Source organism: Cheilinus undulatus, linkage group 15 (assembly GCF_018320785.1).
Source record: "Cheilinus undulatus linkage group 15, ASM1832078v1, whole genome shotgun sequence".
Classification (NCBI taxonomy): domain Eukaryota; kingdom Metazoa; phylum Chordata; class Actinopteri; order Labriformes; family Labridae; genus Cheilinus; species Cheilinus undulatus.
The window spans coordinates 31,773,681-31,917,859 of NC_054879.1; the positions used below are offsets into that span (position 1 = coordinate 31,773,681).

Here is a 144,179-nt window from a genome sequence, read left to right on the forward strand (position 1 = left end):
TTTCTGAAGTAAATCAAAGGTGCGCAAAAGTTTTTTTTTCATGATATTTTTTAGACGTTCCTGTACAATCTGCAATAGTCAACCCTTACTAGGGCAACTGATGGAATAGCCGTTGATAACGGCCAGAAAAGCTATCAAGCTAGGTACTTAAACACCCACTTGTAAAATCCAAAACACTTAACATTTTAGTTCACTCCCATATTTACCTGGTTATGGAAAACTAATAACCTGCTGTAAAATAAATCTACTAAAAAACCCTGGCTAATTCCACTCCCCAAAGCTCTGTTGGGGGTTTTCTTTCCAACCGTACCTGCGCTAAGCATTCTCGACAGCAAAGATGGCGGCTGAGCGGCGTTGAGTCTTCCCCGTAATGAGCTCCCAAATTCGGCGTATTTGTTGATTTTACGGTCAAAAGGGATTATTTAATCCAACCCGTAATACTCGTCTCATGAAGAAATGTTGTGAGACTGCGAAGGAAATCTTTTCACAAGGAGTTAGCCATTGCAACTCGCTAGTTTTCTGTTGTAGCGCTCGGTGTTCATAGCTGTAGCTAAGTAGCCTGTGTCGCCACTGTAAAATGGCTCCGGTGCAGATTGGGTCGGATGGGCAGCTCGTCCCACTCGGAGGTCCGGTGGTTTCGGGTCCACAGCCACCGCCACCCGGGGCCCCAGCCACGCAGGGGGTCCGACTCAGCCTGCTTATTGAGTTTCTTCTCCAGAGGACCTATCATGAAATTACCCTGTTGGCCGAGCTGTAAGTAATACCTTAGCATAGTAGGCCTCAATGCTAACTGTGCTAACAGGCGGGCTAATCAGCTAACGTTTATAAACCTGGAGGATGCTCTTCAGCCTCTTAAATAAACATTAACGCTTTTCATGTAGAAGTTGTGTATTAATTTCTGATAAATAGAAGTTTTTAATCTGAGAGGGTGCGTACATGTAAACAACATCTGTGTAAGATACTAAAGTGAAAGTATCATTGTGTTTTCAATTTCTGAAGTAGTGTATGAGTAATATGAGCCCTTTACACCGGTCTTATTGTATCATTGAAAGTTTCTCCACATTTTTATTATTATTTTCCATAAAGATGGATTTTTTCACCTGATGCCATCATATCAGAGTGTTTAACAATATACATTTTACTTATTTATATTACTTGTTTTCATTTTATGCCATTATATCTGTTTAGTTATACAAATTAGGTTTTTTATTTATTTATCTTAATTTTTTCATTTGATGCCTTCATATCAGTGTGTCTAGTAACAGAAATTGTGTTTAATTTTTTTTTTCATTATTCTGTTTAAATTTTCCAGTCAGCAACATTATCGTTATAGTTGTATTTTTTCCCATGTATGTATGTGTTGTTGATTACTTTTTGTATGAAGACTGGGTGGACATAAGACTCTTCTTCTTGCCACTCCTTTTCACTCAGTTTTGTTGTATTTTCACTCTGAAATAAAATAAACGTATATATAAAGTATTAATGATACACAGTAATTCTTCACAGCCTGATAATTCATTTCTGTTTTCCATTTTTCTTGATACAATAACATCCAAAAATGAGAAGTCAAGCATTTGGCAGTAACAAGTAACTCTAGCCTGACAGGACAGGGCAGAGAATCTTAAATAAAATCAAACTAACAACAGCAACAACCAGTTTGGCTAATTAATAATAAGTAATACAAGAAAGAGGAAAAAAAAACAGGAAATCCATGCAGTACCTCATTCACCTGAACTTAACATATAATTAGCAGTATCAGTCAATTATATCTGTCCGAGAGTAAGGAGAGGAGCACACTTCCTGAAACAGATCCTCTCTCCAAGTCACGCAATAAGTTAACTGCTCATTGCTCAAAAGCTCTATCCATTCTATAAAAGTGAACATTGTGGATGACTTCTTGTGGCGTAGATTTACCCTACATTCTGTTATATGAGAGAAGTGGCACCATATTTTTTTGCTGTTTGATATTTGTCTTATCAGGCATAACGCTTGTCTTTTAAATAATTATAACCCTTGCTTTCATAGCACCTTTTAAAACACAATGTAGTGCACATTTTAAACAAAGAGTTTAACAATTTAGTAAGTAAAGTAAGATTTAGTGTTCTAACATGTGTAATGCTTGTTTTCCAGACTTCCCAGGAAAACGGACATGGAGAGGTATGTTTCTTTAAATGTCATGCTTTATCACCCTATCCTTTTTTCCAACTCTCATAGTGTTGCACAGATATATTTTTATTTCTCCAAACTTTAAATTCTTGTCTCTTTTTTCTAGGAAAATGGAGATTGTCCAGTTTGCCAGTCGTACCAGGCAGCTATTTGTCCGTCTCCTTGCCCTAGTCAAATGGGCAAGCAATGCAGGAAAGGTTGAGAAGTGTGCGGTATGTTGTGACCTTCTTAACTGATGGTTAACTTAAATGATCTGGTTTTCATCAGCATACAAATAAACTCACTATTACCTGTCTCTGTTGTATATGTTGTGACAGATGATTTCTAGCTTCCTGGATCAGCAGACCATCCTGTTTGTGGATACTGCTGACAGGCTAGCATCACTGGCCAGAGATGCCCTTGTGCATGCTCGTTTGCCAAGCTTTGCCATCCCTTTTGCCATTGACGTTCTCACCACAGGGTCATATCCACGCCTGCCCACATGTATAAGAGTAAGTAACTTCTTACCTATTCCATTTATATAGAGATGTATGAAGGTCTGTCTTGTTTTTGGGATGTAATAACCTTCTGCTTTGCATTTCCCATTTGTGTAGGATAAGATTATTCCTCCAGACCCCATCACTAAAACTGAGAAGCAAACCACCTTGAGTCAACTAAATCAGATTTTACGGCACCGCCTTGTCACCACAGACCTACCACCTCAGCTAGCAAACCTCACAGTTGGTAAGTAGCTTTTGCAATCTTACCACACAATAGCAGTCTGTTTTAAAATGTATTATTGAATGGAAGATCTTATTTGTGCGTTTGCTTGTGTGTAGCTAATGGACGTGTAAAGTTTCGTGTAGAAGGAGAGTTTGAGGCCACTTTGACAGTGATGGGAGATGATCCTGATATTCCCTGGAGGCTGCTGAAGTTGAAGATTCTTGTGGAGGACAAGGAAACTGGAGGTAATTCATGCACTAACTAACTCTTCTGCACAGCAGAAATCATTAATTTTCTACTGCATTGCACTGCACTCTCAATGTTTTTTCTACTGTATGTCACACTAATCTTATGCTCCATGTTTGACAGATGGCCGAGCCTTGGTCCACAGTATGCAGGTGAACTTCATCCATGAGTTGGTCCAGGCACGCCTGTGTGCAGATGAAAAGCCCCTACAGGACATGTATAACTGCCTGCGTATCCTTTCTTTCTAAATGTCCTTCTATTAGCACACATACATACATTAATACATGGAGATTTTGTGTGTGCCCCTGCACAAACACACTTGGCCTCAGTCCCAGTGTGATGTGAACCACTGCAGCGGGGCGGGAGAGTGTCTGAGCATATAGGGTATTGACTGGTCCAGCAGACCCTTGCAGCATTCTAATGAGAAACACAGCTGCAGAATTGCATCTTCCTGAACCTCCTCTTTTTTCATTAAAAAACACAACCCCTTTCTGTTACTGACACGGGAAAAGGCAGCTCTGTTCTCCCTACAACCTGTCACCCGGTCAGGTCATATGAGGTGTTATACCAAGAATGTTTCCTAAGTCTGTATTGGGAAAATATGGCTTAAGTAATATGTATTCCATCATATCAAGAGCATTGTCCTAACACTTGCATCGTAAGGCAGTGGTAACCTTCATTCACATCATTCATTATGCTCTTGTAACTTAAACATCTATGAGAAAATTTGCTCTGATCACAGTCACAATCAGAGCTTTCAAGCTCATCAGTAAAATTTAGAGGGAAACAAAAGCTCCTTAGCATTCATGCTAATACCAGAGACCCTAATCAAGCATGCAAGTTGAGTATGACTGTGCTTATCACAATGCTAATCAGTACATCTCTGCTCTGCCTTTCCCCATGCCAATGCTAGCAGTGCTGCTCACCGTGTCAAAGAGCAGTCTGTGTTGGGCACAAATACCCCTTTTCATACCACTAGGGTGTATGTGTCTTGAGGATATGTGTGCACATTAGTGTGTGTTGAATATTAATGGCAAGAGATGTGTGAACCACTTGATCGCTACTCACCTGGATTTGGAATGTTCCCACAAACACTGTGTGCTCTTTAACCGCATTGTTTCCAGACTCCTTTTGTCTGTCGCTGCAGCTTGAGGTTCTCCACTCTCAGACTCTCATGCTGATCAGAGAGCGATGGGGCGACCTGGTGCAGGAGGAGAGATACGTGCCTGCCAAGTACCTCACGCTCACTGTGTGGAAGTAAGACTTTATGAATTATACTCACAAATATTGACAAGAATACTGTCATAAAAATACCCCAAAATAAATAAGAGAATAGATAAGAGGTATGAATTAGAGCTGCTGACTTAATTGACTTCTAATCAGGATCACAATATTGGCATATCCCACAGTCAAAGAAACATGATTGATGGCAATTATTTATGCTTGTAATACATGCTAAGTCCATAGAAAAATCCACATGGTCCTCTGGTGAAAATATTCAAAGGAAATATATATTGTCCAATTTATATTACCTTAAGCTGTTGGCCAAAATTGTGCATATTAGCGTGCATATTACATCTCGCATTAAAAAGAATGAATAGAACTGTTAAAAAATAGTCAACTATGGAATGAAAAGGAAAACACAAAATAAAAAGGATCAATTCAGTTTTTCAGAAATAACCAGAACTTTACAAATGTATAAAATGATAAATAATAAAAAATAATGATAATGACTTTATTTGTGTAGCACTTTAAAAAAAGGGATTTACCAAGTGCTTTGACTTGTGCAAAATAAAACAGAAGGACAAAGCAAGAGAACTAAAAAATAAAGACAAAAGAACAAGACAGGAAAGACCAACAGCAAAAGCACACGATTACAATAAAACCCACAAAAGAAGAACCCAAATAAAACCCCACCAAAAAGGAATTTAACCTAAACTTCAGAAGAACCTAGGCATCTTGAGGGATAAGTATCCAGACAGAAAGCTGGATTTGTATTAAGTTTTCAAAATAAAAAATATAAGAAGAACATTCATATTAAAACCTTCTAACAATTCTCATTTTTCAACCTTCAAAATGTTTTATGTTTAAACTAAGGCAGTCAAACAATCATCATTAATCTCAGAATGTGTGTAGTTAATTGTGATAAATACTCACCTTTTAAATCACATTTTGAAATGTATTTTTTTATATTTAAAACTGTTTGGTTTAAATATTGATTTTTGTACTGTCTTTAACTAAGGGAAATTGGCTCCCTGTTTGGATGCACACCCTTTTATTTTGAAAGAAAATAATTAACTCTAAATAATTGAAGTAAATGACTTTAATCGTGAAAAAAGGATCTTGTTATGGATTGAACAGTATAATAAATCAGTTGTAAAAAATACATTATAAATGGCGCAAGGTGCTGTCTGTCAGTTTTGCTTAAGGTGAAATGAGACTTTCAAAGGAGCAGTGGTGGACTTATTGTACATCACTGTGGCTATATGGTGACGTTGCAGTAGCTTAACCAAAGTGTGTTGCAAAGGGCAATTAAACTTTTGATCAATGCAATAAAAATGAATCTACTAATTATGGACTGTAATCGCATCATGATTGATGCATTAATACTGACAGCCCTGGTATTATGCTAAAGATAGGTAATTTATATTTCTTACACTTGTCATTTAACCTCTAATTGCTCTTTTTCTTTCTCTTTAGCCAACAAGTTTTGGGGAGAAAAACAGGTACTGCATCAGTTCATAAGGTCACAATCAAGATTGATGAATCTGATGGATCTAAGCCGTTGCAAATATCCCATGAGCCCCCTCTTCCTGCCTGTGATTCCAAATTGATGGAGAGAGCAATGAAGGTGAGGCTGTCATTTGTTTTCTGTGAATTGTTCATTATCTGTCAGCAAAGTTTAATTTACTAATAACTTGCAATGTTGTAATGTTCTTTGTGTACCACTCTTTCTTTAGATCGACCATCTGTCTGTGGAGAAACTGTTGATCGACAGCGTCCATGCCCGGTCCCATCAGAAGCTGCAGGAACTCAAGGCCATTCTCAAGACCAGCAATCCCAGTGACAACTGTAAGTGTTTACTTCACTTTCTTGTCATTACAAACAGCTGAATAAATATGTAGGCATAAAATAAGCAACTTGTCACAACAATATAGGCTCCTGAAGCAGCTGCAGCCTTGCATCTGTCAATGAAAACACTTGAAAATAAAATGCACTGCTCAAAACACAGAAAGTTGTGATTTTATAAGGTTATTGCTATGGTAAATTGCATGATTAAAATCTCAGATAAGATACAGATGTGCTATATCGCACATTCCCTTTTTCTGTCTTTGATGCACTTTATGTTTTAAGGAGATGTTTGCAGTATTGATAGGTGCTTCTTTGTTTATTCCAGCTTTCATTGAGACTGCTTTACCCACACTGGTTATTCCAATTCTCGAGCCGTGTGGTCGTTCAGAGTGTTTACACATTTTCGTAGACCTGCACTCTGGCATGTTCCAGCCAATGCTATATGGACTGGGTAAGCAACAACAATATTTTTTTCTTTTGTCTTGATTCAAAATAAGGTTATTTATTTAGCTTGGATGTCTTAAAGTGAAGGTCTATAGAGGTTTGTAAACATAAAACTGTGGTTTGTTTCTCTTTGCAGATCAGTCAATGCTGGATGACATTGAAAAGACTATAAATGATGATATGAAACGTATCGTATCATGGCTTCAACAACTCAAGTGAGTCCCCCTTTTAAATGGCTACATATAAGGCAGAACATTGCAGATCCATTTCAACTTTGCAGCTAGTCTAATGCCTGCATCAAGCTTGTCCAATGGAGCAATGTCAGTCAGTCAGAGTAGCTATTACTAGCAACACTTGGCAGGATAAGTGTTAAGAAGTCAGACTCTGTTGTGTGTGAATTCTGCAATCACTAGTGTGAGCTATGAACTGTGGATGTTTGGTAACATGGATTTCAACAGGATACTGAGTCTTTTTCTTCTCTGACAAGGTTCTGGTTGGGGGAGCAGCGCTGTCGACAGTCTGTGAAACACCTTCCCACTGTGTGCACTGATGTCCTTCACCTATCAAACTCAGCTTCTCACCCTGTTGACAGCTTGTCCAAACACAGACTCTTCATTAAACTCACACGTCTTCCACAGTACTACATTGTGAGTTCATTTGCTGAAACTTTCAAGGTCCAATAAAAAAGACCGTAGTCAAGTTCCTGTTCCTGTATCTGTTTTAAATATTGTCCTCCTTCCACTGATTCTTTTCGGTTTTCTCTTCTCCTGGCTTTTCTACACTTCATCTCTTTTTAATGAAGGTGGTGGAAATGCTTGAAGTGCCCAGCAGCCCCACAGCATTGCAGTACAAGTACTCCTTCCTATCAGTGTCTCAGCTGGAAGGAGAGGACGGACCCATGTGTGCACAACTGCTGCAGCATTTCAAACCCAACCTAGAACACCTTGTCCAGGACACCACAGCAGGGAGAGGGGCACGACCCGGGACTAAGAGAAAGGTAGTCAGTAAACTAAAAATGTATGAGTAAATGTTGATTTAAACTTCATCTTATTTAAAATGAATTTTTCAGAAGCCTGGATGATAATAGATCTGAGGAAAAGTAATATCCTCGATTAAATGCCTTAAAATCTTGAATTTGGTTTGAAGTCTCTTCTTTTGTTCATGAATATCTTAATTTTCTTCTGGTGTTGTTGAGGGTTAAATGAGTACCATAAATTCTGAGTAACTCTCAGTTGTATAAAGATTTGTGTGTCTGTGTGGATGTATTGACACTGGAGTATGCACACAAACATAGGATGGTGCTGCTGACTCAATTAGCCACAGTATAGTGATAAAGCTGTATTTATGTTTTTTGCTCCCAGGTTTGTGGCTTGTGTATGTGGCCAGTACTGTTGATAGATAGGGCTTTAGTTTTTAAGCTTTTTAAATGAAGATTGATTTGATCATAGTTGATTATTTTATTAGGGTTTGTACTTCATGAAAAAGTTTTATTGCATTCTTCTATAAACAGACAAGAATTGTCTATTGTGTCAGAGCACATTAAACGAGACAAACTATGTGGCAGCACTTTTAAAAGCTTTTTAAATCAGCCCAAGCATTTGTTCCAGGGATTTTATTTGGATGTGTAACAAAACATTTATGTTTTGATGTTTCAGGCTGTCTAGAGTCTAGACTACAAAAATGGCTGCTAAAGAATTATTTCATCATGCAGGATTGATAATCCTATGTAATGTTATGAATGTTTTGGCTGCTTTACAGTAACATAACATGAAAGCAGGAATTCAGCTTTTCCTTGTACAGGTCAGCCTTCCCTTACAGCGTTCTCTCTCTGAGGGAAGTGTGCCCACTCTGATGAATTGAATAAATGTCTTTCAATGCACATTTTGTCTCTGTTGTAGATTTCTGGGGACCAGGGTGACTCAGAGCCAAAGAAGCCCAAGCGTTCTGGGGAAATGTGTGCCTTCAACAAAGAGCTGGCTCACCTAGTAGCAATGTGTGACACCAATATGCCTTTTATCGGCCTCAGAACAGAGGTACATGCCCCATTTAAAATCATTTATGCCTTTTAAAGTTGTAGCTTACCCATTGCTGTGTTGTTTGTCTTAATCTGAATGTTTCTGTTTGCGTAGCTGTCCAACATGGAGATCCCAAACCAGGGTGTCCAAGTGGAGGGTGATGGCAGCAGTCATGCAATACGTCTACTGAAGTAATACATGCATGCACTTAAAGCTAATTTTTCTGCAAATCTCTGAGAGCAGTGTTTTGACTAAATGGTGTTTTATTCTGCAGGATTCCTCCCTGTAAAGGTGTAGGAGAGGAGACAAGGAGAGCTCTAGAGCGCTCCCTGTTGGACTGCACATTCAGACTACAAGGCAGGAACAACAGGACCTGGGTGGCTGAACTGGTGCTGGCCAACTGTCCTCTTAACAGCACACACAGCAAAGAGCAAGGTATAGAGCACATACAGAGTGTGACAGGGTTCATTAAAATCATGCTTCTTTCATGTCTTAATTGATCCAGAAGAAAATCAGGAATGAAGGATAAGACATAGACAAAGAAGTTAACTAAGAATTCATATGGTTTAACACCAGCTAATTAGTTATGTTTACAACCAAAAAGTAGAGATATTCAGCTTTATAAATCTACCTTATGTTATGCATTGCCTAGCATCTGCCTGCCTTTGTAAAATTGTGAAGATGTAGAACTGTTTCAACAAACGTATCTTTTTCCTTCAACAGCCTCCACACGGCATGTGTACCTGACCTATGAAAACCCTCTGTCGGAGCCTGTGGGCGGAAGGAAGGTGGTGGAGATGTTTCTTAATGATTGGAGCGCCATCAGTCAGCTCTACCAGTGTGTCCTCAACTTCTCTCGTGTACTGCCAGGTATGTGAACAGTGATCCTAAAGCAGAGATTCCACTTGAATATCAGTTTGTTTTTGACTGGATTGAATTTTAAGTGCTATATCAGTCCAAAAGTATGATTTTCAGTGCAGGAGATACCAATGTCTGTATTCTGTTGAAGATTTGGGCATTACTTTCATGCAATGCAACAGAATTACGCTAATGATCTTACAAAACTGAACTCCCTTTCAGAGATGCCATCTTTACTGAGCATGTTCTCCGAGGTGCGGCTCTATAACTACCGTAAGCTGGTGCTGTGCTATGGCACCACCAAAGGCAGCTCTGTCACCATCCAGTGGAACTCCAACAGCCATCGTTTCCATCTTGCACTGGGCACTGTGGGACCAAACTCTGGCTGCTCCAACTGCCACAATATCATCCTCCATCAGCTACAAGAAATGTTCAACAAGGGTCCAAATGTGATGCAGCTCTTGCAGGTACACACATGCAAAGTTGCAAAAAAATCAACTGACTTTACTACTGATAATATCTTCAGTGACTTTAAGGGCTTGATTGGAAGTGTGCTCATAATACTTTGTTTACCAGTTGATAGATGCTTTTGAGCTCAGTGGGAAATAAGTTAATTGTGTCTTAGTCATGCTAATCTTATGTCTCTAAAAACTTAAAACCCTTGTTTTTTATCCTGTATCACAGCTTATTTTACCTAATTACATTTAATCCAAACTAACCATGTTCTGTGTGATCTTAATGATTTTATTAATTATCTCCTCAGGTGCTCTATGACACGCAGGCCCCTCTCAATGCAATCAACAAGCTACCAACTGTGCCCATGCTGGGCCTGACCCAGCGCACCAACACTGCCTACCAGTGCTTCTCCATCTTACCGCAGTCACCTACACACATCCGCTTAGCATTCAGAAACATGTACTGCATCGACATTTACTGCCGCAGCCGTGGTGTGGTGGCTATCAGGGATGGAGCCTACAGTCTGTTTGACAACACAAAGATTGTTGAGGGCTTCTACCCAGCTCCTGGACTCAAGGTATGATCTCTATCTATACCACCCCACAGAACAAACCCAGACTAACCCTGTTAAAGTTTAACCCAAATTACGGCCTGTTGATTTGTGTTAAAGGGATAGTTGGCCTTTATGACTGAAATATATTTGGCTGCAGTCAGTTGACTTAGCTCAGCATAAAAATTCTAAATGGAAGGAAAATGTTTGCCTGATTCTGTCCAAGGACAAATTTTACTTTGTGTACCTCCAGAGCAGTGTTAATTTTGTTGACTTAAACTATGACTAAAAATGTTCATTGACAGCCTTTTTTCCATGACAAAAACTAGAGTAAGAATAACAAAAATAGATGTGTAATGACTTAAACTGACTAAAACTAAGTTTAGTTTCCCTCAAGATGAATAAAACTAGACTAAAATGTAATGTAGTTTTTGTCTGACATTCAAAATCTGTGATATTTCTCCACTGTGGGTAAATCTGTCAAAAAACAATGCAGCTGTATCTATTCTGCCTCTCAGCTGTAGAAAGCAGGGACCCCAGGTTAGACATAGTGCAGAGAACACACTGCCATGATTTGGTACCAGATTTAGGCAAGAGAATAAATGCTTGGACTAAAAGTAAAGACTAAAATGTGAGGATTTTTTATGGACTTTAACTAGACTAAAATGTTTTGAGTTTTTGCTGACTGAATCTAGACTAAAACTAAAAAGGATAGAAATGACTTAAATGTGACTAAAACTAAAAGGCATTTCATTTAAAAACTAAAACTAAGACTAAAATTAGTAATAGCTGCCAAAATTAACACTGCACCAGTGTCACTCATCTGAGGTCTTTCCCTCACTGTGAGTTTGGTGTATTTTTGCAGAAACTCCATTAAGTCATAGCAGTCAACTGAGAAATTGTCCTGTCATTCGGCCAAATAAATTTTCTGTAGAGTAAGGCTGGAGATATAGAACTTGCTGTTAATTACCCACGTGCATGCATATCATGGCTTCCCCTGCATTTCCACTTCATCTATTTCACACATTGGTTGTGCACAACCTCAAAAATAAACACAATGCAGATACAAGATGACATATGACCACTAGGAGGAGTGTAAAGATAAAGGAGATATGACTGTTGACACAGCAGCAGGTATAACTTTATCTGAAAGTTGTAAGGCAATCAGATAAACCAAGTCTACAGTCTACAGCATCTAAACAACGTTTTATTGGGACAGTATAGTGACAAACATGCCTGTAAAACTAGCTGCAAACAAATAAATTCTGTTTTGAAGTTGTCATTTAAACCTTCAAACTAACACATGTAAGATTGGTGTTTGGGTTTAGCTGGTTACCCTGTAAACTGGCATCAGTTGAGTGTGTCCATAGCTGCATGAGTTTACATTTTCATCAAATATGCATCTAATGCTAATATTTTGACATTATGATGACAAACTACACATGAAAAAATTGCCAGGACACTGTCGGTTTTCAAAAGCTGCTGTTAAAAGGACATCTGGATGTTAGCCATTGACATGGTTACTCATACCAAAATGTTTGGTCTGTTAGGTCCATAGTCAGAGGAAAATGGTGAAGAAATGTAAGTGATGATGATGTGTTCTGAACAGGTTGCATTTCGTTGACTAAAACTATGACTAAAACTGTTCTTCGGCTACCTTTGTTTCCATGAGAAAAAAGAGACTAAGACCAGCTAACAATGGATCTTTGACAGTTAAGAATCTGATGAAAAGTAAGTTTAGTTCCCTCAAGGAGACTAAACAAGACTAAAATGTCAATGCTGGACTGTTGGACGTTCAAAATTCATGATATAGTTCCACCTTACATGTATTTGTCAAAACACAAGCAGAGATGAGCGAGCATTCAAAGTAAGTCAGTATTTTCTTTGGTGTTTTTAAAATTAATTTAGACCCAATGAAATGTTCATGTGGATTTACCTTTAAGACCTGATGGGACGCTGGCATCGTTCTACGTTTAAGACCTTATGCAGCATCTGAGTCACTGATTTTATGATGAACTGGAACATGATTCACTGAAACACCATTGTGCAACTGTGCAGTTCCTCAAAAACCCTCAGGTTTTAGAAGGCTGTTTTTAAACAATACCAAGGTTTAAGAGGGCTTTTTAGACGGCCTGGGTCTGAAAGGGTTAAAATATTGGTTGTGCATCAATAAAATAGTGTTTTACATGTATATTAATTTCACCATTTTTTCTTATTAGGTTAGTTTAAAGAGAATTCATGTTTTGACTAAAAGTTTTGACTAAAATTTAAGGATGAAGTTGATTAAAACGGAACTAAAATATTAAAAATAATAGAAATTGCTGGTGTTTCTTGTGTTAATTCTGGTCCCAGAATTAACCTTTTAGCAGCTTCATCACATGTTGCCATGTTTTAGTTTACATCCCACACATTAGTTAGCTGTATACAGCCTGAGTGCTCTCATGTGGCCCCAAGAGGTTCAGGCTCAGTTTATTTGTCCTCCAGGAAGCATGCAAGAACCAACAACAAATGGAGTGTTGATAACATACTTTTTAAGTATAGTGTGTCAGATTTTGATAACAAAAAATGGCCAGGCTAGACTTTTTTCAGGAAACTTTTTTCAGTTTCCTATCCAATTTCCAGCAGTTGTGCACTGCCAACAATTTATTATTTAACATCACTATCAGCTTACATTGGCCCCGTTGACAGCAATGGTCCATCGGTAAATAATGGGGTCTTAAGTGTTGTGTCTATTAAGCTTTTGCACCAAAAAAGTGGTTTTAGGATAGAAGAAGTCACGTATCACGTATATTTTTTTAATTGTCGAACATGAGATACAGTGTGGGAGTTGTACACTTAAAGGAAGTACTGAGGGAAACATTGGTGTAGAAATTGGCTGTTGGTTGAAAAGTTAACTTTCACATCCATGTATTTCTAATTTCCAGTCTTGTTTGCCCTTAATCAGCACAACTTAAGAATACATCTGTATTTCTTGAATATTTTATTTCTTTCAAATCCTGAAACTAAATGGGGTTTTTCATCTTCTCTTGTCTAGACGTTCCTGAATATGTTTGTCGACAGTAATCAGGACGCTCGTAGACGTTCCGTCAATGAAGACGATAACCCGCCCTCTCCGGTTGGTGTAGATGTAATGGACAGCCTGATGAACCAGTTTCAACCTCAACCACAGACAATTAGAGGAGGTGCTGGAGGTGTTTATCCTCCTCTCACATCGCCACCACCAAACTACCACACTAATGTGACTCCTTCTCCGTCAATGATGCCCACACAGTCACCAGGTAATGTTAGCAGGTTTGCCTCTTGGTGTTTGTCCAGATACGTGTGAATGAATTTATCTGTTTTGTTTGTGTCATTTAAGCTTTAAAGCTGGATTGTTATCTTAATTTTTTGTTTTTACCATATCATGCTGCTGCCATCGGCCACCCCGCTGATTTATGTATTTGTACTAGAACAGGCTATGTAAATGTCAAAGAAAAAGCAACCATGTGTGCCCATTTTGATTTAAGTGAAACCATGAGATCAGTTTTGTTTCTTATGCAACATACATACGCCTCAGTCAAGAGGGAACAAAGCATGCATTTAGTCCTGCTCCTTCCATTCCCCTCCATGTCTGCCCGCCAGCCACCGACTGCAGTCCTTCCGCCCTGCTTGAGTGTGCGTACATGAGTGAGTCTGTGCTTGTGAGGAACTTGTCAACCTCAGAGTCTGACGAGCCTTTTGGTGTGACTGTGTGTGCATTTGTGTGTGATTGTGTAGGGAACATCCATGCCTCTGGCTCCCCTAGTGGAGCTCTGAGGGCACCCTCTCCTTTTGGGCCCACCCCGTCCCCGTCATCTCTGGGTATAGCGATGGGTCAGACCAGCTTTGCCAGTCCACACGGTAAGCAGCAGGGTGGAGGTAAAACGCTGGTCTGGTAGGAGCTGGCATGGGCTGAACTGGGCTCTTTAAAGCTGCAGATGTTAGCAACAAATAACAAATTGTCTCTAGTTAGCGGGCACACAGTGGTGTATTCATGGAATGGTTTTTATGATTGACATTTAGTGATGTTTAGTTTATAACTGCTGTCTTCTCTACTTCAATTTAGGTGCTCTGGATCCCAGTTCTCCGTATGCTATGGTGTCTCCCAGCCACAGGGGTCAGTGGCCAGGCTCACCCCAGGTCTCAGGGCCTTCTCCTGGGGCGAGGATCCACGGCATGTCCCCTGGTAACCCATCGCTACACTCACCCATCCCAGACCCTCATTCTCCACGTGCTGGGACCAGTAAGTGCAGCCTTTTTAGTGATGTCTCACATTGTTCTTTTAGACCAATAAATACTAAGATTTAGAGGAGTAAAATAAAAATCCTTCTGACAGTTTTTCCTTAATATGTCTCCCCCTGTTTACTCTTTACTATTCCATGTCAGTGCTGAACTTCTCAGCTGAGGGCTTGAACCAAGTTCGGTTAAAAAAAAAAATCAACTATAAAATCTGTTGTATAAACCACACTTTTATATCTGTTTTTCATGCTATAAGTTGTCTGCAGCTTATATACTGATAAAACAAATACATGCATATAAGGTGCAAAGACATGCAGCATCATTACTGCAAGTGTGTGTAGCTGCCACTGTCAGACACTGAAAACAATTGAAAATTCATGTCATTCATGGTGTAATGTAAGCAGCCGCCTCACTGTTCAGGATGAATGGAATACAACAAACTGGCAGGAATTGGCGCCACTTTTTAACCACTTTTCTCCTTGGTTTGGTCATAATCCTGCCTTCAATTAAATGGGGAGCATACTGTCAAATAAATAAACATTGTGGGGCTCTAGTTTGACTAAAAACACTCCTCAGTAAAGACAGCAAGGGAGAGGTGGATGTAATCAGAGCAACTCTTGGGCTATGAGTCTGTCTCATAACAATCACCACATGCTGAGAGCTCAAATAGAGTATTACCTGGTGAATGTGCAAACTCTAGATATACTGTAAGAGCTGCACAGCTGCATGGAAACTACATGTATTTTGCAGAACTTTTGAATGCATAAAAGTATCTTGATATTCATTCTTTTTTAGATGCATAATAGTGGGAAATACAGACATAATTAGATTAAACTTTAAATGCTTTCTAGTGCACAAACTGGAAAAAGTAAGGACAGCTGTTTTCCAAACCAGCAAAATATAATGTGTTTAATTTGCCCAATCAGCACCATCGGCTTGTAAACAATTTACCTTTACTGTGAGCTCATATAAGCTTACCAATATTACATTTTTGCTTTCTCTTCACTTTAGGTTCACAAGTCATGCCTTCCAGTATGCCTCCACCCCGCAAGCTACCTCAGCGTCCCTGGGCTGCCTCCATTCCTACAATTCTCACCCACAATGCCTTGCATGTGCTTCTGCTCCCCTCACCCACTCCTTGCCTGGTACCTGGCCTGGCAGGAAGCTACCTCTGCTCACCTCTGGAGCGCTTTCTGGGTTCAGTCATCATGAGACGGCACCTACAAAGGATCATCCAGCAGGAGGCCAATGTAGGTGTCCCAGAAATGCTGGGAATAAAGAGTAAAGTTTGTGTTCCTGCTTCTCCTCTAACTTCTGCGCTCTGTCTACTCCTTTCCAGTTATCCATTGTGAACTCTAATGAGCCGGGGGTGATCATGTTCAAGACAGATGTGCTCAAGTGCCGCGTGGCTCTTAATCCAAAGAACTACCAAACGCTACAGCTAAAAGTCACTCCAGAAAACACCGGCCCCTGGTCCCAGGAGGAGCTCCAGGTGCTGGAGAAGTTCTTTGAGACACGGGTTAGTATCCACTTGAAGCTTTGTGTGTTCATAATTATTCTAATACATAAATCTCATTTACGGATTTATATTGAATCATTGAGCCATTATCTCTGTTTCTTTCCAGGTTGCTGGCCCTCCCTTTAAGTACAACACTCTGAATGCCTTTACAAAGCTACTCGGGGCTCCCACCAACATCCTGAGGGACTGTGTACGCATCATGAAGCTCGAACTGGTTGGTGGCTGTTGGTTTCTTGTGTCGTTACATTATTGTGTTTAAGACAATCAGCTTATTTGAGTTATTGATTCTATTTGAATTTATTTATGAAAAAGTGTGCAATTCCAATTTCTTCTAAAGAGAATACCCCCTGATTTATTTCTGGATTTGAGGATCTACTCTAGAGCTTTCGGAAACACTGATATCCCGAACAAGGCCTATTAACTAGCATTTCATTCAACAAAAAATTAACAGTAAATCATGAAAATGACCTGAATAATCAACTCTCCCAACCATTATTAGTTGGAGGCTAAAATAACACTTAAATTAAACATTTTATTATGCATTCTTAGTTTATTTTCTTAGAGATGTAACAATACCCTGCAGTACTAAAAAAAAGATACAAATATGGACAATTTACACTGATTGGGTAAAATAATTACTGCAGTGCTTTTTTTAGTCAGCAGAGGGTACAGTCTGCCGTATACATTCTTTCAGTAACTGTACAACTGCAAAATTAAAAAGCATTGCTTAATATGTAAAGGAAAATAAGTAAAGGGGATATATTTTGTTTATTAACAGAAAAATAAAATGATCACACTAATAAATATCAGATACTCCCATTCAAGAATGAAATAATAAATACTCCATTCAAATAATAACACACCTGGACTCTCTGCAGTTCCCTGACCAGGCCGCACAACTGAAGTGGAATGTCCAGTTCTGCCTCACCATCCCTCCAAGTGCTCCCCCCATTGCCCCTCCTGGTACCATCGCAGTGGTGCTAAAGTCCAAGATGCTCTTCTTTGTAAGTCTCATGTCCGACACCTCAAAAGCTGAAATCAGTTAAAGTAGTAGCAGTAGGAAAAGTCCATTTATACACGTAGCTGCACTGTTTGTAAATGATTGCTACCTTAGAGCTGATTGTAAGTTTGAACTTTCTCATAAGACATCATTTTATTGTAATCGGGTTTACTAGAATTTTATCCAGTTTCTCTGTTTATATTTGTATATATATGTATTTAATTCTGGCGTAATTGTCCAGTATTTTGTAAATATTGTTGATCGTTTTGTGTGATTTCACTTTGGCTACTTTAGTTGTTACAGTTCGTGCCATTCATCATCTTAAACATTTAACATGCTATTGAGCAGGGTTGTTTCATTTTCACACCAGTTTAAACCTATGTGCTTTCCCCTCACAGTTGCAGCTCACTCAGCGTATCCCAGTGCCCCAGGAGCCTGTAAGCATCATCGTCCCCATTGTGTACGACATGGCGACAGGCCTCACTCAGCAGGCTGACATCCCTAGACAGCACAGCTCATCTGGGGCTGCAGCGCTCATGGTCTCAAACATCCTTAAGAGGTTTAATGAACTGCACCCTGCCAGACCGGGTAAGACTGTACTTCTCACCTTAAAATAATTCACTAAAAATGTGCTCTCAAATTGCATATCAACCTTGTACAGCAGTTAAATATAACTTAGTATGTGATTGAGCACAGGGTATATTATGGGTGTGATGTAGAATATAACAGCACTGTTATTCACATGCAACAATCTGCTATAGCATCAGCAAATGTCTTTGTTGAGTGATCTCACAGGTCATCAAAGAGACAGTCAACAGACTCAGTGATAGTTAAAAACACTATACTTTTCTATAGGAAGCAAACAGACAAAACCTTGTAAACCAGATTATAAGGTATAAAAATTGGCAGTAGTCAGAAGCTTCTAGCATATGATTGCACTACAGCAGTGCTGATACTCAGTATATTATCATTTGTTGTTGTGTGGTTTTACTTCATTTAAATGGCTTTAATATTCAATTGAGTTTCTTGTCCTCGACCTAAAAGTGTTGCTCATGCTGACTGCATCTTTCTGTCTGCAGGTGAGTGTACGATATTTGCTTCTGTTCATGAGCTGATGGCCAACCTCTCTCTACCCCCCGGCACCCGTCAGTAGAATCAACAGATCCTGAGCCATAAAAAGAACCATACTGGAGTCTCTTTGAAACGAGGAGCAAACAGACTGTCCTCATGATGTCAAAACCCAGCATGTGTCCTCTCTGCTTTAAACCCTGGACTTTTGACCTGATGTAAATGCTGTTATAGAAGGGAGTAAAATATGTTCACATGTGAAGCCAGAAACAGGATTTGCTATAAAGGTCAATCTTGGATGAGGGGGGACATTTCGTGCTGAAGGATATAAATGTTATTTTTTTCTCCAGGTGCACTTGTAAACAAGATTATCTATTGAAATTAAGGTTGTTTACGAAAAATATGTACATTGTTGTATATTTGAAGATTGAAAAGAACCAGATGAGTTAGATTTTTGCTAGAGAATGTCTTTGTTTTTTTTTTGTTTTTTTTTATAACGCAAACTGATATTATTGTAGTATCAGATTATATATTCCTTAGCACACTATTTAAATGTTTCCTTGCCTTTACTTGTCTGCATTTTTATTTCAAACCCTTTGGATATTTGGATACTGGAATACTGCAATGAACTTTATATGCCAGTTGTATTTTATTAAGACCCATTTTGAGTCCTTATTGAAGGATTTGAAACACCCTGTCTGACTTTGCTATTTAATAAAACAAGCCCAGCTTTGAGGATCTTCTACTAGCAGTGAAAAAATATCATTCAAATAGTTAAACAGATGTGGTAGCAGCAGTACCACAATATAGAACCATTGTCTTTCTTACAAAAGATACAGCAGTATGGAAAATATACCCATCATTCCCAAAGCTAATACTTAGGCAATACCTGATGTACTCACCTAGTCCGACTGTGCTATAACAGGACATCTCAGGAACACTTTGAGTGATTTTCTTAAAAACATCTAATGTCTACTTTCTTAAGGCCAGGTCAGACTACATGATATTAGCCTAATTCTATCAGGAGTGATAAATGCTCTTGTATAGTGTCACAATCAACAATGCGTCTAGGACACCCCATTCAACAAGACTGGCATGTTTGTCTTCTTTCTTCTGTCTGACACCTTGTGACCTGACATCAACAACTTATATCCTGGCCTTGATCAATACGACAGTGTTTTCCCCCTATAATTGTATTTTCATTCACCAGAGTGTTATGTTGTTCCCCACAACCAATCTTTTTAATATTTAAGGGATCATATGTTGAAATATAGCAAAGCTAGCATAGCTAGCTGACTGGGTTAATTTTCTTTACAAGCTACCACGGTCTCCCCTCAAGTTCTATTGAAGGATAGCTGGTCCATATTGTTCTCTACTTGATGGACAAGGATGGGTCGACAATCAATACTTTTTTGTTTTCTTCCCATCAGAGCACAAGACCACAAGTGTCACACACAACGCTTCTGTCGTAGCAGTGATTGGCACTGATTGACCTGCCTTCCCGGCAACCTATGAACTCATGCACAGTCACAAAGACAGCAGATAAAGTCATGACAGCTAACAATGATTGGCCAGTATTACACTTGAACTGTTAGTCTCCCAGCCAAAAAAATAACAGGATTTTTGTTGCATAATCTGACATGGTGCCATCACAAGTCAGAAATAATGGGGAAGTCTGTTCCAGACTGTAAGGCTGAACTGGTTGGATTTGGATGGTTAAGGTAATTGGGCCTCATGTTCATCCATGGTTGTGAATTTAATAGCTCAAAAATACTTTCATTCATTTTCTTCAGACTTTGCATGAAAGTCCACTCTGGCTCAGCGATGAAATGATAAGATTTTGGAGGCTGAATTACAAGTTAATTGGTCCTCATGTTCATCCTTGCTTGTCAATGCAATATTTCAAGAATGCTTTTATTGATTTTCTTCAAACTTTGCATAAATGTCTACTCTGAGTTGTAGCTGAACCAGTTAGATTTTGTAGGTTATAGGTGAAAGGTTAAGGCCTCATGTTCATCCTCTGCTTGCAATGTCTCAAGATTACTTTGTGGAATTTCTTCAAACTTGGAACAAATGTCAATTTTGACTAAGTTATATTTATATACGCAGTTATATTTTAGAGGTGACAGTCAGTGTGCCTCCCTTGCTAGTGAAGGCAATATCTTAAGAATTCTTTAAGGAATTTTCTTCCAGTGTCTGATATGACTTGATGATAAACCACTTATATTATGGGGGTTGTATGTTCAGGGTACTGGGCCTCAAGATCGTCCTTTGCTTGTGAATGTGATGTTTCAAAATCACTTTGTGGGACTTTCCTTCAACTTGGTATTAATGCCCACTCTGGCTCAAGGATGAACCAGTTAGATTTTGGAGATTGTAGGTCAAAGCTCAAAGGGGATATTATTTGCAAAAATCACTTCTTAAGGCTTTTCTAACAACAATATGTACCCCTGGCCTGTCCACAATCTCCTCGAATACCAGAAAAATCCATTCCCTTACACCCTCCCTTTCTCCACCTTACAGAAAATGTGTGCTGAGACAAGCCATTCTCAGATTTCCCCCTCATGATGTCACATGGGGAGTAAGCACCACCCCCAGGTTTGGTTGGCCCTCTCTACTCGGATGAAAGTTCTACCCTCATCTCCTGATCTTCCTCTCAGCTGCCAGCTGAGATGCTGGATATCTCAGTGGGTTACCCTGCTGACTTTGGTCTGGAAGCTTGATGGTTCACATCCCAGTCAGGCCTTTAACTTTGGATAAAAGTGTAACATTGTAACATCAGGAGTGCCGCATCCATTTCCTGAGAGGGATGTGGTTGGGGGAGGAGTCAGACAGCTCATTAACATTTAAAGACACAGAAACGGCTTGTTCTGAGAAGGGCTGAAACAGAGTTTATTAGACATGCAAAAATCCTACACTAGAGTGTTTTTTTTAGCAACAAATTTCACAGGCATGTTTTGGGGACCCTGAGAACAACATAAACTTAAAAGGGTAAAATATGTCCCCTTTAAGGTCTCTGGGCCTCATGTTCACCCCTTGCCTGTGAACAGAATTTCTCAAGTATTGTTTTTGGAATTTTCCTCCAACTTGGAACAAATGTCCACTGTGACTAAATGATGAACCAGTTAGTTTACATAGGTTTCAAACAATAGGTCCAGATTAGTTCATCCCTTGCTTGTGATTGCATGATCTTAACACTTTAAGGGATTTGTGTCAAACTTTGCACAGATGACCATATTGACGCAGTGATGAACCAGTTAGATTTTGGAGGTTCAAAATATATCCAACTCAGTGGGCCTCCTGTTCATCCTTTGCTTGAAAAGGAAGTTTCTCAATACTGCTTTCACTGATCTTCATCAAACTTGTAACAAATGCCCACCCCGACTCATTTAACCAGTTGGATTATGGAGGCCCCAGTTCAAAACCAATGTTATCTTAAGACATTTTATTCAAAAAGCAGGTCTAGACCATATGCCTACTGCTTGTTCAATGCATTAAGCCTTACAAAGCCACTCTGAGATTGTGGAGGTATGTGGTAGCTCAAATACTCTCTTTTTTCTGTTCATCGTTGGAAAGTAGTTTGCATTTATGAATTATGTAAAGTTGGGAGCTGTTATAAACAAATTGTTCCAGAAGGGGAATTATCATAAAGTGTCTAGTTTTACTAATGCTCAACATTATTACCTTAAAAATGCAAAATTCATAATGCATACTCATGAATAAATGCATGATTACTTCACAACACTTTATTAGCTTTAATGGACAGCAGCAGACTGCTTGAAGGCTCCGTCCTCACTAGAGATGATGCTGAGATCTTCATCCTTAAAAAAATGACATCATTCAGTGAGGCTCGCGATCGGTGTGAATGTGAAGGGGGGCGTTCAACACCGCAAATCACAGACTGAGGCTGCTACGGCTCTTGTTGCGAAGGGCGTGGGCATTGTTTTCATTTCATGCATGAATCTTTGAACAGCTACATGGATCCACCGGGGTAAAAGGATACATTCTCCACCTTACTGCTGCGCGTGAGCATCGTCACCTGTTCGGAAACGACGAATACCGGATGAATATCTGCGTTTTATCCAACCTGCCTGAACGACTGAGTCTCGAATGCAACACTTGCGGTAGATATTGCCAACCAAATGCCTTAAAAAACAAATAAATAGTCTCAGTTATAGGCTATTTTCTTGCTCCCACGCGCCTTGTATGGCTTTTGTTAGCGATATATTTAAGAGAATATTGTGATAATCAATAGATATGGCAGTGAGCTTAACAGAGCCGCTCTGCCTGCCTTGCGTTTACCATGGAGCTTTTAAAGGTAAGTCCCAGCATCCTTCACTCCTCTTTTTTCTAGATTTGGAGGCTTTTGTTTCTCCTGTTTGAGTTATTCTGCGTCTTCAGAGGTGCACCCTACAGGACTGACTAACCACTCCCCTTCTGTCCTTATTAGTACCCGTCCTTCCTGTAGGGTAGATAGGTGACACATAGGTGGCATGATGCATGTTTTTTCACAGTCTGCAATGGTGCACCTGACTTTGTATGGAAAGAGGTGAGGAGGGGAAAAAGGCACAGATGTGGGACTGATGTGGTTGCTGTGTGGTCACTGACAGTGGAGCTACAGGTGAAGAGACCTCTGATGCCGGTCCAGCTGAGTCCAGAGCAGGTGGGCCTGGAGATGCTGTGTCTGTGTGGGCAGCTGGATCTTCTCATCAGAGCACAGATGCAGCAGGTAGATTCACCTGGACACAACATACTGATAAAATTCACATCTACTAAGTTTTCTGCACCAGCTTCTGTCTAAATGTTAAAATAAAGTCACTTGTTATGCATAGTTAATATAAACAGGCTAAACCAAGAGGAAAAACTGTCATATTGAAAGAACATTGTGCAACATTTACTCCCATAAATTTTGGACATTGTATTAGATGGTCATGGGAAAAGAATTTGATGATTTTCACAACTTTGAGGAACCACATCAAATTAAGAATTGCACAGACATAAATGTGTCTTTTAGCACAATGAATGACAATTTTTCTGTTTCAGTGTTTCACGTATTTTCTGTTTTTCTTTGCTTTTACTTAAGATATTTTGCAAACTATTACATTATGTCTTTATAAACACTTTACACAGCATCCCGATTTTCTATGCCAACTAAGCAGAAAAATCCCAACATACTGTACACCCATGGATTGAACATCATTTAGCAAGAATACACATTCTATGTTCACTTTTTGACATCAAATGCACAGAACCCTAGTCACTTTTTGATCTAAATTAAAAAAAAAAAACATTGCTTTTGTTCTTCAGCCCTTTATTTGTTTGTTCAGTCTGGGGAATGCACAGATTCAGAATCAAAAATACTTCACTAATCCCCAGAATTGAATTCATTCATTGCAGCTGCTATTATGCACAATATAGAAGTAGGAAATGAGGAGGCAGAAAAAGAAGTATTAACATGTAAAGAATATGAATATAAAAAAAACAACAGTATTCAGACTTCATTTAAACAGGAAAAGATAAAAATTCATATTCTGGAGGTTTATCATTGCACCCTACATTTAACATGCTAAGACCCCTAAATTGTTTCCAGGTCCAATATGCCGTCCATCTTTGTCATTATAAGTATCTCACATTTTTCTTTATTCGTGCTCTTATTCATTCTGTGACGTTTTTATGGTTTGTATGTTGCAGTTCCAGGAACAGTTAGGACAAGGCTGCAGCCCGGAGGAGTCAGACACTTTCCAGGCTCAAGGTTAGTGTTTAAAAACATCTTGGCGAGGCGTTAAATGTGACTTGGATTGCTCCTACATATTTGATTTCTCTTGTGTGCAATCTTCAAGGATCAGAGATTCTTGACCAAATGCTGCAGTGCCTTGAACACCTACCAAAGCCTATGCCACAGCTGGAGGTACTCAAACTATTTATGCTGTTAAAATAAAGACAGAAACATGGTTTTTATTTTATCCCATGAAACAACAAAGAATTTACTAGAATGCTTGGTTTCTTCAGGACTATCTGGACATGGTGGGTCTGTCTGTAATGTTTCCTCGTGTGGAGGTTTTCCTCATTCAAGGCAGCCCAGTGGAGATGTTAGAGAGGCCTCCAATGGATGGTAAGTGATCAAACAGAGGATGTAAATGTGAACATTTCTGTTTCAAAATAAGCACATTTTCTATGATTCTGTTTGGCATCAATTATATGCTTGCATCTGTTTACTAAATTTACTTTGACTCGTCTCGTCGGACGCCTGGCATTGGTTAAAGACATGGAAATTAACTATGTGGGAATGGGAAATCTTGTGGCTGATTGTCTTGTTTTTTAGGTCATATATTTCCTTCTGTTTCATAACTAGATAAAATCTCCTTAAAGGAGCTTTAAGCTTTTAACTTTTTATGTTGTGTTCTGACAATATAATTGTACTTTTACGATGTCTATAAATAGTACTCACCCTTGGACGTTTTATTGATTTTATAAGTCAGTCATGGTTAATATAATTTTGCTTTTTTTAACTATTTATTTTGCTCTTTTATGCCTTTATTGACAGCAGAGGACAGTGGATAGAATCAGAAACAGGGATGAGAGAGCTTGGGAGAGACATGCTGGAAAGTGCCACAGGCCGGACTCAAACGCAGGCCGACTGCGTACATGGGGTGCAACTTAAACCACTAGGTCACCTGTGCCTCATTATTATTATTATTTTTTTTTTTTTTGCCAAAAAACAAACAAACACTTCATATCAAAGTGAAAACATATTTCGACAAAATGACCGTATAAATATTAACCCCCATCAAGTCAGTATTTAGTAGATGCACCTTTTCTGCAAACACAGCACTGAGTCTGTGTGGATAGGTCGCAATCAGGCTTGCACATCTGCACACTGCCAAACTGATTAAACTCTATTAGGTTGCACTGGAATCAGGCGTGACCAGCCACAAATTCTGTGTAGCTTTCACTCTATGCTTCAGGTCATCGTCTTGTTGGAAAATAAATCTCCCAAGCCGTTTTTCTCTTACAGACTGAATGACATTGTCCCCAAGGATTTTCCTATACGTTGCTGCAATCATTTTACCCTCTACCTTTACAAACCTTTCAGGGCCGGCTGCTGAGACGCATTCCCACAGCATGATGCTGCCACCACCGTGCTACATAGTGGGGATGTGTGTTTGTGGTGATGTACAATTATTAGAGTCCACCAAACAGCTTCTTGTTTGATGGCCAAAAAAGCACCGTTTTGGTCTCATCTGACCAAGACCCTTCTTCCACTTCACCATGGAGTCTCCCACATGCCTTTTGGCGAACTCTAGTTGAGATTTAATCTGAATTTTCTTCAACAGTGGCTTTCTTTTTGCCACTCTCCCATAAAGCTTTGATTGGTGAAGAACCTGGGCAACAGTTGTTGTATGCAGAGTCTCTCCGATCTCAGCTGCTGAAGTTTGTAACTCCTTCAGAGGAGTCATAGGTGTCTTGGTGGTCTCTCTCACTAGTCTCCTTCTTGCACAGCCATTTCTTGATGATTTTTTATGTATCAATCCTGTGACTTATACTTTTCAATGACCTTGTCTCTGAGTTGTTTGGAGTATTCTTTTGTCTTTATGGTGTAATAGTAGCCAGGGATACTGATTAACCAGTGACTAGACCTTCCACACTCAGGTGTCTTTATACTACAATCACTTGAGACACATACACTGCACTCAGGTGATCCCCATTTCACTAACGGTGAGACTACTAGCACCAATTGGCTGAACCTCTGTTGAATTAGGTCAGTCACTTTAAAGGGGATGAATATTTATGCCATCACTTATTTTATGTGACATATTTTTATTTTGTTTAGATTACTTTCTATAAATCTTTCATTTTGACATTAAAGAGGGTTTTTTGTTGGTTTTTTTTTTTTGTCAAAACAAGCCAAATTATATTGACCATGATTGACTTATAAATTCAACAAAAGTGTAAAACATTCAAAGGGGTGAATACGTTTCACAGGCACAATAACATTTAAAGGAACAGTATTAAATTTTGAAGGTGCTGCTTTTCTGCAGAATATTTCTTCCACATTGCCAAACTGAATCAACTGCTGGTGCTGAGTCAGCAGCTAGAGGAAGATATCAGACACCTTGGGAGTCATAAATACATCGCCCACCAGCTCTCGGTCATATATGTAAGCAGAAAATGTCACAATATGAACTGCTTTAGCTCTTTTTGTCTACAAACTTCAGACTTTATTTTTGATCCTCTGTGGGGTTTGTACTTTTAAAATGTCTCGTATTTTTGCAGCAAGTGGTCAGCTCTTTCAGAGGGATTCAGGCGTTTTCTGACATAAAGAAAGACATTGAGGCCAACTTCAAGCAGATGAAACAGTGTCTCGTGGCAGAGGAAGGCTCCAGGCATGAACCTCAGCTTGCGTCTCACTACATCAACTGGTGAGTACAAATCCCAGAGTCAAGAGTTTAGAGATCATAAGTAACACAATGATGACAACAATGTCCTCTTCTTCTTCTAGGATACTAGAGATAACTCAAAGTTTAACGTCAATGGTGTTGTCGCTGCCGGAGGAGCTGACAGACGATGTTCACCAGGCCGTGACTTTTGTGTCCCAGTTTCTCTCCTGACTGACCCGGGAAAAAAATGCCTCCGTGTCTTGTTTGGATGCACATGGTTTCTTCAAGAGTTGCCTGCTTCTCAATGGACTGAAAATGTAAAAACTGTGAAAAGGTGCTATGAAAAAAAAAGATTAATGGAGGGATAGAAGAGCCTACTTCATTTACAAACTTGTAGGGTTTTATAGTGTCTGTAAAGTGAGTCTCATGGTGGCTGACAAGGCAGTTTCTTAACATCCAAAAAGATATCATTTAAGACATTTAATTGCAGGAGTGAAGCAAATTTGAAAATTCTTTTTAACACTCCAAAACAAATGCAATGATGGAAATGCACTGCCAGTAAATAATAGGTGCTGCAAAACAATTAACTTTTTAATGCACTGCAAATACAGTAAACAATCCAATATCCATTTCACACAAACTCGGAAAATACCTACAGTACAAAAGAAAAAGGCTGCAAATCCAGGCATCACAACCAAAGTGCTTTGAGCCTGTAGGATGGGAAAGTGGCATAGTTTGTTGATAGACACCAGCATGTGTTTCTGATTTTCAGCATGTTTCCCTTAATGGAAACACTTAGGGCAGACTCAGCCCTGGTTGGCCACCATAGAATCAGCTGTTTGCAAATGAATGTAAGCCTTAAAAATCCCTCATTGCACTACTTAACTACTGTTATGAGCTTTTTTATATCTGAGGTGGGAAAATGAAAATAAATGCAATAGAGAAATAACTTTATTTCCATCCTGTTATATTGTAGATATGTATGTGTCCTTGATCCATGAATTTGTCATGATCATATAATTTAGGACTAGGTCTTTTAGAAGAAGACAGAAATCAGGTTTACTGGCAGGTAGTGCTACAAATACAGGTGCATCTCCTTTTCCCACAGATGCACATGCATACCTATTTTTTCTGGTGTGAGAAACACTGAGAAGTATTGAAGGCTTAGTAATTCAAGCATTTAATTATTTTTAAAAAATCTAAGTTGGATTAATAGTTTAGACTTACACTCACCTTCTTTCATAATACCAAAATTCATTAGAGTAGTTACCTTCATGACAGTATTATGATTTAGATTTTACCGCGATGAAATGGCGCCCCCTGCAGTTCTTTTAGGGTAGTTATAAAAAAAGAAAAATGCCACCACACCTCCCCTCTGAATTAAACTGGCGTGGTCAATTAAAATGACATCGAGTCACAGACAGGGCTAGGTTAAGTCAATTTAAAGACCAGAAAGATGCATTATTGCCTATGTAAACGATGTCAAAGATTCAAGTTAAAAGAACTTTGTAAAGACAAATTTGTGTAAACCAGTTCGCGTTTTACTCTCTACATGACGTCTTCCAACGGACGTTTGCAGCGCTGTGGTATTCATAAAACCAGACCGGACACGATCTGTCTGTCAGAGCCGCCGGAGGAGGGACTAAACGCTGAATGACGTATCAGAGTAACCAATCATCTGCGTTCGATTTCGCTCACCAGCCAATCACGATAGGTTAGGCTGTCCGACAAACTTGACTGTGAGAGCTATGGGAAAAGAAGGAGGATACCCGGGTTAATGTTTGATTTCTGTCAATGTGACAGCTTTTAGGATTATAAATACACATTAATGGATACTGTGGGTGGATAGATAAACGTGGAAAAGGTGAGTTTGAAAAGTTTTGGAGCCATGGAATTGTCTGTTTACCTCAGAGCCATGCTAAATCTTTGTTGCATTGAACACAACACATTACTTCTTAGGGAAATTACTACTTATGTTTGGATAATTTGAAAAAGTTATGTGTTTGCTAACTGAGCCGGGAGGCTCCTGAGAGTAGTTTTTAGACAGGTAAAGCCCCATGAGACTAGAGGCATCCTTTTTCTCTATTTGTCCGCGAGCAACCCTTTAATTTTCTTCCTGTTGTCACCTGTGAGTGGCTGCATGCAGTAGATAAAACAGATTACCTTTATGCAACAGTTAACACTATTGCATGGTCATTATTGGTCAGTTATTACTGTGCATGGCAGCTATTCCGTCTATGGATATTTAGGAGTAACATTGTTGCAAGTACTCATTGTTTTGGTTGCACATGCTGTCTGAAATGTTTCTCTAGATGCAGACATACACCTGAGTGTTGCATGTAAAAACCTGAGGAGGAGATGATACCAGAGCCCACAGCTGCAGCTGCATCCAGGTCCTCAGAGCGGAAGTAAGCATCCTCAAAGACATTTATTTAAGTTTTTTATTTCATGCAGTCTAATTTTGTGTTTTATTTGACTTTCAAGAAAAAACTCAAACAATGAGTCGGATTCAAATGAGGCGAACTCCTCAGGAGCAGTCAATCATTCAGAGGATGACTCAGGGAATGAGAACAGACAGAAGAGTGTGGTAGGTGATTTATACTGATCACTCAGCATTTCCCACAGACTGTGAAAGAAGACTTTACAAATAGAGTAAAATGCACAGCCTTATGATGCTTTCAATAGGAATGTATGTTGTTTATCACCTTTGAACCAGCAGAAAATGTGCTATGCTCATATAGTGTGGAAAGGTAGAGCTGCAACTCACAAAATAAACTCACGTTGGATGATTTATCATCCTCTCATGGTTCTTTTTTGTTTTGTTTTTCCACTGATTTGTCATGGTCAGGAGCTTCAAAACTTGATGTGAAGAGAACATGGATAAGCTTTTGGTTTGTAAATCTCCATCCATTAGTGATGCACATTATTATTGGCATGATAAGGATATCAACTTGTAAAATAAATTATCAGTAGATATAAAAATGTCCATCGACATTTATAACTGATATATCAGCTGTAAATATTAGCCTATATTGGCTGCAAATATTAGCCACATTTATGAAGAACATTTTTAGGCAGGACCAACAGACCTGCATCAGCTGAAGACTTTTATTTTTTCAAGGCCTGAAGTACAACTATATATCAGTATCTATAACAGTATCAGCCAAAAATGACTGTAAATACTGGCAATCTTTTGGACTCCTGAGTGCTGTACACATTTTTCTGCCTCCACAGTAGAATCTAAAAACTATAAAGTAAACTGTGAATTATTGATGGCTTATGTATGATCAGCATCAATGCTGTTTTTAAGACATCTGTATGTAATTCAGTAGAGATGCAACAAGAAATTAGGCTGATTCCAACATGTTTTTTTTTTTAAGAGCAATATAGCTAATTGCCAGTGCTGTTATGGTGCTATTTTAATAACTCCTTTTGTTGTAAAACTATGCCAAAATTCTCTCTCACATTTCACATTTCACAACTAGGTATACCGAATGCCAGCATTCAACTGATCTGACAAAACAGATACAAAAAAAGACTACTAATATCTATTTATGCCACATTATTTGACAATGGCCAGTGTTTGCCAATGTTAAACCGATGCATCTAGCATCTAGCATAAGATAAATATCAGGCTCAGTCAGAGCTTCAACCAGGAAGTGATCTTTAATTGCACAGGACTCTTTAATTTTTGCACACTCGAGTGGTTTTCCTATGCCTTTTCAATTCTATATTTTCATATTATCAGGCTTGAAAACCCCAGAGACCTCTAAAATTTATGCACATTTTCTTTTCTCCTCCACGTCTCCATGTCATATGAAGTCAACTCTTTATGTTGTGCAAAATTCAATCAAAGTTTTAAAGCTGTTGATCCCACCAAAGGTGATTTTTGCATGAATTTTCCCCTTGTGGGGTTATTCCCATACCACATTAAGGCAATGACCCATTATCAGTGTTTTTCCTTATACATCTTTTCATATCTAGAACTGCAGTTAAATGTTTAGTTGGTAATGGGGGTTCTATTTGAAAAAAACATCATTATCAGCTAATATATAAATGATGATGAATAATAACTTATATGTATTGAGCTGTTGGACAGGCAGAACTTAGCATTTGCAGGAGTTACAACTTGCACAGTTTTCTTCACACATAAAGTTAGAAAATAGATTTTGTCATATGTTTAAAGCTTTTGTTCAACTACTGCAAGTTTTACAGAGATGTGAGAAAACTTGTCAGCCTTCCAGCAGAGGAGTAAAATGCTTCTTTCTTCATTGCCAAAGGAGAGATGTTTGTCATTCAGAAATTTGCATCTTGCGTTCTCAAGGCTAATATCTTCATAAGTTCATGTGAATCATTTGAAGCACCTCTTACATTTGTCACATTTTCTTACCCAACAGAAGCGAAGGAGACGAGCGCATAAAGCCTCGGAGAATGTCAAGAGCAAAGGTACCAAAGCGAGCCGCAGCAGTGTTAGCAGAGCAGGAGGAAGTAACGAGAAACATGTGGAGGCCGTCACACTGTTTGAGGTGGTCACTATGGGCAAGAGCGCCATGCAGGTACTTCATACAGTAGGGTAAGTCTTCTTAGCTGGGTATGAAGAGACCTTAAGCCCACATATCTGTTCTGTTTGATGTCTGATCAGGCTGTGATCGATGACTGGATTGAGGCTTACATGATGGATAGAGACTCTTCTCTCCTTGATCTCATCAGCTTCTTTATCCAGTGCTGTGGGTGCAAAGGCAAGTAGACACCAGCAGTAAAATCAAGGATTCTAGCGCATACACAGAATAACATCTACGTTCCCCTCCTGTCTCTCTTAGGTGTGGTCACAGCAGAGATGTGTCAGAACAAAGACGACACTGACGTCATGAGTAAGATGGTGGAGGAGCTTGATGAGGTACAGTTTCTTTAGTCTAACTTTACTCATTTTCCTTTCATCACATTTGACACATTCAACCAAAACTATATGATGTTATTTGTTTCAGGTCGCAGGTCTGCAGTATAAGAAGTTTCTGGCCTTTCCATGGATCCTCACCGTCACATGGCCCATGGATACAGTCAGTGCTTTATGGTTTTGTCCTGAAATTCACATCTTTTGTCCTTACTGTATTGTTGGTTTATTAAATTATATCTTTGAGTGATCTGCAGTAACACACAATTATTATCAGTTTTATTGGCCAGGTGTGTTTTTGCATCCACAGCTTTATACCATATCTCCTTATGAACAAGCATTAGTAATATGTAGAAACCTAAAGAGGATAGTAGTGTGGTGGGGAGAAGTGTAGGAGGGCAGCCTCCAACCTGAGTCTTTAGACATCATTTTACACAGCAACTGCTCTGCCCAGACCTTTGGCATGGTGTGTAGTCTGGTTTGTTTGAACACAGCTTAACCCATCATTTATGTCCCACATGAAACCAGCCCTAAACAAAAAAAAAGCAACAAGAAGAGGAATGTTAAGTTGACTATCATTCCTCACAGTCCACCCCTCATGAAAGTAGTGAAGTGGAATTTCAAATACTGGGACACTGATGATTCGTTATTGTTTGAAACACTTGTGCAGAAGCTTAGTTTTGTATGCAAAGAAGTGTACATTGAAGATGCAATGCTGGATTATTGATTACACTGCGATTTTGCAGTAGCAGAGGAGGAATCCTGCACAATTTCACCCACGTACAAGGTGCATGTAGGAAGCAAAAGTCTGAAGAGGTCAAACTCTGGCAACACTTGTAGAATAAAGAAAAGTTGTAGACTTGATGAGATTTAAAGTTGTTATGCTGTTAGAGTTGAGGGAGTTTTGACAACTTCAGAATGTTCTTTATAGATTCACAAACATTTCAAATTAGGCTGTAGAGAGTAAAAAGTGGAGGGTTTATTTTTTTAAAGAAAACTTGAGAGTGATGTCAGATTAATCTTTTATTCATGCAACCTTTTGCTTCCATACCTTTGCTCTTCCTGCTTTGTTTCACTGAGCATGAATCCTGTTTGACTGGAACACCCTGTTTAAAGCCATGTTTGCAGTAACATGCTTCACAGGTGATCGAATAACAAGTGTACAGCTTAAAGTGCACTAGTGCCTCACCTGGCATTAGAAAACGTCTCCATAAGCAACTGTTATTTCCATTCTTAAATTAAATCAGCATATAGAAACTGCATCTTGTATTTATTCAGGTTATATATGTCTAATATTTAAATTTGTTTGATGATTTTAACATTTAAGCATGACAAGTATGCAAAGAAAGAAAGAAATCAGCAAGGAGGTGAAATTATTGTTTTAAAAATATTGTTTGTTGTCCCCTCATTGCAGGATAGTGTTGAGTATCCTCTGACACAGTCTGGACCATATGGACGCTGGTTTCACTCTGAGTTCTGTGACTTTGTGTCGGTGCTGGTGGCTCAGTGTCAGCACAGCGTCATATTCGACAGTTACCTGATGAACACCGTCATCTCGCTTCTTGCTGAGCTGTCCAACTCTTTTGTACGGGCCTTCAGACACACCTGCACGCTAGCTGGTAAGGAATTAAAGACAGATTAGCTTTAGAACCGATTTAGCTACATTTAAACAATCCATAAAGAGGCCTTTATTTTTTGTTTTTATTCTGAAAGCGGTGAAACTGCTGAGCTCTCTGGTGGGTGTTGCGTTAAGTCTGAGCGTTGGTATTGAGAACAATCAGAAGCTGTTTGAGGTGCAGAAGACGAAGACAAGACAGAGAAGCACGCTGCAGCTGGAGAGAATACAGAAGAAGATCGCAGAGGTAGGACCAAAGTCAAGAAGAAGTATTTCCTGTGAATGATGAGTTGTTGCTGACTTTCCTAATGCTCTTCTAGCTTCAGGAGAAAAGGTCAGAGATAGAGAGCATGATGGACATCATCTTTAAAGGAGTTTTCCTGAAAAGATATCGGTGCGTGTTTGTGTTACTTTTCTTGTTTTAGTAAAGCCTTTAGTTGTGCATTTGAGCTTATTTTGTTTTTGTGTCTGCGCAGTGATGTGCTTCCAGAAATCCGTTCGATCTGTATGGAGGAGTTGGGTTTGTGGATGAAGCTCTACAGTTCTGCTTTTCTAAATGATAGCTACCTCAAATACATGGGCTGGATGATGCATGACAAGGTAACAAAGACAAATGTAACTGAATTTAGAATAACAATGAATCACAAAAATAGTTTGACCATCCCTTGCTGCATTTTCAGGTACCAGATGTGCGTCTTAAGTGTGTTTTAGGTCTTCAGGGTTTGTATGGAGATCCAGTGCTGCTCCCTAAACTTGACCTGTTCACCAGCCGCTTCAAGGTAATAACTCCACTTAGGTGCATGAATGAATAATAGCTGATTAAGGTGAGAAAGAAATAAAACAAAGACAGGTTTGTAGGTATCAAACAGGATCACAACATAGATTACTGGGGGAAATGCTTTAATAATGTCCCATTTACACATTCAGGAGGCATGGAGCACCTGTAGGGGTTTACAGTCATGTTTCCATGTACCTTATCAAGGGATATCCTTCTTTCATTTTCCCAGAAAGTAAGGGGCATTATAAACATCCTTAAACCCTGAAACCCACGTTTGTTTCCTCAGATCAGTTTCTCTCAGGAGACCTTAAGCAAATTTAGTGTCAAATCTGCATTTGGGTTTGACAAGTGAGAATGTAAATGACCTTTTCTCACTCCACAAAGATGGTCGAACCATACTCAATTCACCAGTTCATTTAAGGCATACTAAGACACCACATTTTTAAAAATGTGGACTCAGTATGATGTTCACTGTTTGTGTTTTAGGAGCGCATGATCTCTATGACTTTGGATAAAGACAATGAAGTGGCATTACAGACCATGAAACTACTGGTCCTCATCTCTAAGTGAGTCACAAGCATGTTTGCAATGTAATTTTGTTTATTTGTGACTTAAATAATGTATTTATTTAATGTTTATCTGTATAGGGACAAGTATGAAGCAAGTGAACCATTGCCACACACTACAGCATGTATAGCCAGAGCTGATTTTAAAATGTCTTTCCCTAACCTGGCCTTTAAAATACAGAACATTCCACAAAAAATACACAAAACACTCTCAGCAAAAGAACAAAAAAACACCAGAATACATTCAATACATTATCGCACAATAGCAAAAGTAAGAAAGAAAGAGCAAGATCATCCATGACTGTGAAGACTGAGTCCTGAGTCCAGTTTGGATCACATTTGAGATCTTATGGCAAAGCATTTCACATTTTGTTCCCCTGAATGGAAAATCCCATTTGCCCTGGTGAGGGTTTACAAAAAGGGCACATTACAGTCTCCATGAGATGCTCCAAGCTCTACAGAGCCGGATACTCTGAGTGGAAAAGCGAAATCACTGAGCACCTTTGAGGCCTGATGATATTTGACATGGACATATCAATAAACAGGTGTATTTATTTTGAAAATATGCATAACCAGCCAGAGAGGCTAGTACTAAACTTTGATTGCTGGGTAAGAGATGTGGTTGGCAAAGCAAGTTTATTGCTAAAGAACATTTTAAAATAATCTGCTTCAGAAAGGATATTAAAACAAAAATACAAAGGGCAAAAGGACACATTATAGGAAAGTATTTGAAAATTGTGGGTTGCCTTGTTGATTATTCTGTGAGACCAGACAGTTGAAGGTTGTTGGAAAGTTGTGTTAACTTAAAATTCCAAAACACCTTCTTCAGCTCTATTTTTCTGAGTAGATTAAAAACATTTTAGTTGAAGTAAACAGTACTCATCATTCTAAGTTTTTTTTTGGTAATTGTTCCCAGAATGCCTTTGGGCATTTGATACTTTTTGCACCAAGAGTGAAATTACTGACTCAGTCAGAGATGTCCTGCCTGTGGGGAGCAACTATGAAATACATTGGATGGTATACTGAAAAGCAACATGTCTACTTTTCACTTATTGTCACTCATAGTCCCTTAAATCGTGGCATAAATGGTCTAAATTGAAGAGTGTGATAGAAATACAGTGAAATTACAGCGGCGGAAGACCACGAAACTTAAAGAAAAGTACTTAAACAAGTTGTTTTGAGTTGGATTTAAACTAAATTTTAAGTGTAAGAAAATTCACACGGTGCAGTTTAACTTATAAAAGTAAAGTTAACCAAACACATATTCACGAGTAATGATTACTCAAAAAATCTATTTCCACTGCTTAAAAACTTTGACAATCAGTTTTAACAAGCAGTTTCAACCTGTCCAGTTTTAGTGTATTTTAGCTTAATGGGGGTTTTCAAACTTTTAGACTCAAGGCACACTATATTCAAATCCATTCAAAATAGCCTCTTTATCATGTGATACGTTATTTGTAGCCTTTGTATTGTTGTAGTAGTAACATATTTGCACAAACCCCACTGGGTCACTTTAACTGTGATCGTTGTGGTCTTACAGGGTTTGAGAATGACTCATCTGCTACATGCCATCCCTCTCTCTGGTCTCAAAACAGCTGCTGTCTGCCATCGCTGTCCCATCCAAATTGAGGCAAAATGGCCCACATTTATCTAATATGAAGCAAAAAAATAAATAAAACTCTGAAAACAGATGCTAGAAATATATGAGAGTATATATTACCTTCGGTTTTATATATTACGAAAGTAGCTATTTAAATATATGCCTTTATTAAAGAAAATGTATTGAAGCTATAGTATAAATGCATATATGTGAATGCACATGAAAAGCAAAAAAAAAATTAAGAAAATCAAGGCTAATGTAATAAAAGGAACTATTTTTCAGTTACAATTTTTTTGTTTTTGTGCCACATGAACCAGTTTTTAGAGTGACATTAAAAAAGACAGAGAGGTGAAGATGTTGTTGAAACAAGTGAAGTTTCTTAAAAAAGTTTTAACCTTTTTGTAGAAATAAATTTTTTAGTCGACTTTGATTAAAAAGAACAGAATTTTACAGTTAAAGATATAAAAATGCAGACAATAGAGCCTACAACACATAAAGATAACAAAACAGCTGTGACAACAATACACAAATCAACAAAAGATAGGAAAAGCATCTTCAAGGAATGACAGCATTTTTACATCAGCCTCCAGTCACTCAGTCACATTTTTAAACCCTTTTTTTCACATCAAACCTCTTTGACTCCTCAGGACCTCAGATGATGTTCTCAGCCTGGAAGACTACAAAATGCTGCTCCAGTTTGTTTACTCATCACAGCGCCCTCTAGCAGCCACTGCAGGGGAGCTTCTCTACTCAAGGTGCATCGGCCTCTTTCACTTCATTAAACAAAACTGAACAAAAAAACAAGTGTTTGACTGAATTTTCTTGGTCTCTGACAGGCTACGCAACACTGCGTCCCCCACATCTGATACTCAGGATGAAATGAATGAAGATGAGGCACAAAAACAACAAACATTTTCCACACTGAAGGCTCTGCTGCAGTTCTACCAAGAGTCCCAGGTGAAAGTTCAAAGAGGGTTTTGATAGGTCAAGTTTGCTGTTTTTCATGACATTGTGGACTAACATTGTATCTGTGTCCACTTTAGCTGCACAAGCATGTGGTGTACCTGGTGGACAGTCTGTGGGACTGTGCTGGATCTTTACTGAAGGACTGGCCTGCTCTCACATCTGTACTGCTGCAGGAGCCACCCTCAAACATTCAGGGTAACAGAATGTGAATTTAAACTTTGATTATCCTCTCTGCAGCATGCAAAAGAAAATGTAATTATAATGTTGAACATCTACTGCATCTAAGTTGTTAGAATTTGTTCCTGTCTGCTGTCAGTGATCCCGATTCTGTTGTTTTTTTGTGATCATTATTTATGAGGAAGTCTACTGAATTTTTCCACTTATACTTGTGTCTATGGTGTAGGTCTCACTCATGAAGAGAAAGCAGTGCTTGGAGAGATCTTAGTCGCATCGGTACGTCAGGCTTCAGAAGGACCGGTGCTGGCAGGAAGGAGTGGAGCCAAGAAGGTTAGATGAGGGATCAGTCTTGTTAGACCACCTAAGACCCAGCATGCACATACAAGGACATTACATTTTGGCTTTCGTTTAACACAGGAATCATTTCAGAATTTTAGAGACACTTGTCCAGATTTGTCCACTGTAAGTGAGAAATTTGCTTAAAATGATGGGAGAATTTGATCTCCAATTTTCAGGAATTTTCATGGATATTTGTAGGAATTTGCTTGGAAATTTTCATTGAAGTTTTGGAGTATGTTTATATATTTTGGAGTTTTTGGAATTTTGGGGCATTTTAAAGGGATATTTTTGAAATTTATATGAATGTTTTGGGGAACTCGTTTAGAAAATTTCAGATATTTTCATAGAAATTTGGGAAGCAAAACTGAATTTTTGGGGAAATGTGATTAATATTTTTTGGCTTTGAAATTTTGTAGGTATCTTTGGGAAATCTATTTGTATATTTTTGGCAACTTGGGGTGGGGGGCATTTTTTTTAGAGGTTCAAGTATTTTCATGAGAATTTTAGGGGATATGTTTTTTTTTTAATTCACAAAATTTTAGGGGGAATTTCCTTGGAGATTTGGGGGAATTTGTTTGGAAATGTTCAGGAATTTACATGGAATTTTGAAGGAAACTTTGGACTGTTTAGGCTTTATTATAAAGTTTCACTAAAACATTTGGGGAATGTTTTTTATTTGATATTTTAGAATATGTTTAAGAATCTTTACAGAAATTTTAGGTAATGTCTTTGAAATGTCAAGGAATTTATTTTTGCTTTTGGAAAAAAGTTTGAACATAACTTTTGATTGAATTTTTGTGGATGCTTGCCATGGACGAGTCCTTGTGGTCTAACATCAAAATAAGAGGAATCCACTCTCCCTCCCTAAAAGACTGACACCATTTCTGACTTATTGAAGATCCCCCCACAGCTGGCTGACACACAGACGAAAACATCTGTTCAAAAACTGATCCAGTGCTGTATTTTGACATGACCCAACATGATAAACTTATCAGGTCCTTCTAATCCAAAATAAGAGGTAGAAACTAAAATGTGTTCCAACAAAAGCTTAAAAAAGTAAAGTTAAATTCTTCGTGAAGGCAGTTAAAGAGCCAACTTCAAAATTCTTCTCAGTAAATCCACCGTATCAAGAGTACAGGTACAGATTACCATCATTGTTTTACCACTAGGAAGTTGATAATATCAAAGTTGAGTTTAACATTTACATCATAATAAAGTTTGTTTCCCATAAAAAAATCTTACCTCTGAGATATAGGAAGAGCAAAGCAATAAAGACTGCCTCAGGAAGCAGATATTAACTGAATATGCACATACCTACTTTAAAAATGATCTCAGATTGAAGTTGAAGTCAAAGAAACACAGAAAAATGTAGAGGATATTATGTCAATACATGTTTGTGTTCTTAATATTTCAGGTCATGAGTGCCAGAGAAAAGAAAGTTCAAATTGAAGACTGCACAAAACTCACTGAACATCTTATCGTGGTGCTTCCTACCTTACTCTCAAAGGTATTAAAATCACAAATCAGAACTCTCAACTGCATCACTGATTTGAGATGTTTTTGTAAACTAATGTTTGTTTTCTTTGTGCAGTTCTCAGATAGTCCTGACATCATTGCCTCCCTGATGAAGATTCCTCAGTTCTTCATCCCAGAGTGTCCTGAAGCTGGAAATACACAGGTCTGCATCCTTTAATTTTACACAAACAGTACCATGAAGAATGATATGAAATATACTTAGCTGACACAAATACAAGTAAGAGCCTCCTTTCCTGTGCCTGAAGGCTAAACTGCATTGTGATGATGAATTTACTTTAACCCATGAATATAATATAGTATTTATTCAGCTCAATAAAAAGTATTTTCATGGGTTAAATAGCTTTATTTTGATATTTTATATCAAGTTTAAACAATGATGTTGATAAAAACAACTGTCTTTGACATAGTTTGCTATTTTTGATGACTAGATTGCTTATAATAATTGAAATCATTTAAATCAGTGTTTCCCAACCATTCTTTTTGGAGCACCCACTACATGTTACTAAGAAAAGTTGAGCCCCCCAAAACCCACATGAAAAGACAGTCAAATATTGCTGTCAAAGATCAATATCAATTTGAACTTTTTCATAGATAAAATCCTATGTTTTATTAATGAAACAGTGTTTTTTGCATGTTTTTCTTAACAAATGATCTTTGTATAAACTACTTAATATACTGTTTTATCATGGTTTTAGTCCATATGTGCAAATCTAATTTTGGCAGCCCCAGAGCGTACATAGCCTTGCGTCCCCCTTGAGATGTCTGGTGCCCCCCTAGGGGGTCCCAGACCCCAGGTATGATCTAAATACTCCCTTTGTTTTGTTGTCGCACTTCTCTGTCAGTTGTTTTACAAATAAAAAGGAAACAAAATAAACTAACAGCCTAACCATCCTTTCTTCTTTCTACTTTTGCTTTTTTAAGTTACTTTAGCTAATCATTATTGTATAAATATTTGTTTTAATTGTTGGTATCTGCAATCGTGTCATCACAAGTTAAGAAATAATCCTGCATTTTTCCTGTTGTTCCTCAGGCAGTGTCGAACCTGCTGGCAGAGATTAAAGCTGTTCTGGACCGTCACTCAGGCCCCGCTGTCCTTGAGGCTGCAGCTCGGACATTCCTCAGTCTGTGTGGAGGAGAGACGACGTACTGCTCCGCCACTCAGACCGCTAGATCCTCTCTGATCCAGAGCTGGGTCGATAAACTGACGACTGTGCTGCAGGAATCACTCAAGGTGAAGTTCACTGCATTTAATGAGGAATTTTGTGTTTTTACACTCAATAATATTCTTTTTTTATTGCATTGAAGTTTACATTCAGTTGTCATTTTAGCTTTTGATATCATCGCAGCAAGTTTGTTTGCATATTGAAGCAACAAGGCAATTCAAAGTGCCTCACACGAGATATCAAAACACAATGACAAAGGGAAAAAGAAACACCGATCAACATATTAATTGCCTGTTTCAAAAATAGTTGTTGTCTCAGTTGATAACTGTGTGGTTGGTGATGTTTTTTCCCATCAATTATCTGTTTTACATCTATTATGAGTCATGCATAAATAGGGATGTGCCTAATTTAACGAACGAGGCGATATGATGTACCTGTTTGCCAGGTGGTAGGTTTGTCTTCTGCTAAAGCCTTTAGGCCTAGCTCTTCAAAATTCTTTGCACCACTCCTGTCAGCATGTGAGTGTATGTAAGAATAAAACCCCCTGTGTGACAATGACTTATGATGTCTGTTCCTCTGTTATAGGGTGACAGTTTCACTGCTGATGAGGGAAACACTGGAGAACTTTTAGTAACACTGAAGAAACTCAGAACTTTCCACAAGTAAGATTTTCTCACCTTGAAGCCCTAGCTGCTACTTTTCTACCTCTGAGGTGATTCTTTGGTTATTTCTCTTCCTGTTAGCTGTCATGACCTCTCCACATGGAACCTGTTTGAGCTACTATCTCCTCTCCTGTTGGTACAGAGTGATCAGGGAGTACCGCCACCAGAGGTAGGAGTTTAACCACTATGACATCAAGTTTCTTGAAGTTGTTTTGACCTGCACATCCTCAGTGTTTCTTCTCTAAGTCTCCTACCATACCTTTATTCATTTTTTTCATAAAGGTGCTGCTGGAGGTGCTGCAGTGTTTGTGCTTCTCCTTGATCTGGTCTCTCAACATGAGTGGTGAAACTTTGACCTCCAGAGTGAGTTAAATCTGCTTTTTTCAAGACTTTCACTAAATTTCTAAAAATACAGAAACTTATTTACAAATGCGTTGCCAAAATTTTCCATAATTTGTGCTCTTATTAGTTTGCTGAGCGTCTGTTTTTTTGTGTTGTGTATTTAAGGAGAAAGCTGTGACCCAGAGGCAGCACCTCCGTCTCTTCTGTGAGCGTGGTCATCATTTTCTATCTCACTCTGACCACAGTGTGCGGCAGCAGGTATAGATGATGTTTTTTTAATCAGTGACAGAATCATAACGTTTTTCTTCTTGCCTTTCTTACTTAATGCTTTCTTTCTCTGTAAGGCTTTTCTTGGTGTGTGTGACGTCCTGACGGCTCATTCATACCAGCTCCACATATGGAATCCAACCTCTTTTGGTCCGCTGCTCTACACTCCCAGTCCCAAACTGCAGAGGGCGCTGTTGACCTTTGTTTGCCAGCACGTCTTTGTCGGACCAGAGAGTGACAGCCAAAGCAGCGGTGAGAGCTCACACTGTGAACCTAACCTCGGTGCAAATGTTTAGTGCCTCATGTTTGTTTACTCGGAAATTTGACTTACGGGTCGGTTTTCTCTGCTCGGCGTGAGTCTTGATTACAACATGTACATAGAACAGAATTTTATGACTATATCCTCAACATCCAGAACAAATCATAGACTTTTTCTACAAAGTTAGACATTTATTGTTGCTATAGGTTTAATTTCTGATTTGATTTTCAGTAATAAAGATTTTAGGTATCTTTTTGTACACAGGAGAAAGAACATTTTTACATCATGATGAAGTCTTCTCTCCATCTCTCAGTCATTTACCTATCTGCAGAAACTCACAAATCACCAGAGTGAGATTTCTGCCTCTGGCTTATAGAATAAAGGCCTTATTCTGTTGTAAAAAGGGGTCTCTCTCTCTCTTTAGGACCCTTTCATGATGTTGTTGGAAGAATTAGAAAAAACAACATAAGCCAGTAAACTTATTTTTAAAATCAAACCTCATTAGATTATGCTGCTCGTTTAAATAAAGTGGGTGGTAAAAAATATTTGTGGCTGATAAATATATGAATCCATCAGCCACAGTGGTAAAAGATAAAAATGTTAAATTTTAACTCTGGCTCAGATCATTTTCATGAAGTCAGATGAAACTCAAGCTGGCTTTTGGCCAAAGACTAAGAGTAGTGTTGCAGTTTTTGTATTAAAAAAATTACTACAATATTTGACTTATTTTGAAATCATGAGAACATTTTGCAGGTAGCTGTAGGTAAAACTCTTTTCTCATGTAGTGCAAAAAAATGATGAAAATTAAATTAGGATTGTATTGCCTTTCAGGGTCTTACATGTGGTTCAATCCCACTTTTCTTTGTGGGGGATGAAGCCCATGATGTTGCACAAAGATCATGTACAAAACTTGGATTATAGGTAGTTTTTATAACTTTTTCTTACATTTAATAAAAAATATCACTAGATAACTATGTTTTTATTTTAAATTGAACTCATTTTAAGAAGATTTTTTTCAGTAAATTATAAAATTTGTGATTTAGGGTCATTGCATTTATTTGAAATAACTTTATGTATTTATTGCATATTTCAATATTCAGTCACCGGTCAATACATTAGGTACACGTGTTGAACTGCACATTAATGCAAATATCTAATCAGCCAATCACATGGCAGCAACCATTGCATTTAGGGATGTAGATGTGGTCAAGTCAGTCTACTTAAGTCAAAACTGAACATCAGAATGGGGAAGAAAGGTGATTTATCCCATTTAGACAGGATGGGATGCTGGTGTGCTTCAACCTTTAAAACCTGATGCAATGTTGGCAAAACATGTTCTTATTTTTGCCTTTCTAGCTTCCATACCAGAAAACTGATGGCTTATATACTCAAAGCATCTAAGACGATGAAAACCAGAGATAGGAGGGGGACATGGAGTCCAAACACAGCTATAGTCGATGAGATCTACAATGGGCACAATGTAGATTATGATGTGACTGAGGACCTGTTGGTCAAGGTTCAGTGGATAAGGAAACTGTTAAAAGAGAAAAACTTACTTACAAACTTAATTTTTTATAGTTAAATCCAGGGGTTTAAGCCTTTTTGAAGGTTTTTCATTTTATGTCCCCATCTGCCACCAAAGCTGAGACATAAAGATATCAGTCAATGTTGAAATTGTTTGCAGCTTTTATCTTTAAAAAGGTTTTTTTCCTCATCCCTCAGGTTTGGGATGTGTTTTCTAACAATACTTAGGTTTTAAAGGGTGTTTTTAGAGGAAGCTTTAGATCAAAATTGGTTAAGTGGCTTTAATTATGCCATGGTTGTTGGTTTGAGAGTATACAAACTAATAATCTACTGATGGCAGAGGTTAGTGGAGAATGATCTTTCTAGTTCAAGCTGTTAGAAAAGCAACAGTTTATTTAAGACAGCCCTCTTTGCAACAGAGGAACTCAGAAGAGTTTCAAATACATGCCATGTTGAACCTTGAAGCAGATGGGCTGCAACAGCAGAAGACCACACCGGGTGCCAGTCATGTCAACTAAACAAAGAAAACTGAGGCTACAGGTTACATAGGCTCACCAAAATCGGACTAAAGCAGACTGGGAAACATTGCCTGGCCAAATGAGTCTCAACTTCTGCTGCAACATTTGAATGTTAGGGTCAGACTTTTGCGGAAATGACATAAAAACCTGCTTAACCATTCAAAACTTTGGCACAATGGAATCACTTTTATTTCCCATTCTGCTGCTCGGTTTGAGCTTCAGGACACTGACCATGTCTAGATGCCTCAATGAACTGGTTGCTGTCATGTAACTTGCTGAATAGATATTTGCATCAACAAGCAGTTAAACAGGTCTACCTAATGAAGTGGCTGTTAAGTATATGATGCAGGATGAAAAGATGTCGCAGTATACTTTTTCCAGCATGGTCCAGCTTTACATGGTATAGTTGTAGCTGTGTATTTGATAGTAAGCAGATCACCTTATTACACAGCAGATGGCACTCTCACTCTGCTGGAGAGCAGCAACTTTCTTTGGGCCTTTGGTTGCTCTGAGTGAAGCAATGATTCAGTGTTGCAGCTTGCAGTGCAGTGGTTATAACATGTGGCTATTAAATGCACGGCACACATGCGGCTTAAAAAGTCACTGCTAGTTCGCCTACTGACTGCAAACCAAGTCTGATGCCCAACCGAACTTCACAACTGACTCCTAATTACAAGAAAGCTCTGCTAATACCCCTAGACTGAAACTTTCCTGGCTGATTTGTATGAAATGATGTAAAAACTTTATGTAAAGTGATGAAACTTATAAGTAAAAGCAGGTTATCTGTTCTGAAATAAGGAAAACAAGATTTTGGAAGTGAATAGTATTCTCTGAAGTCCTGCAGGTGAACTTGTGATTTCATTCATGGCTGACTGTATCTTCAACATTTTATTATCTTTACAATAGCTTCTGCGTTCAGAGACATATTGCATCCAAATATGGGAGAGTTCAGAGAAAGCACCAGCCATCCTGGTGGGAATCTCTTAAATGTTCAACCAAATGCAATAGGGGATTATTGGTTTTTGAACATGTAATAAAAAGCGATTGTTTTATTGGATTTGCCTGGTTATGGTTTTGTTATATATATAGACAGTGTTTTCTATTAGCTGCTGGATCAGAGATCACTCGGAGGGCAGGGGCATGGAGTTAAATCATAAAATCAGGGCAATCTCTTTCCGTGAGAAAATTCCATTAACTCTGGCTCACCTCCGAGCCTATTTTATTAGCCTTGTGAAAGATTGAAGCCACATGGTGTCACAACCATAACTCTAGTCTTGTGTTATCTTTGATTTCCACCTGCTAAAGCCATCATCCTGAAACTAACTTAAACACTCTCTCCATGTCTCTGCTTTGTTCTTTTCTCTCTGTTATATGATTTCTCATGATTAATCACTCCTCTGACTTTATCCCCACTTTCTTCTCATCTTGCTCTCCACCACTTCACATCCAACCACACGCTTCCACTCCATCTGGATCCTTCAGTGAGTGAAAACTCAGAAGAGGAGAGGCTGGAGGACCTGCACAGACGGAGGAATCTGCTCGCGGCCTTCTGTAAACTCATTGTGCATGGAGTGCTGGAGATGAGCATGGCGGCTGAAGTGTTCACGTACTACATGAAGGTAAAGGTTGACTCCTGGGCTAGCTAACTAAAAGCTAGTCTGAAACAAAATCTGTTTCAAAATAAACCAATTACAGACAAGGACAAGTCAAAGGAAAAGGATCAAAGATAATCAATGTCTCTATTTTTGTTAAGGGGCAGTTAGTTTTATACCTGGCAGTACAACCCAGGTCAGGTAGGTCAGGTATGGGAGCACCAAGTCAGAGGCTGATCTACGGTTGGCCAGTGCATCCCAACCACCACAAAAAAACAATAGAAATCAGACATCAGAAAAGACACAGAATTGGTGAAAAGTGGACTGAATAAATTAAAATTAAATGCATATTATTAAATTCCACCACCCATGGGTGTAGCACAGGGGGAATAAAGGGTACTGATTACCCTGGCCCACAGTAGAGAGTGGCCCTTGGAAGCCTGCAATGAAAAGTGTGCTTTTTCTTAGTAATTAGTGTCATTATTGAATCAAAAGCAACTAAATGAATTGGTCAACAGACTGAAATTTGTATCAAAAAGAGTGGAATAAATTACCGGGGGGCCCATGCTCCTCCCTTAAAAATGACCAAATGGTGTAGTCCAGCCGCTAAATAATGCAAGTAAATTTTAATTTAACCATAGTAAAAATAATGCTCATACACTGGGAAATTAGGGTTCATAAATACATTTAAATGCATAGATATTTTGTAGAAATGATACATTTTTTGCTTGGCTAACCTGTTAGGGGGGCCCTGTGTAATATTCTTTCTGGGGGCCCAAAGTCCCTAGCTACGCCCCTCTCACCACCACGGGGCTTTCAAACAAAACAGTAATAAAAGATGACAAGTGAAGGTGCACAGCTCAGCCCACCTTATCTTGCTAACTTCTTGTTTTGAATTGAGGACTCATACTAAATAGCAAACCAACTTTTTGGTTTTATGAATAGATTTAACATTGTAACAAAAAAAAGCTGCCTGAAGTGGTCTTCCTTATTCATGCGCATTCAGGGATTATTTGCTGTGTTAACCAGGAAAGCCACTTTTAACCGCTTTTCTACACAATCAGGTGAAATCAAAGCAGGGCAAAAGCCAACGATTTTTAATTACATAATTTCAACAATAAAAGCGACCTTGAGTTTGTTGAATTTGTCTCAATGGCAAATATAGTAAGCCGGGGAAATATGAATTCAACATATGGACCCTTTTACTTGAAGTTGTCAATTGTAAATTGTAAAGTTATAGTTTGGACTGGAACAGACTGGCTGTATTTCCTTTTAATGCTAAGCTTATAATAAACATAATGTCTTTGGGTTTCCCATTTGTTCTGCAAATCCAAAACCCGGCCAGGATATCAATGTGAACTCTTGGAAAAAAACTGTAAAAAAAAAAGAAAGAAAAAAATTTTTTTTTTAACTCAAAAGTCAAAATTATTTTGATCTCTTTCCCCACTTTTTATGAAAGCTCTCCTCTTTTAAAATGTTTCTCAAAGAATATTTACAGGAATATACAAATTTATATGTGAGATTTCCATTTTGAAGATGAAAAGACGCCTAATACATTCAGACTGTTCATAAGATTTATCAGTGTGGACGGACGTACTTGCAACTTGACAGGTCACCTAGCCATCAAGCTTTTTGTATAGTTTTCCTCCATGGCTGATATGTACGCTCAGATTCTGTCTCAGGTGTACTGTTTTAATTGCCTGTTCTTTGCCTCCAGTACTACAACGACTTTGGAGACATCATCAAGGAGACGATGTACCGGACCAGGCAGACAGATAGGATAGAGAGTGCTCGTACTCTGGTGCTGTGTCTGCAGCAGGTACATCTAAAAAAATAAACTTCACTTACACTCCGGCTTCTACAAAACCCTGACTGCTTACTTCTTCTTCTCCCAGCTGTTTCTTCGCCTGAAGCGAGAGCAGGAAAGCGGCGGCAGGCCTCACCCAGGAGTCCAGACCTTCACGAGCATCAAAGAGCTCGCCAGGCGCTTCGCCCTTACCTTTGGGGACCTCGTCAAGTTTCGTGAGTGCGTCGTCATGATCCACAGGTCAGTGCCTTCTTGTTTTCTCCATTTGCTTTTGCTGCTGTTTTTTTTGAGCCTAAGGTTTGTGTTTCGTGAAAATTTGCAGGAATGGGATTGAGTTTGTGTTCCAAGAGTTTAGTCAGACTCCAGAAACACCTACGCCGCTTTACCTCTCCTACCTGACCATCCTCAGTGAATTCTCCAGCAAGCTGCTGAAACCAGACAAGAAAACAGTGTAAGTGCTGCACACAGGGTTACAAACAGGCTTTTAAAATCCTTTTAACTTCTTCTGAGGCTGTTCTTGTCTGTGTAGATTCTCCTACCTGCAGAAGCACACCACAGAGCACGTTATTGACCTCAGGGAGGAGTGCTGGCAGCCTCTTATCTACTATCGAGCATCCCTATTGGCTGCAGGAGAAGGGGAGGATGCTGTGTCCCATGCTAGCTCTGATAGGAGGCAGCACGTGCCCAGTCGCTCTCCTTTTTTCAAACAGAAACTAGAAGGTACAACACAAAACAACAAAATCAAGCATAGAGTCATTGTGTCTTTGCATCAGTCGCATCATTTGAGTATTTTGTAAAAATCTATTTCAGGTCGCAAATCCCCCTGCCTGCTCCCCCCTACTGACTCCAAAGGTAGTCGAGGACAAAGATCCAACTTCAGTCCAAGGTGAGGCTCAAATTCAGAATTTCACTCCTGTTCTAACAGCAAAAAAGTGCTAGCTATCGCTTTGTATCCCATGCTCACATCCATTACACGTTAGACTTTCAGTTTCCTCTTGTAAAACATAAGACGTTTAGCGCTTTTACTTTGGTAGTGCAGAAACGCAAGTGTATGAGTGCCAGGTATGAGATCATGTCATTTAAACATTAAAGAATGGGGAGGGAAGCTGATTTCCTCTACCATACCAAGCCTTCATGATTTTTGAGAGGAGAGGTTACCCAAAATCATTGACAGGCTGTCAGTTCCAAAGTTAAGTAAACTTAATGTCTTTCTGATTCCTCAGCCGCCATGAAAAGACAACAGATGTGGATCCCTTTTCTGTGCCTGTGGAACCTCCTACTAAATGGTTAAACATGGAGGGATCTATCCTCAGCATCAACAATGAGCCGGTTGACGACACTGTGGAAGTGGAGCTGTAACTAGTAGGAGTGTGGGAGGGGATTGGTGCTTTTATTTGGGCCTAAACAGATATAGGAAACTTTGGTTATTATTGTCAGTTTATCCTGTCTATACAGTTGTTGAAATGCAGTACTTTAAAAAGTCTATGAGGATGTTCTGTTACAGCAAGTCTCTCTGTCTGTCCATGTTTTGTCCGATTTTTGTTACACTATATGTCTGATGATTGTTGGTGAATTTCAAGGAAACGAGGTAGTGAAGTGCCAAATTTGGTGTAATTTGTTTAAAAGAATGTAAAATGTGGATTTTACCTTTTGGAGCTCAAGTCTTGGAACATTTCAGATATTTTCCTCTTGGATGTTATAGATCCATTTGAAACTATCCAACAGAAGCTGTGCCCATTTTTGTCTAGATTGTGTCCATCATTTGAGTTCTGTCTAAATGTCATTTAATATTGCTCAACACTAGAATTTTGAGTCAATACATCCAAATGTGACAGAGAGCATGCTTGGACCAAGTGGTAAAAAGGATTTTTCTTCATATTATTGATATTCAATTAAATTAAATTTTGCTACAACTGACCAACAAGGTTAGGTCAAATGCTTAGCGCAGCATTTAAATTACAGAAACTGTCATATCACATGACTTCTCCAAGCTTTCTGTGACCAAGTTTGGTCGATATTTATTTATTATTTAAAAAATCCTTATTTTTTAGGATGCACTTTTCTCAACTCATGTTATGAAGTGCTTTACAAGGTGAAACAAGACACAAAAAGAAGAAAATTAAGGTAAAATAAAGGAAATCATTTAAATCAATGAATGAACAAACAGGACAGTAAGTTAAAAAAAAAACAGTTTTTGTGTCTTAATGATCATAAAGCATGTCTCAGAAACAAAATAAGATATTTAACCATACTAAGTTCTGTTTCCATCAATTTATTTGGTTCTCTGCCTACCTAATTTAAGCAATTCCTTCAAATTAACCCTGTGAAAAGCAACTTGGGGTACTAAGTTGCTTTAATGACTGATAAACAAGGTGGTTGTACTTAAGTCTGTAATTCTCTTATTGACAAGTTCCATCCCAGACCAAACCAATAATATGTTGATTTCAATTTCATTCCTCTTTTTTATATGTCAGGCCAATACCTGGTATACAGTGGAGGTTTTCACCAAAAGTTAGGATTTTTTGATAATTACAGCCCATTTTAAAAGGGTACAATCTCCCTTTTTTTGTGACTGATGGTATAGAAAAATACAGATATTTTTTCATGTGTTTATACACATGCTGCTGCTTGCAGAAGAAACATAGCATTGTCTAAAAGGCACAAATACTTAGAAAATGCTGTAAGCAGTTTAGACCATATGCAGGACTTAGCCTGCTGTTTTGGTAATTACAAAGAAGAAATTACCCAATATTGGGTTGAATTGAAACAAGTATTACCATTAGCTGATTTTGACTAGAATCAAAGTTTAAACTTCACAGTGAACTTCATTTATTTGTGCCACAAATCTTTTATGTTTACTGTGTATATTAGAAAAAACATCAGTGACCCCACTATTACACATGGTATTTTGTCATATTATCAAGGAGATATGCTGTTTTTAATTAGAATCACTCCTAAATTTATGGTCCAGCTGCCTTAAATACCGACCAGCTCACAAACTTTGTATTCATATGTAGCAAGTAAAAGTATCCAGCATAGGCACTTTCTACTCTTGTTGAGGTAATATTTATAAATTTAAAAGGAACTTAAATTATTTATTTAAAAAAGGGAACAACAAATTTGAAATCTTTTATTAAGATTTAACCAATTGGGTGGATTAAGATGTTTTTGGGGTAAATTTAGGTAGAAAATTTGGGAAAATTGAGTCTCCTCTTAAGATTTATTAACAGTCGAGAAGCTATTGAAACAAAACACTGCCTTTACAGTGAGAATAAGGTTATTTTTATTTTATTCTCAGACTCTCTTTTGTTGTGTATCTGTATGTGTAAACATTAGTCATCTGCAGACACTCCTTTGCTGTACTTAAGTTACCTGTATATATTGTTTTCACATCACTCTTTTTCACTCCTGTTTTTCTGAGACCATGTTAGAAATGTAGCTCTGCCTGCCACTTTATTTCTGCTGCTTATTGGAAAAAGTTGCATTAAAGTTTTCCATAACTGACTTGCTTGGTTTTATTGTGAATCACTCACTGGTCACTTCATTATGTATAGCTGTTCAGGTGCTCTTTAACACAAATATCTAATCATAATGGGAAGTAACTAATAACATTTACTCAGATCAATGTAATAGAGCACTTTTTTGGGTACTTGTACTTTTGAGTACATTTGAAATCAGTACCTTTACTACTACTTAAGGAAGTTTCAACCAGAGTAACTGTACTTTGACTTGAGTATAATAGTCCTGTGCTTTTTCCACCTTTGTTGACTATACAGTAGCACAGAGAAATGAATGATTCCAAATGACACCCCAAAAACAGCTGCTGGACACAGTAAAAGTGTTGCTCTAATCTCCGCCCACTGTCTTAAAATCTGTGTGGATGTGTGGGTAGAGCCCCCCCATCATGCCCTGGGGCTAAGTGCTTAGTTGCATTTGGATGTTGCCTGTTGTACAATGATCACTACTGGGGTTCTTTTGCCCATGTTTCTGGTGCTGTCTCCTTTGAAGTGAGACACATTTGCACCGTGAGTGAAATTATCAGCTGAGTTAGGTTTTCCACCTGTGACTTTAGGTGCTCATTAAGCAGTGGTTCACTACTGGTTTAGCATCAGGACCCACCACAACCACCTCAATGACAAATCACAATCCAGTGCTTTAAATTTTTCAATCATAACCACTATTTTTTGTGAAAAACGAGGCGGTTTGGTTAACAAATTGGTTGTGTTTAACTCTGTAATTATCTTATTTACAAATTCCATCCCATCCCAGACCAAACCAATATTATATTAATTTAAATTTCATTCCTCTTTTTTCATATGTCATGCCAATACCTGATATACAGTAGAGTAAAGACATGAAATGGAGCAAAAAAATGTAATGGAAAAAAGAGATGTTCCTGTAGCACTGCTATAATGTAAAATGAATAAAGCGTAGCGTAACTAGCAGTGTAGTGTGGCCCATTATAAGACAGTTAAGTGTTAAATTCAGCTCTGTACAAATTGAATTGACACGGTAAATTTAGCTATGCATGCTGATATATCAGATGATATCTCTATCATCTATCTCTATGCAAATCATTTCAACAATTGAAACACCGCAAATCTCATTCTTTACTTTCTATTAACCAAGGCTTTATTATCAACTTAAAGAAAAGCAACACATTTTAAAATTGGTTCCTCTTGTTCTGTGAAAGTACATTCAAACATAGAAAAAAAAAAATTCTAAAACACTTGCCCAAAACATTTACAACACAGCAAGCACCAAATAAATATTTACATTTATTTATAAATTCCTCTCTAATAACTTACAACCACCTCACACAGACATGAACCCTACATCATAAAGAACCAAACCTGTACATAAACTCTGTCAGTCTGAGCTGTGTGCTCGTGTCTACAGCAGGCTTCACGGTGTTTTTTTTTTTTATTTTGGCATTTACAGCAACTCATCATTTCAACAAACAACCATGAATGAATTTACAGCTTTCCATTATCACTGGAATGTAACATGGGCTGATGACGTCAGATGATAATTAGTTCAAAAACCTGAAACAAATCTACATTGTTTTTGTGCAAAAATCCAGCGAGCTTCAGTGTGCAAACAGTGATTTAGCTCATGTGAGAGTGATTACACAGCGCTGGTGACATAATACTCACTCTAAACATTATCTGTGCTAAGTGTTACATGCAAGTCACAACTCCTAATGTGTTAATGTGAGGATGAAGCAAAGGTCTGAATGAGCTGCTCGTGTCATGAAGTCAACTGTTGTGACTTTAAAAGGTTGAAAAAGTGAACATAATATGGGTTGGAAAAAACGATTTCAGGCAGTTTGTCAGCTTTAAATAATCTAAACTCTCTTCTTGCACCACACTTGTAGTCACATGATATTTTGCCTGAAACCAGCTCAGTACTGGGGCGTCTAATTGGTTGTGGCGTCAGATCCTTGAAAAGAAAAAAACGAAAAGAAAAGAAAAAAAAAAAAGAAGGACATTCACCAATATCAAATACCACGTTTTAGGCTGTATTAGAGGCAGATAAGGAAACTGGTGTTGGTACGGGGACAATGCTAACCACATCATCAGGGCCTGGTTGTTCAAAAGGTTTATAATGAATAAAACAACTCAGATGTGCATCTCTATTAAGGATCAGGTGATCCAGCTAATTTTTGTCCTGGTTTTTCAACATAAACTAGGTAAGATCAACCCAAACTGACTTTTAAAGATTAGCAAATCTAGATTACCAGTACTTTAAGGACATAACACTACATATTCTGTCCAGAGGGAAAAATCCATGTCCATCTGGTTCTTGGAGTAGTCTCCTGAATACGGAGCTTCTGTAGCCAGCCTCAAAGGGACACTTGAGGAACTACAGGTATTTTTTTTACGCTTCTGCACAGGCCTCATTTTTTTTGAGCACTAGAGGTTGGTAATTCAAAACATAGTATATGGACTCAATCTTAAATTACTGACAAACTTTTTGAAAAGGTTTGAAAAATTTAATAGATTTCTTTCATTCTGTTCCTGTCATTTAGTCTGAATCCACCCCTCTGCCCAGATAACAGTCTTGATTGTGTTTGGATCAAAGTTCTGTAATCTTGATCCTTCTTGAAGTTTACAAGAACCCACCTGGAGGATTTATCTGCATAGGGAACAGGATTTGATACCTTGATGTACTAAGATAATATAATCCTATTTTCTCTCTCTCTCTGTTAGATTACTTTCAACAACCAGACCCTTACTTGATACAGCTTTGTGCTCAAACCACCCAAAATGTTGTGTTATTTAATCCTCTGGCTCATCTGATCCCGCCAGTGCTCCAAGTCTTCCGGTTTTGTGGTCACTCCTTGTTTATTGAAGTGTTTCCTGTTATGCAGGATGGGAACTGAGCCTGAACCTGCACATCTTTCTAGCTTCATGTGATTCATCCACTGACGTTTTATGTCTCAGCAGGCGAAAACACTACAGGATCGAGGGTCATTCAAAGTCGTCCTCATACTCATAGTCATCCAGGTCCAGGTTGCAGTGAGGACTTGGGATCTCAAAGAAGTGTCTCTTTGTCAGACCCAGGTCACTGGAGATGTGCTGCCCTAGAGGGCTCAGAGGATTTTCATATCTGAACAGAAGAAAAGATAAGTCATATAGCAACTAAAAAAGAACTCGCTGTAGAGGCTAACATAGTAAAACAACAGTCAAAAGAACTTCTTACTTGGATAAAAGTGCCAAGGGAGAACTTGTCAAAGAAATAGTTTTACATTTGAGAAATTGTTGTTTTGTTGATGGTAAGAGACAATCAATACAGCTGTCATGTTTGCACCATAAATATTAAACTAGTTTTGAAATAATAATTTGCTAATGTAAGCAAGAAGGCTGGAATCAGGGCTAATGTAGCCATAAGCAAAGCTGCCACATACATACTTTGGATGGTATAGTTGTTAAAAAAGGTGTAAAAATTTGGTTCTGCTCTTTGGCCTGCGGCTTCATGACTCAGGGAAGTTACAACTCTTATCCTACAGACTGCCAGATGCAAACCTTATAAAACTCACATATTTTGTTGTTTTAAAATGAAATAATCAGTTGCAATATAATTACTGAGAATTAGATTGTAGCTGCTGCTTTAGATCTTTTGACTGACAACTGGCAAAAGAGCAAACAAGCACAGTTCCCCAAAATGTAAAACTATTTCCCTGAACAGACCAGAGACTTTAAACAAACCAGTGTGACTGGTAAGGAAGGAAGAGAAACACATAAATGCTAGACAAAAATAATGCAGGAGGGACTTTTCAAGAAAAAGAAGGGATTAAAAACAAGCTGTCCAGTCCAAAAGCAGACTCCTAGCTCTAAGACGTGCCACATACATATGGTACTGTGTTTCCTAACATAACATTGATCTACTGTCAACACTTTGTTCAAACTGGAGGGCCGGGGGCAGAAGCCAGGAGTGGGTTTCGGACTAAAAGAGAAGGAAGAGGAGGAGGAGAACACTTAGTCCCTGCTGGTACCCTGAGTGTCTTACCTGCTCTGGTGAGCAGTCTGTCTTTAGAAGTCGGTGGTGTTCCTAAAACCGCCATACAACATACCTGTCAACAGCCTCATCTATCACTGACTCTCACTCTGAGGGGACCTGCTGCCAGACATAACACCAGGCTTAGCTAGGAGACATTAAGCTCTGTCAGTCTGCTGTTTACATCCTTCACTTGGACAGAAGTCATCTTACTATATACTCATCCTATAAAACTACTTTAAAACTGCACCAATATCAACACTTTCAAGTGTATGAACTGTACATAAAATATGAAATATGAATACCTTACTTAATGGAAGACTTAATTTGGAATCGTACAAGTTACACGAATGATTTTTCTGCCATGACATCTTGACATTACACTGAGCTTAAGAACACTATATCATAAGAATAATACACTTAAGAAGAAACAAAATCCAACTTGCAGCAAAGGGTATAAATTATGTTAAAAATCAACTCTAAGTAATTAAATTATGTATTATTTTCTCCATTAGGAGCAGGGAATTAAGCTGTTATGTGGCTTTTCTTTCCCAGATATGCTAACACTTTCCATGACAATTAAGTCTCTATAAATCATGAAAAAAGGCTTTTAATTCTGTGAAAACTTAATTTCCTCTCCAGTAGTAGTTAGTATGCAAAGTTGACAATAATCAAACACATCTTAAGCATACAAATGCAGAAGAATTTGAAGGAAAGGGACTGATATTGATAGAGATAGAAAGCTGAGCATTGAAATAGAAAGAAATCTGCTGCTGACAGACAAGGTCTGGGTGACTGCACACTTTTTTAAAAACTCAAAGCATGTTAAAGACCCAGGGAGAGAAAAATCTTAACTGATTTGCACTCAAAGCTTTCCATTTTTCAGATTTTATGGGAGACTAAAAAACTTGGATACCAATTGTCTGAAAAATACAAACACTGATGCATATCTTGCAAGTTGCACATTTTGTTCTTCTGTTTGCCATTTGTGAATGTTTGCAGGAGAAACTGCTGTTATCACATGTCACATGAACATGCATACCCCCCTATCATATTGATGCCGTCTAGACAGTTTAGATTAGATAAATTAGCCAGACATGTCTCAGTCATAATACCATCTAACATTTAACACTTCTCCCATGTAAAAATTCAAAGTTTTTAAGACATTGTACGACCTTTAAGTTCAGACATCTAAAGTGCCTATGAAAAGTATTCACCACCTTGGATGTTTCACCCTTTTATTCATTTTATAAATCATTAATGGTCAATATAATTTGGCTTTACTGACAAAAAAATCACAAAAAATTCTTCAATGTCAAACTGATGTTAAATATTCACCCCCTGAATTAAGTATTTAGTAGATGCATCTTTGGCTGCAATCACAGCACTGAGTCTGTGTGGATAGGCCTCAATCAGGCTTGCACATCTGGACATTGTCATTTTACTCCATTCCTTTCAAAACTGCTCAAGCTCTGTCAGGCTGCACGGGGACCAGATGTTCACGATGTTCTCGGCCACTCCAGAACACTCATCTTGTTGGCTATATTTTGCCTCATTCATTTTACCCTCTACCTTCACCAGCCTCCCAAGGCTGGCTGCTGGTAAGCATCACACTGGGGATGGTGTGTTGGAATGATGTGCAGTGTTTGGTGTCTGGCAAACATAGCATCTTAGCTTATCATAGCTGCTGAAGCTTGTAACTCCTTCAGAGTAGTCATAGGTGTCTTGGTAGGCTCTCTTACTAGTCATTCAGTTTGTGAGGTTGGCCTGATCTAGTCAGATTTACACCAATAAGCTGGACAGCTGTTGAATTAGGTCAGTCACTTTAAATGGGGTGAATATTTATGCAGTTACTTATATTACCTTACATACTTTTGTTCAATTGGCATTACTTTGTAGAAACTTTTTATAGGCACTGTATATACTAATGTCATCGTCATGACAGAAGCCACATCTGTGAAGCTATGTGTAAAGTCAGACTTACACATCGTTGCACTGGTCGTTGGCAGCCTCTTCAGCCACCAGAATGTCGTACTCCTCTGCTGCATATTTGTCCCAGTCTGACACCTCCTGCCCTTCTGCTTCCAACTCCTGAAAAACACCACAGGCCACATGGTCCACTTGACCTTTGACAAGAAAACAAGTCATGATGCTGTCTCACATCTGGACTTTAACCCTCTTACCCTGATGACGGAGAACGGGTCCTTCTGCTCATGGTCCAAGTACTTCTCAATGTTGAAGAACGTGTCGAAAAAGATGTGGGACAGCTTGCACCTTTTAAGGTCTCGCAGGGTGATCTTACCTGGTAAGAGAAAAACAGGCACTTCAGAAGATAGTGCTCTAAATAAAAAACCTTACTTTATGATTTATGGAGTGGGTGTTATTAAACTTCATAAAGGGGCTCAAAAAAAGGCTTTCATATGGCTTTTACCATTAAATCTAGCTTTTGATCTGTGCCTCAGCCTAAATTGACTCTGTAAATATGAGTTTTGGCCCTAACAATCACAGCAGCTCTGCAGAGTGTTAAAGGGGTTAATGATGTGATTATTTGCCCACTAATCAAACTACAAAGAGTAGGATGTGATGTTCAAACTCAGGCTGCAGCTAATCTTTTTCTTTCATTATTTATTAACCTGTCAATCATTTTTTTCCAATTAACTGAATCCTTGACTCTTTGAAATGTAAAATAATGTGTCTGTTAGAAGTTATCACAGCTCAGTGACAATTCCTCAATTTGCTGTGACTGAGAAACAAAGATATTAAATTCAGAAACAGGTGTAAACAGGAGAGGAGTTTAATGTCTCATTTAAGAGACTGTAATAGGAATTGTGACTTGAAGATAAACATAATCACTAACATTCACATAAGACAAATTTAATCAAAATTGAATTAAATTGATTTTTTTCATTAAGCTTTGTCAGCTCTAAGTTAAACCATTGAACGGGGCACAGGTGCCTTCATGGTTAAATTGCACCTCATGTGCTCTGGCAGCCTGGATTCAAGTCTGGCCTGTGGCTCTTTTCTCCATATGTCCCTCCCTCACTCTCTAATTCCAGTTTCCGACTCTATCCACTGTCCTCCTCTGTGAATCAAGGCAGAACCCCCCCCCCCAAAATAGGCATCTACCTGCCCATCTGTCTGTCTGTAGCCTAATGTTCTATAGCAGCAGCAGCTTGAGGCCAGAGATATACTTGCTGCTTCATCTATACCACTGGAGGGTAAATGAATGAGATCAGGCTGTAAACAACTACCTGATGTGTAGGATGTAAACTACAAACATGAAAACACTTGAAGAGGTTACAACATTTCCATCTGTACACGGACTTAGCACTCCTGGTATACTGGTTTAATTAGTAAACGTGTTAAATAGTGATGTCCTATGATGATGCAAATAACTTTCATTTTTTTGAGGCAATATGTTAAAATATCCTCACCAGATATGCATTAAACAAAAATAAAACTCATACATACAGTCACATGCACATTAGACTAAAAGTAAATACTTTGAACAGGCACTTTTTAAACTAAAAGACAGATCTTAGTCATTCTGTTTACAGGTTACAACATCTATTTCTAAAACAGAATTATCTGTCACCAGCTGGTCTGATGGATGGTCTCTTTGCAATGACAATAACACATCCTAAAGTTCACAATTCTGCACATCCTTAAGATGTGTAGAATTGTGAATTTGTTTATTGTCTTTTAAACTGTAAAAAACATTATTTTTGGAAGATCTGCAATGCTGTCTAGTCAAACAGATGCTGGTGTGCATGGTAGCATGGTTTCAAATGCTAATTAATATTTTGTAAGTTTTGACTTAAGAAACTTACTTTAACTGTAATTATTTACAGCATTTTCCTTGATAACCAGGCAAGTAGACTTATGATACCATGTGTTATATGGCAATTGCAATATTGTCCAGTATACTGGCAAACACACATTACCAAATTGTGCAGCACTAGTAGCTACGATAAATCTGTGTAGTTAACAGCAAATGAATCACTTCACTGGTGCAAAGCTGAAGTCATAAATCTATTTTTTAAAATCTACTGTGTACCCAACAAAATAAGGTCTTACATAGTGACCAAAAAGTAAATTTTATGTATTTGTACTGGCAAAAATTGTACAATTTTACTGTTTAAAAATGCAAAAAGGCCTTGAGAGAGTAAAGCTTTCTGTGTTGTCAAACTACATGAGAGTCTTCTAATCTGAATATTATGTCACACTTCTCTCCATCAAATGTATCATCTCCAAAGACCAGAAATCTTTTCAAGAATGCCACTTTTAATGGGAATTCTTAACAGACATTCAATTCTGCTAAAAATGTATCAAGTTACTCTTTCAAGAGGGGGCAGAGATTCATGTTACATGTTCTGTTACTCAGCTCCACTACCAGCAGGTCAACTTCAGGTCACATTCTTGCTATGGCTATCAATACTATACATGCATTCCCTCACTATGGACCAGTGTCTTCTAATGGAAAGGCAGTAAAGCCAAGTGCCGGAGGGAATTTGTCGACGGTGTGGATGACACCAACAGCTGGCAGTCCAGATCAGTCACTTAGTCTGTCATCTATATCCGTTCACTCAGCTTGTGATCAATGCCCCGGTCTGAAACTGTGTCTGTGGAGCCTGTCAGACTGTCCACTGTGTGAACTTCTCAGAGTGTGGAAAAGTTAAGATGGTGGCTGACCTTCAACCTCGGGCTTGACAAGGTCCAGCATTTGGCAGAGGCAGTCTTCGAAGGGAAGGGGCTCGATGGCCATGGTTTCCAGCTTCTGACACTGCTCCTCGTAGAAGTACTCCAGCTCGTACATGCTGAGCACACCATCTCCGTCCAAGTCCATACAGCGGAACCAGTACTCTATACTGGAGGAAGATAAAGGAAAGACCAGTGGGCAAGGTTACATTTAAGTACACAGTGTAAACAAAATATACAATTAGTGTGACTCTGGGAGATTTTCTTTGCTCTAGCTTATGCTTCCTCTCCTCCTCTCAACCTAAAATCAGACAACACCAACACTCATATTTATGCTGCTATAGGATGTCTGTTGTGCAGATAATGATGCAAGTAAATACAATTTTGGGTTACCTTAGCAAATAACACTGATCTTTTAATAAATAAGAAGATTCAAAAGGAATTTTAAATGCTTAAAATCAACAACAACAATAGCATTTCTTGTTTATTTAAAATTTTCATAGGCCTGTGAGAGATTTTGTTTGTTGGTCTGAGTGTTTGTATTTTAACAGTATCTCTAAGCTATAAGGTTACCTGTTCTCTCTCATATTCAGTTAATTAATTATCAATTGTTATTTATATAGCACCAAACCATAACCAAAGTTCAGTCAAGAAACTTTTCAAAAAGATTTTGCAGAAACCTAAAGAAAAACTTTACTACGATAAAATCACCATGTGTGTTTAAATACCTGGTGTCAGTCTTTTTGTCCTCTTCAGAGATGAGAAACCAGACAAAATCAGCATAGCTCAGTCGACCTTCCTTATACACCCGTCTGTCTCTGATGGAAAAAAAAACACAATCACTACTGGAACAAAAGATAAACAAAAACAAGACATGCATCATCTATTTCTCATGATAATAATTCTTTATGCAACTTGACTTGCCTTGTTACTGTTCCTGAGAATATTCTCTCAATCATTTTGTGTGAGATGGCTGTGAAAAAACAGCAGAAATTACTCACAATCCAGACTCACGGGTAAAAAACGTCTCTCAGTTAATGCACAACTTTTTCACAACACATGTAATCCATTCTCACAGACTGTAAATCCAGAGAGGCTAATGTAGCTCTGTTTTATCTTGACAATGCTATAAATCCTCTGGTCATCATTTTGACCATATAGTGGCAGAAATTGCTCCAGACATGGCGTCATTCGAGTAGAGTTTTTCAGCTGCTCTCTTATTGATCTCGTGTCTCATTTCCCCCGTCTCACTCGCAGGCCATCAACCAGGAACATGTGGTGTTGAGTATGTGGGGAGGAAGTGTCAAAGACAAGTCTTTCTCACAAGAACGAGTTTGTGAGTAGTAGAACAAATAAGTATCACAAATAGCTTTTCACCTAGCTTCAGTCTCACAGTTCCACCAACAACTGCCAGGAATACTAAGCTTATTTATTGTGCATGACACATATCAGCAGTTGTCTTTTGCCATTTGTTTTTTCCTCTCATGTACAGAGTTCATCCAAATATAACACATTCTCCAACCTATCTAAATGATTTCAATGTTTGAGTCTGTTCAGGAGTGACTAACCTTGGTCATTATGCTGTGCCAGGTCTTTCTGGTCAATGTAAAGGTCGTGGTCAGTGTCCAGCTCCCAGAACTTGCAGTAGATTACGTAGAAATGTTCGTAGGAGAAGAACTCTGTCAGCTGGTTTATGTCTTCTTCTTGTTCCAGCAAAGCTACGTCCTGGGACAGACGGAGAAATATGAGGGTCAATTTTTAGATTACATTTTAAATTGTGAATTTAAAATAAGTATCAGTAATGGTTACACCTGCAAATAAAGGGCTAGAGGTAATGTGATTTAATAGCTGACATGTTTACATCATATGCCATTATTTGACCACTTGTGTGTGATAAGCTGAGAGTACACTATGTGACTTCCAGACAATGAAGACATGAATTTTTAGTTGCATGACTCATTTGGAAGTATGGCCAACTTTCAGCGTGATTGTGCTTTGTTTGCCATGCAGTATGTAAGGGGACAGAACATCTGACCCCAGCCTGACCAGCTACTCCCAACAGGTTGGATAGATTTCTGGCATGTTTGATATTTTAACTGACCAACTGCACAAACTCCCACAGTGAGGGCAGAGCCACACGCAGAATCCTCAACTTTGGTGTATTTTTCTCCTTTGTAAACAGTCAGATAGCATCTTCAATAACCATGAAAACAGCAGGAATGCCTTTTTAAAAAGCCATCCGCCGACTATAATAAAGGACACAAATGAGCAGGAAAATATGCCAAAATGCAGACCTACAGCTGACGTTGAATATTTGTCATTATTCAGCTGCTGGCTGTGTTTGCTGATGATGCTGTTTATGTGGGTGTTCAAGGGAGATGGCAAGAGCAGTTTTGTTGCCATTTGTATATTTGAAGATCTGATTTCAACCTCAGTCTGTGAGACTTTTCAGATGAAATCCAATGACATTTGTCACAGTCTGACTTTCCTTGTCCTGTGTGAGCACTCAGGTTGTGAATGACCATGGAACTATACAGTGAGAGCATAAAAATCATGCATGATGGTCATGGGCTGTAAACAATTTAGTCACACAGTGTGTACTAAAATTCTCCCCCAACTTTTATAGAGTTGGCTAAGAATCTCACAGTGAGACACTTCAAGATAGGGACATGCTCTTAAATTTCTGCAGTAACTTGGTTCATAACAGTCTTAAATAGAGTCCGAAACAATTTACCAATCAAATGATTTTTTCAGTAAACCTAAAATTATCATTCCGCCCCTGGATTTCCATAATTAAGCAAAGCAAGTCTGTGATTAGTAAACCAACAGTGACAGTATTTAAATATCTAAGATTGAATAAAGAAAATTACCAAGGTTCCTAAACATTTAAAAATAAAATGTAATACTTTTAAAGACCTTGTTAAGACCTAAACTGAGAAAGATCAATTCAATTCTTTGTAAAGTAATTGGTCAAAACTGAAAGGCATGAAATTTCTCAGCACACTGGATCAGGGCTGAGTTTTCTGATTTAATGAACTGTTTATGAAATGTCTAATGGTACGGAATTTTTTTGGTCAAAAATGCCCAGATTTGATGATTTCTGGCATATTTAATGCCTCTATTCTATCAATATGTTGTTTGATGATATTAATCATAACACATTTTTGCAGGTGTGCTGAGCTGATTCTAAACAGTTTAACTATTATCAGTAGAATAATGCTTATGCCAGTTTATTAAATCACAGTCAGTCAGATGAAATCAGAAAGAGGTCTGGGGGTCTTCCCCCGGGAAATTTAGAACATTCAACACTGAATCCCCTGAATTCTGGAGAATATTTATGGAACAATTTGAAGAGGATAATTAATGACGATCATACACGGCAGGCTGAAAAACAAATATTGGACAAGGATATGTCTTAGTCAAAGTGCCTTCTAAAATTTATGATCTCTCACTGGTAAAAATCAGACTTTTTAAGACTTTTTCCAAAAGTGAAATTAAAGACTATTTAAGACTTTTCAAGGATCTACAGGAACCCTGATTAAAGTCTGGTATATTTGGATGTTTCAAGGACTGACATCCAACATATGCAAAAATCAAATCTTTTGAAAAACAGTTTCCATACCTGTAGAAAGTTACTTTTCCTGAGCTCAGAACATGTTATTTTTCCAGTCCACGACCGGTTCACATTGTAGAATATCCTCTGTATTACCTGAAAAAAAAAAAAAAAATCACAGTATGCTATTAGACAAATGCAAGAGGAAATGTATCACTTAATGCAATTACTTCAATGCTTCATAACTTTTTTACTACTACTAGTTGTGTTTTAACTTATGTTAGTCATCATACCGTGGTGATGTATCTTGAGTGAAAGTCTGGCGCCTCCTTTAAAAATGCCAGGCCTGCATGTGTGTTCACAACATCCTAAAAACAAAAAAGTAAATTCAGCTCAGTTCGTCTGCAGTGTGTATCTGACTCACTTCCATAACAAACCCCAAAAAGCCAACAAACATGAAACACGAAAAGAACAACTCCGTGACCTGTTGTGTAGCTAGTTCAGAAAAAGAGAGGAGTTGAACAGCAAACCACATCTGTCTTTCTTATTTTGGTAGACAGGACAGATGACATTCAGAGCAGGCATATAAATGCATACTTATTCAAACATCAGGAGCTGTCAGTTTCAATCTACGTCATTCTGTCATACCATATGCTTTATAAATTGCTCTATATAAATAAAAGGCACCAGGCCTCGTTGGGAGAGGCCATCAAATGTAAATGTTTCTTTGAAGTCAGAAAAGACTGGGTTGACCGGTTTTGGGATGATGTTAAGCCTTTCTGATTGACAGCTCAGTGGTGAGAAGGCCAGAAAAAGACGTTTGCCAGTGACTGCTCTTAACCTTCTCTCCTTCCTCATTCCATAAAGTCACAGGGGGTGTGCTGCATTTTAAATGAACTCTAGCTATATTCCTGCCATGAAACTACCCAAAGTCTTTTTTTTTTCTAACTCTCTCCCTTCGGAGGGGGAAAGAATTGTTGACATAAATGCGAAGGTGGCAATGAAATTAAAAGGCCTTATTTCAGGGCAGCCGTCGTGCCTCTTTGACTCTTACTGTGAGAAATTAAATCATAGAGAAACACATAAATCACAGGGCACAGGAAACAGGCGGGGACAGTCAAATCTACTCCACTGCAATCCGCCTTTCATTCATCAAAACAGTCAAAGCCGATACGCTGAGCAGAACCATACAAATTAAACAGCGTGTGCCACAAGGCATCTCTGCTGGTATGCTAACGGGTGTTCAGTGCAGCCCTGCCGCTTCTGCCAGCATGAAAATGAATCAGGTGTAGGGCGGGGCCTGTGTAGAGCAACAGCAGCTCGTCAGAGGGAGTAAGAAAACAAAAGCTAGTACAGCATGTCCACATGGTTACACTGAACAAACAGTTAATTAGACTACATCTATGAAACTATTTGATAAACATGCTCCATGTTTTCTGACGTTATTTATTTAAAACTAAATTATACAGAACTAGGGCTGGGCATTATATTGAGATTTTAAAAATATTTCAAAATAAGATATAGGCTAAGAAAATAACATAATATTTCCCACACATAAACACTACTTGAGTGGACTACTCAGGTATATTTACAGCCACCCAAGTATATTTGTTAGGTGGCTGTAAATATTCCTGAGTAGTCAGGTGGAGAGAGTTTAGGTGGAGAAATTTAACTAGATATTTTAGACCACAAGTCACAGTGAAACGAAACAAACAGGAGTCCGACAAAGTGCTGGAGAAAACGTGGACAGCATGTAGCCAATCATATTCATATTCTGTGGTCATGCCCAAAATTAAGTGGACACTGGAGGGATAAATTCTCCTTGGTGTACTCCCAGAAAACATTAAAAGAGATGAAGCATATTAACTCAAAATTCTATTAGTAGAGACCGTAAACTGTATTACAATTAGATGGTTTAATCTTGACACCCTATCATATAATGTCTGGATCCAGAAGGTATTTGAGGTATTTGTAATGAGCTTATTGGCCTCAAGATCATCTATTTGAAATGTGCAGTCTAATTTAGGATCTATCATTTTAAGTATTTAACTGTATTCAAGGAGCATTTTGTCATCAGTAAAAAAACAAAAAACAAACAAAAAAAACAAATTATATTGATAATAAGTTGATACTACAGCAATAAGAACAGAACTCCCCAAAAAAACAATATTCTGCAATTTAATGATTTTAATTATCAAAAAGGTTGCAGCTAAACTTTTGCTCATTGGGAAAGCATTGCTCCATGACAGATTTACCCAACTTTTCAGAATGATGCCAAATAATTGTGCAAATTAAGTTATATTTGTAATATACTTGTAAATGTAAAATAAAGAGTTCCATAAAAATAAAATTAAAAAATACATAAATAATTGTGCAAAGTAGAGGGAGAGTCCCTTCCCTCTTTTGGCTGAAAACATGGTTGAAGATCTTTAAGTTTCTGGGGCCTCATTTATAAAACATTGAGTAGGATCCATACTAAAAGTGTACGTGCGCCCAAAAGCTGAAAATGGCGTGCGCAAAAAACTGATTTATAAAACCGTACGTACGCACAGATGCAAGCACTTTTCCCTTTATAAATCACACTCCACCTGGAAGATTGCGCAGGTGGATTCATCTCACATCCTGCCCTCTACACACCCACATTTCACCATGAATGGTCAATGCAAAGTACCTCAGGAATGTTTTTGCTGATAAACGGCATTTTACACTCAATCACGGCAGAGAAGACAAGGAGAAGAAATTTCATGGAGACCGAAATAGAGGTGCTTGTGGGTGAGGTGGAGGCCAGAAAAATTATTTTATTTGGTGGTCACAGTAGTGGCATCACCAATAAAAGAAAAAGAAGCAAGTGGCAGCACGTCGTCACCGCTGTAAATAGTGTGAGTGCCACAGAGCGATCTGCAGTCTGTTCCCTATGCTGCTGTGTGTCAGGATGAATGAGTCATGTGTTGACCCAGGCCACCGTGCCACTAAATTTGTCAAACCATGTTTGAGGTACAAATAATTTGTACATTAATTATATGCACTTTTTTTCAGTTCACACAGACAAATTCATTTTCACTCGGAGCCCTTATAGCAATGTGAGTGCAGTCAATTGTGCTGATTACATTTGGGAAACCAGACATTGCTGCAAATAGCCTTTTAATGTTGGCCTGTTCATGCACAGTGTAAAGAAACCTGATGTATCGACTGGTCATGTTTATAATGCCATCCAAAACGGCTGGCATTATTGTGCTGAGGGATGGCTGTGATATCCCAGAGCTAAGAACAGAATCTAACTGTATTATATCATACCCAAAAGGGGCTTTGGACAGAAAATGTAAAATTATATATTGTCAATCATATCAAACACATACCTGTCGGCTAATTCCCACTGGAAGGTGCCGGTTGCCAGAAACCCCAGAGTAGTCAGCACCTGTACATATATATACATGTATAGCTAGGCTGGATGCACCTGGGATGGAGCGGTTCTGGTGGGTGGTTCTGTCTAACACTGGGCCCAGTTCAGCACATAGAGCCAAGAATCTAAATCGGCTTATTAGCCAGTCATCGTCATGGGCCAGGAAATCTTTGTGGTCCCTAAATACTCTCTCCTACCTGATCCTACCATTTGCGTGATCTTCCAGCAGTGCCAGCGCATCCACTGTGCAGCATTACACACGAGTGTCACAGCACTATTTATTTGCTTACTCAGCAATTAGACTGGTTGTTACACACCTTGTCACAATTAATACTAATCAATCAGTGCTATCACCGCTCTATATCATTTGAAGATGAAAGTATGATATATGAACATTGTGCATACAGTAGTAGGCCTAATGGCTCACTAAAGGAACACATCTATAACACTGCAGACTTGGGTGTTTATGATTACGTGGGTCTATAAGTCTGATATGTGATGACATTAAATGTATGAGAGGAAACTGGCTTCAATTCACTACCTCACCATCTGTGCTGTTTATGCGCAAGGATCAAAAGTTGACGTACTGGTGCACACACTCTCCCGCCAATTTTATTTTTATAAATCACAAGCTTTGCGTGGAAAGTGGCACACGCCACTTTCAAGCCCCGTTTTGTGCGTAAGCAAGCTTTATCAATGAGGCCCCTGCTCTTTTTCATAACCTCAATTATTAAAATAATAACGATTTTATCATTTGGAACATGTAAGAATTTTGACAAACTCAATAGACAGAAAAGCTGCAAAAATCTTTGTTCAATTAAGACAGTGTTTAGGAGTTTGCCTGCATTTTTGACAATAATAAAAAAGCCAAATATTGGAGGTAAAGGATTTCTATTTTCATTTCTTTGGTACCATACAAGGCACAGATTTTGTTTGAATTTACCAGAAAGATATCAAAGTTCAAAACTCTTGTACTGTAACAATAATTTGTTATTCCTATACAGATAGAATTATTGAGATGTATAAAATGCACATTGCCATTCAGCTAAAATGCATACTGAAATATGATTTTTGGTCCATATTGCCCAGTCCTACATGAAACTTCTTTCTCTTTTTCTCCACTTGGTTAATTTCTGCTGAGCTTTACTGCTGCACCAGGGGAACCTCTCTATATAACTGGCTTACAGTAACATCCATGAATTAATCCTCCGCCACATTAAAAAAGCACTGCCTCAGCAGGACAGTGCAAAAATTAAGTCCAGTTCGCACACCCTCAGCCAACGCAATTTTGCCAGCCCACATATGCCAAGTCCAGCCCTCTCCCTGGGTGAGCTGCAGCCAGTACCTGCAGGAATGGAATAAAGTCGTCTTGTTCCAGGTAATTACAGCCAGGCTTGGCCAAGAGGTGCACAAATTTAGAAGCGTCGTCGTGACAGGTCTGCAGAATTCTGGGGAAGAAAAGAGAGAACAGATGGTTGCAAGGTTACTCCCTCCTTTGCTTTTATGATTCTTCTATCCTTTTAATCATTATTTCATAAAGTTTTAAAACTATCCCCCTCAGAAGTGTAACTATAATATATTCTGGATTTAGGATTCTAAATCACTGCCTAATGATTGTGAACATTAATGTACTAACAGTAAAATAATGCAAGTGTGTCGTGGCCTCTCAAGAGTGGCTTAGTCATGAGCTCAAGTCAAAGGTCAGGTCTGTGCAGCTCTCTAGAGGCTCACATTAAAACAAGAGCATGCCTATTGCATACAAAAGCACTCAGCTTAATGTACAGTGCCAAAAAGCCCTTCAGTGTTCATTTAAATTTTGACTAGGATGACAACAGCTTCCATTCACTTGTGGGCATTTGTGAGGCTTCTAATCAATGACTTGTGTTTGTTAATGAAAAAGAAAATATTTAAGAGCAGAGAGCTGGATACAGCAACTGAAATCTCAGCGAGTGGCCATCATTGTTCGCAGATGATTGTGTAAGTCATTTGGCTGTGAGTATACTAGAGGTTCAGTGAGAATAAGAAGAGGCTTTGTCTTACTTTCTCCACATAGCCACGAACTTGTGAACAGACACGAAGCCCGTCCTGTCGCCTCCAGCCAAGCAGAACAATGGCACTTTCCAGTAAAGAGGGCACTCACAGGCCTTGGGAGAAAATGGGGCAGTGTGTTACATTAATACCAAGAAGAGAAATAAAGAAAAAAGACTTATAACAAGTTCCAAACTTCCTGTATCTACATGTAATTCTTAAGGCAAAAAAAAAAGCAGTAAAATGACATAAGACGGTTACATCACTCAAAGACTTCACTGAGGAAACCCAACTGTCATTTCTCTCTTCAAACAGGTTTCGCTTAAGCTGTTGCTTACATTCCTCATTGAGACAAAGATAATATTTTCCAAGAGGTTTTAAAAATCATCAGCATTCAGAGTCATGAGCTAAATGGCAGTAATGAAAATAATTTGCTGGGTGGCGGTTGAACCTCCTTGCTGCAAATCACATCCTCACCTTGGAAACCTGCCCCATGTCCTCAATGGTGGCCCTTTCATTTGGGAATTGGGAAAATATTTTCTCAATTTTGGAAATGAGGCTGTCAATGTTGAGGTTGGCTTGGGGCCGGCCCAGTGGGAAGTAAAACTTTGGAATGCTTTCACTCAGCGCTGTGGTGACGGGCTCCTCCGTCCTCACCTGGGCCTGAAACACACACAGAGATAGAGTGTTAGCCACTGATGCTAGCAAAAGCTAACAAATTACTAACCAAGCATTCATGCATGTGTACAGGCTCGCCTTAATACAAAGTGTAGACTGCTTTTCTAAAACCACATCTATCAGCAGCCTCAGGGCCCATCAGAGAAAAGCTGTGAGTACTCGGCAATCATAATTATTATCCATGATCATTATCCATTTATCTTTGATTACTATTACAGTGTTACATAATCCCAACTAACAGATTCTCACTTTGCCCATTAAGATCTTCTGTTATGTTTAGAATGATCGACTAATAATATTTAAGCCTGATGACCACACTCGCCATGCTGGCAACTTAGTAATGTGTCCTGTTTGGCAAACAACATCAAAAGAACAAGGACAAAAGAGCTATACTGAAGAATATTAAGAGATACAAAAGTCTGCATTGGTGTAACATACATAAATATATGTGGTTATCTACTCTCAGATACACAATTGCATACTAGCATTTCAATAAATAAGTTAGTTGGATCACAAACTGGTACAAAGGTTCATTGGTTTTGTTGCAAATTTAAAAGAATCATTAGTAATGGCAACACAATTATAATCCTATCATGGCATCAGGTTAATGCTCGAAACAATTAGAGAAACAATGACACATTACATGCTCTATATTCTACCTCCTAAAGATTATCAATCATTTGAAAGTTTTTCATATTTGTCAATTTTCAAACTGACTGACATTCCTAATCCTTGATTAGAAAACACAAATTACTTAGATTCTTGTGGGAATCCTGGGTGATAGCAATCCATGCAGTATGCTGCAGCGCAGCAGACTATGAAGACCCTCCTAGGAATCTCATAAAATTAAAAAATTAAGCACACGCAGTTTGTATATGAGGTAGTGCAGCTGATCAACAGAAGGTTGCATTATGGCAAAGGAATAGGCTGGTATGTAGAGCTGAAGTAAGTCAACTTCCTGTAAAAATTGGCGACATAGTGAAATGGTTGCCATTGCTAGTGAAGCATCCTTTAATTAGATATGTCAGTGATGCAGAGAAATATTGATGCCTTTCTATCAAATTCCGAGCTTGATAGGTTCAACTCAGTCAGAGGAATAAAGAAAAGGCCCAATTCGTCACTTCCTGTTGCCAGTAAGGGGTGCAACAGCAAAACAATAAAATTAACCTTTGGATAACTTTGCATCTCCATCTTGTCTAGAAAGTGCAAAAAAAAAAAAAAAAAAAAAAAAATCTGAAGTCAATCAGATAAATTCATTTGGACTAATTTGTTAAAATTTGTGACCTGTCCATAGATGAAAATGCCAAAATTTAAGTGCACTTCCTGAACATTTTAGAAGATGGCCTCACAAGACTTTTTTTCCAACAATACTGAACTGTACTTTGGCAGACTGTTACAAACAACAGGAGAAGGAAGGACAATATCAAGTCAATTAAAATATATTTCTTGACCTTTACAACAGAAAATGAGGTACACTTCTCAAAATACATTACCACTGGTTCACTAAAGCTACAGAGTAAGCTACAACTGCAAGCCAGCCTGGAAAATACAATGGCCTCTGAAGCTACAGACCTGCATGGAAAAAGTAACTCATGTGAGTAATTATAGATGCTCATTTTATTCTTGGGGTGTAAAAAATGATTTCATCAGTAGGTGGCATCTTCAATTGAGAAAAAAGGCAACAAAACAGTGCACCTGATGGATTGTAAACACAGGCTGTTACAGACAGCACCAGACTTACAGTAGAATCATTATAATTACCAGCACCTTACGCATGTGTATGAACCTTAAACCACAGAGGTACAGCATGGTTTAAGGTTCTGTTAGCTGTGAGACATTGAGTAGAAGGCTGAGATTGAACTCCCTACTTTGTGTGCCTGAACGAATTAATCCTAACTAACTCCAACTGAAGTCCATCAGAACTTTGAAATATGCAAGAACCTAGGCATACAGCATCTCTTTGTGTATAAGCCTTAAAGTTTTAAGATTGCCAAAACTTTAAGTATTCCATTGCTCCTGGATACCAGGTTTTTAAACTAGCACCAATTTGTTGGCAATGCAATTTCTAATACTAGAGTATTCAGTCTTCTATCAAACATGACTTTAGCTGCTTTACAATATTTTTCCACATATTGTTACCATCATTACGGTCATACAGAAATGTTCAAGAAAACCTGAATCTACTTTTTCTGCATTTCCCTCTTCTCTCTTTCCGTTTGATATTGACTATGATTGTATTGAAGTCTGAAAATCTGGCATTGGTACAACCCTGATGACACTAATATCTTTGTGCATAAATATGTCAGAGTACGCCAGTAGGATAAGCAAAGATATCTGACCACAGTTGAAATACTGAAAGATGTTTACATTCCCTGATAAAATCTTCACAGGGTGTCCATGGTGTTTACAACATGAATCAGAGAAGATATTATCACAGCCCCACACATAAAAAGCCAGACACATTAGGGATCCAAATGTGTCTCTATGTTGCACTTATTAGCCAGTTACTAAAAACAGGCCAAGCAGAGCATGCTTCACTCTCAATCATCAAGACTATTTACATGACTGAGGAATCTGCTAACCAGATCAGTCTCCATGGCTTTTAATAATCACATAAACAGACCAACACTGTCCTCTATTATAAGATAAGAACACTATCTAATGACTGTCTTTGTGGTTGGACACATTTTCAACTCTATGTAGAGTAATCAGGGCCAACATTAAACAATCAAGTTTGCAGCAACTTTGCTTTTAAAAACTGTTAAATGATAGAGGAGATGAGAAAGCTTCGGTCTTTCTCTACAAGTATCTGTGTGACCTCTGATTCTCTAAGATAATCTGCTCATAAGTATATGATAAATGATAAATACTCCTTCTCCTCTGCTCTTCTCTGTCCCATGTGTTGGTGTCAGCTATGGCTATAAAAGGACATAAACATCTCCTGTTGCCCTGCCCAGCACTGTCCCCTCTCACTCTTACTCTCTCTTGCTTCATGCTAACCGCTAAGAGAGCTCTTGAGCACAACCGCTAAGCCCCATGACATTTTGCACATCCACAATGATGTGGTCTGAAAGAGGACAGTAAAGCAGCTGAGCACAACATACCACACACGATCAAACATCATAGAAGAACTAAGACTTAAATCTCAAACATCGCACTGTACAAATGAAGAATACCTTTCCGAAACAACTGCAGAAGTAATTCCCTTACAAAGGGAGTTATGGGCGAATCGAGATCATATTTCATAAGGCACAGTTGTGAGCTATACATTAAAAGTTTTGGATGCCTGTGATGTAACTGTGCATTTGTCCTCACTTGTCCTAGGGGAAGCTGGTTCTTGTAGCTACGTTTTGTTTAGTAAGTATGAGGATAAGGTAAAATTACTTAAATTGTAAGGCCTGTCATTAATTAACTAGTCCAAATAAAAAGGTATGCCCACAGGCTGACAGGGCCACAAAAGCCTGCATGTTAGGAGAGTACACTCATACAAACACCTGCCTGTCCTTGCTGGAAGGCTCTGAGCCTCTTCTTGAACCGAGAGGGCAGCACAAAGTCACAGCCGCGTGCCAGCAGAGCCAACTCCTTCCTCAGGTCAGGGTCCTGACGCAGAGACAGCTCCCTCATCCTCATCCTTGCTCCGGACAGGACGGGGAACACATAAACACAAACAACACTCAATCCAGAGTTATCCTCTTGACTGTAAGAATCACAGAGTAGCAGTCAGCACAGTGAGCACGAGGCGGTGGCAGCAGTGGACGTTCTGTCTGTGTGGTGTCCCTGTGATTGTCCTCTGTCAGAGTGAGAGCCTCTTAATGCAAGGGAGCAGCTGCTACTGTGACTCTCTCTCCCATTCCAGATCTGGTCGCACAATCTCAGCTCTGCCTGCCGCTCTGTCCCAGTCTCTGCATAACATGTGAGCACACACACACTGCACAGGGTCAGGGAGCCCTTGCCTAAGAGCTGCAGGGGAGATAAGAAGTGACGGGGTGTATGCGTGTGGGAGTCACTCAGTGTATGTGTGGGATGGGAGGGGTGTGTACAATGGATCTGCCCTTTCCAGTTTGCATTCCTTGCTGCATGTGAAGGTTATGTAAAGAGACGGACTTGTTATTGCAGCTCGCAGCAACTACTGAAACTAATTGAAGGATGCACCTTGATGCTACAATGCCTCCATTCACTAGGCTTTGAAAAAAAGCATCAAAAACTTCAGAGAAACTTCGCTTTATGTCTGTGACAATAATGGAAAATAATTCTCAGTAAATACATTGAAGTGAAAGTTTATAACACACGTCATGTTTGTCTGCATCTCTTATTTAATCACCAGGGCAGCACCAGCAGACAAAACAAACTTGCTGAGACTTTGGCAAATACACAAATATTTTTACCTTCATATGACAGCTAAATAATAACTCACAAGGGTGTAGGCTAAATCCCCTGATGACACATTCACAACAGTAAGAAATGTTGAGACTTAGGTCTGTTAGAGCAAGTGTTATATTGTTTATTTTTTGTAATTTTGTAACATTTATTTTGACTTTTGCGACATAAAGTTCATTTGGATTGTCATAATAAATGCATATCAATTTGAAGTATCAAGTATCGGTCATAGGCACTGACAATCGATTTTAATATTGGCACTGAAAAAATAGTATTCGTCAACCCTTAGTTTAAACGACTACATTTTTCATTTAAAAAATTGGTTATGATTGAATAATTTAAAGAATTCAGGTTGCAATTTATTTTTAACAAGGTGGCTGGTGTGTCTGACGCTGGTCCAGTTGAGAACCACTTCTCTTGGGGCCGACTGATACTTATTCTTCAAGGCCGATATGATATAGATTATTAGTGGTTTATAATACAAATAACCAATATTTAGAGCTGGTATGCATATATGGTTAAAATGAGCCATAAATAGTTTTTTCTAATTTTCCTTAAAAAAAAAAAAATATATATCTTTTGAGCTTTTTGCCTCTGTTTTTGATAGGACAGCTGAAAAGAGACAGGAAACATGGGGAGAGAGAGAGTGGGGGGGATTCACTGAACAGTGCTTAGACCTGCAACCAGTGTGTCAAGGACTAAAGCCTCTGTATATGAGCGCCTGCTCTACCAACTGAGCTAAACTAGAGCCTAAGCCTAAGTAATTTATATGTTACATTTACAGCATTACTGCAACCCTGAACAGGATAAGGGGTGTAGAAAATTACAATTTACAACATTAATTATAGGACATAATAGGACATAAAACTTTCATGCAAGAACTAAGCTACTCCATTGACTTTTACTATAAATGAATATGTACAACAGCCAGAGGTTTTATCTCTGAAACTGCACCCCTTTTAAAGTTCATGTACATATTAACCAAAATTCTAGTGTGCATTTAATACATGTACCATTATCAGTAAAAGTATAGGATGAGGAAAAAACATCTGGCACACCTGGCAGGAGGAAGCAGGAGAAGGTGGAGGCAGAAAATCAAGAGAATAAAATGGCTAAACTAAGCTAGGCTTGGTTAAGCTAAGATAAGGAAAGTAAAGCAAAGCTGTGCTTGAAAAGAAAATTTCTTAGCATATCAGCCGGCTGTAGAGGATGAAAAGGGGCCAAGGGGAAACACACATTGCAACATTATAACAAGAATATAACTAATCTCATCAGGGATTAACGCTGATTCAGATGATCGAATATTGGCTCTGAAAATTGGCCAGGCTTTTTGCTAACAGACTGGTTGCTTATTTCTATGTTGTTTTTAATGTATATGTTGATATTGTGCTGTTGGCCATTAATTGAAGTGTCCATGTGACACTCGGCTTTTGAATCTGACTTACTGACTCAAATTGAGATGTATACCGTGGTCATTTTTTGTCCACATTTACCAGCCCTACCGGGCACAAATATTCTGCATCTGATCTTATGGTTGTCTTTGTTTTGCCTTCTCGTTGCAAGCTTGAGCTGCCAGCCATTCCACATCTTATTATAGTTATAGTTATAGTTGATGGGTGATAGGGAGAAGGAGGGGGGTGCATGTCAAATTCAAAGAATGATGACTGAACCAGTCTGCGCCTATTAAAAGCACCAGCAAACACTGTTTGGGCAATCCAAGAAACAAGATCTGGAGACACAAGGGTTTATCTTAAGCACTCAAACAAACATCTGCTTCCGGTTTCTGCTGTCCTAGGGTGATGGCAATTACATCAATTCTCTGTTAATGTGCTGATCTAACAGCTTGGGGTTTACCTTTGCTGTAAACAAGGAATGCCCAACACCTACATGCCAAGTGATGTAAGACTGAAGATCCAGATGTCCACATCATTAGACCACAAAAATAAGCCCACATGTGTTAATGTTTTTTGTTATTCTAAAATAAAAGTGAAAGCACACCCACAGTATTTTTAGTTGACAGGATCACAGCATCCACAGTTTTCCAGTAGTTTCTGCTCAAACCCAGTTCCTGTTATCCTCCACACAGGACACTGCACACGCTTGATAAGCTGTTTGTATGATGGCTTTTCACACTGGCTGCCTTTTGTTCGTGCTCATCAATTCAAACCAAATATGGAAAGAAAAGCAACAAGGCCAAAATATAACCTGGTAGATCACATTGAACTGTCAGCTCACATGGAAAACTGGTGTGTATGTTTTAGTGTTGAAGCAAACAATACCTGAAGTGTGTTTCACAAACAGATGTTCAGGGATAATGATGTGTTGGTTTACATATGAGGCAACTGTACTGCTACTAGTGTTTTAAATCCAGGAAACAGAGCGAACAGCAGCATCACATGCAAATAACCTACAGTTGCTGAATGTAAGCTCCCCTCAGGATTTATAAAGCCTGTGACTTTTGAAAAACTCGGATGCACATGTTCCAGCAAGCATTTCCAATAATCAAATCATCTTAGGAGGCAGGGACGGTGGATAATCTGGTTATTTTTTCCTCTATTTAAACTAATTCTGATGCTTAAATTTTCAAAATCTGTTCATACAGAGCACCATTTAGTCATTCAAACTATGATTTTAGAAGCAACAAACCACAACAAAGGCTATTGGAGGCCCTTTTCAAATAAAGCAGGTCTTGATGGTACAGAACCACAAAATTAATCCACCAGTGAGCTGAAGATTTTCACCAGAGGCACAGAGAAGTCCCGTTTAATAAGACAAAAACCTCTGGTAAAACAAACTTATCAGTATTCATCTGCTATAACCCATTTTGGAGGGCGGATTTGAAAATCTGATTAACATTATTCCTCACCATGGCAGAAGTCAAGCTAACCTTAGTGGCAGCTCTTATTTGTATGCCAAATCACTGGATAAAAAATGACAGCATAGGCACAGGCATAGCATAGGCTTTATCTACTTTGTGACTTTGACTATGGTAAATATTTTTCTTCAAGTATTATTTAAATTTTCAATTACCTGGATTCAGCACTGGGTTGCACTGGCTATACGGAAGTTCAAACATAGCTTAATTTAACAACAATTTAGCCAATGCTGATACCAATGTCATTTTTATTACTTCTTGTGATGTAAGACTCCTAGTATTCCAACTTTTTGTCTCATGTTAACCATGAGAAAAAACTTTGTTTTTTGGATCTTATGCTTCACTACCTAATGCCAAAACAATGACAGGATTTAAGTTACTAGCCAACTAGTTCCATCTTGGGGTTTGGGGTGGATTTTATGCCCCAATGTAATTTAGCTTAGCCAGTGCATCAAGCCATACTTCCTCTTAGCTGCTCTAAAGCAGAAGTTAGAACTGCACTTGTATGATGTCAGCTGTCTGTTTGAGGCTACATGGCTTTATGTTGATTTTTGCAATTCTACATTTATACAAATGAGGCTCCTAACATAAATAGAGTTCTCAGAAATGAACTGAACAGAAGCAACATTGTATGTCTCTGTCAACACATGACCATGCCATTACAATAAAGGTATTTCAGTTATTTCAACAAGCATGTCTTGGAGGTTTTCTTGTCTCCCAATCCTAAAAGTCCCTTAAACATATACTTTTTTGGGTTGACTTTTAAACTTTGGCATTTGATTTTTAATTCCCTGATACCCACATTTCATTGTATACTTAGCATCCGCATATATGCCACTGGATGGTAACCGGCTGTTTCAAAACAACACAGTCTGAGGTAGCAGTCTAACAGGTTTTACTAATGCTATGTGCACGCTCTAATGGGTCACTGTGACAAACAAACATGAGAACCCAGGCAGACCCTACAGTATGTCTAATCTGCAAACTAAATCTGATTTGTACAGAAACATGTGCCAAGCCATGTTCACCTCATTACATAACAGATGAACTTATGAATCACACACTGTCAGGAGGAGGGAGTAACTCTGAGCAGGTTTAGGGTTCGAGAGCTCCCAGCAGTCAGACTTTCCACAAATTTTTGAAGTTGAATAAGAAATGAGCTTTAATCAAAAAGGAATTCAATACTGATACTTTGGAACGTTTTCTATTCAAGAGACAACATGTAGGGCAGATTAGAGTGGAGTGAAATAAATTATAGGAGGGTGGAGCAACACTGATCAAAACTCCCTAAGGGACTTCTCCAGCTTGTCAATACTAGCTGACATGGTGTCCCACAAAAATACTACGCTTAGGTTTCTACATCTGCATCACTAACAAGATTGATCCAGTGACATGTGCCTAAAGAGGGAACTCATGACAGTGGGGTAGATCCACAACTGGCTCACAGCACTGGGTACAAAACCCAAATCCAGAAAGCTCCAGCTCAATCCACCAAAATCAGACGTCTGAGACGGGGATTTGGGATCCATGTGAACATGGGCCAAAAATAGGCCTGATTGACTGGCAACATGGTGGGCTCCAGGAAGAACGACATGCAGAACATGATGAGCGTAGATCAGCTGGCTTGCATAAGAGTAATAGTACAAAAACAGAGGCTTTCAGTTATCATGGAGGTCTGATGAGATGTCTTTGCAGTCTACATGACACCAGAAGTGGAGCAAAGGGGCAGGAGACTAAAGAAGGAATTTGCAGATAAGAGGTTACTGTAAATAGCCCCCTTCCCCACACACTTACACAACAGTATTGCAGTAACTACTATGCAAACACTGACAGTTTATAAGTTGTTAGCAGCAACAATTACTTTGTGAGGTATGTGTTTATTTGTTCAACAACATCAACCTAACTAGGTGCAGACCACAGTCTGCTAAAAAGGGTATACAATAGAAGACAATTTTGCCAGTTTAGGGTCAGATTTCCCCCTTCCCACCAAAGTCAGCTATGGCCTGATTATCTGGTGATTGTAAAGATTATCCAGTTAGAATTCTCCTGTGCTATGTGATGTGTTTAAGAGGATTTGACCCCCTCGAGACAATCAGAGCAGCTACAATTTGAGATCATAAATATTAAACATTTCAATGTTTACGAGCAGTAATGACCAGGACTGTCAAATAGAACAGAGCAATAGCCGATCAGAAGCATTTTGACAGAAGGAGGAATCACAACAAACAAAGCCATGGCAATAATTGTAAATATGGAGCATTAAAATTAGACAGCATACAGAAATGGAGGACCAAAATGTTGATTTTAGGCAAAAACACAAGTGTTTAACAGTCTTTCTTGAGGAAACTACCACAATCCAACTGACAATGAGAGGACCTGGACTGAGATTGCTAGTGCAGTGGGTGTAGCAGGTAGCTAACAGATAGCTTGTTTACGCTAAAGTCTAATTTTGCCCCACAAGATTTGGAGTTTTGAGAGTGGAGACTCTAGCTGTCAGTAAACAAAACCTGTTAAGTGTGTGGTGTGTTGTGTTGCTCATCTCGTTGCACACCACACATAGTAACAAATCATCTCAGTCAGTCATTATTTGGCACCATGTATGGAGTGTCTTATATTTTCAAAATCATAAAAATCTTTCAGTGTGTGCCAGGTTTAAGCTGTGTTACTCTGCAACATTTTCTGCAGGCAGTGCTCAGGGTTAGGAGTGTTCCAAGGTGAGTTATTTTGAAATGTGGTTGGATGCGTATTTTATTGCAGCAGACTTCTCCAAAGTGATGAAACGCTAGGAAAAATAGTCAAAAATGAAAACCTTTTATTTCAAAAAGGATCACAGCATAAGCGGGCATTTGATCCACTTGCTAAGAGCGGCTAACGTTAGCGCTGGTGCTGCCAGCCTTCAGTCATCCTTGAAGTTTAACGTCTACATACCTGTGCTGAATGTTGTTACTCACAGCTTAAATCAAGTGACTACACCAGAGTATAACCTGACACAGCCTACACTGACTTATTCTCCATTTTCTAGATAACAATACTACTTAACCTAGCGGTTTCTATGCTACTGATGCGATCTGTTTTCCCTCCTTGATTCCGTCAGGGTGGAAGAGTATGATGGTAGTATGGCAGTAGTCATTACCTGGCAATGCTGTGGCTACTTGCAGTGAGTGGCCATGTCACAGTTTAGACAGAATATATTACTGTGATTGCAGAATTGATTAAAAAAATGTAATAATTAGTTCAACTGACCAGTTAATCTGGTGGCGACAACCAAGGATGCCAACTTCAATCGTTCTGTCGGCTAATAGCACACATACCTACTCAGGGTAGCGTATAAAATGGATTTAAAGTAAGCTCAGCAGACCATGTTATCCATCTTCAAAACACCAAGCTTTGTTTACTGCATTTGATGTATATAAAGCAAGTTTTCTGTTTGGCACATATCTAAAAACCTCACACAGATAGTGATCTATAAGTACTGGGTGATAATATTCCTATCAATAAATCTGGTCCTATCAATTTATCTATTGAGGTTTTAAAAACAAATCAAAACTTCAACGAATTGGCTGAAATATGTTGAAGACAGAAGGTGTCACAGTTCTCAAGAAGTGTTCTAAATGTGTTAAGGTTGTCAGACACCTCATATTTCTTTGTGTAGTCTCTCTTAGGGCCGCAACCTGCTCAGTCAAAGCCAAAACTCAGAGGTTGCAATGGTACACTAAACACTCCCAAGTTAGAAAGACTCCAAAATAAAAGGACTTGCGGGAAACAGTTTAACACTCAGTTCTCCCAGATAAGTTGGGTGACTGAAAACATGACCCTGGACCCTGCTTCAAATAGCTTCAATGGTGCTGAGCCCAACTAAGCATGTTAAAAATAAAATCACATCTTGAAAAATAACCTCCAATCCCAAATCTAGACACAGAGAATAGACTAAAAGGTACACAACAAAGTGAATCTTTCTATTGTGCTACATTTCTTAACTCACATTTTGTCTGTGATTATGACCTAATTAATCATAAAATGAAAGAGATTTTTGAGATTCACAGCATATCAGAAAGACATGCCTTACTTATGAGTTGACATTTACTGTATGTAACGTAAATACAAGATCTACAACCACATATTCTGACAATGAGCAGCATCTAACAGGAGTTGTTTCAGGGTAAATTACAAGGGATAAATGTTCTGCCACACCTCATCTCACTGGCAAGACTTCTGGGTATCTAATGCCAACACAAGGGAACCAAGGCTATCTATATCAGTGTCTGATGTCAAAGTCACACCAGCTGTTCCAGGCAGCACCAGCCACACATAAATTGAATTTTTGACTAATCCTTTCAAGAATGCATCTCTATACTGGAATTCATTTTGTTGTCTTAAAATAGAAGTATTACTTTATACAACCTCACAATCCTTTCAGAATTGAGTGACACAGCACTGCCACATGCCATGACACATCACAGCAGAATACACAAACTAATCAGCAGTTGCTTTGAATTAATCTGGGGTGAGAGAGTGGCATTAAGGGTCAAGCATTACTAGGAGCCAAGACACATGGATGTAAAAAAACCATCAAAATCTTTCAAACAATCTGCCAGACTCTTAAGTCAGTGGTTCTCACATGGTGTGGCGACGCACACTGGTGTGCCTTGAGGCAAGTTTGGGTGTGCCATGGGAATTTGTACAACCATGATTACTATGACTATGCAACTATGGAAAAATTGGACAACCTCTTAGAAAACTAAAGATGTCTGCAGCATTTCTGGTATTTTCTTACTGTGCCTTTGTTTCATATGCATGTTTTTTGGTTAATTTGGTGTAAAAATGATGTAACAGGTATAAAAAGTTTTGGATTTGCTATAGCAGGTTGCTTTAATCAACAACTGTGAATATGGCTGATGTGGCTGAAAGTTGTTCCCAAAAGGTGTAGCGTTGTGAATTAGAACAACCATGCATTATTACTACTACTACTATACAACTAAAGATACTGCAACAAAATTTAAAGAGGCGGTTCAGCATGGATATGAAAATGGTGTGCCTTGAGATTTTGGCTTGAACTATGCTTTGTGCAAAAACATTAGAAAATCACTGCTCTAAGTCTTTCACCATCATGGCTTATTTAAATATACAAGGCAGAAAGAGATAAAATCATTATTAACTAGAACGGCCGTCTGAGGCAGCAGACCCACGCCTTAGCAGCGCCACCGAGGAACTCACATGCCCATTGATTACTATGGTGTTCAACATTTCGAGGTCAGAGAAAAACCGAATGGGTGCGTGAATCATCACCAAAATCTAATTGATTCTTCCCTGTCACCATCCCAATATTCCCTGAAAGTTTGGTGAAGATCTGACTTTCCATTCTCGAGTTATCTTGTACACATACAAACAAAGAAACAAACAAAGATACGGAACCCTTTACATAACCCCCTGATGATTTCATCGGCATGGGTAATAATTAAAGATCACTTAAAGCCGACTCATTGCTCTATTGAGAAACACTAAAATATGACACATGCAGACCAGTACTCTGCTGCATTGCTTGTTTTCTTTAGCATCCTCTTCTACCTGCGGTTATGTGGTGTTAGAAATGAATCAATTTCTCAGCAGGTTACCAAGACGAGACAATTTCGTTGTTTAAATCTACACCAGATATTTTCAGGTGTACTGAAGTTAAAAAGAACTGTTATGCAACCTGATGCATATTTTTAGCTCTATGTTTCTACCATTAAAAGGAAAACAAAGCATGAAGTACTTGATCAAACCCTTCTACACATACTACATCTTGTTATTGAAACATTTCTGACATTGGTGTCAGAACCAGCTTATCATCTCTGAAATGTAACTCCCAGTTCTGAGTGCAATGCCAGGTCTTAGCTGTCCAGGCCTGGTGTTATAGTCAGTGACAAAACAGATGTAACACCGGCAACCACTTGAATGCCTCCTCATGTATGTCTTTAGCATGTCAACAACATGTAGAAGGAGGGGTCTCCAAGATGACCTCCCCCAGCTGTCTGGCTGTCTCACTGTCATCACACTTGTTATGATCAGAGTGTCCTTTCTTGGCTGCTTGGCAGTCATGAAAAGAAACATTTTAAGCCTTTTAACTGTTTAGTGCTGCTTGAATTATATGTGTAATTGAAGCACACTACAGTATAAAACCTTTTCCCGCTTTGAGACTCTTGTTAGAGTGTGGTAAAATCACTGCAAGTGGAGTAACCAAGGTTTCAGATACTTCCATCTCTTAAACCTTGTTTATTCAAGATTGAGACATCAGCATTTCATAAGTACTTGACTAACAATGACTACAGATTCATATAGACATAGAGGATCTACTGAGATGGTACAGGGTGGACAGTCCTCGAATTTCTCTGATCCTCTAGGATACTCAGCAACCTCTTGTGGCCAGCTTGAGAAAATAAACTTTCCAACTTTGGCCTCCTTGTATCTTATCTAAAAGATATGGTAATCTTACAAAAAATCTACAAACTGGGTAGAAGAGGAAGAAAGATCAACAACAAAGTCAGAAGGTAGTTGTGATGCCAAGCTAAAACATCAACTATATTTTTTGAGGATCTGTAAACAAACCCATAAAAGTTTTATTATTAGCAATAACAACATAATCTGGAACAGCTGTAATATTTCAAGTATGTTTTAAACAGCAGATATATTTCTTATTGTCATTTTAAAAATGCAAGGATTTTACCACCTATATCAAAAAAATGAGACATCCAAATTGGTGTGATATTTTCTAAAAACGCTGATATTAATGGAATTTAGTGTTTGTTATCTTTTTCCAATTTGGCTTTTCTACACCAAAAATGAAAATCTATTTTGCTAAACAAGGCCCAAAGCCATGAGATTCAGATAAGCTTTTTGTATACATCTGTCCATTGTAAATCAAATAATGAAATGCTTACTTCAAGTCAAGTATGAGCAATTAATTAAAATTGGGATTGAATCCCAATGTCCTAGTGCAATTTTAAAATCACAGAAGGTTCATCATTTCTTTAACCTGAAATAAGTTAAAATAACAGTTCAATACATTTTGCAGCAGAGATGTTATGCTCTTTATATTATGCAAATATTCAAGTGCAATTTTTGAAAGATTTTGCAAAAGTCCTACTTTCCTTATTTTTTCTGTTTTTCTTGTTCATAAAAAATTATCTTTTCTGTCCATATAACAATTCATATCAAATTTGCAATATGAGTAGCAATTAAATATGTTTTTTCAAAATTTTGCAGATCTAATTCAATTTATCTTATACTGTGTTTATCGTAATATAGAATGATTTATTGCTTGTGTTTGCTGAAAAATACATAAGATGAGGAACTTAAAAATGATTGCAGTTGAAATCCATCCATCCATTTTCTATACCACTTATCCAGTTGGAGGGTCACGGGGGTGCTGGAGCCTATCCCAGCTGTCATTGGGCGAGAGACAGGGTACACCCTGGACTGGTCGCCAGTCAATCGCAGGGTTGACATATAGAGACAGACAACCAGGCACACTCACATCCACACCTACAGCCAATTTAGAGTCACCAGTTAACCTAATGAGCATGTTTTTGGTGGTGTGAGGAAGCCAGAATACCTGGAGAGAACCCACGCATGCACAGGGAGAACATGCAAACTCCACACAGAAAGGCCCTGACCAGTAAGAGAACCAGGGACCTTTTTGCTGTAAAGCAACAGCACTAACCCCTGCACCGCTGTCCAGCCAACAGTTGAAATCGCTATTTCAATTTTGAGTAAAAAAAATTGCAATTAGATCATTTTCCCCAAGTTATTCAGTCCTGCTTCATACTCAAATAAATAATCTTCAAGACCAGTGTTAATTGTGGCAGCTATTTTTGATTTTAGTCTTAGTCTTAAGGATGTGATGTTCAGCAGTTATGGTCACATTTTAGCAATTTGTATCCTTTGTAGTTTTAGTCGACAAAAACTAAAAATCACATTAGTCATATTACGCCTTACATTTTAGTCAGAACTTGTTGCCAAAACATTATTCACCTTGCCTGAATCTGTTGCCAAATTGTACTCGTGTGCTTTATGCACCTACAAAACCTAAGTTCCTTGTGTTATTCAGCTGAGAGACAAAAGAAGCACAGATATGTTTCGGTTTGATGGATTTACCCACAGGGGAGAAACATGGATTTTGTATGTCTAATGAAAACTAAAATACATTTTAGTCTCATTGACAAAAACTTAATGTACTTTAAGTCAGAGTTTGAGCCATCAAAGATCTGTTTTAGGCTGGTCTTAATCTCATCTTCCTTATATAAAAAAAGCTGTCAACAATGACCTTTTTTCAGTCAAAGTTTTAGTTGATGAAATCACCACCGCTTTACAAGAGGAACAATCTTCATCTCTTTATACTCAGTGATGTTAACAAGCACATACCTGTTGTTAAGACAGTAATTAACTTCATTCCATTCTAGAATGCACCCAGTTGCACAGGTGTACTGACTTCACTTTGCCATTTCTGTGTACAGTCTACTCCAATGCAACATAGCTATCTGAAACTAAATAATGAACATGATTTGGATGAAATATAATGGCATATCCCATGTCTTGCTCCATCTTATAGATTCTACTACCAACACCTGCTGCCAAACAGATGACGCACCATGATTTTAAGCACGCCCTGAAGTTAAAGGTACTTCGAAAAGCTCAAGAAAGAAGACTGAAACTGCTAGTCACCCCTTGTTTTGTAACTATGAAAGGCAACCTTGAGTGCCCTGTGGCTTGGTATTTTAAGAACCTCTTAATCTTGTTAAAACCTGCTAAACAGTTTCAAAACAGTGTAGATAAGGGGGATGAGCTACATGCTTTAAGAAGTCTGATGATAACCCCTTAAACGTTTATTTTGTTAGTTTATTTACCTTTTTTGTGCTGACCGATCTCCGCAGAACTCTGCCATTGGGTCCAGTCATTCTAGTATTACTGCTACAACCAGAGGGCAAGGTGCTGGCAGAGGGGGGGCTGGAGGGAGTGCTGATGGGAGCAGGCTTCTTCTCTACCAGGTTTTTTTGGGATGCCACATTATTGTTCTCATTGAAGGTTAATAACCTTTTGTCCTGGGGCTCCCCGCTGCTCAGATCAAGGTTCTGCCCACTTTTGATTAGATCAAGATAATCCTTGAGTAGTGATTGTGTTGCAGGGTCACTTAACCAGTTAAGAAACAGCTCGTCCACTTTCATCTTCAGGACAGGCTGGATGACTTGTGGTGAAGGCATTTTTGCAGGATATCGTCACGTGCCTGTGTTGACAAAAGAGCGTTGTTTATAACATACCACTTTGGTTCTGTTTTTCCTGCACAGCCGCATTGAATATAGGGATACTGTACAACAACCGAGCTGAAAAAGTTCTTTAAAACACATTGTTTCATATAAAATAACCCTCACAATAGCTTGATATCAGCTGTCCTTGTTGGGAGTTCACACAACACACTCACTGACGTTATTGAATTTTAAGCGCGAAACGTCAATGGTTTAGCCCACAGGCAAAAGTAAACGTGAACCTATATTGACCCCAGTAAAGTTGGCTATTTTTAACTCCACTGCCAGAAAAACAGCTGCACAACGTCCGTTTTTACTTCGGCAGCATTACTTAAAACTGTCAGGCTACACGTGAAGGAGAATCCCCTGTCGACAGAGTGAGTAAAGTTGCTGTTTGTAAAGGCTGGCTACAACACTTTGTTAGCTACGATAGCTTTAGCAGGCTGGCAAACCTTGACTCGTTAACAAAGATACCAACCTTGGAATGAATGAGCAGCACTGTCAAACAGGTTGAGGAGGCTCTAATACACTTCCGACATGAGTGAAGTCGTCGCAAGCATGCATATTCATCCGTGAATAAGAAAAGTATACGCTGTATCTGCGGTGTTCATATCATTTAGTGAAAGCAAAGCAGGCAGGCAACCGCAACTTCTAAGCTCTCGTTCCCCTGGTAACCACATCGCGTTCTCGCGAGATCTTCCGGGTGATAGTTCAAACTGGCCCAACAGCTCACTTTCTAGCACACAGGTACTTTGAAGATGAGCCTTCAAGAAGTGTAAATTGACTTCAAATATTGCTTCATTCGAACTTTACTTCTTTTATACAGTACAGTGCTGCATTTTCACGCTTGTTAACATCAGTTACCAGCTGTTAAAAAGGAATTTGGAGCGTACATTTTAGTTACAATTTTAAAACTACGGCATATTCAAAAAAATGTGAGGCTCTGCGCTCCAAATGTGCCTCAAGTAAATGCAGGTAAGTTTTCTCAGAAAACTGGTTTAAACTTATCTTAAAGTGTCACTGTTATTGCCGAATAATGGCCACTGATACCTTTAAACACGTAAACACAGTACTAAGTTAATATTTCATATGTATAATACACTAAAGCCTATAATGGATGCATAGCTATCATTTCCCCCTTAGTATTGCTAGCAATAGAGAGGGAGGAGTTCAGATGTGATACTAAATAGTTTCAGTAAGTTGTTTTGTATTACTATCTAAGAACAAAGGAAAATAGCTTACTCAAGCAAAGTGCCTCTCTGAGAATTTTAGGAGTAGTTGTTAAGAACCACTGCCTGTTAACTATAACTTTATTTTAAGGAAAAAAAGGAAGGTAAAAGCCCAAGTATGAGAAAGAGAAACACTGAAACAAACAATACAATCTGCAAAAATGTAAACAATAAGAAGAGTAAAATATTAAAAATATGCCGATAAATAATGAATAGTACTAATGATAATAATTATATTAAAAACAGTTTAAGGGAGATAAAAACGCAGATAGGTAAAATAATAAGATAATTTAATATGCATGGGGGGTCATCTACAGGGTTAAAAGCAACTAACATTTACTCAGATTACTCAAATTAAATATCTTTTTTTGTGTTCTTGGAGTTTTTGAGTTAATTTTGAAATTAGTACTTTTAATTTCACAGTATTACCTGCATGATGTTGGTATCAGCAGATTTGAGCTTAAAAAGTGAATTATCGGTATTGGCAGGTACAAACATTTCTGTGGATATCTCCAACCAATATTTTGGCTTTAAAAATCTACCTATATCAGCTTTATTGGCGGTACGAAAAAAATTGGTTGGTGCTATTTAAGGCTTGACCAACAGGCCTTTGTAGTTGGTCTTTTTCTTTATTTATCATCATTCCTTACACTTCAAAGCAGTGGTTTTCAATTGGTCTGACATCAGGACTCACCACCACTTAAAGAGAATTTGTGACCCAAATTTAGAAAAAATTCCAACCATGCTAATTTATTTAATGAAAATGTTGTAGTTTGGAACAAAACCTAACGGAACAAAGAGAAAAGAAAACGTTTAAAAAGCAAACCATTGCAGAAGTGCATGCATGCATACATCTCTGTTACTCCATTTTCTCCAGACATTTGGTAGAAATTTGGTAATCTCCTAAAGAAATTACCTCTTATCTTGGGAGAACCAACTTTGTTTTCCAAAGAAAAGGAGATACATAATTGGAAATCTTGAGAAAAATACTGAAATTTGCTCATCATCATAGGAAGAACAAACAAAGAAATAGCTGTATTTATTTACAGTATATCCACTTTGGGCTTCTGTACATAGACTTGTTTGTCAATTTTTTATTTCTCTTGGCAAACTTTCACAACCCACTGGAAGGAACGTCATGTCCCACATTTGGGTCCAGACCCACCAGCTGAGACCCACTGCTTTAAAGTGTGTTTTAAGGACCGAATTTTAAGGTCTAAACTTCCTTTAAATATTAATATTGCTCATCAAATAAAATGAATTTGAAAATCTCACTATATTGGATATTGGCAAAAATCCAATATCGTGCATCCCTAATATCAGGAGAATGATTCCACATCACACTGCAGCTGAAAAAGCTGATTAAGATCCATGTTCTCATGCTGTTATTACCAACAGACCTAAGAAAAGGTCATATTTTATTGTACAACTCCTCAGTAGCAGTACTCAGTACTTAGAGTAAATTAATACCTTCTACTTTTACTGGAGTAGAGATCAGTACTGTTGCAGGGTAACTGTACTTTTACTTTACAATAGTTGTGTACTGGTTCCCTCGATGGACTCTGACATTGTGGATTTTTTTTTTTGTATCTTGCATGTTGCTGCAGTACTACAGAAGGGACCACATAACAGATAGGCACTTTTTTAAAAATTCCACTGATCGCCATCGTTATCACCAGAACTGAGCATTGAAATCTACAATCTGATTGTTAGATGTCGCTTATATTCCCAGTCTTATGCACTGCAACTTCAATGCGTTGATGTGCATTTTATGTTAAATATGAGTCTTTCAAGTATTTACATTGCATTTTCAAAATATGAAGAAGAAACCAAATGTATTCTTTTCTTCTGAAAGCTGATTCACTGTTGGTGCAAAGTAAAAGTACAGAAATAGATGACCTCTAAAATCAAATTCATGTGGAGCACACTCAGTGTACTAAGTGTCCATCTCTGCTGTTAGCCTTATTTATGATTTTTGCTAATTTTTAGGCATGCATACTTTCTTATTTAACAAAGCCACATTCTCATAAAGGGTCAGCGCACGCATAATAACTATTTCTTTTGTAAATTGTTAGTTGTATGTTTAAGTTTTAAATGATTTTATTTTAGATTTTATTGAGCATCACTGTTGCACTAATTCCAAAGAAAGTAGTCCATCTGTATGCTCTAATCAGCCTTAGTTATAATTTTGATTTAGACTCTTTTTTTTTTTTTTAAACCAACCAATTTGTGTCCAGTTCCCCTCCCTCTAGTCATGTTCTTACTCCTTGGAGCAGCTGGACAGAGCACTTGGTGTGTATGCGCCTGGAGATCGTCACCGATTACTGAAGGCAGGAGTGGTTCAAGACATCTCAGCCTCCTTTGCTGCATCCCCAACTTGAAATAAAGCAAAACAAGTAAAGGTCAGTATGACAAAATGGCTTCATGTTTGACTTCAGGGGCAAGAAACAGAGTGAAGTGTTTTAATCAAAATGGGACTTCCCTGCTTGATCTCAAACTTAATAAAAAAGCAGGTTTCAAACAATAATGACTTGAATAAAGGCATATTTAAGTGGTGATGAAACACTTGTTGGATGCACTTAAGAGGCTGTATTGTTTTATGGGAATTACTGAAACAGATTACATGATCACAAGGTCAGACATTAATGGTACAATAACAATTTCACTTGGAATTATTCTCACACAAGCACTGCAACCAAAGCAAACAACAAAATTACCCCATGTCTCTGTGTTGCTGGGTGATTATTCTAACAATCCAGACAGCATAATACACTAAATCCAGACTAATATGTCCCTTTTAACAATGACAAATTATAGTCCCAAACAAAATATTTCGACTGCTATTTTCTTGTAATCAAAGTTCTTACATTTATAACATCAATTTTGTTGCAAAATCTTGTATTTTGTTTTCGCTTTAGTGGGTTTTTGCAACATAAAATGGTTCAGATGCCATTTTTTAAAAAGATTTTATGCCAAGAATGAAAATGTTGATCCTTATAAAGACAATTGCTCAGTTGTAGTGTGTTGAGTTACTAACTACCTCTATTGATATGTTATTTCTCTGTGTTTTTTTTTTATCATTGAGGACATGAGGGACACCTATCACCTTAAACCTCTATCTTGTTAATAAGCACATTCAAAGTGCCTGCAGTGCTGTTGTTTAGAGAGAATTAATGGTGGTTTACGGTTGTGAAAAATATTGACCGCGTTCTCCTGATTGCTTCCCTTGATAACACCCGTAAACCCATTCTGAGACATTCAAAGTTGTCTGAGGCGCAGCACGTAATGAGAAACCTCTTTGTTCTTCAGAACAGTCTGTGTTTTAGAAACATATGTTTTAGAGCCTAATCAATATCAGAAATGAGGAGAGAAAAAAGCGAAGGTCTTCAAACTTTAAACTTTACAACTTTTCAAAGCGTAATTACAGTGTACAAATAGGATTTTACCCAAAGCAGTGTGCATGTTGTTTTTTTTTCGCGCCTTGAAGGACGTTTCAAAGGTTTGGCCGAGGCTGAAACCACAGGGGGACAGCTGGTTAGCGTAGAAAAGTGTTAGCGAGAAGTTCATGTGTGCAGCTCTCCCTTACTGCTGTCAGCAATGCTATATGGGTGCTCTGTGAAGTAGGCGATGAGCAATCTGCTCTAATAAGGAGATTGAATAAAGTTGAAAGTGTTGTGGTGTAGTTATTTTCTGTAGAGAGTTATTGACTGTAGCCTGGTCAAATAAAAGAATAGGCAATTGGCTACAATTATTTTTATTTAAAGTTTGTTCACTTTTGCTTAAAAATATATTTTTTAATTTAGATTTTAAGTTATTAATTGAGAGAAATGCAAAGCAAATTACACTCCAATTCAAACTGGATATTTGACTCCCTGCTGGTTGTTTTTACTCCGGGTCTTTAAACTCCTAGTGATCCTGCTGCTTTTCTGTCTCTAAAGTTAGAAATATCCCATAATTTTGCTTATACACAACAGACGTTTTTCCAATTAAAACTCTTTTTTCTGATGAGCCACAAAGTTTACAAGATGACAAACTTTGTGATCCTGCATCTAGACAGATATTTCTCCACGGGTCTGTCATCCAATGTTCAGCAATTAGTATAAACAGCTGATTTGCTATTGATCATTTTAGTGATTTATTTCCTCAACTCTTCCTAAATTTTCAACATTATTTGAATTGTTTTGGCATATTTAAATACTACTTGAATTTTATTTTTTCAGAGGGGATTTCTTTTTGCAACAAAGTTAGATACAAGAAACATATAGACAACACAAGCATAAATATTTATTCAACAGCAACAGAATTATTTAATGCATACATACAAGAGTACACCAAGTAATAAGAAGGCACCAAGAATATATTTACAAGTGAACAAAACCATCATTGAGACCAGTCATTATCACTTTTAGTTTTTATGCACAAACAGGGAATGTCCATAGAAGAAAAATTAAACATACATATTATGGTACAAAATTATACTCTGAAGTATAAAAAGATGTCTATTTTTGTTATGTGTGGTATTATCTGCATGATACCAGCATGTGTGAATACATTTGTGCAGTTTAAAGTACAACAGACGGACCTAGTCAGCCAAAGTTTTTATTGCCTCCGTTATCCTTATTCCTTAGACATTTAAGTTCTTTCTAAATTCTGAAATTTTTGGTCTGAAGTACAGCTAGTTTAATTTTTTTTTTTTTTTTGCTAGAGAGACCCACATCACCAACCTTTTGTCAAATAAGGAGAAATATCTTTACTTGAAAAGTGGCAAAATTTTATTTCGTGCTCTACAGAGCTCACTGTCTATACAGAGTTGTTTGTAGCTCTCAAAAAGGCATATGAAGCTTATATTACTGTTACTATTGCTACAATATGTACATGTAATCCCAAGAAAGTGTTTCTTTTATATTTGATATCTAATTCATGTATCTTTTATGGTGGAATCAAAATGTGTATGTCTTGATTTATGTCTGTTTCTAAACAAATTGACCACTACAATAAGGTTATCTATAACTATAGGAGGGACTCTGTGTTCTTTACAATGAAAACATATATAAGTATTGGATAATGAGTAAATGAGTTTTTGGCACAAATCAACTGATGATATCTTCGTTCTAATTATAGAGCTCTATAGTAGTTACCTCTGAAATGACTACAGAATGGAAACAGAACAAGACTTTCAAGTGACTTACAAGGTGCAATCAGATGAATGGAAAATATAACTTTTGGAGCTAAATTAACTTTTTTTTTCTCCTGTATCGACCTTTAACTTATTTTTAAGTTAATATCTTTATTATTTCATCAGATAAGATAGGCATTTTAGTACATTTAAGAAAAAAAGTTCTCAATAATTGAGATGCTAAGGCATTTAAAGAAATGAGACCAACATAAATATGCCAGTTAGCTTTTGAAAAAGAACTTTATGTTCAGAAAACTGCATCAGTGAACACCCTGCAACAAATCTCTGAAGTTAGGATAAATAATAAAATAAAAATTATATAATTTGTGAGCAAAACTTAAAGCCAATCGATCTCTCTCTCTCTATAATAGCTTTTATTTCAAATGATCAAATTATCAAAATGTAAATGCTATTTATTGATGTGATGTGTCGATACATGACATTTCCCTTTAACCCTTGTGTTGTCTTAATATTCTGTATACTCTTCTTATCCAAATCATCAAAAAATAACCTGCCTTTATCAAACTCCGAAGGTTAAGAAGTTGAACTGAATGTTGAACAAAAAATCTCTTTTGCATAGGGAAAGAACCTTTCATTCCTCACAAACGTCAGGGTTTTCCTTTTCACATTGTTGAATGGCTTCATTCAATCACCAGAAACCTCCTATTTTTCATTATGACACACAATTTGTTTTTTCTTTAACAAATCAGTTTTTTTATATCATTTCTTAAGTTATTTCATTGTTATAAACATGGTTTATGTTAGCTATAGATACACATCTGCTAAAAAGTAGAAGAAAGACTTATAAATTAGTTCTGCTAATGCTATCCATTCTTTGAGAGGGAACAGTGAAACATTTTTTGTGAACATAGCAATATTGTGTCTTCATATACTTACACTATATGGAATTCATCCCCAAACTCTTGTCTTCTCCCATTTTAACCATATATCCCATCCACATTGTGTGATTAAAGACGAGAATAAGATAATTAGATGCAAAACAAAATCATGAGGAAGGTTGATATTGGCATTTTTGACCCTGGGACAACACATGGGTAAAAATAGAAATAATCTACTAAAATAAATGCTTATGATTCCACTTCATTTTTTCATACATAATCTTAATTTTTGTAAATAACATTAGAATTTCTGAAAACAGCCAAATGTAGCATATTTTTCTGTTTTGAATACTCAGTTATACACAATAAACTACTTAAGATTCCACTCATTTTTTTTCACATTTACCTTTATTGTACATTGAATAAAAATGTTTAAAATAACAATGGATACATCTTTCTCTGCAGTGAGTCCTCACTCATATCTAACTCTTTCCAAAATGTAAACACTTTGATGCTTTACTGGGCCCTCAAACCATTCTTATTCATGGACACATCTTCTTTGTTGCATGAGATAAAATAGATTTTGTGCTTTGTTCTGTTAAAGGCTGATTAAAACTTTGATTAGACTTCATACATTTTAGACACCAGAGCCACCTCAGTGGTCCTGAAATGCCACTTTTGGTTACTTGCCTTTACACAATGTGCACATTTTCCTCCACAGCTCCGAAGGCAGGAGAGATTTGTAGATATTTCTCTTTTTGTCTGATTTCCAATAATAGCCAGACATTGTTGAAATAACTGCTAGCGTAAAGTACCAATTTTACAAGAATGCATCTGGTCTAGTGATATTTTTGCCCAGAAACGTCTTTGATCTTGGTCTTAAACATTCTCTGTTTGATATGGCGTTCAAATGAACCGTGGTATGAACCTCACTTTCCGCCTCCCAAAATGGCATCGGGTAGTGATGAGCCTTCTCATAGCTCTTTCATGGCTTACAGTGTAAACACGCCACACTGTTTTTATTCCTTAAGAAAATCACAGACAGAGAATCAAACTGTCTTCAGTCAACATTTAGATTCCTAATACGCTGTGCGAAATGGAGCCGCAGAGGAGGAGACTTCTTTCATTAGACACTTCACTGAGGCTCTGAAGTTTGCTCCTTCCATCTGAGATGACTTTAAAAGAGAAACAATGCCTCTGCCTATTGGGGTCTTTGGAGATTTTCTCTCTCATCACGTATTAATGAAAGAGGTGGCATGTATGGAGTTGGAGAGCTTAAGCAGGAAAACCTGGTAGTGAGCGTGCCAAGGAGAGCTGTCTTTATGTGCACAGATGTATGACAGACTATGTTGTGCATATTTCATGCTTTGTATGTTTTTCCTCAAGAAATTTTGGCTTTAACTTTGTGAAACCTGCACATTTTCTTCACACCAGCACTGATGCATGTTTTGTAGGTACACAAGAATACAGAGCATGGATTTAAGAGCTGCCTGTAGAGGGCAGACTTCACCTGGGATGCTTCAGGGCTACACCTTTCCAAATCTCTCCCTCCCTCTCTCCACACACATAAACAATATTCATCAGAGTATAATCATCTTATATCAGACTCAGAGACAGAATGAATTAGAGGTGAGTTCATGCCAGTTATTCTGATGAATGCACTGAACATCACTTCCCCACATTGGCCTCCATTTCTCCTTTAATGAGACAGGCCCATCAAGACGGCGCGGGAGCTTTTTGATATCCTCAGAGGGGCACGGCGCTCGCAAACATTAACGCTCATAATTCATAGCAAATCAAGAGAGATCTTGTTGGAACAGAGGATCACACCAATTACCAGTTGTTTATTGTTTGCTATTGTTGTGTTTACCGCAGTCTAATCATATTTGGAGGTCAGCCACAGCACTACATCAGCTCCAAGTGGAAAAGCTCGTTTGAAGCCTTTCATTTTGTTGTGCCATATTAGCTGCACCGAGCAGCCCTCAACAACACGCTGCCTTTGCTTTCAAGATAAAAAGGAACAAGCATTACATCACTTTCTAAATAAATTCATGAATTAAGGAAATTACACGTAAATTGGTCACCTAAAAGAGAAAGAAAAAAAGGTCCAGCTATTAAGAAAACTGTGTTTCATGTATTAATTTGCCTCAAGATAACAATCATTTACATAATGACTCTAACATGGGAGCAAGAGTTTGTGTTCGATTCTGAGCAAATGTTGTTGTCTGCTAATGTTTGGCCAGACAAAGCTCCTTCTTTTTCTGCCTCTTGCCCCTCCTATGGAACAGCAGATCTGTGGCATGAAAGCAAGAAAATCATGGAAATCAGCAAGGCCTTCATTATACCAAGGTCATTACAGCTGCCTTTTATCCTCCTCTGTACTTATAGGAGGTAAGGGAATCCTGTTCTCCATCACCCAAGGCCTCACCTTTGAACGCGCACACAAGCTCACACCAGGGCCAGCATTTGCACACACATACACTCACCGGTTTCTCTTTCATTTGGCCTCCTTGAATTTCATCATTCATTTTTACATAACATTAGTGTGTTAGTGGTCGGCGTGCCTGCATGTAGAGGGGCGGCTGTTACTTCAGGAAAAGACTGAATAATGCACGGGAAAAGGCAGGGAAGGCTGCAAGGGAGACGGCAACAGCGCACATGATTGCCTCCTTACAACACGTATATGAAACAGTTTGAGTATACATGAAGTGAGAGAAATAGATCATAGCATTTCTCTGATTTTGCACCACAAGATTACAACTAGAATATAGGTGTGCTGTTTTAGGCTGCGGCTGCTGGATTGAAATGAGTGAATGGGACATAAAAGCTTTAATTTCTCGCCAGGATCTGCAAAAACAAAACTGTTTGCAGATCATAAGATAGTTGGAACAAAATGTGAGCTCCATTGTTTAATTTTTTTTGTGCCTCACTAGGAGGTATGAAGAGTTCCTATTGAAGGGATTTGGAAAGAATTAAGAGATATCAGAAAGACATTGCTCAAGTGTACTGTTTATATTTTTTCAGCATTTTTTTACTACCACGATTTGGAGTGATAGTAAAGAAAACCCCACCCCTCATTCTGAAAGAGGAACACAGGACAGTTCCGTCGTACTTTTTGGCTCCAACCAAACAAATAGGAAGGATATAGGTGAGCTGTTTCAGACATAACCTTACAGCAACAGTGCCTTTATTGAGTCAGTGAAAGGAGGGGCGTCCCAGGTCTGACCAATCAGTGTGTAATTCATTCAGTTGATATTTGATTGATAATTGAATAACACATAAATGAAACACCGGTCTTTTTCAATTATTTGTTGTTCAATTACAAATCAAATATCAACTGAATGAATGACACATGGATTCTGACCTGTAGCTCCTCTCTTGCATGTTATTCCCCACTCTTTCTCCCTGATTTCCTGAGCTATCCACAGTCCTTTCCTCTCCAAACAGAAAGATAAAAGCCTCCGCCCCATAAGGAAACAAAACTTAAACATGTTGAAATGAATGAATAGAGCTGTAAAGCTTTGATTACTGATTTTGAATTTCACCTTAAACGAAGTATTATTGAATCAAGAAGAAATTGTGTACAAAATGCGAGCGTAGTAGAGATACACGGATTCTAAATACTAGGGCACCTGTAATACCGACGTTCAAAATAACAGCTAACACTCATGCAGATACACATTTTTTGAACACTACTTTAGGCATTAGACTACCACTATGCCAACATTTTCTCATTTTTGACCATGAAAACAAGTTTTCCAACATGTCACTTCTTCCAAATGAATAAGCTCGACTTCAAATAAGCAGTCAGGTGCTTCAGGTGCCAGCATCAAATAGATTGGACACAACAGATATTTCTCTTAATATGAATCCATTTGCCAATGGCCAGTGTTCATCTGATATCAGCGATACCGATGTGAAACTAATGCATCGGTTCACAGAGGAAAATAGTAATAATAATACTGTATCTCATTTAAAAAAAAAACAAAAACAGAAGTTTACAAAGTGATTTGATGGCCAAAACAAAGGCAGGCACTCACAACATCAACAGCCTGTTCATACAGACAGTTGATAACAAAATAAAGATCAGTAATAGTATAGTTGTACAGTGTCGTCACATGTAGTGTGCATTTTCATTCACCTCTACAGCCTTAGTCTTTGAAGAATATAAAAATCACAGCAGAATTCACTTTTTAAAGTCCTGCATTGGAATTGAAAACAAAGAAATGAGGTTACCATTTTACAATTAGCATAATAATCCATTAAGTCAATTCTTTCCAGATTTGAAGTTGATGTATTTATAGAATATCACAGGGCAGTTGAATCTCAATCAATGACGCCAACCAAAGGTAAAGGTAAAACACATTTAAATGAATGAACTGAGCTGCAAATTTTTAATGTCTGCAGTTCTATCACACAATAAAGGTCTCGGATCAAGAAATAATTGAACACAATGTGAGAAGATAATGATGACATTTGGCTTGTTCTTGGAGAATTTAAAGTATTAACAGGGGTTTTTCATTTTTTTAAATAACGAAAATAAAAAAGGCATGGGGTCAAGGCACAAAGCGCTGAAGGTTACCAGGTATGTACATCCTATGCAATATAATCAGTTAAGTTACTGTTATCTGGTCAGTTACACAATATTGCCAAAAGTATTCACTCACCAATTCAAATAATTGAAATCAGGTGTTCCAATCATTTCCATGGCCACAGGTGTATAAAATCAAGCACCTAGGCATGCAGACTGTTTCTACAAACATTTGTGAAAGAATGGGTCGCTCTCAGGAGCTCAGTGAATTCCAGCGTGGTACTGTGATAGGATGTCACCTGTGCAACAAGTCCAGTTGTGAAATTTCCTCTCTCCTAAATATTCTACAGTCAACTGACAGTGGTATTATAACAAAGTGGAAGCAACTGGGAATGACAGCAACTCAGCCACGAAGTGGTAGGTCACGTAAAATGACGGAGTGGGATCAGCGGATGCTGAGGCGCATAGTGCGCAGAGGTTGCCAACTTTCTACAGATTCAATCGCTACAGACCTCCAAACTTCATGTGGCCTTTAGATTAGCTCAAGAACAGTGCGTGGAGAGCTTCATGGAATGGGTTTCCATAGCCGAGCAGCTGCATCCAAGCCATACATCACCAAGTGCAATGCAAAGCCCTGGATGCAGTGGTGTAAAGCACACCACCACTGGACTCTAGAGCAGTGGAGACACATTCCCTGGAGTGATGAATTGCGCTTCTCCATCTGGCAATCTGATGGAAGAGTCTGGGTTAGGCAGTTGCCAGGATAACAGTACTTGTCTGACTGCATTGTGCCAAGTGAAAAGTTTGGCGGTGGGGGGATTATGGTGTGGGGTTCTTTTTCAGGAGCTGGGTTTGGCCCCTTAGTTCCGGTGAAAGAAACTCTGAATTCTTCAGCATACCAAGAAATTTTGGACAATTCCATGCTCCCAACTTTGTAGGAACAGTTTGGGGATTGCCCCTTCCTGTTCCAACATGACTGTGCACCAGTGCACAATGCAAGGTCCATAAAGACATGGATGAGAGACAATTTAAAGCTGCTTTTAAAGAGCATCGCAGGAAGCTGAGTTTTATTTAAAGGCCCATCAAAAAGACAATAAGTGCTGATTTCACACATGCATTCCTAAAAATTTCTGGGGAATCTAAGGGCACCCTGCCCCATGTGAAGAAAAGAGTAGACTGGAAACAGTATGAAACTGCTTTAACTGGCACTGGTTGCAAAATATTGTAGTCATCAGCCCCACCTACTTCCATGTGAAGAATTTCCTGATTATTTCCTGTTGCGTTTAAACATCTTTTCCAACATAGGTTGGGAATTATACCAGGAGCAGGAGCAGGATAAAGTTGGGATGAAAAAATTTGTCAGATCATGTTTGCACATGCATCTTTCTATTAAAGCTTCTGGGAATTCTCATGAATTTTATTCATAAAGAAGTAAAGGAGCTGTTTTTAGATGCAACTGAGCAGTATCAGTACCTTGATTGAGGGGGTAAAAACATTGAAATTCCAGAATACAGCTGTTAAAGCTTTGATTAAAGCACTTACATCACCCTTTTTTAAAATCTACCTTTAAATTATCCATAGATCAAGAAGATAAAGTGAAGAAAATGTAAGCAAAGTGTGTCATTCTATGCATCTTTAGTGCAGTTGTTATTGAAGTAATTTGGAAAGTATTAAAGCAGGTTTTCTTTTTGTAAAAAAGCTGCATAATGATTGGATTCACTGCTTTCAAGGCTACAATTTTACATCTTACCAGAGATGCCTTAGTGTAATAATATATTAAGTTGCTGTAATTAGGCCATTACTTTCAAAGTAACCCAGTCCAACAGTTTTGTAGCAATAAGAAAAGAAAGAAAACCCCTCCACGTTTAAAGTTAAAATTGTTGAAGAGAATCACAAGATAGTTGAATCATTCAATGGTTTGATCAAATAAAGCAAGTAGGATGCTGTAGAGTTGTTTTTAGACAAAAATATTGGTTAGCACTGCCTTGATTGAGAAGGTAAAACATTAAAAATGAATGAATGCATCTTGAAAGCTTGGATTCATATGGCTGACAATAAAAACCTTCATTAATCCGTAGGAAAGTGAGAAGAAAGTGCTGTATTAATGTCTCAACAGCTGATATAAAGAATTTGGCAGATTTTGTCTTTTGTCTGTAATAACCTGCACAGAGATCAGATTCAAGGTTACCATTTTACATCTTTCCAGAGATGCCTTAGCATAATAATGCTTTAAGTTGCTGTAATTAGGCCATTATTTTCAAAGTAACCCAATTCAACAATTTGAAGCTATATGGAAAGATCCCTCTCCACATTTAAAGTTAATATTTTTAACAAGCATCACAAGACAGTCGAGTCTTGCTCAATGGCTCCATCAAAAAAAGAAATAACTGTGATCTTAAGGAGGAGGAAAGTGTTCTCTTAATGTGCGCCAAAGATGGTCTCCTCTGTCTGTCTCAGCGGCTGTGTCTGATTTGAAAACCTTCATTGATCTGATACCACCAAGAACTGGCCTGCATATTAAACTGGTGCTGCGATACAGCTCCTCAGAGGCGGGCGGATTCTACGAGTGAGTGTAGGCTCATGGCTGTCGTCCAGGTTAAGGGTATTAAAAAAAAACTCCAAGGAAAATGTATTCAGAGTTATGTGCTGTCCATTGATAGTCATACAAACTGTAATATCCCTCAGAAGTCCAGCTCAGCGCCTGCCAAAACACATTGGCCTGCACTTCTGATGCTGACATCATTTAATCTTTAGGAGGAGCTTGGGTTTCTGTCCCAAATCCTTGATCTGGTTCACCTTACAGGATGAGCCTCATGTCCAGCTTCCAAAACAAACACTCTCATTATTGTACTCACTCTTCTCCAAGACTCACAGACTGTCTTCCTGTCTTTGGGTAATGAAACGTCTCTCTGTTACAGTCTGTCCGCGATGCATTTAATATATTTCAAGCTACAAAGTGTCCTCATCTGGTCTGCATGGGAACTGACAACAGGCCAGGAGATATCCGGTTTCATGCACATAAATACATGAGCAAATTTTCCTCTTATAGAGATTTTTTTTTTTCCTATGGAACCTTTTTACAGAAACAATAGTCTTTCTGTTTTTGTGTCTGGCTGTTGTATAAGAACAAGAAAAGCTCTTCCCAGATTGGAAAAGACAGAAGTGCTCGGGAGACAGCGCTGGAAAAAGATGAACATGAGGCACCTGATCGGACAGGATCAATGAAAAGCAATTAGATGATAAGTCTCTGGCAGCAGCGCTCCACTACAGAGGCCGAGACCTTTACGAGAGAGAGGAGAGCGAGGGTATAAAGTGTGAAAATGTGTCAGATATTTTTTAGATCCTAAACAAGCTGGGATTAGATCTTCACACATGAGGTGAAAGAATCTATGAAGCTGCGTGATATGCATGCTGTTCAGTATTTATGCGTCTTGCCTGTGCGTCTGTCTCCTCGTGTGATTTGCTTATGTGTTTTGCCTAACATCTATTGTCACAACGATGTGCGATTATTAAGGGAGCAAGGTTTCTCACAGCGGGGAGAAAAGGGGCTGAGCAGACAACAGGTTGGGCCTCCCTTTGTGTCTTTGTTTCAATGCTCAGCAAATACATATTCATGCACACACAATAGCTCACATTTGTTTATAATCTCTGTTTATTTGGGTTGCATACATTAACAGAAAGTCTATTTTTTTATTGTGCTTGTAATGCAAACAGGGGTGAATGCTAATAGCAAAGAAAGGATGCACGTAAAAAGAGATGGACGCAGACTCCAGGAGCGGATGCCTTATTATTTCAGTAGTATCCCTGGGAGAGGTTATAAGCTCTTTCAGCAGGCTAGCTATTAAGCTAAACCAGGCTGCGCTGTTCTGTGTGGGTTGAAAACACAAGTTCTGACCATTAGCGTACCTCCTGTGCCTGGACTACAAAAGCACATGAGAGTTTTTCTCCCAATCTGTGGGTGTAATGATGACACACAACAGATAACTCAGTGCTTAATCCAGGCTTTGTTACTTTATTTTAATGTTTTTTGTCTGTTTTTCTGCTGTATTTGTAGCCCTTAAAACCAAATGAAGGTATAAACATGTTTAGTCTTCTGTGAAGTGCCTTTTTCCTTTTCATAGATGCATGCATGTGCTCCTTCCCAACACTAGATGGCTGTGTGTGCTGTGTATGCTTTGTAGCGGCACCCGTGCAGTCTCTTCATGCTGCTTTCATTGGCCCTGGAAATGCAAGGCTGAGCAAAAGATTTTTGTTAATAATGCTTTGAGACACTTGGGTTATGAAAACACACAGCTACACAGACATAGCACACAACTTCATGTTTTGATGTTTGAATTTGCCAAGCCTTCATTTTTTAAAGAAGTCATGAACAAGGGATTAAATATACTGTCATCACAAAAGTCGGGTACAGATGCGCTCTCACTGAGGTGAAAGTGCATGTGAGTAGATTTAAAAATAAACTCTATGCAATGTCAATTTTGATATATATCTAAAAAAAATCCAGATTTTTTTGTTTGCATGTCAGGAAAGCTTCAATTACACTGACAGGTTTCAAAACAAGTCAAAGGTAGTATTAGTGTCAAAAGAAACCACTGAACACATTATTTATCATTATCATATAATTATCCCAACTACAGCACTTGGCTTTTCTATTAGTGCATCCTCCATGTGTGTGTTTTGTGTAAGAGGCTATTTGTAGTTTCATTATGTGCAGTAAATGCGACCACATAGAGCACTTGGTTGCAGTATCGACTTTGAAGATTGCCTTTCTTCTTCTTCTTCAGAGGCCGTCCGTCTCTTTAGCCTGGAGCTCCCAAACCGCACAGCCGGCCGGTTCGTGGTGGCCTTTTATTATGATGTCAGCACTTCGCTTAAAGAGCATTCAATATCTCCAGGACGACGGTTGGTGGAACATCAATAGAATAATACAGACGCACACTCACAGTGGATGGCTATTGCTCATAGGCGGTCAGTTCATTTGCTCATTGATTTATTGGTAGCTGACAGTGTAATGGAATTAAGTAGCAGTGATTATCACAAACAAACAGGTTGTTTGTTTTTCCTGCATCTGTCTGCTGTGATATATACAGTTTCAACTCTGGCTTTGCAGAAGTTGACAAATAACAATCACATGCATTCAAATCTGAGAATTTTTAAACACCTTTAACAAATCTTAACAGATTATTCGAACAAAATAAGATAGTTCCCAAAGTTCTAAGTATGCTATGTGATTTCTCGTTGAGCCTCCGCTCCTCCCGAGGCTAAAGAATAGGTAATAAAAGAAAAGAGCAGAAAACAAATGAGAAAAGCAGTGGTGTTTAGGAGAAAGCTATTAGAGCGCTGTCTGATTTGCAGGCCCATTTGGAGATGGTGATGTAGAAAACAAGCAAAGCTTTGTGAGACACTTGTACCAAAATCACCCACATAAATCAGGGTGTGATTACTTCAGGAGCTGCAGTTATTGGGTGCTAACTCTGCTGCGCTCACTCTTTAACATTATTAACACTCTTAATAGTGAGCGACAGCTTGTAACAGAAGCCTTGTGAAACCTAACAACCCAACAGCTGGAAAAACAGGAAACCAAAAAAAAAAAAATTTCACTGACTCTAATGGTCATAGCTTGTTTCATCTTGCTGAAGCAATATTAGAATAAAATAAAATGTCTTAGATTTATAGAAGTTTTTATGATTCATCGCTGGATGCTTTGTCTGGTTTGTTTATTCACACGTGTGCTTACACACCTCCACATCTCGATCTACTACTGCATCTCCAGCTCTGTAATTCATGCAAAATGAAATAAAAAAAAACCTTCTTAGCAATATGCAGATTTCTTTATGCAAAGCAGCATTACCTATGGTGCGCGGACGGCAGCTAATGCCTTTGATCAGTCTCTCTGACATTCTCTAACTACTGAGAAGAAAAGAACTTAAAAATTGTAAAGGCTCTTAATTGAAGTGAACATAAAAGAAGATACATGGTGTTAATTGGTATACGCTAAGAATAATCTAGACCTTGGAGACCACTGTCCCTTACCGGCCCCCCTGCCAAAGTGTCAGGATTTACATCTTTAATTCAAGATTTCCCTACATTAATTACCTCGCAGGCAGCGAAATGCGGATCACTTCATTTTAAAGTATAATAAACATCCAAATAGTACCCCCTCCCTCCCCATCCATGAATACCAATTTTTGTTAGTGTGCAAAAGCTGGGTTCGCCTTTTTCTGCAGAAAGTAGCAGGTTGTGAAGTGATCCAGTTATTAAGATACAGTAAGAGCACGACTGGGGAGTACTAATATATCTTAAAGCTTAACTTTAAACAAAAGGACATAAAGTTGGAAAATTAAAGATAAATAAATCCAAAGAGGTCAATGAAAGGTGCTGTGTTTGCTATTTCTGGAACAGGTGTTCAGGTGGGTTGTTATGGGGAATACAGGTACTGTTTAAAGACAAAATAAAACTAATAAGGCAGGTGTGAATGGATGCGGCATTGGGGCTGGGTGGTGTATCAAGATTTTTAAAAATATAGTCTTAGATTTTGAAAGCAGTATATGCAGTGGTTTAAGTTGATGTTGATTTTAAAAAGAAGGTGCCAAGCCATGCTTTACAGTAAGACAGTACTTCTCCCTTTGACTACAAGATAATCTGTTTGGAATTTTTAGTCTAAATGGGGAACTATTATTTTATTTGTTTTATGTTGTTTTATTAAGGAGCATTTCTAAAAGTTTTTGTGGGAGACCTTTTGCCTATAATGGACAGGTTGGCTAAATTGAGACAGGAAATCTAGGGAGAGGAAGGAGGAAGACAGGTGCCAAACATGCACCAGTATCAGGATTTGATCCTGTGACCAGTAAACTGAGCATCGGTGTATGGGTGCCTGCTATACCAGCTAAGCTAAACCTGCAACTAGGGGTGGGCAATTAATCAAAATTTTGATGAAATTGCAATATGGTCTGCAGCAATTTTCAAATTGCAGAAGATGCAGTATTTTTTTCATCTGAAATGTTTGTCAAAATACTAGTTTAATTTTCTTTTCTGTGGCAGATCATAGGTAGAATAAAATTGGCAACATTTTGGAACCTTGTTCATTTCCCTTTCCTTGAATTTAAGTGTGTTTAACAGACCGATGTTAGTTTTTTGGTCTATCCTTAAAGTCATTGTAAAGTAAAATCAAACTTTTGTGTCTCAACACACTAGATATGTTGGAATAAGTTTGCTGTAAATGTGAAAACCCTGAGATCTAGGTGTGACTGAATTTTGGATTTAGACTTTTAGAAAGTTGTTCTCTTTCCTTGCTTGTTTGAGCAGGGTAATTATCTGAACCCATTACATCACTGGTCTTGATGGAGAATTGCCCCGTCCCACCAAAGCTAGAATGATATAAAATCACTGAGCATTTTATCTCAGTACAGTCTGTTGTTAGCTGATGTCACTGCCTTCATTGAACATTAACAGCCAGTGACATGTTGTGTTTTTGTTCATTGTGAGGTGTATTTCCCAAATCTATCAGCTATGGTGGCCTTCAGGTCATTAAAAGTATCATAACAGAGAGATTTATACCAGAAAAAGTAAATTGAATCCCCAACTTCTGTCTCTCTGCTCTGGCACAGGCAGCTGTGCTCTGATCAGAAGCATTTTGTTAAATTTGAGAGGATCATATTTCTCATGAGTGGGCGTGGCTTCAGCTCATTCAACTGACACAGCCATCTGAGATCAGATTTTACTGCCTCATTTTTCATGGTGTGGAAGCTAAATTTTCTAAACTTAAAGATGTTTTTCATGACTGAAATTTGGCCTGGTGGTTCATAACACAGTGGACTGTCATACAACAACCCTAAAGGCCTTTTCACACTGAGTCTGTTTATTTTGTCTGAATTTTTCGCGTGTTAAAAAATAAAATCAAGCTCATGTTGTTATAATCATGTTTGCACCAGATAAAGGCAGAAGTTTGTAGCCTACTCACAGGTCATAGGCTGAATTTAAGTTACTCTCCATCTCTCCAACTAGTCTCAGCGCTATGATGCATGAGTGTGTGCTGTACGAAGCTCTCTGTCAGGATGGATCCAGCAGGATTTTAAAGGTGTGACAGACACAGGCTCGCAGTACGAAACTATTTCTGTCATGCTACGAATTTTCACATTGAAGGCAAATAAAAATGCATCGGACCCAGTGTGCAAGGTCCGAGTAAGTGACGTTTTTTTCGGAGTACGGATCCGAAAAAACATATCAGAAAATAATGGGCCCCTTAAAACAAAGCCTTTTTTTTTTTTATCATTTTACAGGGACTTTGAAAGGTATTGTTAGATTTTTAATAGAATCATGTTAAAGTTAATCATTCTGGTATTGTGAAAACCATTTGTTATTTCTTTACACAAAAAAGTAGATGTATAGCTTGTAACCCCATTCAACTTAAAAGTGCAGTGTGATAATTTTTGGTCCATATTGCCCAGCTCTATGTCTCATTGCATAATTTTGTCATGATAACTAATTTATGTGTGTTGTGTGTCCCGCTGTGTCTCTGAAAGAATCCACTGTACAGTGAAGTAAAGCAATTTGAACAGTGGGCCCCAGTTTGACCTTTGATTATGAGAGGAATACAGCGGTGCTCATATCCCAGGCCTCTCTGTTCCCTCTCAACATGATGAATGGGACACTCAGAGCTGCAGGACAAAACAACCAGTGGTGGGCGAGGGGTGACACACACACTCAGAATCACACACACTGTAGCTTGCACGTGCACGCACAAAGAAATGCTGACAGACAAATGACACACTGATGGAAAGTGAAGCACTTTTAAGTCCTTAAATGCCACCAGCAGCACACACTCACACATGGGCTGTGATATTGAAACACCTCCACTCATCTCCTCCTGTTTAAAGCACATTTAACTCTGTACTGCCCTTGAAAATAACCAGCTAAGCTGAGGCTTTTATCTTGTGAGCAGGTTCATGTATGGATTTATTAGTAGAAAATAGAAACACCCATTATGGCTTATTGAAACAGTTTCAAACATACCCCAGTGTGGTTAATATTATGCGGTTTATTAAGCAACAATAAGCAGTTTATGTAAACACAGTTCAAACGAGTGCTGCTCCTGTACACCTTAAAAAAATCCTCCTTTTTTGAAGTGGTTTTATTTTGGGTTTTCATTGTAATTTATTGGCTCAAAGTGCATGATACAGTGTTAAAACTGATTTGATATGGAAACCTGCAGGGACATATTAATTAAAATAGCAATCTAATTAGCATTCCACTGTGACCTAAAAGTTGAATATTATTAGAGCTGCAACCGTCGGCTGTGATGAAAAGAGCTAACATGACAGTGAAATTGAAATTCAAAGAGCTGGAGATAATGTACACACAGATCAAAAGAACAAACGGTGGGGAGAAAAATAACACACCAAGAAGTTTTACATTTCCGCACATGGGGGAAAAGCAGCATGTGCACGATGGCTCGCCCACGTTCACACACAGGCTCACAGGAGCACATGCGCACAGCTTACAGACTCAGACTTAGTGTGAAGTTGTTTAGTTTGATTTAGTCCACGTAGAACCCCCATTATGACCACAAAATAAAGTCTGCAGAATGACCAGTTTACCTGTTTTACTACTTTTTTAATGGCAGGAGGTTTTGCAATTTCACCAATAAACAGTACTTTTGAAAGATTTTTTTTCCTTGCCTTTTGTGCCATATTTAGATAAGACAGTGGATAGAGTCCGGAACTGGAGGGAGAGATAGAGGGAAAGAGAAAGAAAGGAGCCACAGGCCTGATCCAAACCCTGACTGTCTGCTTCCAGCACAACAGCCTCTGCACATGGTGCATACAGACATAACCACTTGGCTACAGAGGCCTAACAAATAGTGCATTTATATGTTAAGCACTCTTCACACACTTTCTGCAACTGTTCTGCACCTGTACTTTTAACCCTTACATCATTTATTGTTCTGAGATGCGAACCATTCCAGCTCCTGATCTGCATTAGGGCTTTAAATTAGTATCATCATAATCTAATAATCAGGTTATTTTGCCAATCAGGGATTAGGCTAGATTTTTCAGTTGAAAGATGGAAACAAAAATTATACTCATTGCAATTTCCAAGAGCCTAAAGTTTTGCCTTTAAATTACTCCTTTTGTCAAACTAAGAGCAAAAAACTCAAAGACTCTTCATTAATGATGCTCAAAGTTTGTGGTCATCCTCGAGAACTAGGAAGACCATTGACCAATTTCCTAGTCATGGGAAACACATGGAAAATGAGAGAAAAAGCAAAATGTCATGGGAAATGTTAGCTGCCCAGTGAACCTTTTTAAACGTTTTCTTAACAGACTTATCGCAGTTTCCCTCAACAGATTGCAATGCCATCTGAATGGGGGACGTATGTCAAGGATAATTTCAAATAGTGGCGGTTGTTTATGGATTGTAATATTAAGAACAGGCTACATGCTAGCATCAGCTCTTGACTTGAAAGATTATACCCCTGAAAACTAAGTGTACTGTATGAGATAAGTTTTGCAGGGACTTCTGTTATTATTTTGAGTGAGGCTGGTGCATAAGACGGTTGGCCTGTGAGCCAATTTTGATATCTTCTTTTTTTTCTTTAAAGACAAAACTAGAGCAATATTTGGGTTAGACATGCTCAAACCATAATTATAAAACACTTTTAGTGCCAAATCCCTGCAGGTACATCTGAGCTATTCTATTATTGATTGATCATTGTTTATAACTGTTTAAGAGTTTACTGTTTTAGCTGGACTGCACATCTTAACAATCAGATTTGACTGACTGAGCTCAGAAAAAATTACGTTGTGTATGGGTTGACTTGTACCTGCTAGGTAGGTGGGAACTCTAACCCTCAAATTTAATGCCTTTCATTTTACCCGGAGTTAGAACAGATCTGGGGAAAATGGCCTTTTTCTGTGATACATCTTAGGCATGGAATAATCTTAAAAATGAGATGAAATTAGCCTCATTGATATCACTGAGCAAACCTAGCGTTCATAAACACTGTGGTGACAGAAGCCTTCAGTTTTTTTCTGTTTTAAGCAGTTTTAAATTTTAGTGATTTCAGGTTGCATTGTTTAGTTCAATCTGGATAGTTGCAACCTTGGCCAGATCTCTTGTAAAATAGATGTTCAATCTCAACAAATTTAGATTCAGAATACTTTGCGGTCTACTGTGATCAATATTTTCTTAGGCGTGGCTCAACATACAATACGAAACCAAACTCAGAAAGTGGACACAAAAAGGATGCATTTCAAAGTAAAAATAGCTCATACAAGAGCAAGACAAGATAAGTCAGAAAACACTTAAATACTTTTGTGTGAAAATTTGACCTTGTATTTATGCAATCTCAGTAGTAATCGTATGGAGATCTATTTGTTGATTTAAGATGTTTTGGCAGTGTAAATAAAGGAGTTAAGATAACTGTTTTTCCATGCTAGGGAGACTTTATCGCAGTGACATGATTTTTATTGCTGCTAAGATTGTTGCAGTGGATTTCTGTGGCTGCTTCCTTTTTAATTGCTTGGGTATAGGCTACCTAAAACTTAGACTGGGTTTAGCAAGGTTTTTTTTTTTTTTTTTGTAAAAAGCCAAAATGTGCATTTAAGTTGAACACACAATTATTTTACATGTAGCTTGAAAGATTATTACAATTGTTCATTTTGTACACACATTGGTAGTAATGTTATTTAATTAACCATATCCTGCAGCTTTTCTTGGTATATGAATCTATAAAAATGCGTATTTGTCTTATCTTCATGTTGCATGTAAGATCTGAATCTTAGAAACTGTTTAAAGTAACCAGGTGTATTGCTTCAGTGCTATCAAGGAAATGTACATTTTTCCTCTAATGAGGCAGTGCAAGTTTAAAATTGCACCAGCATTTTAATCCTCCTGTATGTGCAAATACCTCAGACTCACTGCTGTGGTGCCTCCATCCGTCCATCTATTATTTGAACCGCTTGTCCTGTTTAGGATTGCAGGGGAGCTGGAGCTGATCCCAGCTGTCATTGGGCCAGAGGCAGTGTACACCCTGAACTGGTTGCCAGTCAGTCTCAGGGCTGACATGTAGAGACAAACTAAAGGCCTTTGTGCACTTAGCCAGGCTATGGACTGAGTGTTCTCTTTTTTCCAAGGCATAAGAACCACAAAGACATATTTATTTTTTTCATTGCATGAGATGGTTTTACTTCATAAGGCAAACTTTGCAATGAAATGTATCAGAACTAGGGTTGGGTATTGTTTGATTTTTTCTTTTCTAATACCGGTGCTAAATTAATACTCTTTAAAAGGTGCCAATGCCTTAACAGTGCCTGAAAAGATACTTTTAAGAGAAACAAGTGTTTTTAAAAGTTGGCAGCTAAATAAAAGTTGTCTCAGTATTTTAGATGATTCAGAAATAAGATACAAATAGAACATATAAGTCAGGGGGGTCCAAACTACAGCCCGCGGGCCAACTGTGGCCTGCAGCCCATTTTTTATTGGCCCACGGCACATTCTAAAAATAAAACAAAATATGGCCCAAATGAGATCATGAAGCTTGTGCTTGACTGTATTTTACTTCTTAGTTTCGACACTATAGTGGTGCAGCTTTGTTGAAGAGGCAGCTTATCCATGTCAAAAGACAGGTGCCATCACTCCAAGAAGAGTTGATGGGTGATGAAACATGGCAGAAGCAAAGAAACAAGATAGAAAGTGAGTGCAGAAAGTTTCAGGTGCAGTGGGAAAACGAATATTTCTTCACTGAAGTCAAGGGTAAGTCTGTCTATTTAATCTGTAATGAAACCGTTGCAGTGCTGAAAGATTTTAACTTTGGAGGACACTATGAAACCAAGCATCAGTCTTAATAAAGCAAATTTGACAATAAGCTAAAAAAAAGAAAGTAGCATATTCTAAATGTATATAATCCTTCCTAACTATGTTATAAGCTCCGCCAAGGTTATGTGATTGGGTGGGTTTGTTTGTGTGTTTGTTAGTTTGTTAGCAACGTAATCGTTAGCAACGATTTTTATGAAATTTTCAGGAAATGTCAGAAACGGCATAAGGAAGAACAAATTAGATTTTGGGAGTGATCCAGATCCCCATCTGGCTCCAGGAATTTTTTTTAAGGATACTGTACTATCGGGAGATAGGGCTAATGGTGGAGGTCTGCACTGTTACCACTTTACACCAGGATATGGCGGACATGAATAACTTCAATCCCAGCAGCAGTTTTTGAGTGTGTTTCTATTCAAAGTTTTGGAGTTTATAGAGTTTGAAAGATGCACGCCCGGTTGAGGAGACGAGTCAGAGCGTAACAGAGAGAAAGACAGCAAAGTGTAGCAAGAATACTCACAATGCTGGGAGGAATAGAGGAATATTCACCCTCTGCCATGACTTCCAGTTGTCCGGTGAGACCATGGGTGCTTCTGTTGGCACCCGTAGCAAAGCCAATGCTTTGCCTCAGCGTGTTTCCACCCCACCGGGGATGGAGTAATTGGCAAATGCCATGGTGGGGGGCACACAGGAATGGATCCAGGAATGTTTTTAAAGGATTCTTCACTATTTGTAGTTAGTGCTGATGGCGGAGGTCTGCGCTTTTCGAGTGTTTTTCTAGTTTGTATAGGCTCAGGGTTAATTTGTAAACTAACATTTACCGAGAAGAAATTGTTGACATGTTTATTTTTTACATCACTATGTTTAGAAACGTGAATAGTGAAAGATTAACTACCAAAATAAAAACTCGATTCATAGCACCCTGGTGAATAAAGACAACAGATTACAGCAGAAGATAGCGCTAATTATGCTCATTTGTTCCTTTTCCTGCTCTGTCTTTTGGTCCAGTTTAGAAAGCAGATGCTCTGGTCATCTTCAAGTACCATCACTAGTAAAAGGTTACACAGCTTCCTGCAGTTTGCTCTTGTTTTGGGTCTGAATGTGGAGATGAGCTGTCACCTCTTTCCATCCTAAGCAGGGGCGGATCTAGAGGGGAAGGCCCCCTGAATTCTGATTGGCAATCCCAAAATCCTTAACAGTTATAAGCTTTTTATTTTAAAAAGCCATTAATGGAGAGCTGTGATGTAGGGTATTTTTCTATAAATATTTTAAACATTTTAATGTTGGATTCACTATCTTTAACACATTATAAGTGAGCTTTCTCAACGTGGCCTGGCGAGCCTTCAATTTCTCCGTAAGCAGCCCTCAGTGGAAAAAGTTTGGAAACCCCTGATGAAAGTAAAGAAAAGATGTGTAACAAATGTCATGCCTTTCCTGTGGAACTGTGTTGGGGTGGTGAGGAACCAAAATGAAGCACTGAAATTTTGCTTGTAATTCAGCAAGGTAGGTATCGGGAGTGTTGGCGCCGGTATTAAGTCATTTTGGATTTCCATACTCATCCTTAATCTGAACCAGTGTTTAAGGTTTGGGTGCTTCACTTTTTTTGAATTATTGGATTGCAGCTCTGAACAATGCATAAAAAACTGAGTCAATGTGCAACAACCCTAACATTCCTTCCCACACTCACACCTGCCAACAATTTAGTCACCAGTTAATCTTATGAGTCTTAGGGCTGTGGGAGGAAGTCGGAGTACCTGGAAAGACCAAACACATTCAAAGGGACACCATGCAAAGTCCACACAGAAAGGCCCTGTCTGACAAGGATTTAAACCAGGAATCTTCTTCCTGTGAGGTGACAGCAGTAACCATTGGACCACCATGCAACCCTACTGTAATACAGCATTAAGTAGATGAGATTTGAACCCTTCCACTTTTGCACTATAGCAATCAGAAAACCATCTGGATGTTCATTTAATCTGTTTTGAAAAACAATCAATGAAAAATTCCCACTGTTCTCTAAAGATCAATGCCATTGACATTCTTGTACATATTTATTAGTTGCTTTGATAATCATTTCATGCAAGTGATGCAAGAAATATCAGTAGTGATTTTCCACAAACAAGCTATCAGTGTTCATGGAAATAAATGACTTGAGGTCTTAGGTGTCTAACTTTTTTGTTCACCACTTTGTCACTAGATTTAATGCCATAATCAGTCTTGCACACTCTCATAGCGGAGTATTTTTTTGACAGGTACGCAGGAAGAAGCAGAGTATGGGTATAGATTTCATGGATTACTGACACTTCACTTGAGCTGACATGTTTCATCATATCACTAAACAAGCTGCTGCTTACAGTCTCTGGGCAGCTGGTTGACCTTTATCACCTAGCACAGTAAGCCCAGATATACATTAAGCCTTATACGGGTCATGACAATCATAACAGTCCACACAGGGGTCAGAGCTCTCCAGTCCGCTCAGTGTTACTTCTGTTTAACCTTGAGGGCTTCTCTGTTTCCTCTGCATCCCTTCAGGGACATTTGCTGCATATTCCTGCACAGCCTTCTGCTTCCTGAGTAAGAGCTTCTCCTCTTCTCCTACTGCTCTACAAGTGGGTGTGTTAACATGTGTCCCTGCAGTGGGCCGACGCGCCAGCCAGGCACTGATAATTATTCATTAGTATTCATTAGTGTGAGGTGTTGGCCGGTGCGGGGCTCATGTCGAATCAGTGTTTTGACGAGGCCCCGGCCCGGCGCGGGTCAGCGAAGAGCCAGTAATTAGGCCCACCAGTCAGGAGGCATTTTCCTAAGCACAACACGTGAGGTTGAGAGGGAGAAGATGCAAACACCAGGAGAGGGGCTGCAGAGGGAGGATGGGAGAAGGGAGAAGGGAGGGTGAGTTTTTTTTAAAAAAAGAGAGCAAACCCTGGCCTCCTTAGGTGACGCTGACTATCTTAACCTTGCTCTATCACTCGCTCCTTCATGGAAAAATTCAATAACCTTGATCGTCTGCTTTGTTTGTCTCGTGCCCTTTTCTTCATTCTCTTTCCACCACTCCTCTTTGAAGCTTTTTTGTCAAAATTACCCTTGTTTTCCCCTTCTTTCCTCTCCTTTTTGCATACATATGCTTGTTTGTTTCATGCTAATGTGTCTTCCTTTGTTGCAAGTGTTTATTTATGGCTGTTTGCATGTTGCATGCTTGATAATAACAGCAGTTATTATCACTTACAGACGTAATTGTGTAATGGTTAACATGACAGAGTGGTCGCCTTCGAGGGATGTGGTTAGTGTTGTAAATGCGACCGAGGCCTAACCGAATTAATCTAATCGGAAGATAATTACACTGGCTGGAACAAAGCTGGACCAGATTTATCAAAGTGCTTCTCATGAGTGAGTAAAGGAGGTGATTCTCCTTAAGCCTGGTAAGGTTAAAGGCATCTGGTGCACCTCAAAGCTGTCTGTGCCTTAGCTGTCAGTACATATCTAATGAAGCAAAAGGGCTGACATTGATTGACAGCAATTAAGCAAACAAGGGGGCAGTAATTAAGCTTTGGATCGAAATAGAAAAGAGCAATATAAACATGTATTTATCTCACAAATATCATTACTTTATATAAATATATTTAGATATACAAGTTTTCCAGACAAATTGAGACCTTGTCACCACTCTTTGACTCCTCATGTTGGCCTTTATGACACAAATAGGGGTAAGCTGACAGTTGGATAAAAGAAGAAGATAGCTGAAGATATCAGACAGCAATGAAAAATGTTTAATGAATAAGAATAACATGTTAAGTAGACATCCTTCTGCAGGAAACTAATTCTTTTATGTGGCACTTTTTTAGGGGTCTTTAATACTCCTATTGTACAGTATCCTATGGCATCCAATTGTATCGTATAGTATCATATTGTATAGTATAGAATCTTAAAGTATTGCATCATATAGTATAATATTGTACCTCATTTTATGGTATGGTATTGTATAGTATTGTATCATATAGTATTGTATAGTATCTTATTTCTTATTGTATCATATATATATAGTATATATCATATTGTATCACATCTGATATTATAATTTTGTAGTGTACTGAATTTTTACCTCCGCAAAGGAGGTTATGTGATCGGGTTGGTTTGTTGGTTTGTTTGTTTGTTTGTTTGTTTGCTTGTTCGTTCATTTGTTTGTTAGCAACATAACTCAAAAAGTCATGGACAGATTTTCATGAAATTTTCAGGAAATGTCAGAAATGGCATAAGGAAAAACTGATTAGATTTTGGGACTGATCCAGATCACCGTCTGGATCCAGGAATTTTTTTAAAGGATTTTGTACTATTAGGAGATAGGGCTGATGGCGGAGGTCTGCGCCCTCTGAGTGCTTTTCTAGTTTGTAATGTTTTGTAGCATTGTATCAGTGTATCCTATTGTACTTCACAGTACAGTATCATATCATAACAAGTTGCATCATATCCTGTTCATTCGTTTTATAATGTAGGTTAACCTGTGATTCCTACCCTAGTTGTGAGTCAGAGAGATATGTTAGCTAAGGTTGTCAAAGTTTTAAATCCTTTTCAACACCTTAGTTTTAAACCAGACAATTTCAAGCTCAAATATTTTGCTTGTCAATAGGAAACAAACTATGGATCTTCAGTGTTTTTTAGATCTTGCAAAGCTTCAAGCTACACTTTCCCAGTTAGAGAATGGCCAGACTAATGGGAGATGGAATATTTTAAAATGGTTCTTCCTTATTTTTCCTTTTAAAATTGCACAAAAACATTGGAAACATTTTGGTGCAGACATTAACAGTGTATATGTGTCCAATTTAGACATTTAAAGGAGTTTGCTTTACATTTGGGCAAGTAAAAACTAAGGATGTGCAAAATTACGATATCTTGATATCCACAAGAAACAGGGGTGTGTCTTGGCCCCTTGTTTTCAGTACCTGTATGGACTGGATAATGGGCGGGTAACAGTGGAGTGTCATTTAATGATGTCCACATCCCTGATCTGGACTTTGCTGATGATGCTGTGATTCTTGCAGAAACTGTAGACGGCCTTATTGGGGCTCTTAACTTGCTGAGTGAACAGGCTGAAGCGTTTGAAATATCCATCTCCTGGGCCAAAACAAAGACATTTGGGGATGCCTTGGATGCTGCCATCAAATCTGTGTTTTTGGCTGTTTCTCCTCAAAGCCAAGGAAGGATCCTCAGACAGACGTTTTTGGAGGATACTACATCATTGACTGCTGCTGGAGGACTGTGCCAATGTCGAGGATCCTCAGAACTTTTCCAAGGACCGAGTCCTTCAAAAAGGAATTACCCACAATCCAATGTGCACTGTTTTCCTTCTCTAAAAAAAATTATAATAATAATTAGCGCAATATCAGAGGGGAACCATGTCCTTTAGCATGCAATACATTTTTTTATGTCCTGTTCCCCCTGTAAATATATTATTATTATTATTATTTTATGGCATCGAAGTAAAGTTGGACAGGTAAAAATAGAACCATAGAATATGATTCAGTTATATGATAATGATTATATTATTATTATATGATTATGATTACATGATGATATAACAGCATATCAGATGGCACTGGGTAAAAGTTGTACAAGTTGTTGTTAGTGCCCCCCCCCCCATTTTGATTTCTGCCACTGCCGTGTACATGGGCGCAGCCCTTCATATGATGTAATCACGCACACTCGCTAGCCTGTTCCAAACGTATGTTCAAGAGGGAGGGCTCTGGCCTCATCTCCCAGGGACCTGACTCTGCAGGATCCTGGACATACTGTGTGTCAAGGACCCGATGGGCTAGTCCAGACTTATGGGGCGACTGCCTGAGTCTGGAGGGGTCAGCTGGGAGGATACCTGGAAACACTGGGCATGGGCCTGGAGCAGGCTTGGAGGATGGCCATCAGGAGGCCAGAGCAGTACAGGACCAATTGAATTTCTGCTGATATTCACAACCAATATTTTGGTAATGAAAATCTGCCTATATCTGCTCTAAATATTGGCTGTACAAACAAATAAGTTTGTGTAGTTTAAGACTTGAAAACAGACTTCTGCTAGCTGAAATCGTTCTCATAGTCATCATCATTCCTTACACTTTAAAATGTGTTTTTAACAACTGAAATTTGTGAATGAACTTTTCCTCTAAATTTGGATTGTGTTTCAATGTCTAAAGTTTTAGGTTGGACTGCATTTAAATATTGGTATCTATATCGGTATCAGCTAAAACTTATTTGTTAATATTGGCAAAAATCCAACATTGTGCATCCCTTGTAAAAACAAGAAATTGTCTGATATTGTGTGCCAAGCACTTCTGTTTTTTTTTTACGGTGGTATTCAATCAGATATGGTTATGGATTGATTTTCACTGCTACCACATTCAAAGTCTAAATTCAGGTATGGTGACAACCTTACTGTGAACTCCTTAGATCCAAATCTCTGTGGAGGAGAGAGAAATGCAAGAACATGATTGTCCTGTCAACATATTACATCAGTTTACCTTGAATTGATACACATAAAAGGTAAAAAGCCAACCTCTCCCTCAATGCTTATCTTTCTACCCTCTTGATTTTCTTTTTCTCATTCACTTATGGGAGGGGAGAGGAGTGCCTTGCATCACCTCCCTGTATCCTGACATGATTCCAGATTAGACAAATTCCCTAAACTACAAGCTGATGGCATGACACCCTCCTCTCCCCCCTCCTTTTTTCTTTCCCTAATTCCCCTCCTCTCTCCCCTTGGTCTCCGGTGTGCACATTCCTCTCCTTCAGATTTATGACACGGGCATATAGGTGCACTTGACAGCTCTCAGATTGGCGCTGCAGAGGAGGGAGATCCCAAAGTGAGTTGGGTTAGCTGGGTAAATCTATCAGGGGTCCGATCTGGAGGAGGAGGAGGATGAAGAGGGTGTGTGTGGGAGGGGAGATGGGGGAGAACCAAGGGATAGGTGGAGAAGGGGGAGAGGAAAGCGAGGGAGAGAGGCCCCGCTGAGCACATAAAGCCTCCACGCTGAGCACAACCGTGGCTGGCTGACAGTTGTGCTCAGCCTTCACTGTAATAATGAATAAAAGGAAACTCCCTGCAGATTACACATCTTCCGTGTTTTGACATTGACCTTAATACATAATTTAAACACAAAGCCTGAAGAGTGTGTAACGAGATAAGAGAGGACCAGAGGATAGAGAAAAGATGCCCAGGCTAAAACATACAGGCCAGAAAAAAAAAACCCTGAGCTGTAATGGCTCTAATATGATGAAGCCTATGAGGAATCTTGTTGCTGTAATTTTCCCTAATAAGACAGGAAAATAAGGACTACAATGTGGAAGATAGAAGAAGAGGAGAACCATGGATATGTGAGTGAAAAATGCAGTGGTTGTCCTGTTTATTGAATTCCCAGTGGGAGGAGAAGGTAGTGCTATAAACCTCAATAGAATAGTAATGCATGTGTGCCACTTCCCCCAGTTTGTGTACTTCCTCCTGGTGTGTATGTGCAGGTTGACTGAGTGTGAACCCTGAAAAGAGGTATTTGTCACTGTCACTGTCATTTCTTGCCTCCTGAATGTGTGTCTGCGTGTGCAGTTGAGTGTTTTCCTTCAGGGCGTGTGAGTGTTGTGATGTTTTGAGTGACTATTTACAGCCGCGTGTGCTGAGCCAGCGCTCTCCGTTACAGGTTATGTCACTCCAGCTGAGGTCACGGTGTCACACGCACTGACAGAAAATGCTTTCTTTAGCGGAAATCCTGAAGTAGAAGACTACCAGACTTATGGAGCTTAAAGGAAAGTGTCCATTACATAAAATGCACTACCAGTCGTTGTTTAATAGGGGTGGGAATTGCAAGAGGCATGACAATAATGTGACACCTTAGTCAGGATATAAAATACTGGCAATTTACTGTAAAATCAGGTGTATAAACCTCATTTAAATTTTCATCTTAAAAGTTTGCTGTGGCTTATATACTTACATAATCTTATATACACTCCCCTCCAAAAGTATTGGAACAGTGAGGCCAATTCCTTTATTTTCACTGTAGACTAAAAATATTTGGGTTTGACTAAAAAAGATGAATATGAGATAAGAGATCAATATTTCAACTTTTATTTCCAGGTATTCCAGGAGCATGGAAGCCATGGACACAGTGGTCAACTGTTTTCTGTACTTTATACTTTTGTCCCTCTTTCAAAATATACAAACTCAGCGCAGACTGAACGACATTTGAGGGCTGATGATATGAAGGTGGATGGAATTTGTTGCTGATGGCAAAGAGTCGCAGAAGTTACAGACGGAGACAACAAAATGCTGATTAGAGCCTTTCCCACTGCCGACAGGAGCAGATTGTTAATGTGTTTAAACAGGTTTTTCGGCCAGTGGGAAAGGGGTACAAGGAAAACATCGTCAGTTGACGTTAGAAACATTGTGAGAGCTGTAAAGAAAGACCCTAAAACAACTGTTAGTGACGACTGCAACAACCTTCAAAGGTCAGGAGTGAAGGTATCACCATCTACTGTTCACAGAAGACTTCATGAACAAAAGTACAGAGGCTTCCCAGAAGATGCAAATCACTCATTAGCAAGAAGAAGGCCAAAAAGTACAGAGACGAGCCTCATAAATCCAGGGACAAAGTTTTATGGACTGATGAGACAAAGATGGACCTTTACCTAAGTGACAGAAAAGCTTAAGTTTGGAAAAGAAAGGATCTGCTCATGATCCCAAACATACAAGCTCATCTGTGAAACACAGTGGAGGTAATGTCATGGCTTGGGCCTCCATGGCTTCTTCAGGGACGGGCTCATTAACCTTCATTGATGGTGTAACCCATCATGGCAGCAGCAAAATGAATTCAGAAGTCTACAGAAACATTTTGTCTGCCCATTTAAAGAAAAGCTAACAAACTGATTGGGAGATCCTTCATCATGTAGCAAGATAGTGACCCAAAACACACTGCCAAAACAACAAAGGAGTTCATCGGTGGCAAGAAGTGGAAGGTTTTAGACTGGCCAAGTCAGTCTCCAGACCTAAACCCTATAGAGCATGCTCTTTACCTGCTAAAGAGTAGACTGAAGGTCTACTCTTTAGGGTAACCCCCCAAAACCCCCCAAAACAAACAACAACTGAAAGAGGCTGCGGTGAAAGCCTGGAACAGCATCACAAAAGAAGAATGAAAGAGGTTTGGTGATGTCAGTGGGTCACAGGCTTGATGCAGTTATTGCAAGCAACGGGTTTGCAACTAAATATGAAGTCTTATTCTCTTTAATCTGTGTTAAGTCTATCTGTTCTAATAGTTTTGCTCACCTGAAAATTTGGTGTTCCAAATCAAATAAAGATATCTCCTAAGTTGTGTATCAAATCTGGATGTAAATACCTGGAATAAAAGCTGAAATTTTGATCTTTTGTCTCATAATTTTCTTTTTTAGTCAAACCCAAATGTTTTCAGTCTACAGCAAAGATAATGGAAGGGAGGGGAGTGTACTAGTGACTAACCACCAATGGCAGTTGTTTTTACTATCACAATACAGAGGTCACAATACAATACGTATCACGTTACACGTTGATTTGGGTGAGTAAGCATAACGTAATAAACGTGCTATACTGAATTCAAAATAGCAGCTTGTCTTTATTGTCAGGGACAACAGAAGAGGTCTGGTGTAAAGGTTCTTGGACTTTAGAACATTTAAAATGAAGATTTTCAGAGATCCAAGTACATTCAAATTGTCTATTTACAATCACTAGCTTTTTAAGAAATACAAATACAGAAATATTTAATTTTGTAAATTTAGAAAACCTTCTCTTTTGCCTCTCTTTGTCAGACTTTTCAAATAATGTTTTAGTTCCACTTCACTTTGAGCCTACTTGAATTTGTATGACTTTTTGCTCCACTTATGCATAAAACAACACCAAATTTTCTGTAATTAACGGATCAAACAGTGTTAAGCCCAAAACACAGCAGCGCCATCCGAAACATGTCAAAACAATCTCCCTCATTATTTTAATGAGAAAACCCACACTGGCGACAAGATGCCTTGGATGGGCAGCGCTGTGACACTTAGGCTACTGCTCTATTGCTAACGTCGCCGGCCATGACTGGCAAAATGTTTCCCTGAGAGAACAGCAGTTTTGTCCATCTCGGCTGCCATAGGAGCAGCTCTGTATGAAGCGGTTTGAGAGCACAGAAAAAGATATTTAGCTTCATCTTTTGTTTAAGGTGTGGAATGGACAGGAGCCCTCAGCTGCTGGTGAAATACCACTGCTCCTAATGCTTTTTCACGTATCTGGTGAGGCAATCTGCTAGCTGGCTTTTCAGCTCTGGTAACAAGCAACGTTAACTGTTGATGCACTGCTGTCAGTGTGTGTTAAGGTGTGAAGGACAACAATTCAAGCGCAGCTCAAGTAACGCAATGCGCTAGTCTGACGCAGGTGTGTTTTTGGCTTTATAGCCAGTCACTCTCCTGAAGCAGCCGCCTAAAGCTGTTATCAACCCTGCTTTACGGCTCAAGTCTTTACAAATAAAACATGAAATGCTATTTATGATCCCCTGATCAGAAGTTGAGGGAAACTTTGAATTCAAAGTGTCATTCAGTGCTGGTTGGGACAACACAGATTAGGCCAGTGAGCTGTTTTTGCTAACTGCTAATAATCCTGATGTGTGTCAATTAAGACTGGTGTTACTGCAGTGCTTTACCTTCTTACACCTTGCATGACTCATGTCAGAGTCCTGACTTTCTGGTTTCTGAAGAAACCTCAAATAACCCTGTATCTCTTCTTTTCTTCTAGCCATAGATAAACACTATGATTTGTGGTACCAGTTTGAGTACCACCTTGTTTTGGTCGAGTGAGGCATGTGCTGCATCATGCAGTTTTACGAGTGCTGCTATCTGCTGGCTTTTTAGTCAACTTCACCATGGGGGATGTATATGTTAAAACTGTCACAGCATTTATGGCCACATTGATTCTATAAGACCTTTATCAATACACATATCAATAAGATATGCATATTTTTTAACACAGGCCTATAACCCATGCTGTTCTAGGTCTTACCCGCAATTTCCACATAGGACGACTGTGTCGTGTACTGAAGTGCCGTGGGTTTACTCCGACCGAAGGAGAGTGACCTCGCCCACTGGAGGTGAGTCTAGAGCACTGCGCCTCGGCGCGCAGCCCGACCAGTGGGCAGAGATCACGGGAGAACTGCGAGTTCACGCAGGAATTGTATGTCAACAGTGGACTATTTTACCTTTTGGGTTAATTTATCATCCTTTCTGGTATAAGTCACTGATATTATTGCTTCCGCCAATGGCTGTGTACAGTTAAAAGGTTAATGTTTGCTGAAAGGATCTGTGGTTTTATGTAAAGTGTTTTGGCTAAATGTCCTCAAAAGTTAACTTTTCCTTGTCAATGGCGCCGTTGTAGCTCTATGACCCACTGACCTCGGTGACCCTTTGCTCTAGCTGCAGGATGAGACATAATGTTGATATAGTGATGATTTGCGACCGGGAGTCCGTGCACTGTGTTGTATTTTGAAAGAACCGGATATTTTATGTTTGTGACTTCCTTTTTGGTGCTTTCTGATTGACAGGTATTGACCCAATTTGGTAGTGGCTGCCGCTGAAAATAGACCTGCAGCGTATCTCAAACAAGTGTGAACAAACGAGTGAAGTGGCGCGGTTGCTTTATGTGGAAATTGGAGGTTAGGGTTTCATGTGTGATGAGCTGGTCATCATCTGAGTCAGTGTTGTAACACTTCTATGCTGATGACATTCAACTGTACTTATACTTAAAGCCTAATGGCACTGATAAACTTAGGAAGCGTAAGTCTCATGTTGGTAAATGTTTAAACCCAAAGAAATCAAAATATAGAGTCACAGTCAACTCTTTTCCAACATGTTGCAACCCATTTTTTGCAAAGCAGCTTTCCATTAGTAAATGGATAATTGTACTAATTTCATTAATTCAAAACTTCATTCTTCAGAATGATATGACTTTAATTTATAATTAAAAAATAAAACTCATTATCAGTGTTTAGATACAATGATATAGGGTTTTTCCCCAATACTCTTTTAACAGTACATACATTTTTTTTGAGTTAATATTTCTCATTTAGTATGGCCACTGTTATGTTTACTCTTGCTTTTTTCAACGAGAAATGTAGCTGCACCATTCATGCATTAACAACCATAACGACCCAATTAAAGAGGTGATTACGTCACAGGTGGCCTGCTAGGTGCTGTGAAACACAGGTGCAGATATTAAATATGAATTACAGAGGCCGTATCATCCCCCCTCCCCTCACTCTCTCATCCCCTTAACTCCTCTCAAACCCTTTCGTCTTTGGGCTGTACAAAGACAGACTGCTCTGTAATTGAAGCAGCGTGTCAAAGCCGTCTTCCTGTCCGCGTGTAACCCTCTGATTCCCACTCTTCTCATTAGTGTCATAATTACCGCCGGTTGGAAAGTGCGGGCCTGAGCAAGCCCCTCGGCGAGCGCTAAGGTGAGAGTGCGGGCCCGTGGCGCTCTCAGTGGGGGGGGATTGAGGCTGACCTCCAACCCAGTAGGGGGCAGTGGAGATGTACTGAACCCAGCCTGCATGGCGTCTGCAGATCTGTGCATGAGGTCTTTTTAAGGCTACCGAACATGCTGCTTTGCATGGTAACAAGCTGTTGTGAAGGGATTGGTAGATTAATGAAACATGAAGAATTTCTGGATGGAATTGACACTGCCTTTTCTCAAATTTTCTTTCCCCTCTATCAACCTCCTTTTTCTTCATTTTTTGACTCCGCACACCTGTCAGTGTGTCCCCAGGCCTTGGCCTCCGCCTGTGTCTCCAGGCTTTGGGAGCTCTTCAGGGGATTTGCTTGGCTGCAGCCTAACTGGCCCTGAACAGCCTCCAAACTGGCCCAGCTGGGTTAGTGAGTGACTGTATGTGTGTTTGGAGGCTTGTGCCATCATGGCTCAGTTAGCACACAGAGCCGCAGCTATGACTGTGGTGGCAGTAGTACTTTGGTGCTTTGCCATCAGGCTTCCCTCCAAGGGGCTGTGTCAAGATGGAGAGAGAGAGTCTTGATCCGGGTGTGGATGCATGCCTGTGTATGTGTGTTGGGCGACGCAGGGCGGTGCTCTACTTCTGCAGCAGTAATCTAATGAGCCTGTAAACACACTCATTTGACATCATTAATTGGAGGGAGATCAGAGATCCTAGATGGGTGTGTGTGTGGTAGCCGTTGGAGGGTTCTCCCATCAGAGCGGGTTCTCCCAGATCAAAGATTTAGAGTGTGAAATCCTTGATTATGCGACAGAGAGACACATTAGAGGCAGTTTTCTGCCAAGCTGAGAGAGCAGCAGAGCGTTTGGCCGGTGCCAGCAGCAGGCCTTGATTTCACCAGTGAAAAGAGCTAAATAACACACAACTCCCTCTGTTTTGTCAATTTTAACCACAAGTGGACAAATTAAAGTTGGAAGACAGGGTGGATGCTCATCCCAGATTATTGATTTTCAAGTATTGAGGCCATTTTAAACACTATATTAGCAGGAAAAACAGCCTCTTCTGTGTTTGAAAAAGTTTGAGCCCTCTTTGCAACTGTGACAGAGTGCGATCCATTAGCTGTAATTGTGCAGCCATACTGCTTCACTCACATTTGTCAGCTGGATCTAAGCTAGGGGGAAACAGAGGTGCAGTGTCGGAGTTGCTAGCTCGTCTCCGACTGTAACACAGTCCAGTCCTTAATGATCTATCTGTCTACCACCCGCACAATGGCCCACACCGCTGCTCGCTTTCATTTACAGAGTGCCAGTCTCTGAACTACCCTCATCAGCCCTTTGTTCCTGGACGTTTCATGTTTTTTTTTTTTGGGGGGGGGTTATGCCATAGCTGGGTATGGGATACTTCTGAGTGAGCGCTTGAGAGAGACAGCAAGTGTAGGAATTTTTTTTTCCAGCGCAATACATTATGAAGATTTCACTTTCTGCCTTTGATTCTGCTCTGACAGTTGTCCTTCATCCCTCCTTTAAAGTCCCACTTTCAATCCCTAATGGCTGTCATGTCGCTGCGCTCTCTGGACTCTTACTCAAAGTGTCATTGGCATAATGGTCGGCAGCCGTTGGCCTCTTTTGATCATCCATGCTGTGTGCGAGGAGCAACTGGAGCCGAAGCAGCGAGGTGTATGTGTGTATGTGTGCGTGATGCTCGCACCTCTGCTCAGGCTGCCACTCCTAGGCAAAGCTCCACGACCGGAAATCTAAAATTCACTTTCAAATAGTTTTCCTCCTGTTCTTGGTGCCTAATAACCAAGCAGTGGAAAGTGTGTGTGTGTGTGTATACTCATTAAAGGGAAAGCGCAGGTTTCTCCTGTATCAGCATCTCAGCCCGCTTTGGCACTCCCTCAACGGTTATGCGCACGACAAAGGGATGAAGGAAGGGCCGTGAGGGAGCGAGAGAAAAGACCAGGAGAGTGAAAACGTGTCTGTGTTTGTGTGACAGTGAGCCGAGGCCTTGGATACATGGAGCCAAACACCCAAGTTCAAACACCTCATCTAACGTTCAATTGTATCAAGCCGGTCCAAGATAAATTCACACTCACCAGGCCAGAAAGAACACATCTAAGCAAGGCAATCAGGGCCAGGAAACATCCGGAAGAGCTCCGCCATGCCCCAGCATCGACGTGAATTACATTATGTTCAAACATCCTGGGCAGAAAACATGCCTATGCTTCCAAGTGGCATCTCCTTTCCAGGATTAACATCCTCTCATTCTCTGCCTGCTTCACCTGCCCGCCCCACAGCAGCTCAGGTCCCTCTCCAGGTGTTAGCCGGGTGCTATCCAAAAGCCCAGGGCGCTAATGCTATCAGAGTCCAGAGAATGAGGCCAGAAAGTTGCCTTAGGGCTGCTTCGCTGCTTTGATAGCATCCACTCTGAATATAGTTATTGATTTTGACAAAAGCAGTATACATTTTGAAAAAAAATATACGAGAAACTGAGAAACTTTCCGGCATTGCTAATAATTCCATGGCACTCTCTTCTGCTGCCCTTTGACTCTTCGTAGCTTTTGTCCTCAATCTATCGCTCACTTTATTCTGTTCATGCCTGGCTTTTCTCCCCAGTCTTTGCTTGTATGCTTTGTTTCTGCAAAAAAATTTAAGAAAATGTTAAATTATACAAAGCTCACCTCCTCCTACAGCCTGAACTTTGAACTCAGTGTATTTGATGCATAACGCAGCAGTATGTACAATCATAATCCTACATATAATGCAGTTTTTCTGTTGTGGTACTTCTATAGAACTTTTCTTTTTCCTCGTCTAGTTTCCCCCTGAAAACTTCTTCCAAGTTAATCGATTTGCCTTTGGACTTATTTATTTAATACACGCACTCGCACACATACATGTGCAGCCCTCCCCTCCCCTTTATCCACAGAGGGATCCAGATCAGAGCGCTCGGCCAAGATAGCGTGTGATGTAAAGTTCTGGAGAATAAAAGATGTCTCATCCAATAACATATTTCCAGCATGTATCGAAAGACGTGTCAATTTCAGTTACACCTGGCGCAGCAGTTGGAAAACACAGAGTTCTCAGCTTCTAAAAGACAATGCCATACCAGTCACTCCCCACCTGAATGACTGATACATTAAACATGCAGAAAGCAGCGGGAGGACACTAGGGAAGGAGCGTTCAAAGACAAAAACAACGCATCCAAAAACAAAAAAAAAAAAAAAAAAGAAAAATATGTTGCTTGCTTCAGTACAATACGACGCAGCTGTCAGGTGCTGCAAAGAAGCACCCATGTTGAATCTTGGTCTTTCCAGGAACAGATACAATACTGTAATTTCAAGATAACAGTGAAAAATTTGTCCAAATAAGTGCTTTTTAGGTAGAATTTACATTGTGTTGGAAATTCTAACTTATTCTAGCTGCCTGTGCAAATCTGTTTTTATATCTCTGTAATACGCAATGTTTGACACTGCCAAGAGAGCATTTTCTCGTTCTTCCATTCTCTAAAAGCTCCTCAACAGAAGCAGCTGATCACACAAGGGTTTGTAAGAGGAGCTGAGCAGCATCTCTGCCCTCTGGTCTTCTGACAGGACTGTCAGCTTACTATCAGCGTCTGCAGACAAGACGTGCTAAAAAACCGCAGCCCTCACCACGCTCATGAAATGCTGACACAGCTGCCCTAGGCCTAGCCTGTTGTATAAAATTAATCCAGGCAAGTCAGAGGACACCTCAGTCAGTGAGACAGACAGACAGACAGACAGAGAGAGAGAGAGAGAGAGAGAGGAGGGGTCTTGTGAGGCAGGCAGTGTGAAGACGAGTCTGCGGTCTTTGTTCCCTGCTGGACACGTTATTACTCCATTGAGGAAGCCTGGTGCAAAAGGCCACGGCCGTCTCTGTTTCTGACTAAGCAAGCAACTTAGCTGAAGACTTATGCTCTCTTTCTCTTCTTTCTCACACAGCAGTGTGAGCTGAACTATAATGTTTAAATCCTATTTAATAAGGAGAAAAAAATGGAGATCAAAATGACTGTTTCAAGAGAGTCCAGGCCAAGACAGGCAGCAGCATACATAACAAAGTTTAAGACAAACAATGAGCAGCCATACAAAGAAATAAAATGTTTAACACAAGAGTACACTGACAGACTAGAAGTAAGTCCAAAAGTATATTTAATACAGTCAACTACAATAAAGATACACCATACAAAGCATTAGCCAGATGTGTCTGCCTCCAAGTCATTTAAGATCCTCCTAAAAGATGAGACCAGCTCATTACAATTTTGCTCTAAAAAAACATGTATATTTCATTGAAAACCACAAAATAAATGACATTAACAAGCTAACTACCTTTAAGACTTTTTAAATTTAACGTTAAATTCTGTCTTCTAAGTCTGGAGCAAGGTACCAACTGCTAGATGCTGCGGCTCTTATTGTGGAAGGTAATCTGTTATGCTGTCACTTGTTGAACACTTACTAACCTCTAGCCTTCCTCTTATTCACAATATATTTACCAGAAGTTAATTGTATATTAAGCACTAATTGACAATTAATTTACCACTTATATTCCACTAGTTTGCCATTGACTAGCCACTTGTTTAACATTTATTCACCACACGTTTAACTTGTTTTGCCACGTATTTAGTAGACCAATCATTTACCACTAGAAACCCACTGATTTATCACCATTTAATCATTTATGTACCACATACTGACTATTAGTTAACAACATATTTACTACTTAAGGACCACTTGCTGACTATTAATTTACCAACAACTGACCAATGCATTTACTACGTATATTTTGCACTTTTACCACTTACACTATATTGCCAAAAGTATTCACTCACCTGCCTTGACTCACATATGAACTTCAGTGACATCCCATTCTTATTTACCACTTGTTGACTACTTATTCCAACTTACCACAGACTGACCATTTATGCCAGGAAATAACCCATAGCTTATGACTAATTTACCACTTGCTGACCACTTGTATACTTCTAGTATGCAAAAACTGACCATTAATGCCACTTTCATTCCTTTGGCTTTTGGCTCTGCTTAAGTTGTAGCTTTTTACCATCCTCCTGTTGGTCTTACTATTTTTTATTCCTCATGTCCTGTTCTTTTTATATTACCCTAGAGTTTTATTGTGTTACTTATTTATTTATTTATACATCCCTTGAGTAGACTTTCAGTCCATGACCAGTGTACAAAGGACTCCATCCTCTATATGGGTACTTGCTTTACCAACTGAGCTAAACCGATGCCCTTTATTTCAAGTAGCTGAATATTCATTTACCCATTTGGACCACTTATTTACCACTTGTTTACTATTTATTTAGTGCTAGCCACTTACGTACCACTTGTTTACCACTTTCTCACCACTAGTTGACCACTATTTCCCCACTAATTGACCGTTTATTTACCAATATTTACCCCTAGGTGACCTCTGACCTACCCCTCTCTAAACCACTTTTTTTTTATCACTTATTGATTGAAGTATTACCACTTGCTGACCACTTGTTTGCTTGTTAATCATTTATTTACCACTTCTCTCTACTTATCTACTGCTAGTTAACCACTTACATACCAGTTTGTTATCTCAAGTAAAAAACTTCTTTACTACTTTTTTTCTGCTATGATTTACTCAACTCTTCTACAGCAACCTGCTCATTATACGGTAGTCCCTACTTAAAATGATTTCTAGTTTGAGTTGATAATATTTCAGTTTGAACTCTGCAGGTAAAACCCTCTATTTTTTGACTTTGAAAAGAAAAGCAGCTTGTCCAAGTGTTTACTAAAATTCACCTCACAGTCTCAACTGGATACTTCATGTGTTACAGAGCTAATGTGTCATTTATCCTTGCTTGCCAGCTCACCGCCAACCTGTTAAATGTGCTAAAGAAACACATGTCAAATAGTGTAGCTTTAGCTTGGTAACGCAGTGAAAAATATCTGGTATCAATGTTTAGCTTCACAAGGCTTTGACATGCTCCAGACAGTAGCACATCCTGAGAGTTGACAGCGTGTCGCCTCCAACACTGGCCCCTAAATGTCAACAACTGCCATGAAAAGCTCAACCAAGGACACCAATGTTAGACACAGCTTTCACAAATATGTCCAAGCCTTCTTTTTGAAAGATGTAGAAATATACACAATTGTCACTGAACCATTTTAGGTTTTGTGTCAGTGCACAAAAAGTGAAGACATTTCACATTTCAGCTCAGCATTTAGGACAGAATTAAAATGGGGCACCACCGGGCGCATTTCAGGTTAGAGCTTTGCAATATGTATCAGCCTGATGATAAACATAGGATCTGGCCTATCCATCAGCTCTGCAAGGTCATGCTTTGACAATTTTTCTTTAAATTTTGCACAATGTTTACCCTAAATCAAGGATGACCTGATTAGATTTTGAAGGTCAGAGGTCATGGTCATTGGGCCTTAAGTTCATTCTGTGCTTGTGAGCAAGATATCTCCAGAATCCTTTCAGGGATTTCCTTCCAACTTTGTTGTGGGACACTGTGCACCAAATTGTGACCCCGGACCATAACAGTTCAGGATGGTTATATCCCTTCTATTACACTATGGTGTTTCAGGTCTTCTTAACAGTCAGCCATTGTTGTTCCTGCTTTTACTATGTCTTATCCACAACCCTGCTGTCTCTATACTTTCCCTAGTTTATGTGCAAACTTCATCTTTCATCTGCGTGGTGGTTATTTTTGAGGACATGCACACTCATGACCACCATCATGTGTATATGCCAGTAACAGTAAGTATATCTGTGGTCTCAGGATGGGGAGGTCAGTGTCCTTAGTTTGGGGGTTTTGGTGGCTCACACATGTAGGGCTGGACCGGACAGGTCTCAACTCTCCAGTCAGGTTGTGGCAGAGTTTGGCAGTTAGGAAAAGCTTGTCTTTTCATGAGTTGGCGTGGCTTTGGCACATTCAAAGAACGCTCCAGCAGTATCCCAGAGATTACTGCTTAATTTTTCATGATTCTGGAACTTAATTTCATATGCTTACTGATTATTTTTCATCAGTGAAATCTGCTCGCCATGGTGGTTGATAACACAGCCTTCTGTTGTATCACAGACATAAGACGTATTTTTTATTGCTTAACATTGACGTCAGGGGTCTTTTCTTTATCCACCATTAGCTTTCAGATTCTTTAATCTGACTTTTAATCTATATAACTACTGTAATTGTGTCTTGCTGCAAGTGATTTTATCTAAAGATGAAGATGTGATTTTTTTTAATCAGCTGGCGGCCTCAGTTGCTAGAGCTACATTCAGATTGGAGTCTTAATCTGTAGTCTTTAGTTAGGCCTTGGGGAATCCTTGTTAATAGATCTTCTTACTTAGGGCCTCTGGCTTAATCCTTGCCATTTACCACTTCCTCTGCTAGTTTGCTAAATACTTTCAATTAGGTGGCTGCGGGGGCATTTTGTATCACTCCAAAGTCCTGACCACTCCTCCTTTTTTTGTGGTAATTTTTTGGCTTGACCTTGGTTTCCTAAAGAAACGGTCACGATGGGACCTTCATCTTCAACATCTCTCTGGATATACTGCCAACTTCACAGTGAAATGATAATTAACTCCCAGCATCAATTAGCATTCAGCATGTAGAAGGGTAACGAGGAGCCAATTACAAGAAAATATACATAATCAATTATTTATTCGCTCTTAATTACAGTGAGTTTTACCCTGTTACAGCGGCGGCAGTTCAATTAATGACCTTCAGCTATCTTCATTTGAAATTGCCATGGAGCGGAGGAATTTACTCAAACCCCACTGTGAAACAAAGCAGAAATACACACTCATAAACACACATGAGCACAACTCAGAAAACTGAACAAGGGAGAGGGAAGAGTAAGACACGCATCGAGAGAGAGAACGAGAGAGAGAGAGAGAGCGCAGAGGAGGAAAGGGACTGGCACTGTCTGTCAGTCAGATGCCCAGAGCTGCGGTGTACGCTGTGTCACCCACAACGACCGAGCCGTCTGTCGAGGCCACCTGCCTCATTATGGGAAATGTATGCATCTGGGGCAGGCACTGGCTGGCTCATCCTCAGCATGGGCACACAGGCAACTATTACTGCATTATGTTAGCAAGCTGTACACACTGTATGCATACAGACTGCTCCGAGAGAGAGAGTGAAAGTAGTGAGAGTTTTACTGAATGGGATGGAAATTTCGGGAAGTGAGGGTAGATTTTTTTCACCATTTCAGACTTGGATAAGACTGGTGACTTCTTGGGCAGGTGGCATATTGCTAATGGCACCATGATGCATAAAAACACAACACATGATGAGGTGTATAGTAAGTGACTTGGTGCATTTTGATATTTAAACTAGAGATGTTCTGATGCTATTATTTCTCTTCCTATTCTTTCCTTGAGTATTTAATGTTGCTGAGCCCCCTTCCACTAATGTTGCAAAAAGAAAACTATAAATAATGGTGGAATAAAACACAAAATTGTTGACATTTAGCTAGCACCTAGCTTTAACTCTTTGCAACTACTTATCAAAAACAAGAATATAAAAAACTAAATTGCACCAAAACAGTTAAGTGAGTAAAAAGTTCAGTGCAATTTTATTAAACATAAATAGAACACAGTCGTGTAAAACAGTCACAAAAAATGGTTGGGAGGTTTTAACTCAGGTGTCTAAAATGTCAAAGGGGTAAAGGTGCATTCCCCTCAAGGAGATGTTATATTCTTTTCCAAGAGTTAGGTGCAGAATAAGAAAAAACATTTAGCAGTATCAGGATTGGAACAACTTTATGTGGCACCATGATGACAGAAACACAAAAAACTATGGCTTCTTGATAGTTTCAAAAAATCTAAATCATGATTATTTTGATTAATATTGAGATCACAATTATAAAAAAAAAAATCATTTATTGATTGTGCATCATCTGTAACACATGCATTTATCAAACTTAGAAAACTCCTTACACTCTTTACACAATCTGAACATTTGAAAAACATACCATAAATAAAAATAATAAATGAAAATTTTGTTTATAAAGCTTTATAAAAGCACTTTTCATACATGAAAACATGCAGCCTTAAGTGCTTCACTAAAAAAAAAAGAAAAAAAAAAAGGGGGAAATACATAAATTCACCACAATAGATAACATATGAAATACTAAGATTTGGAATAAGTAATATAAGAATTAGATAATAATAATAATAATAATAATAATAATAATAATAATAATAATATTAATAATAATAATAATAATAATAATAATAATAATAAATAGAGAAACAAATAAGAGACATTTTGAAAAAGTAGAGTAAAACAACATTTCAAAAGGATCAAAATAAAAATATTTATAAAAAAATAAGAAAATCATATTGATGCCTTGACTGGCATACTTGTAAGGCAACTGAAATTAATGCAGTATTGGAGACTGATTCTGATGCTGTTATCAGTTTCTGTAGTCTCCATCTGACCAGGTAGTGGTAGCAGTAATGAAACAACTCTATGTGGCACCATGATGCATTAAAACAAAGCAACAACCTCCATGATTAGAAAATGATGTCAGTTCAGAAGTGCAACAAACTACAGTTCACTATCAGTGGAGCCAGTATGTGAATCAAACTCTTGCTGATGTCAGTCAGTGATTGGGATTTGCTCTTCTTTTAATTGCTCCTATAGCTGCGTCAATTCTAATTTTCTCTTCCCCTGTCTCCATTGTTCTCAGGCTTAAAGTCACTTCAACTAAACTACACCTGGGAGCACCACCTCTTTCTCCTTGGGTGATGCTGATTGGTGCGGCCCTTTTCCAGCTGGGAACAAGTGTTGCTTGAAGCCTGAAGCTTTGCTAGATGGATCCGCCTTATGACAGCAGTGGAATCTGTCTAGTCCATCAGCTTTGCAAGGTTAGTGTATAAGAAGTCAGTTTATCAGAATTGATATTGATATCAACATCAGTGTAAATCAGAGAGATTCACTTGTGAAACAGCTGTAAAATAAAATTAAAAATGTGAAATAAAGGTGGAGCAGATGGTCGAGTGGTTTAAGGTGCCACCCATGTATGCGGGCAGCACGGGTTCGAATCTGGCCTGTGGCCCTTTACCGCACGTCTTCCCACTCTCTCCCCTGTTTCTGAGTCTATCCACTGTCCTTCTTCTCTCTAGTAAAGGCATGAAAAGGCCCAAAAATAAATCTTTAAAAAAAAAGAAAAAAAAGTGAAATAAATATAAGTATTGAGGTTAGGTAAAGTGAGGTTAGTCTCACGTTCCAAACTCAAAATCTTGCACTGTTAAATGTGACGTTACAGTAAAGAAGCTTAAGCTGAAACAAGCTGTTAGCTGCTACATCCATCGAAGAAGGAATTTTGATCCACCTCCTGTCCTTGTCAGTTTGACTGTGATGTGTTTTACAGGACCTGATGTGGGTTGCCATAAATAAACAATTTGGCTGTCCGTCTCTTATGCCCATCTGACTTTTTCCATTCATTTTATTTATACAGACAATTCTATCCCATTTCAACTTCAGTTACAAAAGAGAGGAAAAGGTGAATGAAAAAAGATATAATGGCAAAGCTACATGTTTACTGTTGTCACCATGGCTGGGATTATTGCTTTCTTCCTTCAGCTTGCATCCTGGTTGGTTATCACTCTGTTTTACATAACAATCCACATATTATGTGCTTGGCTGTCACTGTGTTCCCCCCACACAACAGGATTTCTGATCATGAATATTGAACATATTTGATATTTATGTTTTCAAATCCGAGTGGCTCTGACAGCCTTCCAAGAAAATCGGAGAGGGAAAGATTACTCTTAACACACCACACACCACAGAAAATCTGAAAAGATAATCTTTAGAACCGTCAGATAATCAGACCGTAGCTCACTTTGGTTGAAAAGATGGAATGTGGCCCAAAATCGGCAATGTTATCTTGTAGTTTGTGCCCAACTTTAGTAGTTAAAGGGTCACCGAGCTGTATATATATGGAAAAAAAACTGTAGATGACAAGCCTTGACTGATATCAGTATTGGCTGATACTGGTAGTGGTACTGGTATTGGAAGGACTCTTATTCAAACTATGTTCATCTTTGAGTTATATTAACTGATGATAAAAGAGATGTACAGTCAGTGAAGACAGCATGTCACAGAATCAGCAGTTGACTGTGTTTCCTGTCAGGGCCAAGTCCAAATGCCCCCCCACTCCGGCCACAGTGTCCTGCAGAAACCAGCATGCACAAATAGAACAAACTCATCACAACAGAAAACTTTCTCCCTGTCCATCCCTTCTCCCCCCTCCCTCACTTCCTCCCGTCCTCCGCCCGTACCTGGCCTGAATACCATTAGACCTAATGGAGCGCAGTGTGAGGGACAGCCAATCATGATGGCGTCCCGTCAGTGACACCGACATGTATCTTGGTGCTCATTATCATCCTTGAACAGCGCCAATTTACATCTGATGCTCTGACTAATTCTGCTCCAGTGTTGTCAAGAGGCATAGGAAGTGGCCTGGCCGTGATGACAGCGCGGCTGTCAGGAGCCCGTGGATGGAGGATTCCTCGGGGCATGATTTAATGCCCATGTCAAGCCCCGCTGTCAGCCTCTCTCTCTCTCTCTCTCTCGCTCTCCTTCCCCGTTCCCTGCGCTCCTTCCTTCTCTCCATCCAGCCATTAGGATTCAGCCGGCGGAGAGATGGAGCGATAGAGCCGGCGATTGGCCTGCTTAGGATTCACACTCTGGGCAAGAAAATAACACGCCCTGTTTCACAAGTGATTACCCTTTCCCTGTAAACTGCAATTAAGGCTAAAAAAGAAAAAGCGGGCAAAGAGGTGTTGGTGAAACAAAACGTGTATGACCGCCAAGTCAAGAGGAAAACCTTGAGCGTTTTCCCTGGCTGGTTTATTGCTGCTTGTTTGTCTAATTTACGCAGACAACTTTTCTGTGGTGTTTTGCTGAGTTGTTTTGGTTTCTGTTTGGTTGTATAACACCCGCAGATTTCGTGGCCCCTCGGCCTCCCTGCTGTAGAGTGATTTACATATTGCATGATGTCTCTGGATACTTCCTCTCCGCTCTATGCAATCCTTTCCTGCTCTCTATATATTTATTTTGGTCAGGGTAGAGCAGAATTTTAGCAGTTGTCTTATTTTTGTGGAGCAACTTGTAAAAGTTTATTCAGGGTGAATTTCTGTAATTCTTGACATGTTTTGGAGTTAGGGATAAAGCTGTAAACGTGTCTGAGTTTTTGAGACAGAAACCGTCTGCTTAACTGAAACAATAGCTAAACCTGAGACGCCTGACCTGGGCTGACCTGGGCTAAATGTCAAAAGTGAGAGGGGCCACAGATGGCCAGAGAGGGCCGGTCAGAGCAGAGTGGACAGAGGGACAGAAAGCAGATATTCAACATCCTCACAATAGCAGAGAATAGAGGCTGAGTGAGACTGAGACATAGATCTGCACAATCTACAATGCCCTCTGTCTATGTGTTGGTATTCTTCCAATATGTTGCAGCAATATGTTGCCCTTCCTCAGCTTCTCTCCTCCCTAACAAGGCAGTGATGGATGACCACAGATTTTGCAGCTTAATGTGCAGAGAGTGAGGACATATGGCTCACTTTGAGCCGTCCTTGTGAGCTCTCTTTAAACACGAGCACCACAACTGGCTCAAAATAGAGGCTGGCGTAGTTTAGCGTGAGTCATCAGGATTTAAGATGGCAGTAGCAGAAGTTAACCTGGCTGTTTCCCTTGCTTTGACTCTTAATAAACATTAATTAGATTCGGTCTGCCTCGTGCATGTTTTGGAGCCGCCTCACATCCTTTTTGGCCACATTAGGCTCAACTTGCAGCCTCTGATTGCTTCAGCTGTGAGAGAAGTCCACATTCAGTTCACAGAGTTAGCACTGGAGAGCCGTCAAAAAACATGGGATGTTTGTGTGTGAGTGAGGTGATAGATGACAGGCATTTTTATGAAGTGTTTCTTTGGTAAACCTTTTTGCTACGGCTCAGCAGTTGGCAGCCTGATGGAGGAAGTCTGTGGAAGTGGGCTGGACTGATTCAGGGCCAGTTGGCTTTAACTGGTCGAAGCCTATATGCCTTTATTTGTCAGTGCACATTAATCATTGATCATTGATTTGTCTTTGCAGATGGTTATAGATCTGCCTGAATGTGTCTCATTTGACTGGAAAAGAAGAAAGAAAATGCTGAGACCATCCTAACATTTCAAAATCCTCCACAGCAAGGGTAGGGTTAGAAAAACTCGATCACTTTGAATTTTACCTCCGTTGATATTTTAGGCCACATCATGACTACGATGATTTTATCTGAAAACAGTTGCTTATTGTTGCATTTTGGCTCTTCATTAAGGGTACTTAAAAAAGGAAAGTTAAAAAAAGGAACTCTTTCATTTGCCACTTACATTGCCAACAGACATTTTCCCTGAAAAAGGAGACTTAAAGCAAATGTTCATAAAGGCTCATGTCAGTAGCCATGTGTGAGTAGGCTCTTTGCACATGTGCATTACACTTCTTGTTGTTAGCCATGCGCCACTTTTCAATACTTTATCTGTCCACTTTAGCTAAATATTTCTGCTTTAAACTCTTTTTTGATATCTCTTGCCCCTTTTTTGCCTCTTTTGACCTATTTGTTTCCAAGCTATAACCACTTCTCACCACTTTTCCTGCATTTTTGTTGCCACTTTTAACCCATTTGTGACACTTTCTGACACCTTTTGCTGATTTTTGACACTTTTCATCCCTTTTTGCCAATCTTTAACCCCTTTTCACTACTTCATCCTAACTTTTTACAACATTTTTTCAGCATTTTTCCCATTTTTGATACTTCCTGCCTGTTTTTCCCTCTTTAACTCATTTTTACCGCTTTCACCCCTTTCTGCCACTTTAAACGGCTTTTCACAACTTTATTCACCCATTTTTGCAACATTTTTTGCACTTTTAACACATTTTTGATAGTTCCTACCCCTTTTTCACCATATTTTGCCACTCTTTCACTCCTTATCACCACTTTCACCCTGCAAAATGTATCCACTTTAAACCCATTTGGCCTGATATCAGCATCAGCAGATATCAGAATTTCTGCTGATGTTTACATCCAATATTTTGCCTGTGAATATCAGCATATATCAACTGTAAAATTTTGCCATATATATAAATAAATTAGCAGTTTGAGGATGGACCAATAGACCTAAATTTGAGATCTTTTTCTTTATACATCCTCATCCCTTAAACTTTAAAGTGTGTTTTAAGAAAAAAAGTTTCTTTTGTTATCTCAAACCTTAAATTGTGTTCAAAGGACTGAATTTTTAGTTAAATAAAACATATTCAAATATCGGTATTGGCTAAAGTGAGTCTGTAAATAAAGGCATAGGCCTATCTGACATTGGCAAAAATCCAGTGTCATGCATCCTTACCATTTTTGCCAATTTTCCTTCCTTTTTGCCACCCTAACCCCTTTTCACTACTTTTTCTACCCATTTTTGCCACTTTCAACCCATTTTGATGACCCATTTGACTCATTTAACACACCCTACCCCTCTATAACACTTTTTCACTACTTTATCAATTCATTTTTGCAACATTTTGCCCCTTTCTAACCTCTTTTCACCATCATCTTTTCCTGCATTTTTTCCCACTTTTAACCTATTTTTGCAATTTTTTAATGTTTTCTCCTGAAGTTTTCTCAGTTCCTTTTACTTTATTTTCTGGTACCTTTGTGCACATCATGGCTTAGCTATGAAGTCTGACATTACTTTCCAAGTGGCTTAGTCGATGTGCCCCTGCACATTGTTTATATTGCAACAAAGGTGATTTTGTTTTATAAAGAGGCGTCATATTTTGAAAAAGTTTATATTGTACTACTGCATGAATAAATGCAATTCATTTTTGTTGCTTTGATGTGTTATTGTCCAGGATAAATGTAAAATTATCACAGATTAGCTTTACATAAACCTTGATTTTTCTGGCCTCCTCATGGGCCCCCAAATTTGCTGGGTCTCTGAAAGCGCTCCCCTTCAGGGCCTTGGATAGTTTTAGCAGCTACACCATTAAAACTGGAATAAATCATTATTTTTGGTGTTAAAAACTTTTGAACTTCTATTTAAAATGATTTAAAACCAATCTCACAGTGTCCCAACTAGGAAAAGTGTAATTTGGGTTTGTGGAGTGTGTTTTATTGTGAGTTTTAAGTGCACGCCAGCCCTGTGAAGCAGAACAAATGCCCATTTTGTAGAGTTATAATAAAGTGTCACTGAGAAGAGTAGTAGTGGCAACAAGGCGCCAACTAACCCATGCAGTTATTATTCCCCATTTGTGGTTAACTCCCTGTCGGAGGGTGGAGATTGATGGATACCCAGAGTGCTCCTGTGTGTCTTTATGGGAACTATTGATCGCTGTTGCCGTTGGTTTCTGCCTCCATTTGTTGATCTGCCCATACTGCATGGATCATAGAAATGACCTCGGCTCTTTTTAATGATGTTTGAGCTTTAGAGAAATAACTGCTTCACTCACTAAGAGTCAGGTCAGAGTCGCTGCCATTTCCCTCCAGATGGTCATGTTCTGTTTATTTTCTCCGGCACCGTTGATGTGAAACACTTCTGAATTCACAGATGTTTGAGTGCACAACAATTGAAGCAATTTTGATAATGATGCTCTCTGAATTTTGACACTTCGGCTCTCCGTTCATTTGCTAAATTGTGTTTAGTGTCGTTTTTATTGCAATTTTCATCAGTGCTTTTTTCCTCCGCTTTAAGAAGTGAAGGGATCATTAGCCCAGGACTGCTCAACCATGCACAGAGGAAAAATGCCATCAAAGTTGACACAGAAAATGTCCTTGTTCTCTAATTTATAAACAAAAAACACAGATTTTCCCTTTCATGTGGCTTCTTGGAGATAATTATGACAAGATGAAAGCAGTTAAATTCCTCCCTCTGTTCTCTGCTCTTCAGATGGTTCCCCCATTGTCAAAAATGGAGATGAGATTTCATGTGGCTGTCATTGCCTGTGTCCCTGTCTCCCTCTCTCGCTCCCGTGTCTCTCATCCTCCTCCCCTCCTGTCTCTCTCTCCCTCGCTATCTGTTTCGCTCGTCTTTGTCAGGTTTTATTGAACTCTGATATCCGAATCGGTACTGTTTTCAGAACTGCCAATCAATCAGTCACTATCTGTCTGCAAGGTTGCTGTCCTCTAATGGAAGCGAATGATGAGCTTTAATCAGCTCACTCATTTAGAAGGTTTCAAGCTCTCAAACACAATCAAAGGGACAAATAATTCTTCGTCTCGCACGCATATGTTCGCTCACACGTGCACATTGTTGATGGGATGTCTACACACCCCTCCCTCCTCCCACTCCGAGGCGACGGGCTGGTGTGGTGCAAGTGTGTCGTGCCACACTGTGGTGTCTGTGTGCATGTGTGAGTGTGTGCCCTCCTGGGAGGTAATTACCAGAATAAATACAGTAGAGGCCACAGCTGCTAATTTATGCCTGATTGTTGACAGTCAGAGTATTGTTTAACATGCACAGAGAGGGCCCTCGGTGTTGTGTTTCATGATCTCCTTGAACGCCTGTGCTGATGTGTGTTTGTGATGAGACACAGAGAGGGAGCACATTTGTGCAGTGCATGTTTGTTTCCTGTGATTGTCCTCTGTCTCCTCTTGTGACCCTGATTACAGTTACTGTCAGAAGAACTGCTTTTCTTACTGAGAACATTTGGTCCATCACAGACTTGCTGCCTGTTACTTCCGGGTAAAGATTTCCTTTTCCATGTGACATCTGTGTTAAAGCTTTCATTTCTTTTATCCCTGGAGTGGCACCTTTCATCTGATGAGTCTCAATTCCACAGTAGACTAGACAAATAATTTTACATCCAATTAAAAAAAAAAAAAAAAAAACACAATAAGGGAAATAGGGATCACCTGAGTCCAGTGAATGTGTCTCAAGTAACTGTAGTATGAAGACACCTGTGTCTGGAAGGTCCAGTCACTGGTTAGGCAGTATTCCTGGCTACCATTACACCATAAAGACAAAAGAACACTCCAAGCAACTCAGAGAAAACAGGGTTACTGAAAAGTTTTAAGTTAGGGGATGGGTACAAATTTTTTTCCACGGCACTGAACAACCCTTAGAGTTTGGTTAAATCCATCATTAAGTAATGTAAGGAATATGGCACATGTGTAAGTCTGACTGGATCAGGCCATCCTCACAAGCCTAGAGAATGTGCAAGAAGGAGACTTGTGAGAGAAGCCACCAAGACACCAAGACAAGAGAGACTATGCATATGACAACTGTTGCCTGGGTTCTTCACCAGTCAAAGCTTTATGGGAAAGTGGCAAAGAGAAAGCCACTGTTGAAGAAAACTCATTAAATCTTGACTAAAGTTCCCCAAAAGGCATGTGGGAGACTCCATGGCCAAGTGGAAGAAATTTCTTTGGTCTGATGAGACCAAAATGGTGCTTTATGGCCATCATACAAGATACTCTGTTTGGCAGACACCAAACACTGCACCACAAACACACCCTCCCCACTGTGAAGCACAGTGGTGGCAGCATCATACTGTGGGGATGCTTCTCGGCAGCCAGCCTTGGAAGGTTTGTAAAGGCAGGAGGTAAAATGTATAAAAAATATATGAAAATCCTGGAGGACAATCTCATTCAGTCTGCAAGAGAACTACGGCTTGAGAAGAGATTTATTTTAAATGACCTGAAGCATAAAGCGAAATCTACACGGAAATGGTTTAAAGACAACAAGGTGAATGTTATTTAGGGCTTTGCTGTTATGTGTAGGGCCCTATGATATCCGCGTAAATGGAATCACGGACGGAATTGCAGAATTGGCCAACAAAAAGGGAATCTACTATTTAACGTGGAAATCGTGGAAAATGGATGAATTTGACTGAAATGCTGTGTTTCTTAGAAAGAGGAACATATATCTGGGGGTTATGTTCCTGGGGGATCACTAAAGCGGGGCACAACTTGTGCCTCACTTCACAAACACTTGAACACCCGCCCACTCCTAAACAATACAAAGCATGTCAAAGCAGCTGCACAAAACACCGGTCAACATCATGTAGCTCAACACGGGGCAGTACTGTGCGACATAATGTTGCACCTTCAAGAAAAGTCATCCGTGCTACGAGTTATTTTACCTCACCACACCAGAGAGTCATGGAGAGAGAGACGTGTGTCTATGCATGAAGCACATAGCTGAAGTCACAACTTGAAGACCTGCTCACTACTCAAAGGTTTCAAACTCAAGCCGGATGGACTCGAGATTTTACTAAGTCCCATAGTCTAAATGATGTCACTTTTGAGTATCAGTTAGTTTAATAATTCCTCCTGTAGATACTGTAGTTCCATTTGGTTGCTCACCTAGCCAACACATGTCTGCATTAACATCGCGTCTGATATGAGGCAGACGGACAGACAGCAATGTATGGAGAGAGATGAGGAGAGAGCTGTTACAGTCAGGAGTAAAACAATGCAGCATCAAACTGCATGGACTGTTACAGACTGTGAGAATAAAGAAAAGTTTAGGTAACAGGTTTACTTTTAACCATTTATGTTCAATGTCACCTTCTTATTAATTTATTATCACTCTGTGTTTGAGAGAACAGAAGGATTTCTTCATTTAGATCATAAACATCAGTTAGGAGCCAGTGTGATTATTCACGTGGATATGTCTTAAAATGTTGGAAATATCTGACTGTTACACTAGTTAAAATTATTTTATATCAGGATTATCCAAACTGCAGCTCATTCAATACATTTAAGGTTATTTCCATTGAATTAGTGAACATTTTATTCATTTACAGAAACATAACATTCTTTTTTATGGAAAAATTAGTGAAAAGAAAAAAAATTAAAAATGGAAAAAACGGAATTTGGAAAAAAACGAAAATAAAAAGGAATTTGGAAAAAATAAAACAACGGATTTCATAGGGCCCAATATGTGATCCTAATGATGCATGAAAGTCTGATAAAAGGCAGAAAGTGTAAATACTGGATGAAAACCATTGGGAATGGAGGAATGATAGTATTCCAAAGCTCTACTTGGACCTGCATGCTGCAGGTATTATCAGAAAATTTCATCATATATTGGGTATAGTCCCTACAGTTCATTAAAAAGTGTTTTTTCAAACAGATTTACAGATTTGCCTGACATGGAGGTGTAGGATGTCATGAATTATTTTGGCCTGCAAACCTAGTACACATCTCAGCAGATGAAGAGATACAAGATTTTTGAGGCTTAAATCTTTTTTGTGTGGGCGGGTCAGAGATCAAAAGCGGCTTAAGGGACAGCTATCTTGTTATTGGTTCAGCATGGTTGCTTGAGATTTTTTTAAAATATTGCATTTATCTATTTCTTTGGATTTTAGACACAAATATAAAGTTAAATGGCTAAATGATTGTAGCCTTACCCCTTGGGAAGTGGTCACTGCATACACAAGCATTATTCAACTCTGCTCCTGCAGACTTAAGACTGAGATTTTTAATCCATGTCTGCTGCTGTTTTTTCATGAGCTTTTAAAACTTAATTTTTTTTGTTACTACTTTCAGGACTCAGGAAAAGTAGATCTTTCTTTCACCTGTTACGACTGGTTGGCAGAACTGTAAATGGCCCTGAACTGGGGTATTTTGATAGCACTCTTTCATGCAGAAATCACTTCCTGTTCTGCCATGTTGAGTTCTTCATGCCGACATGGAATCATTTGCAACCACGCATTATTTCCTAAGGAGCTTCTATATGAGTTATACTGTTTGAAAGTCACAAAAGGCACATTACTGATGTTTCTAGAGGGATCTAACATGCTTAAGTCCTTACTATATGTCTTTAGAATGTGGCATCCTTAACAGCTGGACACAAGTTTATAGCAAAGATCCTTCAGACAGGTTTTATCAGTGAGTGGTAGTAGTATTTATGAGATTTAGGACAGGTGTTACACAAAATAATCTACAGCATTCAACAGGTTCAGCACTTTACCAGTGCATATGTGTTTTGTGCATTGTCTGTGAAGGATGGAGGCACAGAAAAATAAGCTATGTAAGGCTTTTAATGAAGCTGTATTGAAGAAACAGTCTTTATCTGATTTATTGACATAATGCGACACATCTTGTATGTAAATGGGTTTAATGTCTTGTGTGATTTACAAAGAAATCCTCTTGAACGCTCTGTTCCTCCCATTATTTCCCTGAACCCTCTTTAACCACTCCATATTGACTTTTCCTCTGTTCCTGAACCACACAGTTGTTATCAGATAGGCCAGCTGTGGCCGTGTGGTTGAGTGGCTTTAAACGCCTCATAGACACCTCATGAGTTTTACGAGCACGAGAGGATGAAGAGTTCACAGCGCTGCAACCGAGGGAGCTGCTGAGGCCTGGTTTAGCCCAAATTATCTGCAAAGAGTTGCAAGAGCGGAAGTTCAGACGCTGGCAGCCAAACGAGCTCCCAATGAAGTAAAGTCTGGGTCCAGAACTTTTAACGATAGCCGTGGTCTATCAAAGATATTGGATATTAATTCATTAATAATAGATACTAATGAGCTTTGAAGTGGCTGTACTGTTGGACTTTAGAAGTCCCCAGTGACTAATGAAGCCTGTGAAACACCTTTGAGGTGCCGGGGGCCGGGGGGCCTGGCTGGAGGAAACACCACAAGTCTTTGTATTAGAGCTGATTGAGCCAGTCTGCGCCCCGGCTTCGTTACAGCCGACCACTTACACACCCCGAACTCTGCCGAGGAGACCGCTGATGAATTTGTTTAATTGAACGTAAATAATGAATTCCCAAGGAAGAGATTTGGCCCAGTTGTAATTGCCCCGAGATCAGACGGCACAATACCAAACTTCAAAACGCCCAAGCCAGGCGGTCGTAAGAGCCGTAACGACGACTTCGAAGAAAAAAGAAAGGAGTGATATAGGAGAGGGGGGAACAACAGAGGAGGAGTAACAGAGACAGAGATGGAGAAAAGAAGAGGAACTAATGAGGAACAAAGACCTAACGAGTTTTTTGCGAGGAAAATGAAGTGCTTCCAAAGTCGTCTTTAAACTTGGCGAGATGAAACGCGAGAGCGGCAGTTGTTTTTGACAGCTCGGGACGAGATGGGCCACAGCTCAGAGAGAGAGGGGTAATTCCCTATTCCTTTATATTACCCACTCCCCTCTCTCTCTCCTTCTCTCTCTCTGCTGGGAGCCCCCTCATCCCTCGCTCCGCTTCCCTACATTGATTCTTGAATTAGACTGTTTTATTGAATAATTAATGGGCCTTTTCCCATGATTGATGATTTGCATGGCTTGAATATTAGCTTTTCAGTCAAACGCAGCTTGTTCTAATGTAACCATATTGAAAACATGTCAAACACTGTTTACCCACTTTGTGCTCGATGTTGTCTTAAGTTCCGGTTGGCGAGGCCCTACAATGC

At 38.9% G+C, this 144,179-nt stretch overlaps 4 protein-coding genes across 6 annotated transcripts; 3 read left to right on the forward strand and 1 right to left on the reverse strand.

The window, feature by feature from the left end:
* Positions 1-330: 330 nt before the first annotated feature.
* Positions 331-19,089, forward strand: med14 (mediator complex subunit 14). 2 transcript variants are annotated; one of them, XM_041807490.1, is made up of 29 exons: positions 331-753; positions 2,131-2,157; positions 2,273-2,378; positions 2,484-2,657; positions 2,760-2,889; positions 2,985-3,113; positions 3,238-3,345; positions 4,239-4,371; positions 5,815-5,965; positions 6,075-6,186; positions 6,512-6,637; positions 6,767-6,845; positions 7,118-7,277; positions 7,433-7,627; positions 8,529-8,663; positions 8,760-8,836; positions 8,920-9,080; positions 9,369-9,515; positions 9,726-9,970; positions 10,267-10,536; positions 13,544-13,787; positions 14,266-14,388; positions 14,594-14,770; positions 15,778-16,016; positions 16,106-16,285; positions 16,392-16,499; positions 17,164-17,289; positions 17,684-17,873; positions 18,365-19,089. In XM_041807490.1, the coding sequence occupies exons 1-29, from the start codon at positions 578-580 to the stop codon at positions 18,436-18,438; spliced, it is 4,302 nt and encodes a 1,433-aa protein (XP_041663424.1). In that variant the 5' UTR covers positions 331-577; the 3' UTR covers positions 18,439-19,089. The 2 variants fall into 2 exon arrangements, with proteins under 2 accessions (XP_041663424.1, XP_041663425.1); XM_041807491.1 differs by lacking the exon at positions 14,266-14,388.
* A 3,448-nt stretch (positions 19,090-22,537) lies between these two features.
* si:ch211-218d20.15 lies at positions 22,538-27,143 on the forward strand. The gene is made up of 8 exons (XM_041807782.1): positions 22,538-22,671; positions 22,964-23,082; positions 24,045-24,105; positions 24,194-24,261; positions 24,363-24,465; positions 26,393-26,511; positions 26,628-26,773; positions 26,854-27,143. Exons 1-8 carry the CDS (start codon positions 22,611-22,613, stop codon positions 26,960-26,962), a joined length of 786 nt encoding a protein of 261 aa, XP_041663716.1. The 5' UTR covers positions 22,538-22,610; the 3' UTR covers positions 26,963-27,143.
* A 1,339-nt stretch (positions 27,144-28,482) lies between these two features.
* On the forward strand, positions 28,483-50,789 carry si:ch211-269e2.1 (cohesin subunit SA-2). Its single transcript, XM_041807648.1, has 32 exons — positions 28,483-28,595; positions 29,044-29,139; positions 29,216-29,318; positions 31,129-31,287; positions 31,374-31,470; positions 31,552-31,628; positions 31,717-31,788; positions 33,037-33,241; positions 33,336-33,484; positions 33,558-33,631; positions 33,714-33,837; positions 33,918-34,016; positions 34,502-34,581; positions 36,829-36,936; positions 37,018-37,138; positions 37,225-37,342; positions 37,551-37,654; positions 39,078-39,170; positions 39,255-39,341; positions 40,230-40,430; positions 40,948-41,024; positions 41,106-41,193; positions 41,307-41,387; positions 41,532-41,624; positions 41,711-41,885; positions 45,417-45,553; positions 47,244-47,345; positions 47,422-47,573; positions 47,656-47,784; positions 47,863-48,053; positions 48,144-48,219; positions 48,557-50,789. The coding sequence occupies exons 2-32, from the start codon at positions 29,090-29,092 to the stop codon at positions 48,690-48,692; spliced, it is 3,558 nt and encodes a 1,185-aa protein (XP_041663582.1). The 5' UTR covers positions 28,483-28,595; positions 29,044-29,089; the 3' UTR covers positions 48,693-50,789.
* Positions 50,790-51,959: 1,170 nt separating this feature from the next.
* ppp2r3b (protein phosphatase 2, regulatory subunit B'', beta) lies at positions 51,960-86,353 on the reverse strand. 2 transcript variants are annotated; one of them, XM_041807299.1, is made up of 14 exons: positions 86,199-86,353; positions 85,325-85,701; positions 68,990-69,175; positions 68,525-68,628; positions 67,830-67,932; positions 63,378-63,452; positions 63,154-63,240; positions 61,100-61,256; positions 60,456-60,504; positions 60,260-60,349; positions 59,526-59,701; positions 57,017-57,135; positions 56,818-56,924; positions 51,960-53,945 (listed from the first exon to the last, which is right to left on the reverse strand). In XM_041807299.1, exons 2-14 carry the CDS (start codon positions 85,676-85,678, stop codon positions 53,807-53,809), a joined length of 1,746 nt encoding a protein of 581 aa, XP_041663233.1. In that variant the 5' UTR covers positions 85,679-85,701; positions 86,199-86,353; the 3' UTR covers positions 51,960-53,806. The 2 variants fall into 2 exon arrangements, with proteins under 2 accessions (XP_041663233.1, XP_041663234.1); XM_041807300.1 differs by lacking the exons at positions 85,325-85,701; positions 86,199-86,353 and adding an exon at positions 72,689-73,148.
* Between the last annotated feature and the right edge of the window lie 57,826 nt (positions 86,354-144,179).

Bases quoted from the DNA above. Each gene is read 5' to 3' on its own strand.
- med14 (XM_041807490.1), top strand. From the start codon at position 578: ATGGCTCCGGTGCAGATTGGGTCGGATGGGCAGCTCGTCCCACTCGGA. The intron at 8,664-8,759 runs GTACATGCCCCA...CTGTTTGCGTAG, and splicing joins TTATCGGCCTCAGAACAGAG to CTGTCCAACATGGAGATCCC. The intron at 9,971-10,266 runs GTACACACATGC...TTATCTCCTCAG, and splicing joins ATGTGATGCAGCTCTTGCAG to GTGCTCTATGACACGCAGGC.
- si:ch211-218d20.15 (XM_041807782.1), top strand. From the start codon at position 22,611: ATGGCAGTGAGCTTAACAGAGCCGCTCTGCCTGCCTTGCGTTTACCAT. The intron at 22,672-22,963 runs GTAAGTCCCAGC...GGTCACTGACAG, and splicing joins TTACCATGGAGCTTTTAAAG to TGGAGCTACAGGTGAAGAGA. The intron at 24,106-24,193 runs GTTAGTGTTTAA...GCAATCTTCAAG, and splicing joins AGACACTTTCCAGGCTCAAG to GATCAGAGATTCTTGACCAA.
- si:ch211-269e2.1 (XM_041807648.1), top strand. From the start codon at position 29,090: ATGATACCAGAGCCCACAGCTGCAGCTGCATCCAGGTCCTCAGAGCGG. The intron at 33,485-33,557 runs GTAGGACCAAAG...ATGCTCTTCTAG, and splicing joins TACAGAAGAAGATCGCAGAG to CTTCAGGAGAAAAGGTCAGA. The intron at 41,194-41,306 runs GTAGGAGTTTAA...TTTTTCATAAAG, and splicing joins AGGGAGTACCGCCACCAGAG to GTGCTGCTGGAGGTGCTGCA.
- ppp2r3b (XM_041807299.1), bottom strand. From the start codon at position 85,678: ATGCCTTCACCACAAGTCATCCAGCCTGTCCTGAAGATGAAAGTGGAC. The intron at 67,933-68,524 runs GTAAGACAAAGC...TTTCTTCCCCAG, and splicing joins TTCGTGGCTATGTGGAGAAA to AATTCTGCAGACCTGTCACG. The intron at 63,453-67,829 runs GTACTGGCTGCA...TTTTGTTTTTAG, and splicing joins ACTTTATTCCATTCCTGCAG to GATGTTGTGAACACACATGC.